This window comes from Aphelocoma coerulescens, chromosome 7 (genome assembly GCF_041296385.1).
Source record: "Aphelocoma coerulescens isolate FSJ_1873_10779 chromosome 7, UR_Acoe_1.0, whole genome shotgun sequence".
NCBI classification, from domain to species: domain Eukaryota; kingdom Metazoa; phylum Chordata; class Aves; order Passeriformes; family Corvidae; genus Aphelocoma; species Aphelocoma coerulescens.
In genome coordinates, this window is record NC_091021.1 from 25,464,695 (window position 1) to 25,607,802 (window position 143,108).

A 143,108-nucleotide genomic window follows, 5' to 3' on the forward strand; every position below is an offset into this window, starting at 1 on the left:
TAGGATAGGATAGGATAGGATAGGATAGGATAGGATAGGATAGGATAGGATAGGATAGGATAGGATAATTAATTAAATATTTCCAGGAAGCATTTCATTAATGGCAAGGTCAAACCTTCTTGTTCTTCCCCATAAAGAAAAGCTTTCTAAATAAAATGGGAATGTGTAATTTCAGAAGGAAAGAACTGTGTGGTTTCTAGGATTACCACAACCCTATGGGGCTATGAGTAGGTGTAGTGTTGGTAGGATTTGCAAGTGGCTTGCACCTATTTGTTGCTCTGTCTAGGGAATGTAAGGTTGCTTGCCTTACTAAAGGTTTACTATGTAAGTCTTGGTAAATCTGGATCACGTTGGCAAGCTAGGAAGGGATATTTTTGCTTGTTTGGTTGGTTGTTTTAAATCTAGGATCTCAAAAGATCTGACAGCACACATACAGCCAGAGGATAATGCTGTGCAAGATTATTCTTATCCAGGCAGTTTGCTCTGTCTTGCTGTGATGTAGCTCACCAGTGTTATGTAGATCAAAAATACTGTTCTCTTGTAATAGTTTCCTTTTGGGTTTCTATTTGCTACCAGTTTCTAGAAGCTTGTTTTACAAGCAGCACATCTCTGCAATATAGATAATAAATTTATCTTTACCTCCATGTCCAAGAGAGAAGTGTCATGTTTTGTCTTTCCTTAGCTTGTGACTCGAGACTGTGAATTCCCTAAAATAAATGAAAATGTTGAAGTCATGGCTTAATTCCCCCTGCCCTTCTTTGGTTTTCAGTTTTTGTGATTCAGATTTTGAGGTTTTTTTCCTGTCTGGACACCTATTCTTGTGATTACAAAAGGTGGGGTTTTGAGGGAACATCCTGTATTGAAAAATTCCTAGTAAAGATGCTCAGAGTCTGCAACATTTCCAGACTTGTGCTTCAGCTTTCAGAGTACAGTAGTAGAAACAACATGTATTTCCATCACTTGTGCAGTGACATGTTAAGAAAAATGTTCACAATTTACTATGTTTGGTTGATTTATCTGGTAGTGTTGCCTTGTTTCAAAATACAGTTTGGAAACAAACCAGAAATTTAACTTGAAATTTATGTTTATTCTTCTAGCATGCTGATGACCCTGATATCTGTATACACAGGGCTGTGACTCATTAAACTTTAGAGGATGCTTACTTTTGGACTGTAAATGTTTTCTGCTAAATTTGGCATGGAGACTTGAAGATGTCAGAGCATTGAATGATACATTAAAATGTCACATAATTTGTGAAGAGAAATATATCAGTTCTAACAAATTCTAACTTTTTGAGGCCTTCACTGTTTTTTGCTGAATCTTTATGAAAGCCTTTTTACAGAATTGATAGAGCTCTGGAAATGGCTGAATTGTTACCGGTGAGAATAATTTTTTGTGCATTTTTCTGTGTTGCATTTTCTGCAGTTCAGCCCTGATCCAGGTCTAGGAAAACATTATTGTAAATGTCAGTAATTATTAAATAAAATAGATTGTATGAATAAATTGTATCCAATGTTTTATTAGATATATGCAGAAAACAGGATGTGCCCAGACTGGAAAGTTACCATCCTTATTTTCTGAAAAATCAAATCCCAAACCTCAAAAGCAAAGCGTTGGATAATTTTGAAAACTGAAAAGATCTGAATTGATAGTAAGCTTCCAGTAAAAAGTGAAAAGTAAGGAGAGATGGCTCTTGTAAGTAATGTGCAGTGAATAAGTCACCCTATTTTGTTGCCAAGGAAATAAAATGAGGCTCTTGGTAAAGGGAAGCAAGGAGGAAGACATTGCAACTGGGACAACTGTTACCATTACATAATCCACCTGGCACAGTTATCACAAGTGTGGAACCTTGTGGACATATGTTTGATAGAAAATATCAAATATCTCCTGTATTTCAGTGACAGTTTGTGCTGTTGATATGGTGTCCTGGTGATATGCTATCCTTTGTGTGATTCCACCAGATGGGCCATGTGTTCTACTGTAGCTATAGATGGGGATAAATTGGCCCATCCATTTCAGTATACAATTATTTCTGATTTTTTAGATGTTTTAAATGTTTTAGATATTGAAGGCTTCAAGAAAGGAAGTACATGACTCACCTGCCTGTTCCTTGCTGATTGATGATAATGAAAAAGTAAAACCAAAGTTATTTCATATGTACCAAATCCCTTCTTTTCCTGCACAATGGGGTACATAGAAATTTTGATAAGCTTCTTGGAGGTATATTTGTGCAAAGCTTACAGACCATTTCCATTCTTTACTCACTTCATTTAATAGCAAAGGGTAGCTGATGTGTCACAAATTCAGGGCCAAAGACCAGTTTGTGATGGCTAAACCCACAAAGGCAGAGAAAAAAACAGTTACATGCAGGTGTATCAAGCATCCAAATGGGCATATGGATGGAAAAGAAATATTATCTGAATTTTGAAGTTCAGTGAAAAATCTGCCAAAGTTTGGAGGTCCCAGTAAGACACATCATGAATACCACGTAATTCCCTAGAACTCAAGCAAGCTTGCAATCAAGGGACAGTCTTCCGTGAACATGAGACAAAGTTTTATTGTCATTTTATTTCCTGCCTCTTCCTGTTTCTGAGCAGGTGAGTATGAACAACACAGGCAAAGCTCTCAGCTTTGGAGCCTTTCCAGTGCTATGGTATTCATTTTTTGGGTGTTTTTTTGTGTGTTTAGAGCATGAGAAGAGTCACTTGGGTATCATCTTCTGTTTCTCATAAAAGATAGTGGAGAGATCCAGCAGGAGTTGAGTGTTTGACAAGTGTGGGAGAGAACACCTTCAGGACATTATTTTAAAATCAAAGTTCTTTCATGTTGCTCTTGTTCGAAAGGACAGAACACATAATCAGAGAGGTTTTCTCTACTATTTTTATGGCAAAAACTTCCTGATTCTTCCCTGCACCTTTCTGTGGGAGAACAAAGGGAGAGTTTACAAGAGAATATAGTTAGTCAGAAAAGAATTCCAAGGCAAACTAGATAATGGTGAAACTGATAACCAAATTATGCTTGACAATGTTATCAGGTTAAAAGAAAAGACAGAAGTCACCTTTGCAAGATCTTCTGGAATGCAGTCCCAGAAGAATGCATGATCTGCAATGGAAAGAAAAAGGCAGGCAAGGTTGGGGTTAGAACTTGATTAGATTTTGCCACATAATATATTTTGTGCAATTTGTTGTTTTCAAGATGTTGGATTTACTGTCTTAAGTTAGTCCTTCACCTGACATCACTGAAGCAAGACAGTGGTGCTGGCAGGGAGTGAGGCCAACTGACCCATAGCGTTATAGCCAGAGTTAGTCAGAACAAAACTATGGATCCAAAAACCAGGTTGTTTAATATCTGAATTTCAGCTTTGAATACTACAAGAAATTATGATTGAAATAGACCCATCTTGCATTATATTAGTACTTGGGGTGAAGGGCTTTAGAGTGCTTCAAAGAGCTTACTCCAATTAATATTATTTAGTATAAATACAAGCATTTAAAGAATTCAGTAATGATATAGTCATATTTTCCATAAACATTTAATTAACTGAACTCTACTAAATATTTTCTAAAAACTGTAATTATCTTAAAATCAGAACTCCTTGCTGAAAAGAAACAAAAATCAATTTAACTGGCTTTTAATCTTGTTTGTTACTGGAACAGAGAATATATACTCCTAGTTCCATGACTGGTAGAGACCACTACTGTTGTAATTTTAGAATTATTTTAGTTAAATGAATGGGATTATACATGAAAGATTTTGCCACCAGTAACAGGGAAGATTTTGGTTATCACAGATCGTAGTTCTAAACACACGAACTATAATTAAAGATTCAAATCAGAAAAAATAAAAATAAGTTAATGGATACATTGCTGAAATCACTTTTGGAAAAATAAATTTTTATACCAATTTAAATTAGGAATCATGAAGAAAACATCGTGCTCCAAGATGGACAAAACTGGCAAAACAGGACTACTAATAATAATGAAAAAAAGAGGTGGAACAACAAGTTGTGTAATGAAGGGAATAAATTGTACCTAAGCTACAAAATAATAGACTCCAAGCCAGTGAGCATTTAAGCATATGTTTAATTGTAAACAGGTGAACAGTTTATCTCCCTTTAATGAGACAACTGAGAAGTGAAATACACTTATGGGGCTGAGGCCTAACATAGTCATTATTGACTAGAGTATTAATCAATTAAGAAAGCCATAAAAAAGCAGTGGTGGGTATGTACATGTTAATATGCCTGTTTGTGCTAGAGTGTTTGACAGATTTGCTTCTTCCCTCTGAACTGTGTAAATGAGTCATCCTGTCACCAGGGAGATGGACTACAGGTGGGTTTCATAACCCATCTGGCTTTCTTAACTAGTTAAGCTATTTAGCTAATCTCCCTCTGTAGCTAAGGGGGAAGGGAGATGTTTTAGTTTACCTTTCCTCAGCTTTGAAGGTACTGATATCTCCTTTTTGACTATAAAAGGAGCCAAGGTGACTCAGCTTAAATTAAATATGTTTAGCTGGCTACAGTCAGGTGAAATGAAGTGTTCTGGGGTCCAGTGTTAAAACAGATTAGACAAATATGCACATATTGAACTTAATGAATCTCATTGCAGGAGATACTCATAAGCATTAAGTTTGATTTCTTTTAACTCCAGTTGTGCAGAATCTGTCACTAATGGCTTCCAAAAGGTTTGACATCCCTGTCTCACAATGCCACAAAGCATAAACAAATACAAGCATTATGGTGCTAGCCTGTATGCTTATTACTACATACAATTGGACTGCAGTCCAATTGAAATTATTTACGTTTATAAGCTTGTGAAACACAGTAAGCTTGAGATCAGAACAATGGTGGATAGATACGAGACTGAAGCCACTCTTGTTCACAAAGCAACAACCTCCTGCATGTATTACCTGGCTGAAATGGCTTATATGGTCATTCAGTTGCACGGCCACTGGCAATGCATGTGGATCATGCCAGGGGAGTACCTTTTGCAACACACCTGGAGCCCAGCAAATGCTTTGCAGCTTTGGTGCTGATCCAATCAAGCACAGAAATAACCGGGAAATGACTCATGCTGAGAAGTGGATACTTGCTGTTAATCCCAGCTTTTAAAATGTACGCAGTTTGTCATCATTTTTCATTGTGGTGAGCGTGTGTGTCTGGCTGCTTTTGTTTCACAGTTGTCTGATGTTTGCTGTGGACTCTCTTTTCAGCTCATGTGCTGCAATCATTTGCTTTTCACTTGAAAGAACGTAATCAGACAAAAATCCCTTCAAAACCAGTTTCATCGAAGAAAAGACCTAGGCAGGAGAAGCAAATATATGAGGTATGGTGGAGAGGAATGTGTTCTGACCCTGAAACATCTGCTCTTTTAAACGTGATGTTACAAATGTTTAACCATATGTTCATCTTTCACCCTTAAAAGCTCAGCTAAGGCAGGGGAGATGGGGGTGAGAGAATAATTATAGATGATACTGGAGAAGAAAGGTATTATGAAAATAACTAGTAAGGCTGAAATTATGGAAAAAATTGCATGCATTTGGGACATATACTACAGAAAATGAATACTAAATTAATACTAAATACTGATCATATAGATAGATGAATATTAAATGTAAAGCCAGGAAAGAATTGAATAAATTTGCAGTTTGCAGTATAGATTGGCATCACGGATATGCATACACTCGAGTCTGTCTTGTATCACTGCATTTTACTGATACGTAACCGAAACACATGCCCTAGTATTTTATTAAATGGGAATAGTATGTCTACTAACATAATTGAAGTATACCATGGGTTTAAACTGGATTCTGAATGAAGGTTTTGTCATGAAAAAAAAGCCATTGTCAAAACAGGCAAGAAATGCAGAGGCACTCTCATGAAGCCTTACAAAGAGGTGCTGACAGGTTCTCTGCCCACAGTTTCTAAGGGCTCTGGCAAGACAATTGTTTTAATTTTAAGTTCTGAATAAACAGAAATAGTATTGAAGCAGAAATGGGAAACAATAAATGAAAAAATCTGGCCTTGCTCTCTTAAGTTATCACCTTCAACATTTTTCTGTTGCTTTACATGGCAGTAGTGCATGCTAGACTATTCTCTGTGTGTGTGAAACTGGAGATAAGAGTCTTCATCTGGCAAAGTAATGCCTGTGTGAAATGGTCCAGGGACACAGGGAAGTTTTGATACCATCTTGTAACTAAAATAGGTGTTTCCATCTTAAACAAAGGTACATGCATGTTTGTTATATATCTCAGCTGCCTTGCAGAGCATTGGTTGGTACTGCAGTGGGTACTGAGAGCACAAAGTACTCAGTCCCAAGCTCCCACAGAGAACTGGGATGAGTGTGCAGAAGCAGGAGAGGAAAGGAAGGAAGCTTCCCCACCACTCGCCCAAGCCCCGGTGTGTGGTACTGACGGAAGCCTGGGGGCTGAGTATTAGGACATGAATAACAGTGCTGAGGTGGCTTCCTGTATTCCAGGAAGCAGAACTTTGTCCTCATGTGTAAAGGAATACAATCGGACAAAACATGTTTGCCCAGTAGATCTAGCAAAGCAAAACCAAAGCCAGGTGGCCAAGACCAATGGCATAGTGGCCAATGACATCAGAAATGGAACCAGTGTGGCCAGCAGGACCAGGGCAGTGATCATTTCCCTGTACCTGGCACTGGTGAGGCCACACCCCAAATCCCGTGTTCAGTTTCATGGCCACTCAATAAAGGAAAGAGATTGAGCTGCTGGAGTGTGTCCAGAGAAAGGTAGCAAGGCTGGTGAAAGGTCTGCAGCACAAGTCCCATGAGGAACAGCTGAGGGAACTGGGGGGATTCAGCCTGGAGAAAAGGAGTCTCGGTGACCTCATCACTCTCTGTATCTATCTGAAAGGAAGCTGTAAGCAAGGTGGGGGTTGTTCTCTTTTCCCTGGTAACAAGTGACAGAACTAGAAGAAAAGGCTTCAAGATGTGCTGTGGAAGGTTTAGATTGGATATTGGGAAAAATTTCTTCACTGAAAGGGTGGCCAGGCATTGGAATAGGCTGCCCAGGGAAATGGTGGAATCACCATCCCTGGAAGTGTTCAAAAGGTGTGGGGAATGTGGCACCTGGGGATATGGTTTAGTTGTGGGTACAGTGGTGCTGGGGTAATGGTTGGACTCAATTATCTGAGACGTCTTTTCCAACCTTAATAATTCTATGATTTAAGCCTTTTGAAATTTCATCTTGCCTTTTAAAATCAGGGGTTTGATTCACTTCCAGGTACCCTTCCTTAAGGAATTAAATTTCCCCCTTTTTGCTTGTGAAGATCCAAGAGTAATTTGAGAAGTACCTATGTCCTATGAATTTGGACAATCAGATAACAATTAGTGGCACAGATTTCTTAAAACAAGAATGTCGTTTTGCTGCGGGATGAAAGAAGACAGCAAACTCATTCCACCATCTAAGATTAATCCCTTGCGATGCTTCCCAGCCTCTCCCACCCTGCTGGCTTCCTCTGGGACAGGCGGCGGCAGGGGACCCGGAGGAGGCAGGCAGGGTGGGGGAAATCCGTCCAAAACCTGCCCCCATCCCTTGTCCCTTTAAGGCAGCACTATCCCTTTAAAAGGCGGCCGGCGGGCGGGAGGCGGCGGTGGTGACGGCCGGGGCCATCGCCTGCCCGCCGGGTTTTCCCCCCCTTCCTGCCGGTCCGTCGCTCGCAGCCCGTTAAAAAGAGGAGGCAAGATGGCCGAGCTGGGCAGCAAGGGGGTCACGGCCGGGAAAATCGCCAGCAACGTCCAGAAGAAGCTGACCCGGGCGCAGGAGAAGGTAGGGGAGAAGAGGGGCATCCCCGGGATGCGGGGTTGGGAGGGGGGGACGCGGGTGCCGGGGATGACAGCCGTCCCCGAAGCAGGGATGCGTCTCGCCGTGGGTGCTTGCGGGGGGGTGGCAGCTGCCTTCTCTGCCTGCGGAATTAGGGCCCCTTTGCATCCTGAGAATGCCGACTATCCCTGCTGGAGCGGTGAGGGTTCACCGTCCGCCTGCGGAAACATGGCATCGGATGGGGCCGGGAGCGAGGACGGAGCGCCGCACGCTTGTGCTGGATCCGCAGATGCTTATTGTTTCAACAGGAGGAGACCTTCCCGTTGTGGCATTTAGGTTGTGCTTTATGCAGCATTTTCGAGAGCAGTTCTGTATTTTGCCATAGCGTAAATGCGCAACCTCAAAGATGGTGAGGGAAAGGAGATGGGCACTTGCCCCTTATCTTCCAGCAGCATCGCATGATAGTCGCTACTTGCTGTACTGACCTTGAGCTCCTCATTTTGGAATGGTGGTAAAGCCAAAGCCGTACGGCCTTTAAAGATTGTGCCGATCTGCTAGGGGGGTGGGGGGGGAGGGGGGTTGTGTGTGTGTATTTTTGAATCCCGGGAGCCCTTTCGCTGCTCTCCGCCCACCCCTGTGCCAGCAGAAGGTGCCAGGAATATGCAATGGATACTTTCCCTGTTCATCTCTTTGGCATGCTGCATCTGATGCCAGATGCTTGCTCTGTGTGGGGATTATCGGGCATTTAACGCAGGGACATTGATCAGCTGCTTTTATTGGAGGCACGCTCATCTTGGTTTTCAGTGGTTTGCTGTGAGATGACATTGACTGAATAAGGACTGGTGCATCTTTGAGCTGATCTGCCCACTGCTGCTCGTGTTCCCTGGGAGTTATCTTTAGCAGCTAGATTTAATCTAGGAGGGTTGGGATTAAATGCAATGCTGGCCTGAGCCTTGTACCAGTCTCTGACACTGCTCAGAAGCGCTGCTGGGTCAGAATTGCAGCCCAAACTACTTGGACTTAATGTTGCATATGCTGCACCCACTACTTTTACCTCAATTACTGAGACTAGAAGCATCCCTTGAACTCATTTGACTGCTTGGAAAAAAAACCCAGTAACTACCAGATCCAGTATGGAACTGCAGTAGCAAGGTTCACTCTGTACACAAGAGTGAGCATGGCCACATCCATGGTTTTTTTACCCTACTGTTGTTCCAGAGGGGACGGGATGAGGAATCTTGAACTCATCACAGGTCCACCTTGAACTCATCGCAGATGCTAACTTCATTCTGTGTTAGCCACCATATGGCAACCATATTTGTAGTTAATATTAGGGTAGGTGGTAGAGGCTGAGCTCCTTGGCGTGCTGGTGATGTTATTGTATTTAGTGGTGCCGCTTGGAACCAAGTGTGGCCTGCCAAGCCCTTCCCTCGTCTCTTATCAGAACATACACAGGTTCTTTTCCTAGGGAAAATTTTCCACAAATTTCTGTCAACTGTTGATCTAGCTCACTTCCTTGTTCACGCCCTGGTGGTGTTTGGAGATATGGGAATGACAATAATAATCAAGAGTTAGCCGTGTATTGCAGGTGATTTGCACGAACTGGAAACAATTGTTTGTCTCTTTGTGAAGAGGAAAGCACAGCTTGTTTTCCTCTAAGGAGAAAACAACCCCAAGCACTTGCTAACACAAATTCCAGACCCTTCAGCTGCTGTTATCCTGATGCAAACAGTACAACTTTGCTCTCTGGGTTCTCAAAAAATGAAAAAAACGGCATTGCTTGCTTCATCATCTGACTTGTGTCCTCATTCTGCTGCAGTATTGTCTGTAACAATTCTTCTTTCGTGAAGCATTCAGTATTTTACCCGTGTCTCTAAGGGACAGACTTTCACTGAGGCAAATGCGTCAGTGTTAACTTTCAGGTCAGGAGGAGAGATACAGCTGAACATGAAGTGATGTGGAAGCACCAGTGGTTATGACGCTCTGCTCTTGTGGTATTTAGTTATAAACTGTGATACTGTGTTTAGCAGGAAGGGTGAACTGTGTGTTGGGAGATAAGGACCAGATGTTAAATAATAAAAAAAAGGTAAGCAGAAATGTGCAGAGGTGGATCTGGTAACAGAACTTAAAAATGTGTTAGATTTTCATGAAAGGATGTTGGCTAGGGTTGAACTTTTCCTTTTTTAGGCTTAAACAGAGACTGCTGAGGCTGGTTTTTTCCATATTGTATTTTGATTTGAATTGAAGATAAAAAAGTCTTCCCTTCAGAATATCTCCCTCTCAACTTGAGCCCTGAGGCTTTGACATCAGCAGTTTTCTTCATGGTGAATTTAGGCCTTGTGTTAAGCAAAGAATGATGTCTTTTTGTTCAATGCAGAATTCACACTGAAACACTGTACACATCCTTTTTTCCCTTCTGAGATGCCTATTATGTAAACCATGTAAGATATTCCTTCAGAAGTGTTATTTGTTTTGAGCCTTTCAGCAAAACTACTGGCTATTCTTGGAAGACACTTCAGCAATTCCACAGGAAATATGGGATGGAATGGTCGACTGTGCTTTTTACAAATGGGCTGGACAACCATTTAACCTCTGTCTCTACTCAGAGGTAGCCTCAAGTACAATACTTGGTAATAATTTGCCAATTGTCCAGCGAAATGCATCAAATAAGTTGGAGGAACCTTGCTTAGAAAGGGCTCATGCAACTGTTTCTAACTCATATCACCTTTTGCAACTAATTAGGATAAATTAGGATATTTAGGCTGGAAATCATGATCTATTCATCCTGAATTTAGCTGGAGGATTTTCAGACTGAGATGTTGAGCTCTGGACTTTTCATAATTCTAAACTTCTTAAATGAGTAAAATTGTAATGTCCCCAATGTCATGGTGTCTTAGAGGGAGCCTAGTGTTTGCAAGCTCTTTTAAACTTTTCCAGTGAGGCTCTGAAGTTTTTTTATTCTTTATGTCTGTAATCCATCATCTTGGTTAAAGTTTGTGTTTCTGCTTTGTGACCAATTTTTATCTTAACACTTTCGAAAATTTTAAAAGTTTCCCCAATTTCCACAATTCTCATTTTCCTCTAATAATGTCCTGCTTCTGGATGTGTCTGCATATGCACACTTCTGCTTTGAACAAGTTCAAACAGCATCTTGGTGACTTGGTGCAATCCTGGTGTGAGGGTAGCTCCTTTGCAAGGTTCCAGGAGGGAGCTGAGCTTGGGGAGCAAATGAATTGGGGTTTAATAGCTTGGCTGATGCTGAGGGTCCTTGTCACAGGATCAAGCTCTTTGCTTTCCTTCAGCATGGTAAGCAAAGGTTCAGTGTGGAAAGATGGTATTGGCTGTACAGGCACTGACTGTTGATTTAAGTTGCATACAGATTAATAGCTTTGTCTGAGGAGATGAACTGTAAAGTTGACATCAGAAAGAAAGAAAGTTTTTTTTCCTTGGGAGTTTTTTTTGTGTGGAGAGGAGTAGAAAGGAATGAACTTATTTTTACTTAGACTGAGTGTGGGAAGTTCCTATCCTGTAGTAGTGGTGGTCTCTCACTCTCTTTTCATTATAAAGCTGGGCAAAATGAGGTGTCTGTGTTCTGTGACATGAACAGACTGTTGTATTTTGTCATGGGTTTCTTCTGATGTACCAACAAACCAAGGCATCGCCTTTTCTCCCTCTCCATCACTAACCAGAGGGGAAGACTTTGTTTTCCCTGCAGGACCTGGCAAAGTTTAGTTTGGACATCCAAACTCCCTTGTGTTAGGGGGTCACATTTAGGTCATAGACTTGCCATTTGTAGTCATAAACTCTGACTTGCTGTGTTGCCATGAAATGTCACTTTTGCTTTCCGTTCTTGGCTTTTTTAATTCCACCGATGTTTACCCACATCTGTTTGAAGTTTTTCTGGTTAAACCATCTGTCAGAGCAAAGTTCTGCTCTCCTCTGGCTGCGCAGTCCAAGGAGGCTGGGCTGCAGTCTTGGTCTCACAGATTGTGGTTTGGGTGGAACAGGGTTTGCAGAAGGCATGGTTTGCATTTTGAGTTTGCCGTGATAAGACTTTTTACCTCCTCCTAAGTCAAGCTCCAATAGGTGGAGCATGGCTGGAGGAAACACCTGGAATGAAATCTCAGCCCTGTTGAAGCAGGTGAGAGTCCACTAATGAACAGTACCCAAGAACCTTAAAGCAAATTTAAATACAGCTGTCATCAGGATTCACCTATCAGAGGCCCCCTGCTCTGTAGATGGGGAGGGAGCCTTTCTATGAAAATGGTAGATGCAGAAAGCTCTCTTAAGGAGATGTATTGCATCTACCAGCTTAAGAGGAGAGAAGTTTCTTGCTGGTTTTCCTTTGGGATCCTTCTGTCTCTTCAAAGCTTCAATGTTTTCTTCTTGCCTTTGCTTAGGGTAGGATGGTTTGGTGGCAGTCTGTCTTGTTGTGCCAGTGAAGAACAAATAGCCTGAAGAGCTACAAGTATTGGTCGCCTACTGATCTGGCAGGAAAATTAACATTTTGTTTTTTTCCTGGGGGACTCCCCAGATGACAAAGACAGGGCTTTTTACTTTATGTCTATTAGCTTGCTTTCTCAAGAATGCAGGGCTTAGGGGATGAGTAGAGTCTCAAAGGTACTTTGTGCCTAAAGGTTGCTGGAAAACAGGCACTGGATACAGGAGGAAGATCTGAATTAATGCCCCTAATGTTCAGATGATTCCAGTATGAGCTCAGACTGTATTACTGGTATCAGATAATCTGCATGGTACAGGGAGGAGGTGAAATAGGAAACCAGGCTCCACATGTCTCCTTGCCCATGGAATGGTTTGATTGGCAGGGCACTTACAGTGCCCTGCTGAAGGTGCCCTTCTGTCTGGCTGTTGGCAACAGATTTCTTATATGCAGCAGAATCTCATGGATGGATGAATTTTCTGATTGGAAAAGGCCCAACCCTATTCCTGGTCACTTTATCTTCCCTGTAAGTTCTAGTCTTGCAAACAGTCCTCTCTGGTGCAGTTCTTGTGAGATCAGGTTTATAAAGCAGGATGTGGAAGATGTCTTTTCACTGAGGACTTTTAGTGAGGCTCTAGGCCATAGAGAGTTAGTGTTACAGACCTCATCTCTCAGGGAGTGACATCAAAACTTTTCTGGCCTCTCCCTCTATCCTGCATGCTAACTGTTAGGCAAGGTTTGTGGTTTCAGGCACAGATGTTTGTTTTCTTTCCAACATCATGATTGCTCTTCGCATGTGAGTAGCAAATGACACAGCTGGCCAAGCCGTTGGGGAAAGCTGGGTGCAGCCTGAGATGTTCAGCATCTATCTGGACTAGGATCCTTGGGAATAATGCAAGTTTTCCTTTGTTCATGACTCTTTAGACAGAGACACAAGACCCTGTTGCTTGGGATCAAATGTATAATGAAGCTCTGATTCTAGAAACATTTGCAGTGACAAGAGGGTACCTTAGGTTAACAGGTATTAGAGTGGCTATTTTTTTCCACTGTTGCAATGGTGACCAGACACCTGAGCTGTCTGTTGTGCCAGTTCTGCAACTTTGCAAGGATCATCTTACAGTCCTGGCTGTCTACCTGTACATGGAGGGATCAGCCTGTCTTCCCAGAAGTTCTGTACTGGCAACCTGACATGATCACAAAGCCAGACTCAATTTGCCCAAACAGAACAGACAGGTCTGTCACCCTGAGCTGGCCACAGCTAAGCCCCCTAAGTGGGCTGGCCCATTCAGGGTGTGCAGACCAGCTCCTTCTAATGGGGGGTAAGACTGTATTAATGCTGACCAGGAGACTCTGCATTCTCTACGCCAGAGCACTGAGATGGGAACAAATATTAAAATACGAATAAAGCCTCCTTGGAGCACTGCTGGCAGGTAGAATAGTACATCAAGGTCCATTCTGACTTCAGGCTGTGTTTTAGCCTTCTCTTGAGGGACTGCATACTCAGGTTTCTCCAGCAACTGCAGTACTGAATGCATGAGTGCCAGCAAACCTGTACTATTCTGGCATTCCTACTGCTGAGGTAAAAGGGGACATTTCTCACAGGAAGGGATTGGGAGAGAGAAGAAAGTAATTTCCATCATCTTGCCTAGTCAAAATCAATTTTAAATATGGTATTAGTTGACTACTTAATACTGTCAGAATAGGAGAGAGGAACCTCTGCAGATTTGCCTGAACTATTGGCAGTGGCACAAGGGATGAATAAATCTTGTCAGGTGTCTTTTCAGCAGGTGCATCCAAGTGGCTGGTGGACCTCAGACAGTTCAGGTTTCCCTGGGCACTTTCCTAGGCTCTGAAGCTGTTTGATCTTCACAAAGCTGGCAAGTACTGCAGGGTAGGTCCTGTGCCGCATTCCAAGAAAAACTTGAAATGTATTTATTAGCAGAAAATAGGATTGATGAGTGGGGTTTTTTTTTTGTTTTGGGTTATATTTTCATCATGCCAACTTGCTTGCATAGTTTTGTTTTTTAGCTGCTACTCAGAAAGTACCTCTCTTTAGATTTGTGATCTGAAGGAACAGCCCTGGTAGTTGGGAATAGAAATTCTTCAACCTGCTTAAGTTATACAGTTGTTTAATTTATTTTTTTCTCCCTTTCTCTCTCTCTCTTTTTTTTTTTTTTTTTTTCCCCTGAGGTTCTCCTTTATTATGTTGGGAACTTGCATTCAGGAAGGGTTTACCAGAGCAAGGAGTTGCATTTTGTGGAAAACTTGGAACCCAGAGCTTGGGGAATTCACAGACCTAAACAGCAGTCTCACAGAATCACTATGAAGCAGCTTTATGAAATGAGAAATAAGTACTGTGTTTACTCAGATCTCTGCTAGTACACATGTGCAACATAGAATTTTCTACTGTTTAGGCTGGGCTGGAGTAATCTTTACTCAGACCTGTGGCTGGGAGGTTAAAGTTTCTGAAAGTCGTCGTTTCCACAGAAGTGCCGTGGGAAGAGTCATGAAAGCCAGACAGTGTTGCCTTTCTTTTTGTCCTATTCTTTACAAGAAAGGAGAAGTCTGGGTGGCAGTGTGTTCCTAATATAGGCTGCCAGGCAGGATGGAGGGTGCAAACTTCACCAATAAGGAGGAAAGCAGCGCTTAACAGCAACTAATCCCTCTGTGAAAACCATGGGCTGTATTTAATCTCTTGATACGCAGAAGTGCTGCCCTCTCTGCAAGGATTTGACATGCAGTTTCAGAAAGCTGGTAACCTGTTCTGAAATTATTTCTTTTTGGTAATTCTGCATTGATCATGTTTGGTTTGTTTGTTTTAAATAGGTTTAGAACTTTTTGTTAAACTTGGTTTAAGAGCCACATTAGTTTCTTAGTTGTTTTCAAAGTCAGCTCTCCAGGAGGGAAATTAGAGGTTGATACAGCTGAAGTACAAACATTTTTCACTGGGCAATTGCTAATACTCTGCTTTGGAACTGTATTAGATGGAGCTGAATGCTTGTTTGCCAGCAGGGATGGAAAGGGAACTTCAATGGTACAGAAACTACAGTGTTTGAAAAACAGCTACAAGTGTTTATGCTTTTGGGTTTTTTTCCCTTTGTACTACTTGGCTTGATCGCACATTTTATCAGGCCAGAAACAATAATGTGTGGCTTAACCAACTCAGAACTGAGTTGGATGATATTTGTGGAGTGAAATAGATATTCTTCCCATTGGATTTACTTGGAATGGTGCCAGCAACAGATGTAAACTTATACTGAGTAGGTATAAAGACTGATGTTTGAAAAAAAATGTAGATCTCTGCATCTTTTTACTTAACAGTTATGCTGGTCTTGTAGCTCTCCAGTACCCTTGTAGGTAAAGTTAAACATTCCTGTAAGTTGTTAAAATTTTTTAGGTCTTGATCCTACCAGCTCTGTGAGCCTTGAGTGTGGAAGGACCAACCTTATTTCCATTCCTGCTTCTTCAGTCATTCTGGGGGAATAATGGGCAAAACCCTGAGGGGAAAAAAAAAGAGTATGTTTAAAAAAATTGCAGGGAATTTCTTTCCTGGAATTGGAACGTTCAGCTCATTAATTTTGAGTTTTCAGGCAGTGAAGTGTTGTGTTGGAGAGATACTCTATTTCCCCACTGTGGATGCAATATGACCCCTTAGTCCAAGTGTTGAGTCTGACACAAGAGGCCCAGAAGGGATTTGAGTTATTGTACTGAGGGGCAGTGTATTTCAAAGGTTGCTTGAAAGTATGTTTTTGGAAAAATTCTGTTGAGAGAGATGGCAGCTTCCATAAGAGGAACAGTGCTCGAGAAGAGTGTAAAATCATTCAGATGGAGAAATACACTTGGGTTTTGTACTGCAACACTCCTTAAGGTACAGTTTCCTCAGCAGAGGAGTGAAATGACTATTCTTTGGTGTATTGAACTGACCTCTGCAGTAGAAGAATACTTGGGATTTTAATTTTTTTTGTCTGTGTAGACTGGACAGCCATTGCGAAAGGCCAAGCTTAACTGTGTGTTAATAAATTTGAGCTATGACAAGGATGTGCTCTCTCTGATTATGTTTCCTTCATCATGCATGCAGTCAGTATGATTATTTGTTAGTATCTGCAGTGTGCTTGCATTATGTATTGCCAAAAAAGGCCATTCCCTATTCTGAAACAATTCCAATATAAATATTGGACAATATCAGTTAATAAGGTAATTCTGATTTGTTTCAGTAAAAGCATATTCCAAAAGACTTAAAAGGGTTTCCAAACATTTTTGCAGAAGTTTGATATGGATTGCTTTGTAGGCAAAGGTGCAGGGCTGTTTTTGCACAGTAAAATTTTTATGAAAATAGCTGAAGAAAGTGGAAAAAGAGATTGTCTTTCTTTGAAGACGAAGAACAGTTTATGTGCAGTGCTGGGAGGGGAGGGTTTGGAGACCTGACTGTAGTGGGAGTCAGAAGGTCGGAGGGGTGACGTGATCCATCAATCACAGAGCTCTGGAATGGTGTCCTGCACCCAATTGCTCATGGTCTGGGACTTCTCTGTGAATGGATATCAGAGTCAGTTGCCAGACTAGAACTTTTTGCCAAGCTGGAGGCTTTTGCTCTCCTTATTTCATGACCCTTGGTGGCCATAAATAATTCAGGGAGGAAGTGTGCGTGATAAGGGCTGGATGCCCTCACCATGAGGCTGTGGATGTAGTAGGTTAAAAGAGCTGCTTTGTCATGCTGGATGAAGGTGACTTAGAGCTGGGGTGTTTTAGCTGGAATGTCTTCTGACCTGGCAGTCCCAAGTCTCCAGCTGAGGCCTTAATTTTTGAGGAGGCTCTTTGGGGAGCACTTTGTGGTGATTTTCCTCTCCAAAACCAGTGTGGCCCATGTTCTTAACAAGTGCTCTGGCAAAGAAGCTGATGAACTTAACACTTATTCACAGCCAGAGGACTTCCCCTTCAAGCCTGGTTCTCTAATTTGCTGTTCCTCACCCTTCAGCTCTGCTGAAGTAAAAGCGCAGTCCTCTTGGGTGGAAAGGAGAAGAGCTGTTCAAAAACTGCTTGGGAAGAATCAAGAGCTGATCATCTGTTGATCCATTTGTTCACACTTTGATGGGATAAACCACATTCTGTAACTCACCATGGCGCTGGAGGGCACTGTTCCTAAATCCCCCATGTCTGATCCCTTGCAGCTATTGCCTTCCAGCTCAGGGAATTCCAGTGGCTGATCCAAATGCCCGTGTGTTTCCTTTGCCCCATCGTGCATGCCATGAGTTCCAAATCTGTCCTGCGTTTGAGAATCTCTCATTCTTGTTCAGCAAGCTGGTTGTGAACATGTGTAGGAGCTTTACTGGCCTCTTCAGCACTCTGCATCCAGCCTGTCCCTTCTGGAGTCCCTCTCTAGCATTGTTTTGCCTTATAAGAGCTCTGCCCCTCTTCCTCTTAGCATGCACCTGCTCCTTTATCTCTTTCTCCAGCTCAGGCATGGCCTCAAATGCCTTTTATGTTTTTTCCTGATTTGGTTGCTTCATTTCGCATCAGGGCCTGTGTAAAAATAAAAATACTTCTTGCAAAAGTATCAGCATTTAAAATGAGTGTTGCAGAGGAGGAGGCAGAGGAATTGAGAAGGGGGATTTGTGCAGACAACACTATTTATATTATCTATTCCTCTTGCTAGTGTTACCATTGGCTATAGATAGGGTTTAATTAAGCTGTGTTAAATGCCTGCCCAAGTAATAGACATTGATGTTGTTGAACTCCCGTTGCCTGGAATGTCACATTGATGCCAGCTGAATTAAGTGATGCCATTTGGCTTTATTAGGTACAGGGGTATGATGTAGTGCCTATCTAGCTCCACAGTTGTGCCACATTTTTTGGTCTCTGTTTGGTGTCTGCTTAAGGCTGGGGCAGACAGAAGGGAGGGTGGAATTTACCTGCTTTCTCAAGACTGAAATTTCCTCCTCTTTTACTTTCAAGGTATTGATAGATACATATTCTCTCCAGTTTCATCTTTGTTGAATAGCATGAACTCGGGAATGCAGTGTTTTTAGCTGCCTGCTTTGAATAAGAGCAAACCAAGTAGAAAAAAATTGCCCAGAAAGTTATGAATTAGGCATACAACTGTATATGGCTAAGATGGCCTGGTGTCACCAGCACACCTGAGAGCTGAGAGGTCAGTGGTCTGTCTCTGGTGCAGTTATGTGGCAGAGTGATGGTAGAGTGGTACCTATATGCAGTCTGTGCACCCTAGGCCTGACAGACTGAGGCTGACCCTAACAGAGCCTGTGTGTCTCCTGGTGAAGATGTGTTTTCAGCACCTCAGGAATTGGGCCACCTGCTTAAGGTGTCAAGATTAAAGCATTCGAAGTCTGAAAACTCTGGCTTAAGCTCTTAAGATTCTTAATCTCCTGCACTTCTTGAGGCAGGTGCCTGCTTTGGCATTGGGTTTGTTCTGGTGGGAGAAGTGACCACTTCTGAATGGTTATCTTGCTGCCCTGTCTTCTGCTCTGTGCAGCTGGTGCTGGAGCACTTTGTGTCTCCATCCACTTGCCTTAGTAAGGTCTTGTCTTTACAGACTGAGGTTTAAACTGACCCAGCTACTCCTGCCGGGACAGCTGTTTCACATCACTCTTAAACCACCTCTACCACTGAGATGTTGCACCTCTAGCTGCACCTTTTCCTCCTCTATTCTGCATTCTGCTGCTCCATTACCAACCCTCTGGTTGTGCTGCTTTACTTGTTTCTCTTTCAAGTCTCTCCTCTCATAGGTACATTTGATGGTAAGTTCTGGATGGGGGTCTAGAGGGGCAGCAAAAAATGTGGGAATAGGGAAAAGACTAGCAGTCCACAGGACCACAGGGCAGTGGGATGGTGCCTAAGCTGGGGCATTGGCCTCTGTCTCAGCTCAGCTAGACCTGTAGCTAGCACCCAACTTCTTAATTTTATGTTCTCTTTGGCTTATATTATGACTTTCTGAAACTCCTGGCTGAAAGCTATTAAATAGATGAGGAAAAAATTGGAAGTGAAGTTTAAATCACATTTGCCAGGATTTGTTTATATTCTCAGAAGCTTTGGTGGTGAAAAAGCAGAACATTTTCATGTCCTTAAAGATAAATGGGGGGGGGGTGAAGAGTAAAGGGTAGAAGAGGGAAATATCTATGCTTTCGTTTTAACTGCTAAAAACTGTAAAGAAAAGGAAAAGATAAATAAATAAAAACCAGTATTTTTTTTTCCTAATAAGCTTTTATATAGCAAGGCAAGCTTGTGCATTTACAGAAGGGAGAAAAAAAAGTCCACGTAGTAACACAGTGATTTAGACCTGGAGGGAGGATGATGCATCAGTCGAATATTTGGGGGTGGATGAGGGGATGGGAACATAGATATATTTAAGAGAGAAAAAAACCAAGAAATAATTATTATTTCAGTTTGTTATATAATGTGGATTATAGCTGAGAACCAACCCTTGAATTCATGCTAGAGTACAAACACAGTGCTTGGGCTGTACCTACAGGGCAGGCATAATGCAGAATGACCTCAAGAAATGAGAGAGAGAGAGAGGAGTGACATAACAAGATAAATCAACTAATGTAGGAGGAGCCTTTAAAAGGAACCTGCTTTTGAAGGTGCTTGGATGGCCTCGGGGCAGGCAGACACTGAACTGCATTGCAAGTGCGTGATTGTAGCACAGTGTGACTACAGAGACCAAGCATCCTGCCAGTGAGAAGGGGAATTGCTTTTCCATGCTGTCTGTCACAGCACCACTTCTGCTGTAGCATCACTTAATTTAGACCTGACGATAGGAGCTAAACTGCAAAAACTGTGGGTGAAGAGGGAAGGAGAAACAACCTAAAATATTGAACATAGTGAAGGGACTAAAATCTTCATATAAAAAAGTCCTGAAACATCAGGATTTGGATCAGTGCTAGATGTACACCAAGGGCCCCAGCCAGTTCAGCATCTCGAGGCTTGTCTCACGTATAAGTGCCCTCTGTGGGAGAGGAGATGCTTGGTTTGAGCCTGTGGTTATGTAGGTAAAAGAACCTTTCCTCTTAACTGATTGGCCATGTGCAAAAGTGGTGAGAAAGTGTGCTTGCAGAACATCCGGAGAACCGGGGATTTGTTTGTGTCTTTCTGTAAACATGCTGTAGATTGCTTTGAGGGGAATAGCTCTTGCATCCTGGAGATATGTTCTTGTGTTTTCCTAAACTGCCAGGATGGCTGTTTTCTAGAGAAAAGTGATCCTTATAAAGGCTGATATTAGACATATAGAAGGTGCATTAATTTCCTCTTGCAACAGTGAATACAGACTTTTAAGCTAGATCTTTGCTTCTACTCAGATTTCATTTTAGGTCGAGCAACTACTATTCACCTATTTCCATGGCTGGCTTTTTGTTGCAGTGCTCTTGAGCCAGTCTCCCACTTGTAGTGACCTTTTCTTTGTGAGAGCAGTTTCAGAGGTTAGTGCTACATCTCAGTCGTTTCTGAAAGTCACTTGAGGGATTTTTATGTAAGAAGCCACATCCTTAATGTTAGTGTCCTAAACGAATTAATTTTGGTTTGTTTTTAATGTTAAGTGGCAGCAAAAATCAGTTGTTACTCTTGGATGAAAAACTTTGTCTTTATCCTTGACTGTTGAATTTGCTGAATCTGAGCTCCTCAGGCTGGCAGGAATGGGTGAAAAACCTGCCCTCCTTCCAGCCCGTTCATGTGCGTGGTGAGCTGACTGCCTTACTGCACAGAAGGGGGAATGAGGGCTGAGGATACAGCTGCACAGATTAATGCAATCTAAATGGCTCTTTTCCCAGTACAAAAGAGAGAATTAAGTGATGTTACAGTTCCTTGCCACCTTAATTTCAAGGTTTTTGATAAGTGCTAACAGCAGCTTTCCATTTCTGCTGGTTCATGGTGCACCAGTTTGATTTCTCCTGCAATGGGTGCCAAAACCTCCTTTTCAGTTCTTGCTCCAAGGTCAGTGCTACCGGGGAGTCAGAAAAGCAGAGTGTTGTGGTGGTGAAGAGTCCCAGTGTTTTCTCCTTCAGTGCTCCAATGAACTGACTTTTGACAACTGCTGCACAGAATGGATGCTAATGACCTGGACAATTTACCAGAAGAGGAGGGGAAAATCCATGCTGCTAGCTCTTCTCTAGATGATTTTCTTTCACACAAGCAGAAATGATTCATTCAAAGTCACTCTTAAATTAGGTGAGGTGTCGTCCAGGGTGGTTGAAGGAGGGAACACATTGATTTGGGACTGCAGTAAGTTGCTGTCTAGCCAGGCGTACTTGAATATGGCAGGAGACTCAGCAAAAGTGCCTTTTCTGCACTACTCATGTCCTGTTGTGGGGAGCCTTCTCCATAAATGGATTATTTGGAGGCTCTGGAGTATAATATTCCCAATCATGTTACCTGCAGGGTCACCATGCCCTCTAACACAACCTGCAGACAGAGAGTGGCTTTGCCCTGTGTACTGTGTTTAAAGAGCATTACTCTGATTATCCAGGAGGCTAGATTAATGGGAGTTAATGGATACTTGAGGAAGGAAGAAAGGGAGAGGTGCTCAGGAGGTGAATTTGAGCTGGCAGACCTGTTAGCAGAACAGTGCAAGTCTGCTTGTGAAAAAGTCAACCCAAGAAGGAGCTCTGGGGAACTGCTCTGCCCTGAAGAACTTGAGGAGGCAGATAGTAAGGTGCTTGTGTGGGAAGCTGGGTCATTACAACTGTCACTAGTGAGTTGTGGTGATGTTTGAGGCACCCAGTAAAGTCTTCTGGAATAAAACAAGAAAAAAATAAAAGATCCTTCTGTCCTGCCAGATCTTGGAAGCTAAACTGGACTTGCTCTAAAGCCTCTGTTTCCTATCTCCAGTCCTCTCCCATGGTGTAAGGAGCAGAGTCCTACCTGGTGGGATGCTAGGATCTCAAATGGGAGGCAGCTGGATGCTGCACAGCTATCCATGAGTGGGCAGGGCTGGTGAGGAGTTGCCTGCATCTGTGGTGACAGAGAAGCCCTGTGGCAGAAGGGGGTGAAGGAGTGACCTGGCCATCAGAAACCTTTTGGTGTTCAAAGTCTGAGAGCAGCACAGTGTGCTGGGAGTTGCACAGGCTGCTTGAGGAAGGGAATGGAAATGTTCTCCTTGTCACAGGAGAAGATCTGACCGTGTAAAAGAAACAAATATGTTTTAGGGAGCTGAATAGAGAAACAGGGTCCAACTGCACTAGGGGTAGTGAAGAAGAGGAGAAGGGTGAGGGCTGGACTGGGGCTTCCAGAGGAGGAAATGAAGCTTTTTTTCTTTAGGGGAAATGACACTAGTTCCAGCTCTTATCTAAAAAAGGGCTACTTTAGAAGGACAGGAAAGAAAGGGATTGCCAAAGAAACCCCTAGAGTGTGATGGTCTGCTTTGTTTTTCTGGAGCAGGTGCTTGTGGGGGCTGAGTCCTGCCCTTGAACAGGTTCTTAACACCACTGCTGCCCTTGGCAGAGGCTGCGTGTGCAGTGCTCCCCATGCCTGTCCTCACAGCCCTGCAGATACAGATACTGGGCCCCCCAGTCAGCAAGGAACAGCAACACAGCTTGGTTGCCTGGGTGAGTTAAGGTTTCACCCTCATGAATGGGGCTGTGAATGAAAACCAGGATGGGACAGTGGAGTGGCAGGCCTTGGAAATAAAGCCCTCCTTGAGAGCCTGTAGTGTCTGCCTGCCAGCCTGCAGTGATGGGCAGTGGAAGGGAAAGGGACAGCTGACCCCTCCATTGAGGGAGGAACCCTGCAGCACGTTCTTCAAGCCCAGGGATGGCGTGGGCCTGAAGCCAGTCATGCTGTAGATATGGAAGGGTATCAAAAGCCTTGATGGATATTTTTAGCCAGAATGAGTAGGGGCAAGGGTGTAAGGGGGCCAGAAAAAAACTAACTATTCCTGCAGGTCTCCTGATGCTGAGGAACCAGGTGTCCTTTTTAAGGGATGACTAGTTCCTTGTTTCGTGGAATGGAGAACAGAAAGAAAAGCATTTGTTTTTCCTCATCAGATGAAACAAGTACTTGGTTTTGGAGGTGAATTTGTCATGTTTGGAACCTGCTGCCTTCAGAGCTTCCTTCTCTGTTCTTCCTAGAGCTGTTGGTGGATCTGTGGCACTAAGACGTGTCTTTGTAATGTAAACATCAGCTCCCTCCCACGTGGAAAACCAAAAGACTTTAGTGATGTCCCTATCTTTTTTAAAAAAAAAGTAAGATTGGAGTTGAAGGGAAGGCTGTTCAAGCAGAGAGCATTGTTCAGTTGCTGTGGTCTGTTGCTGTAGGGTTGCTTATCAGAGCTGGGCTGTGCATATTTATCTAAGTCCTTCCTGTTCCCTCCCTGACCTGTCCCCCCCTCCCCCCCATTCCTCCCTCCCATGCCTAAGATTTTTTCTGGGGTGAAGCTACTGGGGAAGATGCAAAAAGGGGAAACCTGGGGTCTGAAAGATGTGCAGACTGTTGTGCCATGCTTAAAGCAGTCACCCGCAAGGAGTCTCTGGGTGATGGGAGATGAAAAAGTGGAAAAGAGGGTTTGTGTCAAGACAACAACCTCTTCTTTAATTTCTTCCCTCTGCTGCCACCTCCCTTAGTTTTCTGACTATAGTAACCTTCTGATGATATTTTTATTCACAGGATACTGTCCCCAGTAATCATGGGAGCCCTTCTACTTTAACCCCATGTGCATGCACCAACCTAGATAGCTTTTTAGTGTGTTACCCTGAAACTGTGGCCAGGATAAGCAGGGATGTTAACAAGTGGTTGGAAACATGACAAAAATGTATGAAAACAGAATCTGTTTTCATGGTGACAGGCTGAGAGATGAAAATTCATGTATAGTTCTTTCTGCTGCCTTTGGTGTCTGACTCTAAGGCTTCCTTACTAAAATCCATTGATCTGCTTTCTGTTTGTTGCTGTCATTCTCTCTAGTGTTCCTTCTAGTTGTCAGTCATGCTTGGATTGATTTTGCCATTTTTGTAAAGGAAAAAAAAGGTCCAAGTCAGGAAATGCTCTGTTCAATCAACTGTGACTGCTCTGGGAGGGTCTTGCAGGGGGGAGAAGAGGAGGAGATAATGTGAGGTGAGTCAGTTCCCCTGTCCTTGTGCTTTGTCCTTGGGGCATGTTGCACCGATGCAACAAATTTCTTTTGGCTTCAGAGCTAGTTCCTGCTAGTAACATGTGTACGCAGGAAAAAAAGAGACAGTTGGAGTAGCTGTGTTCATTTACATGTGTTAGTATATCTCGGGACCAATATCTGTGCATCCTGCATGCTTCAATCCTGTCTTGCCCAAGCAATAAATTTCACTTTAAGAATGACCATTTGGGAATGTTCTTTTGAACCCTTTAGGCTGGTTTTCACTTTTTTTACTTGATGTCCTTGGAAGGAAAAAACTCTGTGTGGCTGAGATGTAGCCTATGCAATGCTGACTCAAGGTCGCAAAAGTAAACAGTTTTTCATCCCGCCCTCACTATTACCCAGCATTTAAAACCCGGAAGGCTGAAAGAGAGCCAGGAACATAATCAACATCCTTGTCCAGCTGGACTTGCCTACCTGTCAGAAATCTTGCCTTGCAAGAGTGTAGTGCTACCATACACAATGGCCCCAGCAGTGGTAAGGGACAATGTTCAGAGTTGTTAAATTAAGCACCTGATTTTTTTATATCGTGCTTCCTCAGAGGCTATGTGAGAATACTTACTCCTCTGTGATAGGAAGGGAAGGTGGCATCATGGTTTGTGCAAAACTGAACAGTGCATCTGTGACAGAGGCAGGTTTTCAGTGCAGATTTTCTTGGGTTTGAAGGGAACTGTGACAGCTTCTCCATTCCTTCAGTAGTAAACATTAATGTTTATTATTGACCTACATGTAATTCAGGGTAGCTTTGTATCACTGTTGCATACTCCTTGTACAGCTATGGCCAAGTTACTTGTTCTCTAGAAGTCTCATTCTGACATCTTCAAATAATGAGGAGGAAGTGGCTCTGTGTTGGGGTGAAAAAAAGTCTTTGAACACACGTGTGTGCCAAGCCTTTGCACGTAGCCTGCTTTCCTCCTGACAGTGCTGCTGTGATGTGGGTGAGACTGCCCTGCTCTCCACAGCAGAAATGTACTGGGTTTGTGTTGGCTGTGCTGGTGAAGATTGGCAGAGACAGACTGCCTCCTTTCAGTGAGCGTCTTTGGTTTATTTATGTCCCTGCTCTGAAGTCAGAGATGAGAAAGAAAGTGTTTTGTGCTTGCACTGGGACAGTACCAGTGCTGCTGTGTGATGTGCTTGTTTCTTTTGATACAGAAGAAGGTTCTGTGCTTGTTTCAAAGGAAGACGTCCAAGCATTGCATGCTCACCCACAGATGCATGTGGAAAAATAGCTGCAGCTGGATACTCCTGTTCACAAGAAACTGGTGATCAGGTCTGATTCTGCATTTATTTCTTCCTTGCATCTGCTTAGCAAAGCACCTAAGGCCTAGATAGCATCAGCTGTGCATCGTTCAAGTTTCTACTTCCAGTCACATCTTCCTTTCAATCTCACATGGTAATCCCCAGCCATCTCCATGCTTGGCAGAAAGCCAGGTGCTTAAGGTCTGGATACCCTCCTCAGCTACTGAGAAGGGCTTTCCCCAGAGAGATCCAAGGGAAGCCCTGGGAGCCTGGTCCTGTCACTTTGCTCCCAGGTCCTTTTTGTTGTCTGAAGGAGTGCTCCTGCTTTGACTGTGTTTTCCTACTCTTGGAAAACCTGAAGCTGTCACGTCAAACAACTCTTCAGAGCTTCCTGTCCTCTAATGATACACCAGCCAAAACACAGTCAACCCTTACTCTTCCAAGTTAAGGCTTCTTTCTCAGGATCTGTGGTGTTCCACAGTAATACCTATTTAGTTGTTGTTCTAGATCCTCCTTGTTCTATTTTTTTCTTTCTCTTCCCATCATCTTTAACCTTTGCCTGTGGCAGCTGTGCAATCAAATCAGAATCCAGACGAAGCTGCCTCTTGGATCCCTGCCTGCATTTAATAATAGGGCTCTGGTTGTTACTGAGGAAATAACATTACAAAGTGCATTGGCTCTTCTTTCATTCAAAAGTTTCATTAGTGATTTGGGCAATATACTGTTGTTTTAAGGTCTTAACCGCTTTCCAAAGTTCATCCTGACAGGAGATGACACAATTGCAGAATGGTCTCATCAGGCTGAGAAACTGTCTCAAAAAGCTATGTAATTTTAAAAACAGTTTAGATATAAAAATAAATTTTTAATGGTTTAGATGATACCTCTTTAAAAATCTGATAGTAATGAAGTCTCAGAAACCCAGTGCTGAGTTTCTTGGAAGGTTTGTCTTGAGTAGACAGCAAAACCTATCCCAAAAGTTACATGAGCTGTGAAGATGAGTAGAAAAGTTGGTTTGGGGTTTTGCCATTACAATTTTATCTCCATGATATTTGGTCATACTCTGTGTGGCTTAGACCAGTAGATTCACACTTTTTTTAGCACTTGAATCTCAGTGAGAACTTCAAGTGTTACAGAAAGGGTGTAAAAACTGAGGTTTGGAAATTACTCTTGGTGAGCAAAGCCAAAGTTTTCAGTCAATAAACTAGTTCCTAAACCACTGAATTTGAATGGGTTTGTCTGAAATTGTGGCTGCATCTTATCTGCATCTCCCTTCTATAATTAAGAGTTCAAAAAAATTTGAAATGCTGAGACTGGAGCTCAGCAGCTTATCTTGAAAAAGAAAAAGGTTTGGCAGTGGTTTTCCCACTGTAGGAATGGGTGGGAAATTTTTAGTGTTGAAATACAAGTTTATACAAGTTTAGCAAGTCTAAATCTTGGTGTTTTCCACATTGATAGAAACAGGAGACATTCAGCCCAGCCACTGAATCTAGTCCTTTAGCCCAAAATTCACTCTTACTCGTGTGACTTATTGAAAACAATGGCCCAACAATTTACAATAGGGCATAAGTACAGCAGTGCTGCTTGGAAAGTCAATCCACCCCTTGTGAGCCATGCTGGGACATCAGAAACCACTGGTTGCTTTCAACCCAACCTGTATTGCTGTTTTGAATGGAGGTTTGTTTCTCAATCCTGTTTCAGCATTTAGCCCTCACATTCTTGGTTTAGCACAAGGAGGGACAGTGATACAGAGGCAGGGGAGAGAGTGGGAAATGAAGCTTTTTCAGTGGCCTTCTTGGGAAAGCCTTTAAGTATGCATGAAACCGTGGCCTCTGCAAAGACTCCTCTGTGCTTTGGGAATTTCTCCAGTCCAAGGCAGATTTTCTTTCCATCCCCTGACCAGGATAGTTCCATTCTGGAATTGAGGGTGGAGGCTGTATCCATCTGTGCTGGAGAATGTACTTCAAAGGAAGGTCCTATTGTTTCTTGCAGGAGATGAATTAAAGCAGAACTTTGGCTCTGGAAACTGCTACCATCAGGTCTCTTGCCTGGAAGTGATTAGGTGGCAGTACTTTTGAATGTTTTGTATATTTAAGCTGTCTACAGAAGGTGGATTCCATGTCTCCTGTGAAGTACCTGGAGGTTTTTAGGATGATACTCTTCTTAAAAGCCAGGTCCCTTTGATATGCAGTCCCCCCCAAGTGCAAATCAGAGGTGCACAGAAGGTAGGAACAGCCTGGCCTATTCTTTCCTATCCCATCCTGTTTCCTAGCGCTGCTGGAATCGATCTGTGTTGATTCTGGCACAGTCCTGTGAAAGCCACCAGGGGACAAAGGCTCCTTTTGTTGGGAGCTGCAGCCCGGGGCATGGACGTGCTTCTCAGCACTTGCCTCTTGCTGGGGCATCATGCAGTGATTCCAGTGTGATTTCAGAGCCTCCTGGGGTGCGTGTGTGTCTGGTGTGTCTCGGCTCAAGAGTCGCCACACTGACCAGAGAGTGTTTCCTATTGTCTTATTCTGGGAGAGGAAGAAGAGAAAAGGGATGAGTGAGGGCGAGGTTTGCACAAGGGGAAGCTAAATATTGGGTGAGTGTGACCCTTTGTGGCCAGGTGCAGGTAACAGTGAATCAACAGGGACAGACAGACATCGTTCCCTGCTCTCTTCTACCTTCACTCTTAAAGACACTTTATGCAGCTAATCTCAGTTGTGTGTTTGTTTTGGGGTTTTGTTTTTCCTAAACCCTGTCTTTGTTCAGTAATAATGTTCGGTAATTTAACACCTTTGAAACTCTGCAGGCTGCACATCATTGAAACTAAAGTGTGGTAGTTGGTGGGGAAAGGTGTTGGAGGAGCAGGTTGGGAATGGGGAATGAGCCAGGGAACACCCACCTGGTAAAAGTTCTCCTCCCTTCTCAGGTTTCTGTTCCCCTCCACGGGAGCACTCCAGTTCCTGTCCTTGCTTGGCTGTGGTCACGCAGAGCTGTTTAAAGGCGTGGGAAGTGAAACCTGTGGCAGGATAGGATCCAACGGGAAGGTTTTATTCTGTGCCCATGACTGATGAGGAAGAGAGTCAGCAGAGCACCTCTCTTTCCAGTGAGAACTCAAAAGCTCATGTTTAATTTTTGACACACTGTCCCATGCCCAGCAGGTATCTGCCACATTGTCCAGTCTGGGGGGGAATGGAGCAGCTGCTTGACAGCAGCCTCAATGCCTACCTCATTCTTGCAGGTGATAGCAGAATTACTTGGGTGATGGCACTTGCCTCATGGGAATGAAGGAACAGAGATGTGTGCACATGCCATTTTTGCTTTCCTGAGATACCAGTGTGGATAGCAGCAGCCACGGAACACTTGCTGGTTGCTGTCATGACTCATTTTTATTAAAGCCACGCTGAGCCAAAATTAGTGTGTAGGAGCTGCCCAGGAGGCTGGTGTGACTGACTGTGCTGGAAGGACACCCATGTGAGCCAGCACGTGGCACACACTGACACCTGCAGCACCGAGGAATGAGGTGTGTCCTCGCCCGCTCCCAGCAGTGACCACAGCCATGACACTGGTGTTGCTGAATGTGGCTGAGGTAGGAGCCTTACTGGATACATAACTTTGGACAGCTGTACTGGCAGGCCTGGCATGGCTCTGTGTTTAAAGACCAAAAAAGAGATGTTACTTAGTTCCCCTTACTTCTGCCTGGGAATTACAGAAAACAGAGAAGGCTTTATAAGGTTTTTAGCAAGAAATCTCATCACTATGGTTCTTTTGTTTCGTACTCCACTCACTCCAGGTTTAAGTCTTCATTCATAGTTGGAGTAGATTGTGCTGTGTTAGTCTTAATGAGGTGCTTGTTCTTTTGTCAGACACACCAGGTAATGGCTCCTGTTGGGGGGGTTAGACCTGGCAGACTGTGAGTTGTGTCTAAGGGGAAGGAGGTTTTTTTCCATTCCCATAGTTGGGTTGTATGTGAATGTGTCAGTGGTATTGAACAAGGTTCCCTTAAAACCATGAAGAGGAATGTACCTCATGAAAAAAAGTCTCATCCATATTCTAGATGAACTAGAGCAGGGCTTCAAACCTTTTCTTATATCGTGGGGCCTTAATTTTCTTTTCCAGGGGTTTGGCCTTCTCTGTAAATGCCAGATATACAGTTTCTTTCCATAGTTGTTCTTCATTGGCCTTGAAGTCTGCAGACCACATGCTGAAAATCACGCGACATTCTTTTGTGTTTATTGCCAGATCTGTAATTTCAACCCAGTATCTTCTGGCCTTGCTGTCTGTTTAACTCCCTGTGCTGTTTACAGTTGGGAAAAAAAAGTTGAACCACCATCCCACCCACAATCTAGCATGACTGTTGCAGAGTGAGCTCAAACACTTATTTTTTTTCCTAACCTGGTCTCCTGCATCTGGAATCCTGTGCTGATGAAACAGATTTGTTTGTGGCGATGGTCTAAAAGCTCAGTGGGGTTTTTCTCCCCATTCTGAAGAAGTTGGATGAATGACATTGTACCTTTCATGTGTTATTTGTATTCTTGGGGTACTTTTTAAGTAAAGCTGGCAACCCCCACCCATGCTGTGTTGAACCACTAGAAGCACAGTATGTTGGTGCGAGCTGGACACTCCCATTCAAATATGGGCAAAGCAAAATTGCCTGCTCAGATCTGGCTGCCAGAGTGGTGAGATGGCTTTGCACCGAGTGCCTCCCTCGTTGATCCCCTTGTCTCTGCTGAGAAGGATGATTTTTGGTAATACATGGTGGAGGTTGTTTGGCTGATGCCTGTGTTTGCCTGGCTGTCACTGTCCATCTCACCTCCTGACTGACAATTGCTTTAATGGATAATCAGAGAAGTAATAACTTCTACAGCAACTCTCACGTCATCTGTGGCTGCTCTCTGATGCTTCCTACAGTGCCAGATCATCTGTTGTGGTTTTTCTGCCTTATTTCATGTATTGAAGCCCTGCCTTTCCTGTTTGCCTTGAGCATAGATCTGGAGTCTCCTCTGCAGGTTTCATTCTCTGGGAATTTCATTTTCTGAGTAGGTGAACAAAACCTTCAATCACCCTAGTCCCTGAAGTCTTAGTTCCCTTCTTTTGCTGGTTCTGGCTCTTCCCTGACTTCAGCAGCAGCAAGAACAGAAGCAAGTTGGGGGGAACCACCAGGATAAGGGGGTCTATGTCAAAACAAAAGTTAATCTTGAGTTACCTATGGAAAAAATCCACTGCAAGGAACTGGGCAAATGAGAAGGCCTCTGTTGTATTTCATGTGTGGGAATGAAGAAGGGCAAAATCTCTTGCACATAATTATTTGGAATAAAAATGCTTTAGATGTTGACTTTGTAGTAAAGATTCAAACACGTCTCTGTTCCAGAGACAAGCTTTTCACAAAGCTGTTTGGGAGACTGATCGTTAATGCAAAGTTGTACATGACTGTCTGGAGACAGTTAATGTTTAAATGAGGCAAGTTTTAGAATAGATAACTTGCCCTGTTTGTTGTAACAAAGCATTTAGATGTATCCTGTGGGACAGAAGTACAAAAGCTTGCTTGGTCCCTTTTTGTTATTTGGCTTTCGCTGTAAATTTTGTGCAGCAGAGTGAGATGAATGGAGTGCTGGCACTGAAGTGCTCCTACACTGGTGAATCTACCTGAAGTTTGGTGCTTTTGTCACTGTGGTGGTGATCTGTACTGACAGTAAAACTCACAACACGACCTGACTGGTTACTGGACATAGTTGTAATGTATGAGTTAGAATAAAGTGTGAGTTAGAAAGTATACTGTGCTGAGTTTGCTCTTGTTCCAGTGTGTGCAGTCAGGTCTTTGTGTGTTACAGTGCCATTGAGTCTTGCAGCAGCACTGCACAGCCAGCACTGAACAGCAAAGGAGTTTGGCTGCCTTCCTCTGAGGGCAAACTTGCTGCAAAGCTGGGACATACGTGTCCATATTGCTGCAGAGTGAGTCCAGGACTAGAGATGTGTTAGGAGGTTCTTTGGTCCAGCTTCTTAAGTGGATTGTGCACTTGAATCCTTCCTGGTCATCCAGTGTAGTGCAAGGGTGTCTCTGGTTTGTCAGTTTAACATGTTGAATATGAAATGTAATGAAAGAGGCTGTGAATATTCTTAGATACCAGTGGGAGCTTCTCTGTTCTGTATGTGTGACTTGAAGTGTGTAAGGTGGGGTTTCAAGGCACTGGCTCTTAGTACTGAAAAGGGAATCTAGAAAAAGTTTGTGAAATACAGAAATCTTGGCATAGAAGATTTAGTGACTTTAGACATAAAGATGTCCTGCTGATGTTCTTGCAGCCCATGTTGAATGATAGAGGGGACTTCACAATGCTGTGCAGTTGCAGTTATGGTGGCATAACCAAAGGTGGGCAGCAGTGAATGTGCATTAGGTCGAAATGGAGTGATGTGGTTAAAGAGGCTTGCTGTGATCCAGAGACAGCTTGAGTTGTATATGAACTTGCTGCCTCCTGGTAATCCTTTACAAATAAACTCTTGGGCAAGAGGAGATAAAAGCAACTAGATGCAGTTCCAGCCCTCCTTTTGTGAGTGCTGCTAGCAATGGAGTAAGTGTACTTTAACCACAGAAGGTCAGCAAGGCCTTCGGGCTCCCTACAGACATTATGATTTTATTGTTAGCCTATATAACAAGATTAGCACCAAATGACTCACAGAACAAGTCAGGTGGTCTTTAATCTTCTGTATCTGGGTTGGTATGAAGACATTTTCATTATCATGACAAGCATTGTAGCTGAAAACTTTGACTAAATCAGGTCTTCAGTGACAAGTGTTTTCTGTAGGAACTCTCAACTTTAATAAGAACAAAATATTGAAAGAATGGTGGGTTTATTTTTTTTTTGGTTGGTTTTTTTTGTTGTTGTTGTTGTTCTTTCTGTTTGTTTGGGTTTTTTTCTGTTTGTTGTTGTGTTGTGGTTTTCTTCTTTTTTCTTTTTTTTTTTTCCCAAAAAGATGAAAATTCCCACCGGGAACACATGAAGTTGTTAAAGTTTTTGGTGGGAGGGAAAGCTCTGTGGTGATTTCAGAGGTGATGCTGAACTTCCTGACTGAGGGGGCAGTGGATATCACAGCTGAAGCTACAAGTTGTATGAGATTTCCTTCTGGAGTGCAGGTTCCTTTCTGATTCCTGGGATGCTTTCACTTGTGTACTTATAAATTGCAAGCTCCTAGTGATTGCTCCAGCATGAAGATGTAATGTTCATAGTATTAATAAGTAGGTGAATCTTCATAATAAATGAAGTCTATGCTAAATAAAGTTTGTGCATTAACGACCCAGATACTCCCCTGTCTGTTAACTGCTCCTGTGATCATGGCTGACCTTTATGCTGGAAGGCCACAGGGCACAGCAGAGTTTGCCCCCCTGCAGGAGTGAGCTGAGATCCAGACTAGAGTATCTTTATTTTGTCTCCATTTCAAGCTTCCTGTAAACAACACAATTGATAAAGTCAAAGCAATAAATCAGAACCACTCTGACAATATCAGTTTATATGTCATGTTGAAACTCTTCTGGAGTTTTCCTTACGTTGAAGTGAAGCTTATCCCATTTTTTTAAAATGAGAAACATTAACCTATGTAAATACCAGGTGCCTTTTGCTTATCAAATGCTGTGATGGGATGGGGAAGGGAGTTGTATTTTAAAAGCGGAGATCCTGGGCTGATAATGAAAATACAATTTGAGTTAATAATTTCTGGCAAGGTAGCTTGTCCTCCTTGTAACTTTACATCTCTCCCCTTTTGCTTATTATCTTGGCACGGTAAGTTTATGGTTCTTCATTGTAACTGTTTGCAAAGGACTTTGATTTGTGCAACTTTTGTAGGAGGGAGCAGAGAAGCCCAGACTCTGACCCCTGAATTTCCAAGAGGCCCCTTAAACCCTTTTTGAAAGTGTGCTGAGAGTGAAGTCAGCTGCACAGGAAGGGTGAGAACTGTGTGTTTGACTCTTCTTGCAAGAGCTGGGACCATTTAGAACTGTGGCACTGCTTCTATGTACCAGATGTATAACAAAAGCACGTGAAGATGGGGAACAGAAGAACACCAGCCAGAGGGAGGCCAGGACAGAGTAGCAGGGGGTATAACTGAGCACATGGGTGTCTTAACAACTGTTATGATTCTGATATTTGTGTCATTTTAATGATGGCAGAGGATTGAAGGAATAATGATTATGTCTGTAGACATACAAGTGCTTTTTAGTGGATAAACAGATAAGTAATGTGGTGGGCAAGGAGTGCTCAGGTACTGGTGGCTGTAGTTCCAGTGATATACATGCCTAGGGACTGAGGTGAGGGGTGTAACTCCCCTCCTTTAGGTACTGCCCAGCTTTGCTCCATGCAGAAAGCCACAAATCATGTCTTCCTTCTGATTACTCTACTTTTTCTATAGGTGCTGTCTCTGTTCTGCTTTGAAAGGTCTGTATTGGAAATTTAAAGTCTGTAGTATGTAACAAGACATCCCCTTCTTTACACCCTTTCATATCCAGGATTCAAAACAAAATGAGGGGGCCTGGTTTTGTCCACAAGCACTGCCACAAAGCTGGAATCTTTCAAATAAAAGCAGTGGGGTTTGCTCCCAGGTTATTGAGTATCCACCAGTTTCCCAGAGAATCTTATATTTTCAGTGAGCCCTTTTTCAGAGATGAGAGATGCCAAGTGCCAGGCTGCCTCCCTCTCACTCTGTAGTAGGATGTGACTGGGATGGTGCAAAGCAAATGCTGGTTCTTTGTGACACACCCCTGAGGGATGATGTAGGTGAGCTGAGCCTGTGCTCGGCTCAGCCTTCTCATGTGTGCTGCTCTGCAAACCAGGGGCAGCTGCATTGATTCATATATAAAATGTTCTTGTTTCCTGTGAATCCAGTTGAAATTTCAGGCCTTTCCAAGTGAGGCTGTAACATCAAGTGGTGGCATGTGGAGCTGGGCCTTGGGAGAGCTGCAGGTTGTTGACCGTTCCCTGGTTATTAATGGCCAGAGCAAGGGCTTGCAGATTCTGAGAACAGACCCTGCGTTTGCTTTGGGGGAGAGAGCTGGCAATGGTGTTTGATACAGCAATATGTCTCTGCCTGGCTTTTGATTGACAGTAACACAAACTTGTTCTCCTCCCAGTCATGACTTAAACCTGGTGACATTTACAGCAGAGTTAACTTCTCTGGTCTAAGTTTAGATGGTGATTTTGTGTTTGTGTGCATGTGTGTGCTTAATAAGATACAAAAACAGGGGAGGTCTTCTGCAAATGAAAATGTAACAGGAATTTCAAACCATGGCTGAATGTGAAAGAGGGAGGTGTTAAACCTTCATGGATTTTCATGGACTAGTTGCGGTAGATTCTCATTTAAGATACCAGAGTGTTGAAGGGTTATTGCCTATTTTGGCACTTTGGGTTTGCTCTCATTAAATGCGTGGCAAATATTCATAACTGTGGGGCTGTCAGTATGACTGGGCGGTTTTGGGTTTTCTGGGCAAGCTGAACTTAGAATTGGCTGGTAGCCTTACCCCCCACCTGTGCACAGCTAATGACATGTTTTGTGGGTGGATGTCCGTAAGCCATCTGGAAATAGCATGTGGTCTAAGCTGACTGCTGAGATTTCATTTCTTGCCTTGCATCCCTGTTACGCTTTCAGAAGAGTCTCCTGTTAATGAACCTTGTTGCAAGAGAAAAAATCCTCCTGCCTCCCACAGCAGGCTAGACCAAGAGAGCAGAGCTGGCAATGTGCTTCTCAGCCTTGCCTTGAAGGATGAGGACTATCAGGGGAAGCATGTTCCGTTTAATCTTCAAGCAAATGGTGCTGAAGCACAGTGAGAGAGAGAGAGGAGCAGATCCTTGTCCAGTGATGGCTGAGCCAGAAATATCCTGAGCTTATGCATAACTTGACACCATTAAATGGTGCTTGAGTGAGAGCACTTTTTGGTCACTATTGCTTAGAAGGCTATTTCAGATTAATTACCCAAAGAGGAATGGTTTTGTCTCCCATTACAGACCTTTGGTAAGCTTCTATTCTTTCAGGAATATTACTTTCTTCTGATGCTGTCTTTTGCAAGGCCTGGTCTGGCAGCAGATTTTTAACCCAAATAGAAATATCTGCCTCTTTGACTAGGCCCTGACGCTCCATATCCTCCACTAGATGCATGAAGGATTTGCACCAATGTTCCTCTGATATTATAATGAAAAATGTACTATGAAAGCTGGTGGAACTCCTCAACCCTTTGTGAACATCATGAACAACTTACTTACCTCACGTTTCTGGAGAGGTGACATGTCACTTTAGACAGTGCTAACGGAGTTACTTGGGCAGAAAGGTGTGGTTTCAAGTGGTGCCCAGAGAAGCCATATGCATAAACCAGATGAACTGAGAACAACACCGGCGTTTAGAAGAGTGGTTTCATCCATTCTTTATACGACAGGAAAGCTCCTAGGTTTGGCTTCTTTTTTGTCTGAAATGAAGGTGCAAATGTACAATCAGGGTAGAGGTACTGGGTTGCATCAATGCCCTCAGAACTGCTCTGTCATGTCAGCAGTCTCCATGTCTTTGTATCCACCTTACCTTGCTTCTGTGTGCCTTGTCAGAAACAACTGGATGCTTATGACAGGGGAAAAATTTGCTGGAAAGGGTTTTTTATCATTCTTTGTCCCCTCTGCTTCTACTTCTTTCAGTCCTTGCTCTTCAAGTTCACAAAACTACACTTACATAAGCAGCGCTAGCAGTGTTATCCGCTGTCACTTGATATTTGTGGAGTGAGCTGCATCTTTTTTCTGTAGGAGACTTGAAGATTTTCAGTTAAGTGTGCTTTGCAACCTTTCTGCCCTTTGCTAAGCCGGACACATGGTCCAGTTTCATTCTCCTTAGCGTGATAGTGCAGTAGTACTGCAGCACTTCTGAAGAGTAAAACTCCAGGGTCGGGATCCCACTGTAATCAAACAAATATGGAACAAGAAAGGCCTTTTGCCTTGAGGTCACATATGATGAATGATGATACAAAGCAGACCAGGCTTTTGGAGCTGCACTGATGCTGTAATCGGCAGTCCTGGTTGCCTGGATTTGGGATTTTCTGGGGCATGGAGTACCAGGGTGAGAGAGAAGAGTTGGTCCATCAGCACTCCTGTGAATGAAAGGAGTTCTGCTGACTGATGAATCTGATTATTTCAGTAACTGTGTATGGGATACAACTGAAATCCCTAGGCATTCCATGTGACATCTGTAAAGATACGAGTGGTAGATTGGTACTGCCTTTCTCAGAGGAAAATAGAATAGGAAATACTTTTTCTTTCCACACTTCATCAAATAAAGAGATGTTTTGAGCCGTTTCTAGCTGCCTAGTGCTCTCCGTGAAATACTTTGCAGCAGTTTTAAGTTGTCGTTCCTGTGTTGTTTCATGGGCCTGTTTTAATGTTGATGAATGTATGGTGCACAGCAGGAATAAAAACAATCTGAAGATCTTTTAACAGACCCCCCTCCAACTGCTTTATAGTGACCAAATTTCCTCAGTGTGCCTTTTTCTTCTCCTTAGGGAGTGACAGCTCATGTCCACTTGTTCGTAATATATTCAGCATCTGTCGACACCCTTCCAGCACAAAGCTGAGCAGAGCCATCTTGTCCAAGGCTGGTAATTGAGCTCTGAGACTGCCATCAAAAATAAAAGCTGCTGAGCTTGAACCAGATCTGGATATCTGAGAACTGGAAACTGTGAAGGACAGAATCGACTGAGTTGATAACTAGGAGCACTGCATGCTTTGCCATGTACCGTGTTTAAGGATTTAACAAACAATGCTGCTGCTTTAGCATATGAAGGAGCCCTCACTCTTTAAAGTAAATCAAAACAAAAAAAGCAAAAGCACCCTGAGGTGCCTCTCCCACTCTGCCTTCATCTGCCAAACTCACAAGGTACAGATAGTCAGCAGTCCCTGCTGTCTGGTGCAGGTGTGGCAGAACCTCAGCACAGCGCTCTTGCTGCCCTGTGCTGATGTCAGCTGAGCTGTGCTCTCTCAGCTGCCCTTGGCATCTTCTTCCACATAAGAAAAAGACACTTGAGAAGTTTGCACAGCTCTATGTTGAGGACATAGTTGTGATCCTTTGGGAGGAGGGGGCAGCTGAACTCATGTCACTGCCTGCTGTGGGAACATACGTGACTGGTAACAGGGGGACAGCATCCCCTTTCACACTGCTGGTAAATCCATGCCTGATGTAGGCGGCGAAGTGTGGAAGGGCAAGGGCCCTGTTCTCCCCAAATGGTGCAATCAAGAAATGTAATTTGTACTGTACCTGATACAGGTGTGGTGAGTGTCCTTGTGTCCTTCACCTTGGTTTGTGCTTTTGGGAGAAAACAGTGAAGCATTCTGGATTGGCCTTTGCAGAGATGAAAGCATTTGCTGCCAGGCCAGCCAGGTGGTCTTGGCTTAGTCTCTTCATGGTATCTTCCCTCTAAAGATCTCTAAGTTCAGGGTCCATCTTGCTGGTATCTAGTAGAGCAGATCTGCTTGATGCAAATGTGTTCACGGTAGTTGTTGTTGGAAGGAGAGAGCTTGTGCTTGGCAACCTGTTCTTAGATGGAAGAAAATCTAGGGACTGGTCATATGACTTAAAAAACCTGCTGATTTGTTCAGAAATGTCTTTATCGACCACTGAGAGGGTGTTACTTTAGGGTCTTGAATAAAAGAAGGCTTCTACATTGCCAGTTTTAAAAATCCTTGCAAGCATATTTTGAGCTTTTCCTTGGACAGCTAATAAAAAACACTGGACATACTGCTGTTAAGGGAGCAGTTCTATTCATGATTTTTTTCTTTGCCTTTCTTTAAAATTACTTTGAGTAACATATTAGGTGGAACAATGAGCTTGGGGTGTAGCTTTTAAATATTTGCTAGTGATACTGGGATGCTCTTGAGTTTGGGGTTTTGGAGGTTTTAAGTTTGTACTTTTTTCTTTAGAACTCAACTGGAGCTATTCAAGAGTAATGTGAACAAATTTTTTTTCCCACCGAGAGTGCTTATCTGAAGTAAAAGCAAGGGAATGCATATGGAGCTTGCCCATTTCTTCAAAGAGCTTGTTATTTATAGGCTTTTTGCCAAAGCTGATGCCACAAAAAATTGACTGAGCCCCTGGGCTTTGTGTATACTTGAATGCCATCTTTATTTTTTTTCCTTAATGAGTCTGTATGAGGCTGGAATCAGCACAGATTAGCTGCACAGTACTTTCTGTGCCTTTTGGTTTAGAATTCTGACTTGTTCAAGTCCCATTGCTGTGTTCTGGGAAGCCAAGAATCAACCCATCCCACTTAGCTACTGTAGCCCAGTTCTGTGGGAAGTAGCAGTGAGCCTCGCAAGAATGTAAAGGACTAAGAACATTTTTTTAAAGCATTGCTTGATGACAATATACTAACTATAGTTAGAGACAGTGTTAGCAGATCCTGATAGTGAAGGCTTCCCAGAGTGGGAGTGGCATTAAGGCAGGGAAATGTCAAAGCCCATTTTAGATAAGTGATTTGATCACAGCATGGAAATTGAAGGCAAAGTCTTTGGTACCTTCTTGAGAAAGAATTGAGTGTTGTCAGTAGGGTGGGAATGGGCTGGGGAGAAACTGTTGTAGGTTCTACGCCAAAAACAAAGATGCTTTTAATGTGGGTCCTCAGGGATGTTGGTCTTGCTGAGACAGAGAGTGGGGTCAGCAGATGTTATTGCAGATTCTGAAAACAGTAGAAAGAGAAGAAGAGGTAAACAGGGTAATGAAAATCATCCTGGCCTCTTTCCTAGTGCAGAAGATTAACTGGGCTTCTGACCCCATATCCAAGAGGGCTTGTACCTTGGGCACAGGGTTCTACCTATGGGTATAGCAATTTTGACCTGCCAGGCAAGACAGGAGTTCTCCAACAACAGCATGCAGGACAGGTTCTTGAGCTCCAGATACAGGAACAGCCAGATCCACTAAACCCGTGGAGATAGTTGTGGGAGAAAGGTCCAGAAACTGGGGTTAGGCCTGATTCTTCTCTTTGTGGTCACCTGTGGTCTTAGGACACTTGATGTCCTGTGTATTTTAAGATGCTGACTTAGCCTGGTGAAACTTGTTGCCATGAAACTCTCTCTTGAGCCCATTATGGGGAAGCAGGTTTTCCAGGAAATAACTCTGAGTGAGAAAACTGGAACTTTATTTTTTTCTATATTGACTACAGAGTGAGAGAGAAGGATGAAACATGAAATGCAACTCAGTGTGACCACAGTGAGTCACGTTAAACTTGAGAAGTGTGTCCTGAAGGTGCAGGTCATGGTAAGGCTGCTGTTTAACAGCTGTCAGAGGAAAATACTTGAGATGAGCCTTCAAGGCAATGCAGTATGACTGGCTCCTACAGAAATTTTTTAATACAGTAGTGTTTAGGAAAAGGTGGTGGTTCTTTGACACATACATGGTGTTCCTTTGGCTATGCATGCTGTTATTATCTAGTCACCCTTGGGTTTACGTTGTACTTCGTGTTGTATGGAGGAAGGAATGAGGTCTTTTTGAGTAGAATATTTTTTTGGAGACAAAGTCTTTGACCTTCACTGAAGCTGTCGTCTTCTGGATTTGGGAAGAACAACTTTGGAAGGGCCTTACAGGGTCTGTCCCTTATGTAGAGTGAGATCAATCTGGCTTAAATCACACTTGAGATGCTTGTCTTAAGGTCTTTCATTGGCAAAGGACCTTCATGCAGTCTATCCTAATGATTTAAAGTCTCCACTGTTAACATATTTTTTGGCAATGTGAACTGAAATAGTATTTTTAGTTGCTTTAGAATATGGCTCTAAGCATGCAAATTCTCACATAGTTTAGCTATAGGGACACCTGTGAAAATCAAACTCAGTGTGTCTTGAGCTGAGCACTGAAAACTGGTCATCTCATCTCTCTGTTCCTCTCTTATTTGCCAGATGGAAATGCCAGAGATAAATTTGGTGACTCTGTGACATGCTGACCAAACACTCCTCCTTACAGCTGGATGGATGTGACATTAGAATGGCTTTTCCAGGTCATTCAGGAAGTTTCTAACAAAATGCAGTATTGAACCCTCATTTCCCAACACTTAGTTCTGTAACAGAGGCAATGTCCTGTCTTTGTGGGATCTATTGAACTTTGTTAGCAAGTAAGAAGCAAACAAGAACTGCTCTGTGTGTGCCAAGTTTGACATTGCCCTTTCCCATCTTCCGGTGATCCAAGGGTCTTGGTGATTGCTCAGCTATGGGAATAATTTCCTCAATTTAAAATGAAACGTTAATATGTTTGGTGTTTCTTCCTCTCCACCCCCATCTTCCTTTGTCCAGTTGTATGAAAGAAAGACTTAATTGTGTCAGGCTTGCATGAGGAAAGCCAGGCTGTCCCCGAAACCAGCCTGGAGTCAGTCATGGAGGGCAGGAGGACATGCCCTGCTCCTGGGGAGGGCTGGAGGGGGAGCAGATTCCCACTACCGCTTGTGCTTTTCTCCCCAAAACTGAATGCAATAACCTAAGTATTCCATGAGCACAAATCTGCTTCATTGAACAAGTCACATTGCATCTTGGCACAGAAGAAATGAGGCTTAAAAAAGCTTATGAAACTTCCTTTGTTTGTACCTTATTAAGTTACGTGGCTTTGTGCTTTCCGTCTGACTTGGACACTGTTTTCTTCACTTCCGAGTAGAATGTCTTCCATGGAATAACAGGCAGCAGCCTGAGATCAAGGACTTATTTGTTCTGTTGCTAGTTGACCCATTGGCACATGCCAATTTATTGCAATTCAAAATTAGCCACAGTAGTTACTGGCTTAGTGCCCAGTTGGGACTTGGAGATTATGCACTGGAGTTGGCAGACACAGCAAAAGTCAGAGGTGGTGTTGGTGAGGGGTGGAGAGGTCAGGAGATGGAGTGATTTAGGGGCAGTGGGCCCATGTCAGTAAGATATAAGTGCAGCCCCTCTCTGATACAGTGGGGAGTAAGATGTGGACTTGCAGGGCTGAAGTTCCCTGGCTGTGGGCTTAATGACTTCCCCTTCATTGGGGCTGGACCACTCTAAATTCAGATGTTTCAGAGGCAGATTTAGCTTTGACACAAAATAAATGCTGGTGTTTTATTGCCTTCCTGCTCATCAGTTGCATTCCCTAAACTGGTCCTTGGCCTGGGTGACCCATATGCTGTGAAAAGTAGAGTTTTACGAGGTTATTGGTTCACAGAATGAGTCTACACGGGGTTTGTTGAGACTATTTGGGGCTTCAGGGCTTTTGTTGTGTTCTGGCATTGATATTTCAAAAGGGATCGAGGGAAGGTGCTGACTGAGAACTGTGGCTGCACTAAGCAGCTGGCATATATTTCTTTATTAGAAAGCATAAATGTGAATATGTTACAGTTGCTTTTTTGAGCAAAGCTGAACTGCGTTTTAGTTGGTCTGATACTGCTTTCTGGATGCTGACAGCTGCTGCATTGCCAGCAAGTGTTTGTCCTTAACGGGGATTGCTGTTCTGTGGCAGACAGTTTGGTGGTCACAGGGCTCATGCCCCGATCTCCATTCCCTTCCTGCCCAATTCTTGAAGCAGAGCTGGAGACCCTATACTAGTCAGTGTGGGGGCTTGCCTTTCAGGAATATTTCCACCTTTAACAAACCTGGGAAAAGAAAGGTGAACTGCAGCCAGATAAGATGCTTCCTTTTGAGTCCTACAAAGCTGTGGTATTTAGGTAATGCTCAGTCATTGTGTGAATCTAACAGCCTTTGAGGAAAACCTGCAACTTGGATATCCCAAAGCACAGTTTCAAATTTGCTAAGAAAAAAATGCTGGTTTTAAAGTCTGTTTCATTCCTTTACTTCTCTGACCATTGCTAGCAAATGTCACATCTCTGATATGAGGATTTCTGTATTTCCCTTTTGCTGCTTCCTTACCTCACTTCTCAAAGTGTAGCAATTGCAGTCTTACTGCAGATAGCTCTGCCCACAACAGCAGATTACAAACACATCAGTGATATGAGAGGAATGTGATTATTTACTGATTTGTTAATAGCATCTTGCATTCTAGGTTCTTAAAGTGCTTTTAAAACTTCAGTCAAACTCTGAGTCTCCTTGTTTTGCTTGTTGCTTTTACTCAAATGCAGGAAAAACTGAGGCTCCATGGGTGGAATTTGGCTCTCTTTGGAGATGCTACAGTAGCTGGTCTGTGCCTGTTGATCGTAATGTGTGAGAAATGCAGAGCATTTGCAGGTCTAGCTATAATTATTAGAAGAGAACTGGTTTCTGAGAAATGCTGGAAAAGATGTCTGGTGCCTGAGGCCAAAAACGCTGGCTGGGATGACAGCCCCATCCTGTCATAGTGAACTGTAGTAAATCAAGACTGAAACCCACAGCAACACTAGAGCCTCCTCTGAAATCTGTTTCACAAGGTGTTTTGTGGGACTCATAGAAAGAATTCCCTTCTTCACCCTAGCTTGCACCATCTTGAAATGGGCCCTATCCTTATGCAGGGCCAGGACTCCTGAGGTCAAGGGCAGACCAAGGAGCCTAGCTATGGTTGCTGCTTAATCTTTTAAATGCCAGATCCATGCCCGCTTCTGGTGTGGTTTGCCACCAGACAGCAGCTGATGCATCACATCATCTCTGATCCGCCCTGAGATTTGGGAGCTGCGGTGGAGTGCTGTCTCCTGCCCTGGTAAATCTGCTCCATTAATAGCTATCAAAGGGCCTGAAGTTTCCATCCGAACTTTATCTGGCTTTGCAGTGAGCTGGAGGATTAAAAACTGTCGCAGGGGAAGGGAGGGAGCAGCCGTGGCTCACCCGGAATAGCCTGACCTATGACGGCACGTACCAGCCTGGGGAGGGGAGTTGTCCTGTGAGCTCACAGGTTATTAGCAGTGAGCACAGACGTGTCTGCAGTCAGCAGCACACCCAGAGCCATCTGCTCCATCCCTGCCTGGTTCAGGGAGTCCAGAGGGATTTGTTTGTACAACTTGCCAGCACAGCTCTTTGATGGGGGAGCTGGAGTAGGCTTGAGGGCCAGCATTGTGGCGCCATCCGTCTGTGTTGCTCAGATGACTTGGGGTTTGACCTCTGGGCTGCTTGTGTGGGGCAGATCTGGTTATGAGTGAGAGCATTATGAGAAGATAACCCCTGTCCTGTTGCAGGACTCTTGTCTCTCTGCTATGTCATAGCAGGTAAAAAAGGGATCGTTATATGGCCCGCAGACATGGGGCGCAAGCCTTCTTCTCCCAGATGGGGAATAGTGTAGGAAGCAAGAGCAGGGTTTTTTGTGTAGCCAGGGATTCACTTCTCACAGCCTCTCTCTTGTAACTAGTTTTGTTTTCCTTGCTTAGTTCCTTTGCTGACATCCCTAAGTCACCTGTTTAACCCACCCCTTGTCACCACTGTGGAATCACACTGGCTTTCTCCTTGCTTCCTCTCTCCTCATTCAGAGCTGTTCCTCACCTGAGCTTCCCTGTTACAGTGGGAGCTTTTTCCTTAGAGATAGACTGGGAGTTAGAGCCCTTTCCAGTGGCCAGTATTTAGCAGGAATTGTTCAGAGCACCTCAGCACAGTGGAACAAGATTTTCCCAGCTGGCCAGATGATCCCAGACTAAGTGTGCATGTTCCCCAGGGGGCAATGGGACTGGAAATTAACTCCTTGGATGTGCTGGAAGCAGACACGTGGCTCTATAATGAATAGTCTGTGAGTGCTGCTCAGTGTTTTATACCAGGAAGCACTGAGGCTGTTCTAAACCTTTGACCCTGGTGACATACTCCAGATTCCTCCCAGTTAATGCTCTCCTTCCCTCCCCTCCAGGCCTGAAAGCATCACATCTCCTGCCTGGCCAGACAGATGCATTGCCCTGTAAAAATCTCCTCTATATCCCCAGTAATTCTATTGATCTGCACACTGAGAACATAATCTGTTTTGGAATTTACAGCTTGCATACTTTGTTGTTATCAGTGATGGGTGCTATTGGCGTGCCTGCTCTTTGAACACCTAGGAAGTCATCCAGCAGGTGGGAACTCTCTGCTCCATAGATCTGGCAGCCTAGGGGAGTGCAGCTGAACAGTGTCTGGAGGAGGTTCCCCATGCCACCTGATGAGAAAGATGGGGCCGTACTGAATCCTTCTCTCCTGCTGGCATGGCAGAGGAACGTGTAGCCTCAGCAGCAGTGTTGCTATGGGATGTGCTCCCCTTTGCTGGAGTGGGTGAGCACAGGAGACACCAGTGTCTGGTCTACAAGATTCTGCCAGTACAATCAACATTGCTTCTTCTCTCTTCAGCAAGCTCTTATGTGCCAAGGGTTTTTGAGGAAGAAGGGAATATTCATGCTGTCTGTGTCCTGCTGTGTAGACAGATTTACCAAGCACATTAGGCATTTGTAGCTGCAGTGCTTGTTGCTGGCACTTGAGCTGTAGAAAGTTGTGCTTGTAATTCTGGAGGTTCTTGATTCAGTTCTTGGTGACAAAGAGAGCAAGCACTCTGTGTGTATCCTTTTTCCTCCTTTTGCTGACGTTGGAATACCTCAGCAATTTCTGGAGGTGAAGAGAAGCTGTTGAACAGAGGGAGAATGAAAAACAGTGATTCCCTCCTAGACATTTAATCCCAGGGGAAATAAGGGGATTTAGGAACTGGATGCTGAATGACTGCACTGATTCATCACGTCTACCACTACAGTCAGTTACTGTGGTCAGGGCTAAGATTGGAATATCTTAGAGAGGAGAGAGGAACTGAGATTAGCCAAATAGGCATAACAGGTGTCCTCCACCTCAACAGTATAAAAAAAATGAGAGTGGGCCAGTAGGTGCATAACCAGTTGGACTGAATGATTGTTGTAGGTCACTTCAAATTGAAAATATTCTGTTCTACATCCCTTTGCATGATCCTTTTCAATTCCATTTTGGGGACTAATCATGAAAGACTGATCCCTGCCTTGCAGAGGAAAAAATCCCTGTGTGCTCTCTGAGAAGATCCATGCATAGCAAAGGCAGCTGGAGGAAACTGGTTTGGGTGACTGTCACGGCTCTCTGGTAGTCCCTCAGAGTCTGGAAACACTTACTAATGGTCTACCTGAAGACCTGATGTCAGTAACAGACACCTGCTGTTTTCATCTTAATCCCTTCTCCCCAAAAAGGGCTGAATGTGATAGCTGGGGTCTGTGGGTAAAGGGCTGCTCTGCTGTGCTCAGCAGAGCAAGGGAGACTCCGGCTTTCCAGTGCTTTCTGCCTCTTGGGTAGTCATGCCCTTTCCAGACAGGGCTGCCTCGCTTGTTGAGGTGCTCCCTCAGCCCCCTTTGTAGCTCACCTCTGACTCATCAAAACCTCCTGTGACTGAGGACTGGGTGGGCTTTTCTCTGGTTTTACTGTCCCTGGCTTTTTTTTTTTTTTTTTTTCTTTTTTTTCTTTTTTTTTTTCTGGCATGGTTAGGTTTTAGTTTTGATTAAGAGAGTTGATGTAATCGACCTTCACCTGTCACAGTGTATATTATATCCCAGTCTCCCTGCAGCTGGAGTTGCTTGGGATGTGACAAATAGCTGCTGTCCTCCTCCACAGGTTTGCCCAGACTTCTTGTGATGAACATACCTGCCAGCCCAGAACATGAAATGCTTTTTTGTCCTAAGCCTGGGAGCAATCCACTTAGCTGCATGGAGAGGGAACTAAGAGAGAGAGGTGATAAGAGAAGTAGTCTGATAAGGATTTCTTTACAGGCTGTGGGGAGCTGTGCTGTGCAGGGAGGTGGCTGCTGACACTCTCAGAAGTGACACTTGGACTGAGTGTCACACAGATTAATGGTGTAAGGTCCCCAGTTGCTCTCAGCAGCCAGCCCTTGCCAAGTGTGTGCACGGTGAGAAAAGGTGGTAAGAAGGTGGGACTTTTCACTGCTCCAGCCACCCTCTCTCCCTGAGATCTCTGCACAGCTTTCTGTGTTTGAGGACTGTCCAGCTGTTCTGGGAGCAGAACCCCACCCTGTCTGGACTAGAGACTAGTGTTAAATTGGGATAAGTGTAACTACACAACACAAGGCATATTAGGGATGTGGTTTGTGTCTTGCTGGTTCAGGAGATAAACAACTGGATTGCTATTGCCTTGTCTGCAAAAAGCGTTAGACCAGTGAAAGAGAAGCCTCAGTCATGCTCTTCAGTACAGCATGTAAGAGGTCTGAGTTCTTCCTGACTCATCTGTAAATCTGTTTGCAAGCTATAACTGTGTGGAAAAATATTCTGAAAATTCTGAGTGCAAGAATGAGGGTGATTTTTTAACTTCTCTCAGCCTCAGGACTAAAAACGTGCAACTGTTTCTTTGTCTCTGATGTATCTGTGTTTGAAGTCTCCTTTCTTCTCTCTCTTTGCAGGTCCTTCAGAAGCTTGGTAAAGCAGATGAAACAAAAGATGAGCAGTTTGAACAGTGTGTGCAGAACTTCAACAAACAGCTGGTAAGATAATTGGTGATATGTAATTGCACCCTGGGTTTCAGTATTAGCTTCCAGTCATCTGCTGCAATATGCAATTAAAGGCCATTAAATTAAACAATGACATAGGCCTATTGAAGTGACCCATAACTCCTAAGTTTTCACTTAGGAGAAGTGACACTGTGACTTCCAGGGTCCCTTTCATCATACAGTATGCTGTATGATGCAAGTTGGAAGGGGCCCATCAGGATCATTGAGTCCAACTCCTGGTCCTGTGCAGGACACCCCAAGAGTCACACCATGTGCCCCAGAGCATTGTCCAAATTCTTCCTGAACTCAGTCAGGCTTGATGCTGTGACCACTTCCTGAGGAACCTGTCCCAGTGCCCAACCGCTCTCAGGGTGAAAAACCTTTCCTTGATACCCAACCTAAATCTTTCCTGCCTCAGCTTCATCCTGTTTCCTCAGTCCTGTCACTGGTCACGAGAGTGAAGAGATTGGTAAAAATAATACTTGTTCTAGACCCAATTTTAGAGAAAGAAACAGCTCAACCGGAACACTTTCTTCAGTTGGAAGTTGCTTTGTAATGTAATTTTTGCTACTCCGCTGGAAGCGGAGATATAAAAGCAACATTGTGTCCCTGAAAGATGGATAGGGTGGGAAACAGATTAGAAATAAAAAAATAAAATGGAACAAGGCAGTTTCGGTTTCCTAAGCACAGTGAAGGGCAGAAGAGACAAAGAAAGCAAATGGTGAAAAGGGAACATCCTTCCTTGCTAAGACCTAAATCTGACTTCCTCCCCATACTTGCACAATCACTGTGTCAGGCCTGAGTCATTATTCTTCTGCGTGTCTGCCTCCTCCCCAATATTTTAGTGCACAGAAATATTTTAACAGTGTAGCAATTTTTCCCCACCCTCCTACTTAAACAGCAGTAGGTTTCTATCTTCAACTGGGTGTGTTTTGCTTTATTTTTTATTTTTTGTCTGGAGCCTTCAGCCTCCCAGAAGGGAAAACACCAGTTACCTTGTGGGTTTTGCATGTTGGTGCTTGTTAGGGGAAGCATTGCTTCTGTTTTGTGGCAGGAAATGTGTGCCACAGCATAGCTCAGGTGGTGCTGAAGAAATCTGTTACTCTTTTGTGGCCTGAAACATTTAGGACCTTTTTCTAGAGCTGTTAGTGGCAGCTGCATCGTGTCTGTTGAGACTCAGCAGATGTGGTTATGTGTTGCAAAACCAGCTGAGTAGGGATTTGCCACAGCTGAATGTAATGAAAATCCTTCAGCCTGGCTTTGACTTACCTCTAACCAGAGCTGATTGCAAACTCTTGGACACTAATGCTCGTTCTCTTGGCAGCAATAGTAGCTGTTGCTCCAGAAGTTCATGCAGCATGTCTGTAGCATGTCCAGCAATGATACTCTCTTGTACACAGCAGAATAGATTTTAGCTGCTTTCTGACAACATGACATTACTAGATGTGACTTTTTTGGTATCATTTTTAAGCAGTTAAGAAATAACGTTTTTAAAGGAGAAATACCAAAAAACTCAAATCCAAATTTCTGGATGTGACTGCCTGGGGTGGCTTTTTCGGCTTCCAGAGCATGAGTTCCAGTGGTGCAGTGAGAAGCCTGTTAAAGAAACACTGCCTCTTGTATCCCTTGCATCTGAATTTCTTTTCCTGTCTTGCGGAGCAGACCATGAACTAAATTCCCCAAATAATTAATCAAAGAAGCTGGAGGCTGCTCTGCGTTTGCTGCTTTGGGTTTGCTGGTTTTGCTCAGGCCCTCGGTTTTCCTATTACTAAAATAAATGGAGGCAATGCCTGTTTTACAGGGCAAGCTGTGAGTGTGAGTTAGCTGGATTCTTAGGATACCCAGAGCTGAGGAGTTATCATGCCAGGTAGACTAGGGGAATAAAAAGGCAGCTGTGTATGCATATGTACACACTTGTTTTTATTTTTATATGTATGAGATGTGTGTGTAGTAGTTATCTTTGAGATTTCTATGACCTTTCATTATAAAGTCTGCTCCAGTGGGAAATGGAAGTCTGGAGGAAAGCTGATCTTTGGCTGCAGGCTGGTGACAGAACAGCTCTGCTCTCTTGTGGAACTGGCAGTGGCCAGTTCTCTCTTGTGGAGCAGGCAGTGGCCTTGTTCACTGGCTGATTAGAGGCTCCTCTGACTGTAATGACTGTGTTGGACCACTTTGACGCTAGTTTCTGTGTGTGGGCTGTCATCAAATGGAATGCAGGTCTAAAAATCACTTAATCATTTTCAACCAAGGTATTTGTGGTTCTCTCAAATAGTGGTTGAGTGGACATAAGGGAAGGCATTGCATTTCCCAACTCTCTGTCCGTCAGGTTCCTACAAGAGCACCACTCTGAGGTCCCTGAATGATAGGAACTTTTTAGCTCAGATGGATTTGCTTTGTGATGAAAGAGCTGGACACAAACAGGCAGCTGCAGGTCTTGCCTGTGTTTCTTGAAAGCTTGACAAGCAGCAGAACTGCCCCACATTATTCCCTCATGGTAGATTATCTTTGGCAACTAACCTGCCCGAATGTCCATTTGAAGGCTCCCCCCTCCTTCCGCTTCCCAGTGTCACTTTTGTTCAGTCACTGGCACAAGGATCTGTCCCAGATATTGTCCTTGCTGGCCTGGGAGTAAGAGTCCTGCTGTAAAGGTGCAACTCAGCTCCTGCCCGAGGTGTGCCAGGCTTTGGCTTCTCTTGCCAAAGTGCTTACTTCAGTGTGCTGTGTTGAAGAGCTCACTGGGGGGACTGGGCAAGGCTGGTGGCAGCCCTTGCACCTGGCACCGCGTGTTTCTGCCTGGCAGAGCAGCTGGGTTTCCATACCCTTCAAGAGCTGCCATTTGTGTGGAAGTTCTGGGCTGGTTTGCAGCCTTTCACACCAAGCACATGAGAGGGAAGCTGCTGCTGGCACAGGCTGCATCCACCTCTGCCTGCTGCCATCCACAGGCTGCTGCCACCTCTGCCTGCACCCTGCTGTGTTCGACACAGCTCCAGTTGCAGGACAGGCAGCAGGGATTGCATCTTCCCTCTTGCAGAGTAGGTTCCCATTACATTCAGTAACCCCTCAGAGACAGGGTTTTTTCCCAGACAAACACCCTTCATGCCCAGCTGTTTCCATTTCAGCCCTATGTGGCAAAAGGAGCTTAACAACCTCCTTCATACCCCAGGGTGGAGCTTCTCACCAGTAGTTCATGCTTTGTCTTAACAGTTCTAAAGTTTTGCTAAGTGGGAGTTTACCTGGAGCTGTTGTTTCAATGCTTCTGCTCCCTGTAGTTACAGTCTGTTCTTCCAGCCCTGCGTTAATCTAATCTGGAACAGGACATTACCTCCTGCCCCTCTCAGATGTCGAACATCCCTGCTGATAATAAAATCCTCCCCGCTAGATCTGCAAAACCAGAGAGGTTATGTAAAGGGGTTGCAGTCTAATAGTAGGATGAAATAATTTCTTTTTAAGATTGGGGTTTTAGGAAACCTGTCTACTACCAAGAAGCAGCTCTACAGAAAATCACATAGCTAGGGCTTGGTTTAAAGATAAGAAAGCACAAAAAGATATGAAACCACTTTTGTGTTTTTCTCTCACAGAGCTGTAAGTTATAGGTGGCTCATTAGGTCTTTGAGGAGAGAGAGAGGTCTTCCAGCCTTCCAAGCATAGCACTTTTATTTTTACATATCCATCTGTGTACAGTGTCCTTCATGTTACACCTGGTTGTGTTATAGGCTCATGGGCTTGAATTACACTGTGACTGCAAATATGGCAATATCTGCTCAAACAAGATGAGACTTGTGTGTTTAAACATCTTCATTTTGAGACATACCTCTGTAACTTCCCTCTGCACACCCTTAAACTCCTTAATAACTGGGAAGTGAATTTGTTTTCCTGAATCCAGTTTGACTCTTTTCCCTACCTTTTTTACCGTTCAGTTTAAGAAGCATCTTTTAAGTGTGCGCTCAAGAGTGTTGAAAGTTTCTGTTTTATATAGTATTTGACAATGTCTGACTGCATTGTGAGAGGTATTTTGGAGAGAGCATTGGAACAGACTCCCCAGAGAAGCCATCCCTGGAAGTGTTCAGAAAACACATAGACGGAGCACTGGTTTAGTGGGCATGATGGTATTCAAAGTTCAGACTTGATGGTCTTGGAGGTCTTTTCCAGCCTTCATGATTCTATGATTTATGCAGAATTGTGGCAGTACTTGACAGCTCAGTATGGACTGCTTGAAGAAAGCAGGTGCTGCATGCACAGAGAGAGCACAATGGTCTTAAAGTTACCCCAGAGTTTTATGGGAAAGCATTAATGCTTAAAACAATTTCAAAAAAGCCTTTGTAGTAAGGGAGCTGCTTTACTGGTGGACAAGAAAAAAAACGCAGAAATGCCAGAGAGGGAACTGAACAGGAACCACAGATGCCTGGGGGAGCTGGGAAAACAGGATTCAGGACAAAACTCTGAACGTGGGTCTCTCCTTGAAAATCTTTCTGCTTGCAGATCTTACAGGCTGTACAGTCTGCTCACTCTCTCTGGCAGGTTCAGTACTTCTAAGAGACTTAGGTAACCCCATAATGACAGAGATCAGCTGTAACTCTGAGTTTAAACATCAGCAAGAGGTGACTGAGACCACTCCAGTTACAGGATGCAGCACCACATACTAGCGAGGATGCCTGGAGAACACAGAAGGCTGGTTCTGCATTGCTGCAATTTCATGCTCCAGTTTTCAGGCCCTGACTTGTAGGGTTTTCAGGTGATCCATCTAAAAATATTGATTAGGTATTTAATTAGGTATTTAATTAGGTATTTAATTGTGGTGCCGGTTTTCTGCTCAGAGGATACTTTTGTCCCCATGGCTTTGCAACTGGGTATTCAGACTGGGAGAGTTCTGAGTTTGGCTTGTGTCATTTGCTGCTGTGGCAAGATTTGGGCAAGCATGGACACAATTTTAGAGGTGGCTTCTGCTTTTAGATGCTACAATTATGAATGTTACTGCTCCAGAGATTGCAGTGCCCAAGTGGGCGAGCTCTGCAGAGGACCTTCCCTGCTGATAGTTTTTGATAATCTCAAAGTTGTGAGTTCAAATTTAGTCATTCTTTAAAATGATGCAGCTGCAGGATAATAATGTATTGGTGAGACTTTGCATATCTTCTGCAAAACAAGGATGCAGAAAAGTGACCACTGCACCTCACAGCCTGCTGTCATTCCTCCTCCTTCCCAGTTTGTGCCCCACTGAGCAGGCACCCAAGCAATACTGGATTTTGACAGCTGAAGCCAACTCCAGAGACAGGGACCTCACAGGACATCTCCAACAGCTGCCTCAGAGCTACTGACTTCAAAAGCAGATGTTTCCCATCAGCCCTCCCCACCACTCAGGCACCTCTTGTCTCAACTGAGCTCATGCTGAGATCCTTTGTGCTCCCAGTGCAGCTGTGCTCTCTAAGCAGCGGCTAAATCTGCCCAGCTGTTGAAGTGGCAGTGATAGCATAGCTTTGTGAGAAATCCATCTGCTTCCAACAACATGGCCCAAATTGTTTTCCATGCCTTGAAAGTTCTGGATGAGTTCACATTTGTTCTTTTCCTACTGCCATCAGCAAAGGAAATGAGGGATCGGAAAGAGCTGGCCAGTTTTACAAAGTCTCCTAGCCTGGGGAAGCATTGGGAACTCACCCAAAGAGAGTACAAGAGGAGAGGAATTATGATTACATTTGCTGCAAAAGTCCTAGAAGTTCATAGAACACAGAGCAAAAAAATGCAAAAAATGTGATAGCTTGACGTTTCATGTGATCATAGAACTGGTGTGTAGCCCATCTGCAAGACCAATTTTCTTTAATTAGAAATGCTTGAGTGCTTCTTACACTCTTTAACTGAGAGAATAACTGATGTCGTTACGTTCACAGTCCGAAGGCACGAGGCTGCAGAAGGACCTCCGAACTTACTTGGCTTCTGTTAAAGGTAAGGTCTGCACGAGCAGAGGTTTGTTCCCCTCTAATGCTTACCTACACAGTGAGGTTTCTGCAGCCTTCCCCTTCCTGGTGTTTCCCCAGGCATGGGTTCCAGGAAAGGTCAGCTTTGTCTGGGAGGAATCTTTCAGAATCCTTCGGGACCAGCTGGGATGGAATGGGGTTGTGCTTTGATGCTAAACGTGTCATGCTGACTTAGCAGATGGACCTTCACATGTTCTGCTAGGGAGGACAAACACAAAGGGTTTGATGCAACTGCATCCTTGGTTCCTTTCTCCCTCTGATTACCTTCCATCTCTGTGCCATCACGGTCAGACATTTAGTAAGGAAGAGCTCAGCATCTGTTGTAACGCTCCTGTGCCTCCATTCCTCAGGATAAGGGTTAAACTGCAAGGAACACATTATTTTCTTCTTTTTCTGAACAGTTCTCTCTTCTTTCCTAGCTATGCACGAGGCCTCCAAGAAGCTGACAGAATGTTTGCAGGAAGTTTATGAGCCAGACTGGCCTGGGAGAGATGACACAAATAAAATAGCAGAGGTAAGACCTTGTCCAGGATGTGGGGATGTCCAGACTTGCTCTGTCAGCAGAGATGAGCTTTGGAAGCTATGTCTGTGCACCACATTTCTTCAGGCGTATGACTTTGCAGAAGAATTGGAGACAAACTCAGCACTGTGAAGAAGGGAAGGCTGAAAGGATGTGGCCTGTATTTTTGTAGGACATTGTTGCCAGATGCTTGTACATTACACAGAACCACACACTTATTCCCAGAAGCTATTTGTTCCCCCCAAAGTGGCTAAATGGGGATGGAGGATGCCAAAAGAAACTCAGTAGGGTCAACTGCGTGTACTGCTTATGTTCTGTGTAAGAGAAAGTGACAGATAAAGCTATGGCTAAAGCAGTCAGAGCAGCCAATTGTGTAGCTGCAACAACCCCTCGTGGCAGTACCACCAGCTGCCTTGTTTCAGTTGCTCCCTTGTTTGGCTGAGCCATGTGTCACCCCAAACTGCTGTTGTTCTCATCCCTTGGCGAGGTGATGCCTGTTCAACTTGCCCAGGTGTTTTCTGTGGAGCTTAGGGCACAGCCTGTCATTTGGCAGCCTAGATCCCCCTTGGCATGTGCCTGTGGTGGGTCCAGCTGGAGGCAGCACCCTTTGCTCTCTTGCTCAGCTGTTCTGCTGAGCAGCAGCTGTGGCAGTTCAGCTCTCTGGATTCATTTGCCATGAGACTTATCTGCAGCTGTCTGTGGCATTGGAGAAGTGGTGAAGGAGTAGACAGGAGAGCAAGAGGAGGTTTCTTTCCTTCCCCTTCTTTCCCCTGCAGAAAATCTCACCTGAAATAACATCTGTATCTTGCCCAGGAAATAATGACTTCAAAGCAGATAATTCAAACAAAACCTGAACATTTCTGGGTCAGTTTTTTCATTAACATGGAAACTTTGCATTAGGAAGTGCTGTTGTGGTAAATAATGGAGTTGCATTTCAGCTGGTTTGGCTTCACAGTCTCTGTTGGCCTTGTTTCTTCCTGAGCCACTGTGGTGCCTCCTGAGAGACTGACCCTTCAGCAAATTTGAGCCAGAGAGGTCAAAGGGAACATGAATCCTGAGAACTAACTGTAGCTACCCTTTGGGTCTGCAAGCATATTTCCAGCTCTCCACCTCCCCCTTTAATGCCTTGTTTATATTTTGCTTGTGAACAGACAGGTGAGAGAAAAGAGTTACTCCTGCCAAATAAAAAGCATAAAGTGGGGCTTCTTCCTGAATGCTTTAGCCAAAACCCTTTGTTCAAGTGGAAAAACAGGAGAGAGGGGTAATTTTCACCTAATCCAAAGTTGATAGGAAATTACAATGCCTGAGCTAAGGTCAGGGTAAAGTGGGCACAGTTCAGGGTGCAAGCCTTGGCTGTGGCCTCCATTGGGCTGTGGAGGCAGGTGGTGTGAGGGCTGAAGACTGCTAGAGTAGCTTTCTATTGTTGTTCATGATCCTTCAGAAAGCTGTATTGTAAGGAAAAGCAGAAAATGGTGCCTTGTGATGTCAGGTGTCCCTTTTTTTGTGGCTGCTGGGAGGAGGTAAAACCAGCCTGACATTCATCTTCCATTGTACAGACTTGAGTTTAACATTGCAGGGTAAGGATAGGCCTTCAAAGGCATTTTGTCCTTGGAGAGGTCACCTGAATTAGCAGCATCAGGCTTTCTCATTTCTGCCAAGATCTCTGTTTTCAACTGACTTCTCTGATCATTAATTTTCCAAAGAAATTACTGTTTCTTAAGAGCTCTCAGGGCCTGAGATTGTTGACTGTAGCACTTACAGGGAAAAACAGAAATGTGGAGCTCTGTGTTCTTAATAGTTAACTCATTACTTTTGTTTTTCAGAACAATGATCTCCTATGGACGGATTTCCATCAGAAGCTGGTGGATCAAGCACTTCTGACCATGGATACATACCTTGGCCAATTTCCAGATATTAAAGTAAGATTCTCTTTAAACCTTTTGATCTAGAGAGTCACAGCAGATAAAAGCTCTGAAGATCAATTTCTTACATCCCCATCTTCTTTAGGAGAATGTGCATGCTCTGCTGCTCCAAGGTCTTCTTTGAGAGCAGCAAAGATCTCTGCAGCTCTGGTTAATTGAAAATGTTTTGTTCTATATTTGGGCTTCAGACAAGAGTGAAGAATCCAGGGGAAAGATGCTGAAGAAAAAATATGTGTGAAACAGGAGGATCCGTGAAATTCCCTATTGCATCAGAGTGCAGGGGGGCAGTGTCAGCAATAGCTCAGAAAGTCTCAGTCTCTCCTTTTGGTCCTTTTGTCTTTTAACTTCCTCGTAAGCAGAAAACATTGAGGAAGCAGTTAGTGGCAAATCTACTTTACAAGTAGAGGCTGGTGTGGAAGGCAGATTTCTGCAAGTCCTTGAAGTCCTCCTGTGTGTGTAACCAGCTTTTTTCAGGGAATGGGGAATGCTGGATAGGTGTCTTTTTGGGAGAGATCGTATCCAAAGACCTGGGTTTGAATGATGTCCTGTGACCTTCCCTTCCCCCACCGTTATCTCCTCTCCATTCATTTTGATGTTATGCAGGAAATGTCTTCACCATATGGAAGCACTAGTAATGATATCACCATATGGGAAGTATCAGCTTGGCTACGTCCCAGTGAAAACAACCCTTTCCCCACCACGTGTCTCTTGAAACGTTTGTCAATATTTATTGCTTCAGGAGGATTGTGCTGTACCAAATGGGGGCAGGTCACAGGCTTGTAAAATGAGCCCCAAACAGCAATGGCCTTGTCTCCTGGGACTCCCTGTTCTTGTTTCATTTTTCCAGCCTCTTCTGCCCCTGGAAGTCTGAAATGGGGAAGGGCTGTGGCTTTCCACCCACTGAAGGCTGTAGGGCTGATTTCTCTGGGGTGTGATGCCATGTGCCTCAGTGAGCAGTGCAGCCTCTGTACTTCTTCCTGAGAAGGAGGGCTTACTTTGGGCTTGCTGTAGACTCAGACTTTGGCACTGCTTTGGTCCAAATCACATTTTCCAGCCCCTTTGGCTGTGCGCTGGGTCACCTCAGAGTGTCACTTTTTTCCATGTTGAGTATCTTCAGGATTTTTAAAATCTGCTGGAATCCTGCTGAGGTTTTACAGTGGGATTTTAACAGGAGCGCAAGTGGGAGCACGCAAATTCCACCAAAACTCAGTGTTGGGTACTGAGCACCTTCAAATGCAGTAAGATTTATCATGCTGAGAAAGAGTAATGGGCTCCTGTTGGCATTAATATCACAAAGCCTTTGTGCACAAATTTAAAGGTATGCAGTGAAAACCATCACACATACCTGAAAAACCTGGCCTTTGCTCTCCAAATTCAACAATCATGTTTGTTTATATTAGAAGAAAAAGTTATGACTTTTTTACTGAAGTTGTAGTTATGTCTGCAAACTAAGATTCTTGCTACACCATTTTGTGACACTCATGGTTTCACTGCATCACCACAGTTGACCTCAACAGCCTGAATTTTACCCATAGGTCTGTAAAGTATGGGGAACAAACAGGTATGCAAAGATGAATAAATATTAAAATGTTGCTAGAGGTAGCTGACTTCTGAATGGGTCACTAAGGTGTTTATTACTAATGTTTCTTCTCAGTCGTCAGATGATGCCCTAGAAAAAGTGAATTTTGTATTATTGCATAAAAGCAATTTCACGTGCAATTCAAGTAATGTTTTAGAGAGCACTACTCTGCTTCCCTTCCTGAAAGCCTGAGTGGCATTATGTTGGTTCTTACAATAAGATATCAATGTGTTTCACAAGAGTTGACTCTTCCTTTGAAATGGACTTTCAGTGATACAAACTTCAAAAGGTCAGTATGTTTTTATGGGTAATTCAGCTGGATGCATCATCCTCCTTACCCCAGAGCAGTGAGAAGTGCTCAAATCGAGTATGTTTTTGTCAAGTGGTAGAAACTCCTAGAAATGCAGTTGTTGAATATTGCTATGCCTGTACAGAATTATCGTTTGGCCTCACATAAGGAATTAGAGTTCTTGAGATTGGCAGGCAAAAAAAGCAGCAGTCTTACGTAATTTACAGAATATTTGAGTTGTTTTTTTGTTGTTGTGGTAATAGTTTTCTGGTTTTTGTTTTCCACAAAATAAAATTTTCTGCTTTTCTTGAAATTCTGGCATTGCTGTGATAAAAAAAGTTGATTTATGGAGAGAAGATGATTTTGATTTAGTTGTTTAAAGGCCTGTTTTCTATTAAAGGCCCAGTAATTAAAATGTGGGATGACTTAGATCATGCATGCATTATTTTTTTGTTAAATTCTAGCATGTTCTGAATCCATCTTCACTTGAGGGGCTGGAAAAATTCCCCTGGATTTTTTGGACTTGAAGAGGATCTACAGCAGGAATGTGAAAACAGAGCATGCATTTAGAAAGGAATTTTTGTGTGTTAAAGAAAATAATTAATTCATTGTTAGATGTTCACCCCTGAACAAGGCCTCTCCGTCTTCTCTAACGACAAATGGGAATGCAAAAAGTACTTTAAACTTTCTTTGCAAGTTGGTGCCTGTGCTTCTTGGAGTAGGACTCTTCTTACATAATCTTTAATATTTCTGAGTGAGGTTTTGGTTGGTTTTGCAGAACATGCAATAGAAGTACAGGTCTCTGCAGTGAGCCCAGAGAAGATAAACTACAACCCAAGTTCTGAATAGCTGTGGAATTGGGAATTTTGTCTTGTACGAAAACTGGTGCTCTACTAGCTGTAAAACCAAGTATCAGTAAAGGAGGGAGTGGTGGAGAAAAGTTTTTCGTTATGGCTTGGCTTTGGTTTGGTTTTGTTTGTTTTTTAAGAAGGCTCAAATTACGATGGATTGTTGCAAAGTAATGAAGTCTGTTGGAGTTCAGCTGTTACATTCAGGTGGTGTTGGGTACCTGCAGCTGTCCTGGAGTTGTACAAGGGAGCCCTGCAGCCTTCCAGGACTGGGCTAGATCCCATTAGTGCCATCACAGGCAACGATGTGATCAGTGGTTACTCTGGGAGGGCTCACACCCTGTGTGTCTGTACCTTGCAGCATTTCCATGTACTCCTGTACAAAAATGGGGGTGGGCGATAGAAGTCTGGGAGCTGCATGAACATGGAGGAGTTACTTTGTTTGAGAGATGGGTGACATTGAATCAAACTCCGTGGTGGAGTAGCAGGAAAAACCTGGAAGTGGCTGTTTGCCATGTCAGAGGTGGGGAAAACTCCATCTGCCTCTACCAGTCTGACCTGGGGGAAAATAGAATCTTTTAAATCCCAGATGGGGCCATGTGTTTCCTCTGGTGTAAGATGCATTAAGATGCATCTCAGATTGTTGTGCTGCTGGAAGCCTGCTCCAATAACTTGTCTCCTGACTGGCAGTGTGATGTTTGGAGGTGTTTTCTAGTGACCTCGGCTGTAGGGTGGCTGAGTTTCTTCGTGACTCCTCTCTTGGAGCGAGCTGAGCATTTAGAAGTGAGTTTGGGTGTGCATGTGGCTGAGATCCTGCAGATCCATCGTGACTCACACGGAGCTGCACCAGCAGTGCAGAGGAGCCTGTGTGGGAGATGTGCGAGCTGCTCCCAGCTGGTCTGGCTGAGAGATCAGCCCTGAGTGTGGTTGTGCAGCTTATCTGCAGGAGCCTGGGGAGCAGAAACCACAGCTCCCTGCCAAGCACAGGAGAGGAGGGGATTCTGCTTTTGCAAGTAAATCCCAGTGCTGATTCCTCATTCTGCACTTTCTATGTCCCTGGGTTTTGTGGTTCATTAGAAATCCTCTTGGCTCCTTGCCATGCCTTTTCACTCTCTTATCCAGCTTGTCTCTGGACTGCTGATTACTGACGCTGGTCCAGGCTCTCTGAGCTGTGGGGGGAGTGTTATGGTCAGGCTGGGAAGACCTATACTCCAACCCAGATAGTCTGGGGTGTTTACAGGCACTATGGGAGGCAGGGGGCAGAGGGGATGGGTAATTCCTAAAACAGGGCAGCCCAGTGGGCCAGAGCCTCAATAAAGTACAGCTCTGCTGGGAGAGAGACAGAGAGAGCCTGAGGCTCCTCAGCTCAAGAGGGGTAACAGGCCACAGGCCTGACTGTCTGTCCTGGATTCTCAGCCATGGCTTTGTCAGGACTCCATTCCTGAATCTGAGCCTGGTACACAGCCACCTCCCTCCTCGTATTTGTTATGGCTTCTGTGTTGCCTATTGGGGACCCAGTGCTGCAGGTTTTCCCTTGCACTTCCCTTGCTGAAATGCTGGTGACAGCAGACCCTTGCCTGTGGCTGCAAGTGCTGCTGTCTGCAGCTCCTGTTACAGGGTCAAAATGCTGTCCTAAGCATATCCTGAGCATGTGGACGAGTGCTTTTACTGTGCTGGCAACAGAAATGCTTTCTTTTGTTGAACTTAATCTCTCAGGCTTCCACACAAACTGGTGAGCTGGTTAGTTAGAGACTGGCTGCAGCCCTCAGGAAGCCCTGAAAACGATGAACCAGTGCCTGTAGGATGCAGGCACATCTTGGGGCTTAGGAAGCAGTGGAACTGCAGTTCTGAAAACACTCATGTCACCCAGAGGTGGGGCCTCTTGGCCGGATCCCTTTGCCTTCCTTTGATGGGTCTTCTCTCCTCCTAAGGAGCTCCCTCTAGAATGCTGCTTATCACAGGTGGCTCCCAGGGCTGTCTCTCTGTGTGGAGGGTCCAGGGGGAGTCCTTGTGTGGATAGAGTGTGGGGTGCTTTGGAAGTTGGGTGAAAAGGAGGGTTTTTTTCCTGGGAGGTTTTACAGTTTTGGCTGCTGGGGAAGATTGGAGTGACTCTTTTCTCCATCTTTCTTAGTCTCGTATCGCGAAGCGAGGAAGGAAGCTTGTGGATTATGACAGTGCCAGACACCACTTTGAAGCCCTGCAAACTGCAAAGAAGAAGGATGAAACCAAAATCGCAAAGGTAAAGCAAACAGGAGGATATGCAGCCTTCCTTTGTTTTTGGGAAGTCTGCATTTGCCTACTGGGCAGCTTTTAAGTTCACCTGTACCTGTTCATTGTGTTTTCATAGAATTCATTCATATTGGAAAGGACCTTTAAGATCATTGAGGTGGTGTGAACTGGTGAGGTTTTGCTAGGTATTTCCTTTATATTTATTTAGCTTTCCTGTAAGGCAGGATGGCCTCTGTTGGGTTGGTTCAGACCCACCATCATCAGTCTGCATGTCTGGGTGGCCAAATGCTTGGGTGTGGGTTTAGTCACATGCACAGGACCAGTAACCTCTGGCAGAAAAGCCTGTATGCCCCTTGGGGAAGCACAGTCTTGCAGTGCTCTAGAAAAAATGTTCGGTTTGTCTGCTTCCTGGGATTCTGTCTCCCCATCCTAGAGAAGTGGTAAGTGTTTGAGTGTTACTTAAGGTTGGTTGTGTTTGTGAAGTTCTCTGATATCCTAGGAGAGAGACTCTTAGGAGTGTGAGTGACAAGTACATTGATGGAAATGCACTCTATGCACACTTGATGAATGCATTCTGTTGTCTGTTGGCCACAATTACTGGTTAATAAATATGGCTGAAAGCAGAAAAATAAGAGTTTCTTCTTGTCAGGTTTCTTTCCTGCCTGTGAGTAGCTTGATCCAGGGCATGCCCAACACTCAAGTGAAGAATTTTATTTTTAGTGAGATTTATTTTAATTAAAAATAAAGTTTACATTTTTAAAATGTAACTGAAGAAATATAATAGTGCTAATTTTGTTCTAGAGTAGGTGCTTGGATTGAATACTGCCCCTAAAATGAGCTATGGATTCCTCTTGTACCCTAAGTGTATTTGAACCCATGTGCTTCCCTTCACAGGACGCTTCTTGAAACAACAGAATAGTCCAGGGCTGGGGAGACATCCTTAATTCTCTTCAGAGTGGGCCATGGTAAATTGTGACTCTTCAGGGTAGAAGCAGTACAGGAAAGAAAGACCCTGGATCTGTATCTTTTAACTAGGCTTATTAGAGTTGCCATCCTTTGCTTAGGGTTATTTCTGGTAGGGGGAAATACGAGCCATGTGCGAGATGCTGGTGTTTTTCCTGCATGGAAGAAATTAAGATGCATCTCCACCCCGAGTGAGAGATGTGCATTTAGTGGCCACAGCACTTCTATTGTTAAGCTGTAAGTCATCAGTCATCTACACTGCACTGTGATTAACCTTGACAGACAAAAGGGGAGAGAGATTGATGGCCCAAGTGTCATTGCATCATTTGTGTGGCAAAGCAAGTCTTGATTCTGTATGCAAGGCATGAGGCCCAGCTGGTTGTGCTTTCAGTTCAAAGCAGTAATTCATTGTGTTTGGGGTAAGAGTAGAATTTCCCTCGGGCATGTTATTTTTACTGGTGTATGCCAGTGGGATCTTCGCTGCAGTGGAAATGGTTTTTGTAGGAATTGATCTACTCAGGTTGGTGCCTGGTGCTCTGCAGCAGAGGTTGGCTGACTTTATCACTGCTGCACTCTTGCCCCAAATGCTCAGCTAAGATGATATAACAGGTATGCAAAAAAGTGCAGTTCAAAGAATGAAATATTGAGAGTTAGGAGTTGGTGCTCTCTTCCTGATTTAGCCTGTGCAAGGGTCTCTTAGTACTTGATCAGACTTTTCTCATTAGCAAAAACGTGCACTGGATCAGATCTTTCCATCCTCAGTAGTTTAGGCCATAAGCTCATGCTTATAAGCTCAGGATAATCTGTGACACGTTGCACTGTCCTGATCCTGCAAAGATGGGAGCAGCAAGTCCCAGGGAGTTATGTAGGTATGGTCTTCCTCCCAAGTGGGCAGTTTTCACTGCCCAGCCTGTGATCTGACATTTGCAGTCATGCAGCTCTGCAGGGCTGTGGGCAGCAGCCAGGGCTCAGTGGGTGCTCAGCTGCTGTAGGTAGTTCACCTCTCTGTTCTTCTGCCTGGAGTTTTGCTCCTGTGGCCTTTGAAGTAGGGTTGTTCCAGTGTAAATTACTTTGGAATGTGATGACAGACCCCTAGGAAAGAGAAATCATATTTCTAACACAGGATACAAGTGGGAACTGACTTGATTAAGGTTTCATGGTATAGTAACAGCAACAGCAGTGCAAATACTTTTTGGCACTACATGGTCTCTTTTTTTCCTTCTCTAATATATGGATGTTCTTTTCCCACCCAGGACCCCTGCTACTTATTGCTAAACTTACATCATCCTATTAAAATAAATCACTGTGGACTTTCAGCTGTTGCATGCAAATAATTATGGTGGTTAAATAATCCTGACCTCTCTTTAAGGAGCTCCAACTTCACAGCCATGCCTTGGAGTAGGGTTGTCTGTGTGCTAGGTCACTAACAACTGTATCTGTTGCTCTTACAGCTGCCTGGCTGGTCTGCAGTATCCAGCCCACACGGGAGCATTAATTACTGCTAAACTTGGCATGCTTCAAAGGATTCATAACTGATCAGTCCCAGGATGTTAGTTTTTTTCTCTCGCCTTGGTGATACTGGTTTGGCCCACTCTCTAAATACACTCTCTGTTGTGATTTTAATTTTTTTATCCTAAAAGATATATGTTTGTGTCTCTCTTGTTCTCTGTTTATTTTTTTTTTCTTTTTTTTCCCACTCAAACATGCTCCCTCCCCCAGCCTGTTTCGCTGCTTGAGAAAGCTGCGCCTCAGTGGTGTCAAGGGAAGCTACAAGCTCACCTCGTTGCACAAACTAATCTGCTCCGAAATCAGGTGACTGCTGATCTACCTGGCTCTAACCCTGCATGTGCTATTTTGGGCTCTAGATTGTACCATGCAAGTAATCTCTAGGCAACGTTCACTCTAGTCCTCTCTGCTAAGTGTGTCCTTGACACTCCTAAGCCACCGTGGGCACATGGAAGTTGCTGACCAGTGAATGAATCTGTGTGTGCCTGATTGATTTCTGGTCAGGTGTGTTAATACTGGACTATTGTTTTCTCCCCCTGAAATGAAATGAAATGAAATGAAATGAAATGAAATGAAATGTGGGTAAAGAAAGGCTGTGGAATAACTCCTAGACACAGGGTGATGTAGTACAGTTCCTCCAATTACTGCTTTCATTTACAGTTCCTCCAGTTACTGCTTTCATTTTTCTTTAAGAGAAGCAGTCAAATTTTATTGTTGCTGTTTTGAAAAAAGAAAAAAAAAGGAAATGCCGAAAAATTGGCTTATGGATTCATGTCATTGAGTAAAGTCAGAAAAAAATTAACATTGCGATTTCTATGACTGCTGAGTTAGGTTGCAACATTCTCCTGTGGTAAAGTCTGAGTTTCCCAAATGGGCACTGTCCTGGCTGTTGTGCTTTAAAAGAGTCATTTTTAGATACAATTTTGATCTGCACAGGAGACGAGATCAGGCAGTTTGCACCCTGTGTGACATATTCAAACAGTTCCAGGCTGAGGTCATGGTGGTGTCATCTGGCAGAACTTAGGTTATAGCGTTTTGAGGAACGTGAGCAGCTCAGAGGAACTGCAGGCAATAAAAATTTCAATCCTACTTGCATAGAAGTGTGATTTCCTGATGAAATCTCCATCAATGTTTCTGTTGGAACACCTTAAGGGATAAGAGGGAGTTGTCAGAAGACAGTCAGTGAGAAGAAAATGAGCAAGGGATAATAAATCCTTACCCAGACTGGGAGAGCACCAGTTACCTGCTCACAAGTTCCTGGTGAGCTCATCTGTTCTCATTCAAATGCTCCTGTATCTTCGCATTCCTTGTCTGTGATGAATTGCAGTTTAGAAACACTGACTTGCTCTCACCTTATGAAGCCCCTGGGTTTTTCACAGTCATTTTATGACCGTGGATCAGGAAAAAGACTTCATTACCACATCAGTAAAGCATGGGGAAAGAACAGCTGTTAGCAGCCCTGCTTAAGATGCAGAGCAAAGGGAGGAAATATGTATTCATTCTTGATTGAAGGGAGGACACATGGCAGGCTGCCGGGGGCTTTTCTTGTGCCTCTGCTGGCCCAGCTGGGAACTACCTGCACCGACGGTTGTGGTTTTTGACTGGTCTGTTTGACTGGTGGTATCTCTGGAGAGCTAGAAAACAGGTATGGGAAGTTTCTGGAGTCACAAATAAATATATAAATCAATCAGCTCTTGGGCATTTTTCCTCTTCTCAGACTTGGCTGTGGTGACTGGTATAAAAGCAGCATGCACAGACTGCCCAGAGAAGCTGCACCTACAGCTGCCCTCATCCCATTGCCTGTGGATCTTAGATAGACAGGCTACCAAGAGTCACTCCATAATTTCACTGTACTGGGTGACTTTGCCCTGAAGCATGTTCAAGGGGCTGTGTAATCTTTCCACCCACTGGGGTGCGGGGGCGTTAATCTCCTAATACATAGCATTAATATTTTTGGTCACCACAGATATTTTCGAAACAGTCCCTTTTATTCCTCAGCTAAGTAGTGCTATTGCCTACCCTAATTTTTTGTTTCTATTTGTGTAAGTATTTGGCATTTTTTTCTTTTCTTTTTTCTTTATTTTAATTTTACTTTTGGTTGGAAACTAACAAATAAAAATGCCTCAATAAAGAACATAAGCTGTATTCTGAACCTGTAGGTTTTCCAGCTTGCCTTCACAAACATTAGCAGGTAGGCAAAAAAAGGCTTCAGTTTCTACATTTGTGTGATTTCAAGACTGAAGGTGTTAATGACAGCCCTAAATCTCATTAACCTCTTGATAAAACCGGGAGGGCTGATGATGCTGGATTTATTGAGAAGCTTCAGAATGTTAAGCCTAAAAAAGTCTCCTTTTACCAGCAGCTGTGTTGCTGTCTCTTCTTGCCTGATAATTTTACAACCTCCATGCAAAAATGGGGTCAGTGAGATCTGGTGTTTGTACTGTAAAGCAGAGTCCCTCCCTCCAGTGTGCAAACTGCTGGCTCTTTAGGCCTTTAGCAGATAAAAACAACACAGTGGGATTTTTTTGTGAAGACTCCTGTGGGAGTTGCTATTGCACACTCCCAGTTAGAAATGTTAGTGACTGCTTTTTGAAATAAAGAGGAAAATGGCTTAGAACAGCAAATTCTTGACTTTTGACTAAGCTCTGGTGACATGTTTAACACAGACCAAAAAGCAACATCCTTGGTGCTGCAGTGATAACAGAACAGTATCTCTGTCTGAAAGTCAGCAAGTTGAGTCCTTCTGAGAGGCAGGTCTGGCTGGGACTGGTGGGGCTTGGCCCTGAAGGGAGTCTCTCTGCTCTTTTCCTTATCCCTGCCTCTTGGATATCTGAACTGTTTACTGAGCAGTGCCTAATTAGCACAGTTCACAACATAGTCTTTGAAGTGAAATGGTCACCAGACTGCCTGAAAACACCAGGCTGGACATAATCAGACACTCAGGAGGGCTAAGATGTGTAGTAGTAGGGGAAACAGTATGGAAAAACTGCCTCCCCACCACAAGTGAACTGGTTGTGCTTGGCACTCTGAGCCTCGGCTAGGTGGAAGGTCAGGAAAGCATTTATGTTATCCAGCTCCTGCTTAAACCCCTTCCCCCTTTCAGGCAAGGAGAGGAGAGAACGATTTTCTGAGATCATATTTCTTGGACATGGCCATTATGTCCTTCTGCCTCAGTTTCCCCCCAGGGTGGCAAGGATGGCAGCTGAACCAGAAAGTGCACAGATGTGGCAGTGGGCTCTGCCCTGGAACCTGTCTCTGCCTTTCCTCACCTCACTCCCTGAGTTGGCTTTTTCTCTAGAAGGGGTTTTGACCAGGCTGATGTCTGGCTTTGGCTCCAGCTGGAAGCAGTCAGGGCTATCAAGTGCCAGGGTTCTGGCTTCCAAGCAAAATAAATCCCACTGGTGAGAAGATCCCTGGGCTGCCTAAGGACTGAAGAATTAATTCAGTGCTGTACCTGGGACTGAGAGCACTAGCTGAGCTGCAGGCACTGAATGGATCCCTGATTCCTGCATCTACTCTAGAGTGAACGTTGCCTGTTGCTGATTTTGCCTTTGCCTCGGGATGTCACAATATTCACACATTGCTTTATAGGTTCTTTGACCTTACAAACAGGTAAACGAGAGAGGGAAAGAGTGTTAATTAATGATATTCACTATGTCTGAAAAACTAACAGCTTTCAATGGTGACTTGTCTCCCAGCTTTCACATCTCCTGGGTTGATTCTGGTTCCAGTATAGTTTGGAAATTAGAATAAGATAAAACTAAAGGGTGCACTGGTTGGGTTCTTTTTACTCTCTTTGAAATGGTTGCATTAGAAACATTCATTCATAAAGGTAGTTTAAGGCAGAATGAGTCTTTGTGGTCATTGTCTCTCATTCAACATAAACTGTGTCTCTGTTTAAAAGATTTTTTTGTTTGTTTTGTGCAAACCCTCTTGAAATGTTGAGTTTTTCAGTGAGTGTAGCAGCGAAACAGGGGTTTCTGGGTGGAAGCATCATGACCCCTTCTCCCCTTGCCTGTTCCTCACAAGGTGTGCTTAATTTCTGAATACTTCCCAGTTGTGTCTTTTTGTGGGAGAAACTTTCTCCTCTGATCTTGAGTACTGAGCCTTAGCCTTGTGTCTGGCAGCAGTGAGCATCCTTTTGACAGGTGAAGCTAGCTGGAAGGCAGGAGCTCCTGTGGTTTGCTCTTGAGTCAGGAGAGAAGTGGAGAATGAAAGGATCCTACACTATATAGTGGAGAGTGATTCCTGTGAGGAACAGGATTCTGAACTGCAAAATATTTTTAAGCCCTTTCTCCCATCAATTCTGTGGTTGTATATAACTGTCACTAATCCAGTAAGCTGGATTTCTTTAATTAAGCTGACACAAAGAAGATAAAACTTGATTTCTTAGAAGGTGTAGGAATCTGACTGCAGGCTTTTAGGGAGATCCAGCTTCCATGGCTTGTGGCCTCTTTGCAGAGGCCTGTGGTGTTGTGAAATTCCTGCATTGTCACATATATGGGCACTTGTGCTGGCCTTCCAAGTTGCTCATGGAGGGATTTTTCCATTCTACATCCCACTGGATGGTGGAATGCTGTGCTGTTATAGATTACAGAATAGAAACATCTTAATTAGAAAACTCTGAGTTTTAAGTCAGGGCACTGAAAAGAGAAAGAGGTCACCTAGAACAGATGTAGGAAAGGGCATATGCTTGTTGCTGGTGTCTGCTGTCAGCAACAGAAACCAGGATCGTCCTTTTTGTCACTGAAACCTGACAGAATTCATCCATTAGAGTTGGGATCTGTCAGTGTCTAGGTCCAATGAACAGATCAAATTTAAACTCTCAGCTGGGAGAAAGAGATCCTTTTTGGTGTTGGGGCCAATAGCCAGGTAGGGACTGTGCTTGTGTAAGACCACTGAAAACAAGACGTGCTGCTGAAGCCCTGCAGCTGGCCTCCTGCTGGCACAACTCATGCTTTGCATACCCTTCCTTGCTTCTCCAGTCAGCTTTGTGGGAGAGCTCTATCAGCCAAGGATGCAGCCCTTCTCCCTTCCTCAGAAGAGATGGGGCTTTGGCATGACCTTACCTCAGCAGAGAGAGTCCCCACGAGGGGGGATTCTTCTCTAATGCCATTTGGGATGGATTTAAACACTTTCTGAGACCTGGCAAGGGACAGAGGCCCCTATTACCTTCTTCTGTATCCAAGCTGGAGGCTGAACTGCCTGATCAACTCCATTCAGTTTTTGAAGTCAGGGAAATTTAAAGAACTTAAAACACATTAGCGATTGTTTGAATTACTTGCTGAGTGTACAAATGGGGAAATCCATTGAGAGAATCTGAGAGGAGCACATTCAAGCTGAAGGGTCCCCTGTGGTGCAACCCTGGTTCCTGGGAGACTCATTTGGGATGCTGGTTACCTCATGCCAGAATTTTGCCTGGTCTCCCAAAAAAGTCAAAAGCGTCACAGTTGTCCCAGTCCTGCAGGGTACTTGTCTGTGCTGGAGCTGACAATCTCCCTTCTCTGTTACTAAGGCTGAAGAAGAGTTAGTAAAGGCTCAGAAGGTGTTTGAAGAGATGAACGTTGATCTGCAGGAGGAACTACCTTCACTATGGAATAGGTGAGTGCTGGAAGTTTTCCCAAGGGCTAGTTGGAAGGAAGTGAATATCCAAGCTCTTGTATCACTGTTCTTAGCCTAGACTGCGTGTCAGCTCTTTTTTTTCTGGATCATCTCCATCTATCCTAGGATTCCCCCCAGCCACAGGTTCACTCTGTGCTTTACTTTGTGATTTTCCTGAAAAACATGATTTTTACCACAAAGAAAAACTGTATTTCTCTGCTTTGCCTGCTTAATTCCTTTGCCCTACAAGGTCTGCTCAACTTTCTTGAAAGACTTGAGAGACCATGGTTTGCCATACCAGTGACTGTGGTGATGAAAAGGGAAGCGAAACAAAGACCAACTTTAGCTTGAGGGATGAACTGTAGGGCAGCAGAAGCTGATTTATGGGGAGGACACAGTGGAAAACTGGCAAAATCTTCCTAGGAGTGTCCCAGTTTCTTATTTTTAAATGCAGTGGTCATGTCCAGGTTGACAGTGCTGGTCTGGGATGACTGAGAAAGTGGGCAGCAGCAGGGTGAGAAAGCAAAGTGCTGACATCTACCTTCACTCCCCTTTCCACCCAGCCTGAGTCAGGACTCCTTGCTCAGCCTGCAGGCCTGGCTGGGGAAGGAGCTGGGAGGGATACAGGCATCTGGGTGGTTCCCTGTGCAGAGCCATGATGCTGCTGGCCTTGGACAGCTTCTCCCTCCTGCTGTTGCTCCTTCAGCTGGGTGCTGGTAGAGCACTCTCTGTTGGCAGCTGGCAGGCTGGTGACAGGCAGCTGCTGGGATTTTAAGGTGCCACAGGTTTTTCACAGGCTCCTGCTATCCAGCTGATCTTTCTGCTTCCCTGTTGCTCTCTGAGCTATCCTTTGCTTTCTTACTCTCTCTGCCCCTGAAGCAAACAGTTCATGCTTTTTTGGTTCCCCTGGTGCTGGGACTTCTGGATGAATTACTATCTGTCCCCCTTCTAATTCCCCCAGCTCTGCCAGCACTGTTTGCATCAAAGCCTCTATCCTTTTTTTCTTTCCATCTTTCTACTGCTTGTGCTCTTTTTTTTTTGTGTGTGTTCTTTTGTATTTTTCCTTTCTTTTTCCTCCCCACACTATACCTCACTCTCCCTTTAGCCAGCATATTCAGATCCTGTCCTACTTGGTCTCCTCTTCCCCCTGGACACATTTGCCCTGTGCCTGGCCTTTGCTCCATCATTCCAGTCACATTTCCCTGCCACTGTCTGTTCTCACATGTACCATACCTGAGAGAGTTAAGTTTGAATGGGAATGGTGGGTGGGAGGTAGCAGAAAGGGTAGGATTGAAAGGTTTTGAGAGAGCACTGTGTCCATTAAATTCTTCTGTCTTGTTTTTCATTTGGCAGTCGTGTTGGTTTCTATGTCAACACATTCCAGAGTATAGCTGGCCTAGAAGAGAACTTCCATAAAGAAATGAGCAAGGTAAGGCAACTAACAGCTTATCCTACTTACTGTCTCTTCACTGTTAATGAAAGAAAAACAAAACCCAAACTCAAACAAACAAACAAACCCCAAACAAAACAAAGAAATAAAACCAAACAGAAAACCCAGAATAAAACAAAACCAAAGACAACAACAAAAAACTCCCAACAAACAAACAAAAAACTCCAAAAACCTCAAGCTAAAAAACAGCTGGAGAAAATCACCCTGTGTTGGAGAATAGTACAAACCCTTAGTTTTTTTCTGAGCCACTTGGGACAAAGGCAGTCTGACATACAAATGTGAAGGGATGGAGCACAGGGAAGAGACCACAGGGCCATGGGCAGCAGTGGGCAGTTCATGGCACTTGACAGCACTCTTTTGCAGATGCACAGAGGAAAGGGAAGCCACTCTCAGACCCGTCTCTTGCTGCCTTTTTTAATTCATGTGTATTATGAATCTGTAACCTATAACCTGGTCAGGCTAAGCATGATACCTGTTTTCTTCCTCCTCTGCTGCCTGGCAGCCAGTTGCTGTGTACCCTCATTGTACACATGTGTGGGGTTAAAAACAGCAGGGAGTCTGCAATTAAGCTGAAGACTGAGACCTGCCTCACTCCAGTCCCTCAGAAAGGCTCTCCTCCACAGTACCTCCCTGCTTTGGCTTCTTTCCTGCCCTGTGACCCAAAAGAAGGCATTTAAGTACGTAGCATGGGCCTTATATAGGCTACCAGTGTGCCTTGAATTGGCAATCACAACAGTAAGCAGTGTTGGCAAGCCAGATCCTGGTGCTGTGTGGCACCCAGAGGAGACCTCAGGACCAGTCTGTGGGAAAGCCCCCTATTGGCACTGTCATTTACAAATACGTTCTTGTTCTTTCAGTTAAGAGCTAGAGAAATCCTGAATTCCTTAGGTCTGTATGCTGCTTCCAAGACTTGAAAAAGTAAATGTTGCACTAATCTTCAGGACTGAGATCCCAGCTGGGAAACCCTTATATTCCCTCCGCTCCCTAATGTCATCCTGACAACAAAACAGCCACTAAGCAACAGGAAACATTATAGTCCTTCAATTCCCAGCAGTCAGGGGCCCTCTGCCTTGGTGTAACACATCAATTTTGAGCTCTGCTGACATTTTATGGGGTCTTTTCCAGTTAATAGCCTGCTCTTCTCCACTGAGGGATGAACTAAGTGTTAAGAATAGGGAGGATTGTTACAATTATTAGTTCGTTGCTGTTAACATACATTCAACAAAACATGGGAAAGATGCTTGTTATACAGGAATTCTCTTCTTGTATGATTTTTCTTGTCTGGATTTTTCCTTTCTTGAGGAATTTTGTATGAGGGTGGGGCTTTTGCTTTATTCCATAAGAACCATCTGTTTCTTATTACTGCTACAGCATCCAATTAATTGCTGGTGTTGCCTGCACAATGCCTCCAGCATTGACTGCATGGGATCCCTCCTCCTACTAGTGATAAATCCAGTGTCTTGTCTTGTTTATGGATTGGCTGTTTCAGAAAAGGAGTGTCTGGAATGACTATTGCAACCTTTGGTGCCAGAGTGTTTAACCCCTAATATTGCATTTCTGCAAAGATATCCAGGTTCTGCCCAAGCCTAGATGGCCCAGGCAGCTGGTGAAGTTAAAGGCTTGTTCCCCTGAAGTCCAGCTGCCTTTGGCTCCATGGTTGAAATGGCCATATCCCAAGCTTTGGTAAGCAGGCCTGAGGAACAGCTTTTGGCTGCAAATCCAGAGTGAAGCTCCAGCTGTAGCACACAGATCTTAGATAAACAGTCATCCTGCTCCTGCAGTGGTACCTGGCAGCACAGCGGTGGGCCCGGGTGATAGAGAAGCAAAGAGGGTGATCTGTAAGGAAGACAAGAGCATTCATTCCCAGAGATGCCAGCAGCTCTTTGACAGCTCAAGTGCTGTAGCCTTGCATACCCTGCAGAGAAGTGGAAACAGATTTAGGGTTGTCCTCTCTTGAAAAAGATGAGGAAGTGTGTGTGTCCAGCCACAAGCCTGTGTTTGGTCAGTCTGTGCAGCCCAGACTCTCTTCTGGCATCCAAGCTATTTTCTCATTCTTTTTCTGTCTTTTGTTTTTGTATTTTGCAGTTGAACCAAAATCTTCATGATGTCCTGCTGGGTCTAGACAAGCAGTACTCAGGCAATGCCTTCCCTGTTAAAGCACAGCCCAGGTCAGTAACTGTGGGTAGTGTCTTTCCCTCAGCAGGGAGGTGGGACAGGGATGTCTCTGCCCAGGGGTATTGGAACCTCCAAGCTGTCAGTTGCAAGTGATTTGCCCACCTGCCAGTGCCCTCCTGAGTCTTCCTAGAGCCATGCCCAAGATTGCACTTGGGGCTGGCTGACACAATGCAATACCCTCTTACCTTTCTAGGATAGCATCTGGAGGCCTAAACTTTCACTAGGTGCTGATATTTAGGGACCTGACTCTCAGCTTTGCTTTTTAAAGTCTAATTCCAGCTACTGAGCTGCCCTTCCTTCTGGGTCCAGTTGCCCAGCACCTGTCCTGTTCTTTCCCTCAAAAGCTCCCACCATGTACCTGCAGCTTGTCAGCTTGAGCATCAAGAGCCCATTTCCTCAGCCCCTTCTTTGGCCCTCCAAACTTGGAATCACCATTTTGCCAAAGCCTTATGCCCATCCTGTGTATCCAGCTGAAGTGTGTTTCTCCTTCCTGGGTGTTGCAGAAGTAGTTGCAGCCTCACTAATATGAGGCCTCCTGAACTCAGAGCACTTTCAATCCACGTGTGTGTAAGGAGTGAGTGTCCTCTGGGCCTTCAGTTTTCTTCCCTCAGCTGGGTCCTGTCCTGTATGTTTAAGTGCAAGTCTGCACATTCCCTAGCACTGAGAAGGGAGGGAGAGGTTAGGCTCTGGATTAGGTTAACTGGGTCCCAATCCAAGTGCATGAGTGATGAAATAGTGTTGGGCTCTGACTTCCAGCTGCTGCTAATCCCACGTGCTGGGTGAGCAGGAGCACAGCCCAGGTCCTCAACTGGTGTATTGATGGAGGGAGGTGGTGAAGTCAGCATGAAGTAAGGGTAAGCTGTGGCCTGAGTGCATTGGTTTGGAAAGGGTAGATCGGCTGTTGAGACCTCTGTGCTCCCTTGTCTCTCCTCCCAGTTTAACCTGTTGCAGTCATGCATAGATGACTTGCGTCTCTTCTTCCAGCATTCTTCCAGTGTGGTGTTTGCCAGCTCTAAAGAAAGAGGGAATTTGAGTTGAATTTGGCCCCTGAATTTTGGATTGCTGACAGTGCTGCTGTAGGAATGCTACTTGTGAAAACAATGTCTTCTTCCCAAGTTAGCATGTGGTGTCTGTTGATCATCACAACCCAACCAGACTGAAACCTTGTGAGGAGGCTGTGGTGCCCATCTTCTTGCTGCCATGAGCTGTGTTGTCTCTGTTAGCAGCATCCTCCAGCGTCCTTGGAGGAGGATGAGGTAATATGACAGAGGAAGGTTGTAGCTATTGCTTTGCCCAGCTCTTTCTTCCTCCTTTCTCTGTTCCTCGAGGAACTGATTGTAGGCAGCAGTGACTACCTGGCCCAGAGGTGTTCATTGCTGCTGTGGCAGGAGGTTTCTGGCCTTAAAGAGCTCTCAATGAACAAATTGCCTGTCTTTACAATTCCTGTCCCCTGTCTTTACAATTCCTGTCCCCCTTCAAACTGCTAGCTTACTCTGGGGCTGTAATGGGTGTCTCAGATGCAGTTCTGTCCCCTTTGGCTGGCTATGAGACCACATAGCCCTAAAACCCAAAATTGAGTGCACGCACAGAGTTCCCTGTGTGGGCAGCAGTCTGAGTGCTGCTGCTTCATCACCTTCTCGCTGCATCTCAGCTGAGATGCCAGACCTGTCCTCGAGCGACTCTTCCTCCTGAGCACAGTGGAGTAGGGCGTTGTAGGAGGATGTAGAAAAGGTCTGCCAGGCTAGTTTTGCAGTGACCAGGAAACGCTGTGAGGCACTTCTTTGTCTGCTGCTCACCTGGCCTCTCATTGTGGCACTGGGCTGGGGTGAGTGTGCAGGAGGAAATAGCCCTCACTCATCTGATGGCTTATTGTGGTCTGCAGTAGGAGCAGATGCTTCCCTAACCCTTTCTACTGGGAAGGGGACTGGAGGTTGATACAACGGCAGGAAATGAATGAGGAGGTGTGAGAAGAGAGGCAATTATCTGTGTGCATCATTATGGCATTCATGTGAGGCCCTACAGAAATACTGCTGTGGCTGATGTATCTGGTGCTGGCAGTGTAGCACAGTAGCATAGAACAGCTGGTATATTTCTGGGAACTTCAGATATATGTTTGGGAGTTTTTTCTGAAAGAGTTGGAACATTCAGGGCTCAGATGCCTAGAAGACTGAGGAGATCTGTGGGATTATCCTAGTGTGATTGGACAAGCTGGAAAAAGACGTGGTAGGAAAGCTGCTGATTAGGTTCCATGTGTAAGACTGCACAGACTGCATAAGGAAAGAAGAATGGGGAGCTTGTTTCTTTCGCAGCGATATGCACAGGGGAGAGTGAGGAGCTGTGAAAGAACATTTACAGTACTCTGGTGCTCTGTACAGTTTCCTTCTTCTTCTTCTTCTCCATGTGCACCCTGGCCCCATATTCCAAAGTGCAGGGGAAGTTCTAGTTTCCTTACATCCATCTATCTATCTATCTATCTATCTATCTATCTATCTATCTATCTATCTATCTATCTATCTGTATATATCTTTGACAAGCATAAAGAACCACCTTCTACTTTCTCCAAACCAGCTCATAGCTTTCTAGGAATGAAGGGAAGTGCGTGTGTGTGGGTATTCATATGTGTGTGAGAGAGAGGAGATCCTGTCATCTTAATTACAGCAAGTTTTGTGGCACCAAATAAATGGGTGCTTGGAAGCTTAACTTTTCCTCCCTGGTTTGACTGTGCCATCCTGTAACTGAAATGATTTGCGTGCCATCCTCAACAGAAAGAAAACTAAACTGTTCGCCAGGCTGAGGAAAAAGATGAGCAGGTACCGGTACGGAGAGCAGCATTTCGATACGTGTTTGATTTAGTTCCTAAAACTGGAGAGGCTGTTGCTGGACTCTAACAGCCTGGCACGTGTTAACCCTGTGGTGGGAAAGGGGTCCTTTGCATGATATGATGTGTTCATGGCCTGCTGGGTCCTGCTGAGATCTCTCTGTGTCTGGATAATCCCATTAACTGCTTGTGTGCCTGGTTTGAATCCTTGCTTCTTTCCCTATCTAAGAAGGCAGTGTGAAAATTCAGGCATTGTCTGTCCAGTTGTTTTTGTGTGATGGAAAATGCAGTGCTGGGTTTTCCATGGGAAATATAATCAGTTTTGGTGTTTAACAGCTTCTAGTTTTACCTAGTGGGTTTGTTCTTTTAAACAGGTCTGAAATGCTGCATTCTCATCCCCTGCCTGGCCAGGGAGAACCAGTAGGCAGGTCTTTTCACACGCAGAAGTCCAGTCCTATCTACCTGTTGCAATTGGGAGAACGATGAGGGGGGAGAAAGATACTTCTGGCTTTGCTCCTTACTTGCTCTGTTCTTGAGGATCCTCAGTATCTTGCTCCATCCATTTAAAATTTTGTGCAGGGCTGGAGGAAGAGGAAGCCTCTTGTATAAAGACTAGTGTCTGTATCTTGCCTTTCAAAACAGTGGTGGCATTGATTGACTGGATTGCTACAATGCCCGCAGTTACCATGGGTCAAGGACTCGGACAAGAACATGCTATGGAGCAAAGTGGGAATTGCTGCAGTGACATGGAAAATTCCTCTAAATTTTTGTTTTTCTTACTCCTTGTGTTGATACTCCCTCCATGGGATCCTTATAGGAAGGAAAAAAAAAAATATAATTGTCAAGATGATGTACTGCCAGCAATAAGAGACAGTGCCGGTGGATTGGGATCCTTGTTTTTCTGATCTGGTGTCCTGCTGACTACAGCAAGTCATGCAGCCCTTCTCTTTGTCTCTGCTATGCATACTCAGTAAAGTGGGAGGTTGGAGAGTGAAGAAGGGTAATTTTGTAGGGAAGCTGATGGTCAAACTTAAATATTTGTATGCTCAAGTTAAAAGTAGTAAAGCAATATATTGTGCTGTTACTATTCTGAGGTTTTCTACTGTAGGAAAAGGAGGCTTCACTGGAGTACTTCTCTGGATGTCTGTCTCTGGTCTTGGTTGGACCAAGTGTTGGACCTGGTGTTGTACCTGGTCTAATATTTCCAGTCACTGAGAATGGATGGATTGTACAACAGAAGGAGGGCTACTAAATCTCCCCTTGATGAGCTCTACTCACAGTGTGCTCCTGCTCTGCCTTGGTAAAGTCTAACTGCCTCAGCAGTTAAGGTGCCTGACCTGGGCTCTGCTGGGCATTTCTGCTGTCAGAGCAGCTGCTGGGGTCACAGAGAAATGTGCAATCCCTGCTGCAGGGAAGGAGGATCTGGAACTCTGTCAGTCTTTGATCTGCAGCAAGAATGTACATTTGTGCCACCATATGTTTGAGTGTGTAGGTTCTTTTTTCCTTCTTTCTCCCACCCATTCTTTTAATTTTTTTAAAAATTTCTAAATAGATCTCCAGCATGGTCTGGTGGTAAAAAATTAATTACCTTTGACTTAAAGGCCCAGTGTGAGCCTTAACTGAGATGCCAACCTTTTGTCTTCTTTCACTTGAGAACTTTGCAGGAGGTAACTGATCTGTTTTTACCATATTGGAGAGTAGGTTTTATCCTCTGATGTAGGATTGTTACAAGTGCAAGGGAAACTCATCTGCAGATGTTAGTCTGCCCTTCCAGAACAAATGAGGCAGCACCATGGAGTGTCTGGGAGCTCAGCAGCACTAAAAGAGGCTGGGGGATTTTGACTTTCCCTTCAGCTGCATTAGACCCAGCTCTCTTTCCAGTTCTCTGTTTGCAAAGAAAGTTGACACCCCTTTCCCTTCCTTGCCTGATATTACTGGATTTGGCATCACTTCCCAATTGCTCATGGGAAGGAAAAAGAGCAATGACTTTGTTGTTTTGGCTTGCTTTTACTGTGGTGCTCGTGTTTGGTCAGTAGGTAGAGTCCCCACACTTGCTTTTTCCTGTATTTCCTGGAGAAAGCAGTTAGTTGGAGGCAAATCCTTGCTCTGTGTGGGCAGTGTGTGCTCCCTGGGGACACGTGAAGGACAGAGGATCCTGGTGACCATCTCACTTGGCACTGGTTGCACTGGCTAAATCCCTGCAAAGCAACAAGTGCAGGAATGAAGGTGCCGCTCTGGGGGCTGCAAAAGGCTCAGCCAGAATTAGCACTGGCATTTTCCTAGGGGGACTGGCCAACACATCAAACAAGCTGTAAATAGTAGTGACTTAATGAAGGCTTTAGTGTGGGGCCCTCACAGCCCAATTTCTTCCCCATGTCCTACAGGGACTGACTCACATGGGAGCCTTTTACCAGTATATCTCCAAATTAAGTCCCTGCCAGACACCAGAAATAAGGCACTCCAAAGCTGTTTCATGGCCTTTAGAAAATAAGCCTGAACTCCTTTTTCACTGGGAGAACTGGCCTTTTCAAGTCCCTAGAAGGAAAAGTCTACCCTTGTCCTGGTAGGCCAGCTGATAGTCAGCAGTGCCAGTATTCCTGGTGTAGTCTGGGAAGTCCTGGCACTCCAGATGTAGATCACTGTGTCCCCCATCTTCTCCAAAGTGCTTTCAGCTCCTGGGGAGGTAACAGGTAACATGTACTTTTTTTCCCCCCAACTCTGTCTAGCATTAGAGGATGTTTTTTGACATTTCCTGGTGTTTCCTGGTGACTGCTGTTTAGATCAGGACTTTACCTTCACCCTCCAACCATTACTACTTCTAATCTATAGCACAACTTGGTAAATTTTGCAGAATTCTTTACACAACCCCTGTATTGGAGTGATTTCTGGGAACTTCCGAGGAAGAACACTGTTCAGTCAGACTGAAGAGCTGTAGGGGTTGGCATATGTGTTCTTTAGTCTCTCCTCTTCCCTTTTCCTTCTTCATTTCCTTTTTTCTCCCTTGGTGTGTGTGTCCCTGGTTGAGAGCTGCTGGCAGAGAATGTCACTGGGTTTGTTGCATCATGTTGGTGTGGTGCTGGCATCAGTGTCATCAGAAGTGTCCAACCTGCATGTGGACCTGAGAAACAGTGCTTTGTGGGGAAATGTGCGTGTGGGGTGTGGGTATGGGGAGAAAGTGGGGGGAATGGGTGAGGGAGAAATGAATGAAGAGGGACTGGGATGGGGAGCTTGAAAGCTGGAATGCTGAGCAGGGTGAGATGCTTGCTTGTAAGAGGAGGTTTGTTGAAATGCCTTGCTATCCCTTCTTCCTCTTGCTATCCCCCACTTGTAAACAAATGTTTAGGAATGAGGCCATCATGCATGTTGGCCAGTGACCACCACAACTCAGGCATCCAAGTATGAGTGGATGTACATGTCTGAGGCTCTGGGCTCTCTTGGGACAGAGCAAAGTAATACATTACTTGATCTCCCTGCAGAATCAGATCTGCCTTGCTTTAGTCCTGGGTCTATGCCAGGATTTAGTGTCTCAAGATGTAGGAAAGGATCTGTTTCTTTCAGCTTCTCTCAAGGCCTTGAATTTCACAGGAACTGTGATTTTTTAAGTGGAGTCAAATACCACTCCCTGTAGATGAGGTTGCACAGCCCTTTTATTATATTTTCATCTGTGTATGGTTTTGCCAAACTGTAACCACTTTTGCTAAAATATCCTGCAGCAGTGAATTGTCGCCATTGAAATTCTCTGGTAACCAGCTTATTACTAAATCTCTCATGATTCTGTATTTTGAAGCAGAGACTTCACACCCAGCCGGGGCACGCCTGTAGGGAAAGGCATGTGCCTCTTGCCATTCCTTTGAAAATTCTGCCCAAATCTGTCCAAGCTGTGAATCAGCAAATGCCTTTGGCATATGCTTCTTGCATGTTAATTCCCTGAAGAATCCCTCTTGACTGTGTGTCAAGTCTTGGAATAAAGACCAACTAGGGATACATTTCATAATAGAGAAATCTCTATTAGTAGCCAGAACCTCACTGTTCCTTTGCTGTCTGGAATGATCTGTGCAACCTCTGGCTACTTTGCCTCTCTACTAGCTTAGCCAGTTCGTACCACATCAAGGAATAAGATATTTTGTGTTTACAGCCTTACTTCAGGTGTTGGGAATCTATCAGTCATAACCCATGCAGGTGTCCATAGACCACCACACAGTAAATTCTAATCTGTGGGATTTAAAACTAAATGGCCAGCACTGAACTCCTTTCCCCATCTGCTTCCCCAGTATTAAAGACTATAGCTTCACATCAGGCACTTATATTAAAATCTAGCAAAATTAAGGATGCCTGGTTGTTTTTTGTTTTTCTGTGTTTGAGGCAAGTATTATCAATTCTGTAGGAATGTAGTGAGTAGCCTGCTGCAAAGTAATGCTGCTGCAGTGTGTTGGACTGCAAGTGGCTCAGCAAAGATGCTTCTCAGAAGCTCCAAATGTCTTCATTGCGTGTCTGGGCAGTGAAGCAAAGAGATAATGGAAGCCACTGATCTGTGCTGGTTAGCACAACTCCTCCTAGGCCTGGCTCAGACTTCTCTCTCTTTCCCTCTCTCTCCCCCTCTCTCCCCCTTTCTCTCTCCACTTCCTTCAGTGACAGCACCCCAGCGAAAGCAAATAAAAGCCCCTCGCCTCCACCAGATGGATCTCCCATCACCAGCCCTGAGACCAAGACTGTCAACCATGAGCTGGAACCATCCACTTTGGAAGCACCTGGGGCCAGCATCCCAAAGTCACCGTCTCAGGTAGTGTCCCCATGACATTGACCATGTCTCTGCTGATGGCACAAGCTCTGTGAGTCAAAGACATCCATCAGTTGTTTTTTTAGACCTCATCCTGCTATGGAGCACACAGAATATGACATGATGGTTGTTCTCTTTTCACTGGTTCCTGAGAAAGTTCCTAAGAATGCAAGTTGCCATCTTTATATCATATGAACTGAGTGTCTTTGAATGGTTTCACGGGGGGAAGACCAGTAATACATTTCACTGTCTGGTAGGATGGCCAAGAAGATCCAGTGAGGATGGAGTTGTAGCTAAGCGAGGAAGTTTGTTCTTTACATTTGAATTAACCAGTGGAATTCAGTGCTCCAGTTTCTTCTCAAGAACTTCTGTAGCTGAGGAAGGTTAAAATAAAAAAGCTTAATATTGTTAAGGAGAACATCGGTACTTTGGGTGATGTTTCACTTTACTATCAAGATAAAATATTATGCTTAAAAAAAAGGGAATTGTATTTTTATGCTATGAAGAAATTAGGTGGGTTCCAGGAAGAAGATAGTCCATTGTATGAAGTCTGATACCTTCCATATGGCCTTTGTTAGGCCTTTCCTTACGTAGGAAATATCCAGCAGCATGTTCAAAACAGTAGATGTAGCTACTCAGCATATCATATAATATGTTTTACTTTGGGATGATTAAACATTTACTTCCTCTTTCTGTCCCTCTGTTTCTGAGTGGGGGAAAAGCTTAGTAGGGGAAAGTAGTAACTAGGCCAAATTTAATGTTGGATTCCCATGCTTGTATACTCCCATGCTCAGTAAGTGGAGCAGTAGGGAGTAGTCTTCCAGGAGGAATTAAAGCTGAGAGGGATTCTGGCCAAACTGGTAAGAAAACCCACTGCCTCTGAAAAGAGATGGGTGCAACCCAGAACTTCCTTGCTGTTCCCATGCATAGCAGCGTGGTTCCAAATCCAAGCCCGTGGGGTAGGCTTTCTCCTGTTTCTGGATAGCCTCTCACAATATTTTTCTCTTCACTGCATTTTTGATTTTTAGGATTATTGAGGGGCAGGAAGGGGATGTGTGGCAAAATTTCTTTTCCAGCTCTGTGAGATGTGTGGACGCCTGGCACTGTCTTTTCAGGACTGCTCCAGGGTCTCCCTCGGCAGTGCAGAGCCTGAGAGTGGCTTCACTACCAACCTGGTTAGGATCTTTGGAGTAGACTGTGTGTATGGGGGAGAGAAGATAGGATATCCAGAATTGCCTTTCTGTTGCAGGTTTTTTCCCCACTTCAGAGATTTCCAGAACTTGACTAAAATTTGGAACAAGAAATCATACAGATTTATTAAGCTGTTCACAGCAGACTTCACTCACCCTGCCTGTGGATTCGTCTCGCTGAGTTTGGCTTCTTCCCTTTCCTTTAAATAGCACACATAACCCTTGTTTTTGCCAGCCTGCAAGTGCTTTCTCCTTCACTTGCTGCCTGCCTGCCCGCAGGAATGGGGCTGGAGGCACCCCTTGACGAGCAAGCAGGATATTCCGGCACAGTCCTGGCTTGGATGGGCCACAGGCAAGACTGAAATGGTATTTGCAGCGAATGCTGCCACCGCCTGGCAGCTCTTTCCCAGTCTGTGCTTAATTCATCCCCCCGGGAGTCACTAAGGTGAAGAGCAAGAGCTCCACTCTGTATTCACAGTAGCTGCTAAGAGATGGAGCTGGCTCCAGAGGGAGGGAAGACAAAGGCAGGAGTTCCACACTCAGAGCCAAGCCTGGTGTCTGTATGGATAAAATCTAGAAACCAGGTGTGTGTTGGCTTGCCAGCCAGCTGGGAAACACCAGTGTCTGCTCCCTCAACAATGCCCAACTTTAACACTGAAATCTTCACAGGTGTCATTACTTTTGACCTATGGGTAAGTGATTTGTTCAGTGGGCCTCCAAGGGAGGCTGAAGGGCCTCACCTTCTATGGGAGGATGGAGCATAAAGCAAGAACAATTCTCTGGCCTCTTCGTGTCTGAAATACCAGTGCAGAGTGTAAGCAAAGGCTGTGGAGAGAAAGGCAAAACCAGAAGTGACCAAATAAATGCTAACTAAATTTTGAACTATTCCCTATACAAAAAAACCGCCAAACCCAAACTCTTTTACTGTCCTTTAATTCTTAAAAACAGTTTATTTCTGTGTTTTGGAATAAATGAATGCTCTCAGCTCTCCACAGAATAATTTGATGATGAGACAGGACTTCAGGGAATCTGTGAAACTTAAAAGGTCAGACTTCTGCTCTCAGTTACACCACTGAAACTCTATAATGAGACTTTGGAAATCAGTGCAACTATGTTGAAGTTGGGCAGATAAAGCTCTGTGGGATCCAAGTCAGCAGAAAAATTTAAGGGGATTTGTTTTATTTTAGGCAACAAAGTTGTTAGTGCATGGTGAATTTATGGGTACAACTCAACATCAATATGCAATCATCTTGTCTTTGAAATGTGGTTTTAGACTCCTGTTAGAAGTAATGCTGGATAGTGTGGATGTGGCAATTTTCAAGTCACTGTTGCATTGGAATGAAGGAGACTGACTATATTAGAGGAATAAATAGCAGAAGAGTTGTGATATTTTTAACTTGAGAGTTAGTAACTGGAGCCTTCCATTTCTGCAGAGGGTGGTTCTGTTCTGAGAACAGCATTTCCTTGAAATTTCTGGTCCCATCTTGCAACTGTCAGGCAGGTGGTTTTCAGGAAGGGATTGTTCTCAGGGAATATGGACACACCACCTTCTGCAAACAGTGAAAAGTTGGAAGTGAACATACTTGTTTCCATTATTTCCCCTAGCTATCTATTCAGGGGAAAAAAAAGTGTGTTTTCATACACAATCACTCTCTCTAAAGTAGGTTAATCCAAGTAGAAAACTGGGCATGTCCTTAGAAATCTGATTAAAGGCCTTGTAGAACTCAGTTATGTGCTGGAGGACAGGCCTGGGAGTAATGGATTTCTGTGTTTCAGATCTGGGCTTGACACTGATAGACTGGGTGCACATTGTCAGGCCTCTGAGTCTTGCTGCCTTGGGTGCAGTAAGAAAATCAAGTAGCTATAAAACTTCATTGTAAATGGAAGGCATTGTCATTGCTGAGCATTGCTGTGATGCTGGGAACTTGCATGGCTGATTTGTTCCCACACAGCAGCAGCTCCTCAAAGTCTGATTTGATCTAGAAATGATCATTAAGCCTTGTGCACAGCAAAATATGAAAAGTATGTGGATGGGTTGATCTAGGGAGGGTCTTCCACAGCTTCCATGGGGTTGTGGATGCAGTGTCAAGCTGAGTCTTTAGCATGATGAGGGGTATTAGAATGGGTTAGAGTTACAGGGTGAGGTGGTTTTATGTATTCACTGGGATCTCCATTTGGGAAACACGACTTCATTACTGTCAATGCTCACTGGTGAAACTGAGAGCAGAGTTGGGCTCACAGCAGTCATGGCTTCTCAGGAGTTTGAATTGTTCTTGCCTAAAGCCAAGATGCCATTAAGAGCTCCTGCAGACCTTTCTTACAGCACACTGCTAACCAGTGCACCAGGGAGCCAGTACTGGGCAGATCAGTCTGTGCTCATGGTCACCTGCCCATTGTAGGACAAAGGGAGTCTGCTCTCATTCCCTTAGGTACGGTAAGTACGGCAAAGGGAGGCAGCGCTGGCCTTTCTTTTGGATCATGTTCTCAGTAATTGATCTGCTCCCTTCCCAGTGGTTCTTTTGAAGGTTGCACATGCTTTAATTATGTATGCATGTCCTGCCAATGCATATTAATTGTGTTACGCTTCTCCTCTGCAGAGGGAAACTTGCCCGTGGCTGAAGTGTAACTAATGATGCCAAACCTTCTCTGGAGGCGTGTGGTTATTTATTTTGTTTTGTTTCAATTTAGCCCTTCACCCCTTCCCCTCATCTCTTCAGATGGAGTTGATTGGACCCTGCTCTGTGCCAGTGGTTGTGATTTCCCTCACCTTCAGTTTTTGTGACTAACCTGGTTCCTGTCTTTGGTTTTTTTGGGTGTCGCCGTCTGTGCTGTGGCCATGTGCTCACTTGCATGCAGTTGAGGAAAGGGCCTCCGGTGCCTCCGCCTCCAAAAGTCACCCCCTCCAAGGAGATCAAGCAGGAGAACATCATCAGTCTGTTTGATGACAATTTTGTCCCCGAGATAAGTGTGACAACCCCTTCGCAGGTTAGCTGCTATGCCCTGCCTAATTTTTCTCTGCTTCTGAACTCTTCCTTCAGACCTTTCTTCTCTTTGGAGGTGTCAAGCCATGAAACCTGGTCAGGTGAAGGAGGAAAGCAAGCTCAGCATTGCACCTCAGAAGGCAAAGGATTACTTAGGAGCTAACTTAAAGGGAGGAGTACCTAAAAGGCAGTACTACATTGCCCTTTGAGAGCTTTCATAGAAGAAACAGGAGAAATGCACCTGGTCAAGATGCCAGAAAGTAATCACTGCATTTGTTCAGCAGCAGTACACATGGATTATGACTCTCTTCACATCCTATGATATGCTCTCTCCAAACCCACTGATTCTGAGTGTGGATGAGGCATGTTTTTTTCTGCACGTGTACCTCCCTAACTGCTGACCTTGGCATCTCTTCCAGTTCTGGGAGAAGAGAGTTTTGTGCTCTCTGTGCCTTCACCCATGGGGTTGGTGGTGTAAAGCCCACATCTGTACAGGAAAGGCCGATTGCAAAAGTTCTTTGCAAAGAGTAGCCACTGCAGTTAGATGGGCAGGACTGTGCCTGCAGTTAAGACTGCTGAGTGGCACCTTCTGAAACCCTGAAACAGGAAAAACATTTTCAAATTACAGATTTTCATCTTCACTTTCCCTTTGATTTATGTCAGTGCCAGAGAGGCTGTCCAGATGGGAAGTTCTCTGCTGGATCTAGGAGAATGGCAGTCCTTATCTGTATAGGAGCCTGACCAGATTTCTGGCTGTATCATGAGATACCCACATCTACTTTATTTAAAAAAAAATATATATACATATATATACATGTGTATATATATTTTCCCTAAATGCTTCTTAAAGCACAAATCATCTCCAGTAGTGCTCATCTGTGACTCATTTCCTAATTTCTCCTTGGCATCACCCTGCTCCATTGCCTCTGGTTTGCCACCTTCCACCCAGGTGCTGAGGAGCAGAGATGAAGTGGGGAGGGAAGGAAGTCCATGTCAGATTTGGCACTGCAGTAGATAAAGCTTGCAGAGTGGAGAGGTGATTTGATGTGAGTGTTGGAAGGTGGGGACCGCAGGCAGCTGAGCAACTCTTTATCATTCTCTGTGCTTCCTTCTCCTGTATTGTAATGGACATCTCTCTCTGCCCCATGGACTGTATCATGTATTTCCATGTGAATGCCAGCTCTTAAGACGTATTCTTCTGCACCTGATCAGTGCTCTGACCCTGGATGGGATCTGCTGTGACTTTTGACCAGATGGGAGTTCTGAGGGAGGACTCTGGTTTCCAGAACAATCTTCACTGAAGGGCCCAATAGCCCCTGGCACTCAGTGTGTTGCCCAGGGCTGTTCTTGTCAGATGTCTTAGTTCCAGTGAGCTCTCAAGGGAGATTGGGTAAAGGAAAGGGGCGTTAGCCCTTGCATTTAAGTCTTGAATGGCAGGTAAGACTATTCCATGGCTGCAGCCTTTGATGTACCACTACCAAACAAAGCTAAAGATTGGGGTTGTAACCTCTCTGATGGATGGCCTGGATGTGCTGGAAGAGCATACTAGAATTACTAGAATGCCAGTTGGTTTTTGCATGCTGGTCAGGGCTCATTATTGTGAGATGAGAGAGCTTGGTTCCTTGCCCTCATCCTTGTGGATCTCAAAAAGGCATGTTCATAAAGCAGAGAAAAAGCTGTAAGAGAATTGGGGTAAGAGAAAATTAGAAGAGGTGAAAATGTTAGTGATGTCGGTGGTATTCTGAGGTCTTGCCTTAAATGGTGTCTCTTGCTACTTTCCAGAAGCTTTTCCATTGTGGGGTTTTGATGTAACTGTGGAGACCAACCTGCCAAATTCTATGTTATTGAAAAGGTAGCTTGAAGCAGTAGGGCCAGTGAACTGGGAGGTCATAGGAAACAGGGGCAAATCTTCCTGACTTCCAGGAGTCAGCAGCTTCTTCTGAAGCTGAGTAGAAAGGAATATCTTGTAGTGGCTAGATTAAATCTAAACCACCAAAGTGATAGTCCAGTTTTAAACACTAATAACTTGGGTCTTTTGTAGTGACTTCTTATTAATGGTAATCAGCAAATGAGGGATCTTTAGGCAGAGCATTGATCACTCAAAGGGAGTTACTCTGCTGACTTTGAAGAAAGTAGCAAAGGTTCTCAAATTCATGCTTTTTTAGAAGATTTAGGTGTGTAAATTTCTGGGATGCCTGGAAATGGAAACTATTGAAAGTAGCATTTTTGAATTGGGAAGGGATTCAAATCACTTAGCTAGGGTCAGCTGCTGTATTTTGTGTTTCTGACTCAGAAGGCAGGAGGAAATTAGAAGCTTTGGGAGTTAGCTCTGAAGTCTCTCAGACTTCCCTTCCAGCAGCTTGAGTGCTTTTCTGCTTGGATTTGTGTTCCTGAGATAGGTTGTATGGATGGCAGCTCTTTTATATGTAGCTGAGGAAGTCAGTCTTGGTGTGTCAGTATGAAGGCAGCTGGATGAGCTGTGGGGAATAGATATACATAGAGGAGCAGCCCTTCTGTCTCATCAGTGGCAGTGATCCTTTTGACCACAGCAGATCAGGTGCTCACACCACGTCAGCTCATTTGGCCAGGTGGGAAGATGAATGAGTGCTGTGGAAAAGGCTTGGATTTGGTTTACAGGGCCCCCACGTGAACTGCCTGTGACTGTGGGCACCAGGCAGTCAGGAGGCACATCCAGTGTTTGCGCTGCCACCATTTCTTCTGCGCTTGCAGCCTCAGCTCCGGGATATCGCACACCCTCCCTCCACCGTGCACGCGCGCGTGTCTAATGCTCCTACTGCTTTTCTCCCTCACTGCTGCCAAGTTTGATGCCCCTGGGCCCTTCCAGGAGGGAGCCAGCCTGTTGGATCTGGATTTTGATCCCATTAAACCAGATGCCACTGTGGGAAAGACCCCCACACCCGCCTCCCAGGTTGGTTCATATCGCCATTCCTTCTCCCTTCATACCTGACTTGTAGCCACATGTGGTGACTTGCACCCACCCGAATGACAACGTGGACCTGAGCTGTGGGTGGCTGGGCCTTGGGTGTGGGTACCCAGGCCTTGCAGGTGGGGACCTTGGTCTTCTCTGCTGGATGTGCAAGTCCAGGAAGAATCAGGTGGCTGCTGGCCTGGCCACAGTTAGGCATGAGGTGTTTGTGGGGTGCTTGGGCTTTGCTCTGATGATCCACTTAATGTATGTCCCTCCCTAGAGCAGCATCCTCTGTATGCTGTATGTATTTAAGCTGTTACTCTGTGGATGGGAATTCAGTCTGAGCTCTGTACTCCTGCTATAAATTGCTCTCAAATGGCTTTTTAATTAACAGACACTTTGATAATCTGCAGTTACTTAAGGTGAATAAAGCTGTAAATGGATATTCAAGTGATGTGAAGCCCTTCTTCTTCTGTGTATGACACAGCCTGTATTCATGGCTGAGAAGCAGCTTCCTGCCTGTCACAGTGTGGTATCAAAAAGGAAGATGCCTAATTCTGTTGTGGCCAGTACCTGGTCCTGTCCTCTGTCAGAGGCAGGTGGACTGTGCCTCATTTTATGTTTAAATGACTGGAGACTTTGAAGTGCATCCTGGATATGGTTGTTGTCCTCACTGAGACTTTCCATTTTATATGTATGAACCGGTTATTTTTTGCCTGTGGGTGCCATTAAAATTTGTAATAAACATAATTGGGTTGTTTATAGTATATCTCCAGTATCATCATGTTAAGCAGGTCTGTACGGCACAGACTTTTGTAGGAATAAGACTTCTCTTATCAGAGAGATCAAACATTAGACATTTGATTTTCCTCAATTAAAATACTGTATCTGCAAGATACTAGTTATTATCATAATTTGATACACACCAAGATGGCAAAGCTATCTCTTTTTGGAACTTTATGGGAGTACATGGGCATTTTGTGTCTACTTGCCTTCCAGGACAAGCTGCTTACCAGGATAAGCTTTTTTTAAAAAAAAAATTACTAGTTGTTTTTTTTTTTCCTGAATCACCAGTTAGAACTCAGATAATTGGTCATACTGAAATAGGATACAAGTATAAGTTTGACTTAAAATTGAATTGTTATCCTTCCAGCAAGCAACAAATATTACACTGTGGGTTTTTCAAAAATGCTCAGCAAGAGCATATTTAGTGTTCTAATCTAATTATTATTAGCTTCAGAAGTCATTAAAAGAGAGTCTAAAATCAATAATTTCTACTGGCGACCAAAATACAAAACATAGTGAAAAGCACCCAGTTATCACAGCAGTCAGATTTATTTCCTATAGGGTGGGCAGTATGGCAAAAGGGTTAAGGTATTTTACTACTGCTCCAAAGACACCACAGAACTGCAGAATGTTAAGGGGTTGGAAGGGACTGTCAAGATCTTCTATTTACAGCTCCCCATACCATGGGCAGGGACACTTCCTACTAGACCAGATTGCTCAAGGCCTTATCTAATCTGTTCTTGAAAGCTGCCAGGATTGGGGCAGATGTTGGTGTCTTATTCTGAAATCATGTTAACTCTACTGGGTGTGGGTATATGGGAACATATGTAACCTAATGGACCACAAACGCGTGAGTTTGGTTTGGTTTTTTCTTTTTTTTTTTTCTTTTTTCTGACCATGTTATCTGCCACTGATACCTGAATGTGGCTTGACAGTCTCCCTTCATAGCAGCACTCTCTCCCTTCATAGAGATGGAAAAAATGCTTACTCAAATGCCTTGATACTTAGATTTGAATATGCAGCGAGGAGGAGTGTATAAATTCAGGTACTAGCAGGTATTTTCAAAACATGCAGAGATAAGTGCTGTTGAATGTGTATGTCTGCTTCAGTCTGATCAGTGTCTGTAATGTTTGTACTGGCTGAAATAATCATGTATAAATATGTTTTATTTTTGTTGCTCTTTGACATGCTTAGTCTTTACCTTGGGATTTATGGGAGGTAAGAAATTCATATGGCTTTTGTCTCTCATCATGTACTGTTCACATGCCAGTGCCATCTCTGTTCACATACCTGCCTCCTTTCCCTCACTGCTTTTCTTTCCTGCACACCCCAGACCAAAGTTGCTCTGTGTGCTGCTGAACCCACTTACGCACCTTATATGAAGCCCCAGGGCCAGCCACGTGTTTGCAAGTCAGGTCTGGCACTCTAAATCTTACGATTTTACCAGTGCACAAACCCATTGCCTTTCCCTGCTAACCCACTCATCTTTCCCTTGGCATAATGCTGTGACCTTCACCTCATACTTAATACCACCATGGCATCATCCTCACTCTCCAGAAACACTGTATTTCTTAAACTCTGTACATCCTGTTGGTCTTGTGTGCAATGCATAAATATCTCAGCTGCCCCTCATCATTACTGTCTGTGCCATTGGATACATACATCTGGAATTATCTGTGGTGTTTGCTGTTCATCGACCATCATTGTCAGAAAGGCTGATGTGAATTAGCTCACCCTATGTCTACACTGGAAGTTAAGTGCAGGCCCAAGACTTAGCTGGCATCTGCCTCAGCTTTGGAGCTTGCTGGCAAGGGAGCCCCTGCACATACCCTGCATCTGAACAAAAACCTGACCCTCATTTATGCCCTTTCCATATATCAGGCCTGGGCAGGTCTCAGGTTGCTGCAGATTAGCCCCTTGTGAGACATTTCAAGCACAACTACTTTTGAGTCCCTCTGGACCGACAGGCAGCAGCGTGGACAGAAAATGCTTGATCTGGGTACTCAGGCCTGCTGCTGGCGCTGGCTGTATCCACTGTGTAAGCTCATGGTCTTGGCTCACGCTGGGGACTTGAGTCCTGCCAACCTTCCCGTTCCCAAGGGCCGTATCACCCCCTAGAGTGAGTACTCGGGAGGACATGACTTAGCCCTGGCCTAAGGACTCGCTGTGGCCACTACTCTCCTTCACATGAGCTTGGGCAATGTTGAGGAAGGTTTCCCCTGTGTTTTATCAGCCATCAGTGTTTAACATCTGTCATTGCCCTGTATGTGCATTGTCATTCTGTCTTTGTAGGGAAGAAGAGACTGGTTTAGCTAGGGAAAATCTCCTTTCAGGTAAATGGGCAGGGGTGAGGTATGACTGTATCTGATTGAGCTATGCTTGCAGTCTTGGCTGTAAAAAGTTTTTGGGCCACATCTCTCATCCTGAAAACTGATTTTACCCAAAGGAGAATTTGCTCAACCAGGAAATGCTACTAGTTCTCACCGAAGCAATTCTCACCTTGGCATACCATATGCAGTGAAAGAGCAGAGCTCCCTAAAGCTGGGGAGTCCTCCTCTTTGAGTCTTCTGAAGTGTTTTTGCTGTAAATGTTGTTCTTAGATGTTGATGAGAGGAGACTTTTTGTATGGTTCCTTAGTCCCACAGGCCATGAAGAACTGCATAGAAACTTGAGTGCAGCAGAGCTTGCTTAGTTCTGCAGACTGGGAAATGTGCATTTGGTGTGCAGGATGCTGCTGCTGGAATAAGCAAAGCTTTCAAACCTGGTAACAGCAGTGAGCAATTCTCCCTGTACTGTCTTTCCATGACTGTAAATGCTTTTATAGGCCTTGGGATGCCCCACAGGTATATAAAATAGAAAAATTAGTAGCTGACATAAAAATGCCCTTTGTTGAAATCAAGGGATTAATTTAGATTCAGTTTCTCTGATTATTAAATACTATTTTTGCAAATTAGCTGCTTTAAAAAAACCCCAAACCCTCACATTGAGCTCCTTTTCACTTGTCCACATAAAACCCATGCTTGGTCAGATAGAGCTGGCCTGGCATCTGTCCCAGTTCCAGTTTCACTGAACCCACATGAAAACCTGGGAGTGAATCCAGTTAAACAGGAGAATCCTTTGTAGCATTTCATATGTATATATTTACCTTAGCTCTACCAAAGCTGCTGAGGGACTCCTTGTAGGATGGGAACAGCTCTGCTCTTTATAATGTCTTCTGGCAGTGGACATGGTCATGGGACACATGAGGAAGGATGTGATAGGGGAGGAAAGCATGTGTTAGATGACACCACTGGAGCAGCTGAAGGTAGTGGATTTTTATTAAGTCAAGGATTTATTTCCTTGTTATTGCTGCTGTTACTAAAATACTGCTTGGAGCACTGTGCTAGTGCCTGGCTAGTAGCCAGATGGGTGTACATTTAAGGTTTGCCATGGTCGTTGCTTTACTCTGGGTTTTTGTAAAGGTTGGGACTATGAGAATTGCAACATTAAGGAATCTGGACAATGTCTTGTTTTGAATATGATTGTATTCAGGGGTACATGTGTCTTGGTTTAACTCCAACTGGCAGCTAAGCACCACACAACCACTCACTCATTTCCCTCGCATTAGGAGAAAGTTGGAAGGGTAAAAGTAAGAAAACTTGTGGATTGAGATGAGACCAGCTTAATTCAAACAAAATAATGATAATAATCAATTGTAATGAAAAGGAAAATAACAGAGATAGATAAAACCAAAAAAAACCCCAGGTGAGGCAAATGAAAAACAATTGCTCAACACCAATTGACTGATGCCCAGCCCATTCCTGAGCAGTGGTACCGGATCAGGTTTTCCTCTAGTTTATACACTGAGCATGATGACATTTGGGGTATCGCTGTGGTCAGTTGGGGTCAGCTGTCCTGGCTGTGTCCCCGCCCAACTCCTCATGCCACCCAGCCTCCTTGCTGGCAGGGCAGCATGAGAAGCTGAAAAGTCCTTGACTTGGTGTAAGCACTGCTCAACAGCAGCTACGTCATCAGTGCTGGCAACATTACTCTCATCCTAAATCCAACACACAGTCCTGTACCAGCTATTAGGAAGAAGATCAGCTATACAAGCAGTTTGAAGCAGGACAACATGTGTTTATCAAATGTGTGAGGCATTTAGGCGTGCTAAAGCTGGGTATTCCCATGTATTAAAAATGGCAAATCTTGAGAGTCTTCCGAGATGCTGCGTGGCCAATCTCCCAAGGGGCTGATTTGCAGCCTTGATGCTACCAGATCCAATGTACTTCCTGCATTGTTGCAATTTCTGGGAGGGGCAAATGAATACATTTAATTTTGTGTTAAAAAGAGCTAACCTCACTTCAGACAAGGGAGAATAAAAACCTGAACCGCTGGAAGCCTGTCATAGGTGTTTGGTTGATCTTTTGTTGTGCACAGACACCCCTGTCCCCAGGCTTTTTAGAAGAGTTTTTGCCAGGCAGTGATTTGTGGGTGATGCTGAATGTCCTTGGTGGTGGCAGCTTTTGTGCAGTAGAAACTTTCCACCAACACAAATGTGTTACACACCCCATCTGGAATATTCATAGAAAATTCTTAGTAATAGAATATTCACAACAGAATCCAAATTCACAACTCTTTGGGCCTGTCCAAAATCAAAGGGAGTGAAATTAGCACAGTGTCCTGTTTTGATTCAGTGCTAATGTCATGTTGATGCTGGGTCTGGACTAAATTCCATATATGGGCACATTATTACCATGCTTTTTGTTTCTGGGAGTAGGCAAGTACTTCAGTATTCTGTGATTGTTGATCCTTGGAAGTAGACTGTGGAGAGATCCTTATCCTTTGGCATACAAGAGAACTTGTATTCTCTTACAAGTGGGCAACCTAGGTCTAATAATAGATACTGTGTGTTATGTAAAGTAGGTCTGCAGTTTAGATCGTGAATAGAAAGAGGCACACAGAATTTTTGGTGTTTCATTGATTTCCTCTGAATTATTGCCTACTGCATGGCTGGAGTTGAGGGATTCTGGCTTTGTTGTGATTTCCATGAGTTGCAGAGAAAGAGGGAGACAGAAAGGTAGCCAGACCCTGCAGTGTCTCACCCATTAGTCAGCAGATGTCACAGGCAGTGGCACAGAGCACTTGGGCAGGCTGAGCTGCACTTCTCTGCACACACATCTAACTGGAGTGAGAATAACTTCCCACCGGGATGACTTTTGTATTGCAGCCTGCAGAAGCAGCCCATGCAGGAGCTGAAGCAGCTGGATCAGAAGCAGCAGCTGGAGCTGAAGCATCTAAAACTGAAGCTGACTCAGGATCGGTAAACACCTCAAGGGACAGCAGTCCCTTTTCTCCATCACATCCCTTTGTTATACAGCAGATGTGGGAGGCTGGGCTAGCAAAAGGGCTGTGTAGCTGCTTGGAAAAACACATCCTTGCCACCGGAGAACTTCCAATGCTCTTATTCAGGGACCAGACTTAGTTGTTGCATTTTATCTGTGTAATGCTTAGGGAGAAGTTCTGCTGGAAGATTCAGTTGAAGAATTGTCCCTTCACCAGCCCACAGCCCATGCTGTCCTAAGCTGTGTCGTCAGCTGGATTCCCCCTTGCTTGCCATTTACTTTACCTACCCTGTCCTCTGGGCTCTGGCTGTGTCTCCTGAATATCCAGTCTTCCTCTCTTTTTGGTGACACTGCTGCCATTTTAGGGGATTGGGGTAGGTCCCATCTCATGGCAGCTTGGCATGACAGGCTGTCTGTCACATTTGAGTTCTCTGTTCCATGAGGGCTCTATAAGAATGCATTGTGACCACAGCAACTGGGAAATGCTGGGCATTATGGTCCCAGAAAACCTATAACTCATCCCTGCCTTTCTGCAGCCTTAGGCAGAGGAAGACAGCAGTCACCAGTCCTGCCTTCTCACTGCTGCTTCTGTTGTCCCTTGGGGGTTTTTTGTTGCTGACTGGTGTGCTGGGAAAACCCACTGAAGCCATGGGATGGTTGGGATGTGGATCCTCCAGGGTAGACTTGGAGCTTCAGTTTTGGATTCTCTTTTCTCAATGGCTTTTTTTCCCTTCCTTGGCTGCCACTGCCCACCAGAGCTCTCTGCCTGCGGTTGTTGTGGAAACCTTCCCTGCAACCGTCAATGGCACTGTGGAAGGAGGTGCTTCATCTGAGAGAGCTGACATGCCCCCAGGATTCCTGTTCAAGGTGAGTGTGTGGTTGTTGGGCATTGAGTTCCTGGTGAGGTTTTTTTCCCCCTGTAAGGCATTAACTGCTTTCACTCAACATGGCCATGGGCTAGGCCACACTGAAAGGCAGAGTGGAAGATGAAGGAGAGATAAAATTTCCTCTCCAGCAGTGCAGCTGCATGCAGTTCCAGATGTTTCAAAGGGTTGTGTAAGAGCATCAGCATCTAAAGGTCTTGCTGCGCTTTGCAGCAAAACCTGTTCTCTCTGCTGCAGTGCTTTCTATCTTGGTGGTGTGGTAGTGTCCATCACAGACTCTGGATAGTAGATAAAAAGTTGTGCTCCTGACAGGAAAAGTTAAACTTTTGTGCAAGTGGCAAATTGAGAAGAGTTGGGAACACCAGCAGGAACAGAGGACTCTGTGTTTGGGAGAGTTAGAAAGCCAGGATTAACACAGAAAAATTGGACTAGACAGGGAAGTTGGATGGGTATTCTGAATATGCCAAAGATCACTCACAGCAAAGGTGTAGAGGAAGGAGTGATTTTGGGGGAGGATAAACCACACATTTAATGTGCATTATGGAGTGTGTTAGCAAGACACCACAGATATATCATGCCCTGAAAGTGAGAATTGACAGCATCTTACTACAGAACATTTTTTTTGTGCCCATTTTTTTTTTCTGTGAGTTCTATTGAAAGCAGAAGAATGGTAAAGCCCTGAAGAATGACAGGAAGCTCGTAACATTTAGTCTGGGTTCAGGTGGCATTATAGGCTGTAGTGCTCAAAGTGCTCCTCTCCTGTCCCTGCAGGTCCAGGCCATGCACGATTACACAGCCACCGACACTGACGAGCTGCAGCTGAAGGCTGGGGACGTGGTTCTTGTGATTCCATTTGAGAACCCTGAGGAGCAGGTGAGTGGGGGAGGCAGGGTGTGAGCCTGGGCCAGGTGGAGCCAAGGGGGTTTCTAGAGCTGCTTCTTTCTTCACTAACCATTGGCTGGCTGGATGCTGAGCCATTAGTTCGTGGCTGGGAGCTGGCAAGAGAGCTGGTTGTCCTTGAGCTTGAGATTGGCTTCCTGCGACAGAGGGGAGGAGTCTGCTTGTAATTGGAAAGTGGAGACATTATCCTGCATAAAGCATGTGGGGTAGCCATGGGTTCTTGTCCCTATCAGAACATTTGAGCCAATACAGTGGCTCTCTCTGATCAAGGAGCCCAACAGTGCTCCTAAACTTGATGCACACTCCCAGTGACCACTTCAGCACAGACTGTGGCATTGAAAGAAAGTGACTCACACCTTACGATGTTCTGTTCTCTTTTGAGAAATGTTGGAGCTGTGAGAAAGCAGCTGGTGGTGGATGATGTCTTGCACTTCAGCACAGCAGTGGCTGTTTCCAAATGACCCTGTTTGGTCAGGAGATGGCAGCAGAATCAAAGGCTGGGGCTGGTCTCAGCTCCAGAGAACAATTCTTGCTGCCCATCTTCAACCTGAATTATTTGCTCATGTTTTTCTTTTATTTGAGCTATTTCTTGAAGCCTTGAGTAAGTCCTCCTTGCTTTCTGCATTTGAGGGCACCCAGCTGACAATCTGCAGCAATTTTACTACTTTGACTGAGAGAGGTGGTGGGTTTATAAAATACGTGCTCACATCTCCAGGTTTCTGTTTGGAAAAGAAAGAGAATTCTCCAAATCAACTCAGCAGTTATCAGCTCTTTGGGTTTGGCCAAGTTCAGATAAGATCTGGATTCCACAAGGGATAAAGGGAAGGTGAGGTAGTTTGCTGCCTCCGAAAATGTGGATCCCCTTTGTGGCCCAGCTGTTGGCTTTATGAATTATAGAGGCAGATCATGCTGATGCTTGTGAAGTGGAGCTGTAAAATGCTGACAGTTTCTACACAGCTAGAGGGGGGGGGAAATTTTTGGGGAACAGACAGTGATTCCTTCTGGAGACAAGACTCCCCACTGGGTAGGAGTGCCCTCCACAGGCACTTGTGAGCATTTCTTTTTCGGAAAGCCTTCTATAAGGGAAATGAGTGGCAGCTCCCCCGTCTCTGTGGTAGGAGATGGCATTTGTGGAGCAGATGGCATTTTTGGAGCAGAGTTTTTCAACGCCCTGTGTTTGCACTTTAGCTGGATGTGGGTGCAACAGCCATGAACTCGAGACTCTCCAGGCTGCAGAGGGTGAGCTCTGAGTGTTGCTAACATGACTCTGTAGCTGCACTGAAGCCCTCTAACCCTTCTACAGTGTATCCTGTGTTACAGCTCATTTCCCTAACCTCGACCATACCCAGCCAGGAGCTGCTGGCTGTTAACATGTGCATGAACTGTGCACGTGAGTGGAGGGAGAATAGGATAATAGACTGATTCATGTCCCCACCTTGCAGCTTAGGTGTCAGTTTGTGGGTATATCATCCAGGCCTGGATGCATCTCTCGATAGAAGAGAGGGTTTAGGGCATTTGATAGAAGAAAGGGTTGAGGGCAGCAATACTTCTAAGCTGGCACTTCAAGTGATGTGGTTTAAAATTGTCAAGGCCCAGTCTGGGTCCTCGTGTCTAATCCCTACAGCCGAGGAGACCCTTCAAAGCAGGATGTGGTGGGAGTGATACATGCATGCTGTATGGCACAGCACTATGTGCAGATGGATGAGCTTTTGTGCCTGACATGCTGTGAGCTGGAAGCTGCCTTCTAGACACTTGGGCCCAGTGTCTTCTGCCTCGTTGTTTGTCTTCCTGATTTATGGCATGTCAATCCTTCTACAGCCCCTGCAGCTGGCTGCTGCAGATGGGCTCCCATCTCCTGTCATTCCCATGATGTCTCCTGAGTGTTCCAGTCTAAGGCAGCAGTCAGGGCTAAGTGAGCCTGCAGGCTCTGGGAGCTGTGCTGCTCTCGTGCCTCATGCTGCACTCTTAACCCATAGGCTGCCCCACTGCAAATGAGTGGGGTCTGTGCACCCTGAATGGGAGCTTCTGTGGTGGCAGCTCCAAGGCATGCAGAGAATGGAATGGTTGCACACCTGAGCTGCAAGCTCACTGCAGACCCCTCCCACCTTGAATATCTCAAGTACTTTGAGTATCTCACTCATGTGCCTAGGATGGAGCAGAAATCTCAATGCTAGACAGCCTGCAGACTGGGAAGTCTGGTTCTGCTCATGAGCAGGTTCTACCAAGCAGGGCTCCTTTTGCCTCAGTGAAAATTCATCTGTGTTTATAGATGTATAGGTTGGGGGCTAGGGAAGATGTTATTGAGAGACCCAGAATCTTAAATCACATGTAGCCAAAATTTGGGAGTTTAGCTAACTGCACCTTGTATCAAACCAAACAGACTGCTGGGTTTTGGGTAGAGGGGTTGAGCTCCTCAGCTCCCAGTTCCCATAGATCAGGATCTCAGTGTAGCAAACAAGACTGATTTGCCTGTACCACCTCTAAAATCCCAATCATCTGGGTGCTCTGACTGGAGAAGGATGAGCACCTTCCGGGGCTGATTCATCCTTTCCAAAGACTTGCACCTGAGATGAATGGGGTGAATTACATGCTGGAGGTACCCATCTCTTTTATGGCTATGGAGAATGCTAGACCCCTCATGTCTGGATTGTGAAGGGTGAGATAGGTGATTCCCATCCTGTAGCTCTGGAGTCTCTTTTGGCAGAATTTCTTCTGCTTCAGTGGGTGTAAATTATGACGTATTTCTGTTACGCTTGCTCTAACTTTTTACTGTGTCTCTGCACAGTCTGGGTCAGATGGGAGCTTTGGTACCAGCTCTGGTGGGATGTAGCCTTTTCTCTGTTTAAAAGGAAACAAAAGCATTTTTTCCTTTTCCCCCAAACTCCTCCTGGATTGTCTCCAAGCCAAGTAAGAGCATGGCTTTGGTAATCCCTTGGCACCTCCTTGGCCTGCACTGTGTAAGAAAAATCCCTGCTCACATCTATCCCTTAGCACTTGATCTCTGTCTTCTCCTCCAGGATGAAGGATGGCTGATGGGTGTGAAGGAGTCTGACTGGATCCAGCATAAGGAACTTGACCAATGCCGAGGGGTTTTCCCTGAGAATTTCACAGAACGGGTGCAGTGAGAGTCCCAAGTCCACCAGCTGCATTTCTGCTGGAAGAAAGCAAGTTTTCTGGTAGATAATTGAAAAAGAACAACGAAAGGAAAAGAAGAGAGAATTTTAAAGGAATAGAAGCCTGAGAAAAAGTCAACTTAAAGGGTGTGTTCTTCTGAAAGAGCAAGGTTTCAGAAGTTAATTGAAATTCAAAGTGTTATTGAAATATATACATATTAATAATAATAAGGCAATTCAGATACCCTCTTCCCCTTTGGTTTAAACAGCATTTGGATTCAAAGGACTGATGCAGAAGCAACTCAGTGAGGTTCTCCAAGTACTGCATTGACTGAATTGTCAGATGTCAGTCTGATTCCTGGAAAGGCAGTATTTGTCGAACAGCTGGAGAGTAGAAGCTGCATTTGCTCTTGGGTGGGTTAATCTGTTTTGTCTTGAAGGTGGCTTGCATGGCAACCATAAAAATTCAGCCTTCCCTACATCTTCAACCTACAGTAGGCCAAACTTTCTGTTATGCTGTTGAAAAAAAAATTTAGTGTATAGTGTTCACCAATACAATGTATGTGTGTGTGTGTGTATTTTATTTTCTTCCTTTAAAACAATGTTACATAAACTGTGATTTTATACATGTCAAGACAGAAGAAACTACATGGAAAGGGCATGAAGAAGGTGAAATGTGTGAAGCTGTGCTCAGTCCAAAGTTCTTTCAAATGCAGATACCTACATTCTCACGGTAGTGTTGGCCTGTGAAATCCTGAGGGGAATGGACATAATCAAGAAGAAAAACAAGACAAAACAAATAGATGCCATTTGGATGTCTTTGAAATTTAGGAGAGGGAATCCTCTACCACACACATCCTCATCCCCTATCCCCCCCAAAAAAAACCAAACTCAAACCTATTGGTGGTTTCAGAAAAGCTTAGATTCATGTAGATGGGAAATAGCTCTAAAATCTACTGGTTAGAAAATTTGCTTTTAAAGACAGAGATAAGGGAAGAATTTTTTTTTTCTGTAAGAATATCAAAGAGAAAACACTGAGAAAAAAACAAATTGCTTTCTGTGCTTTTCATTGGCATTGTTTTTTGTGGAATTGTATTTCTTATTTTCCTTTGAAGAGTTCTGTAAGTGAAATATCGTTAGATCAGCTTTCTCCAGTGCTGTGCTGATGATCAAGTTAACCTCTATGAAAACTGGACTCTTGAAATGCTCGTTTAAAATGGCTGTGTGACTTCATGCTATTGTAATGCATTAGAGAGGAAGGCAAGAATATCAAAGTGTCAGTGTCAAGGAGACACTCTGCAGTCTAATACTGATGCTGACTCCTTTCCTTTACCTTTCCTTTGCTTCTGTTTGTTTTTGATTTTTTTTTTTTTTTAGTTTAGGCAAGCAGATGACAAGGCTGTTTCTAAGTGCACATTACACTTGTTAATATAAGCCGGTCTGACTCTCCAAGACTCTGAAGTCCCACAAAGGTACTTTATAAACTTTACTTGAATACTGATGCAGCTGGCAAGCAAGAAGTCAGGCTATTTTAATTTTCTACAGCTTCCCCTCCTCCCCTACGATTGTCTTGCCCTGAAGGGATTTTTAACAGTGAGGTTACCCTATGCTCAGGATCACTCTGAAATAATCTTCCAAACTGGTAGGAGTTGGCTTTTGTCAAAGCTGCACAAAATGCTGACAGAGTACTGAAAATCTCACCTTTTCCAATCTGTTTGGATTATTTGTAGAACAACAGAAAAACATTGTAGGGCAAAAATTGTGGTTTTTAAAAAAATACTTAGTTTGGAGGAACAGATCTGATTTTGATTAGAAAATATATTCTTATAAATGCAAGCATTGTTGGAGTTCCTGCTGCTTTCAGCTTGGGAGATGATCCATGCTAGTTATTTACAGCAACATAACAGGCATTAAATCTGTCCTATATACCCAAACCCCTTCTCCTTTTTAAAAGAAAAAATATGCAGGAATTTATTTTTCATCACTGTTAGAAACCCCAATAGTATTTAGGAGTAACTGCTCACAATACAGAAGGACTGGACTCCACAAATTATAGTATAGTGAGTTGTTGCTTTAGAATACTGCCCTGTTTGACTTTTTTTTCCTTTTTCATCAGGGTTGTCTTTATTATTACTCTTTTTTTCCCCCCAAAATATCTATTTTTATGCATTTGTGACTCCCATTACTCCTTTAAAGATTATTCATATAAAATATACATTTAAATATACATAGAAATATATATATATTAAAAAGCGGGTTGATCCAATTAACATAATGCCGTCAGCTTAAAATGTTTATTTTTATGCAAAACCTGTGGATAATAGCTTTGTTTTTTTAAGAAAAGGACAAGATTCTAAGTACCAGAGCTGTGATTTTTGTCTTGTAGTAACTGTTCTAGACCATTTAGAAAGCTGTGCTGATACCTAATTTATTGTGGGTTTTTTTAGCTGTTGTTGTCCTCTGCTGTGTTTGAACCAGATGACTGTCCCAACAAAGATCCTTGTAAGGCCTTTTCATTTTATTGAGCTTGCAGAGCAACTATCCAGTACTGTATTGTCCCTGCAGAAGTGGTAGCACTCTGCAAAAAAGGGATGTTGTTTTCAGGTCACGTGAGTGATGCTCCAGTGTTGCTGGTGGGGAGAGTGTTGTGTCTCTCTCCATTTGCTTCCCCCAACCCCAAAACCCCCAAGCCCCCTTGCTTAGAGCAGGTTAGGGTGGGTTACCTGGATCTTGCATTGCTCACAGATAAGTGGTGTCAGCACATCTCAGTCAGGTTCTGAAAATGCGGGATCAGACCCACAGTTTATAAATTGCCTTATATGAAAGTAGGATGGCATAGCAGGAAACTTGTAGATGGCAGTGTTCTTTACAGCCAGGAGATCTGTCTCCTGGGTCGTGTTCAGCCCCTTGTAAACAGCCATGGCTCTTCCCATTTTCAGTGTTCTTACATCTCCTAAATACCTTGATTCTGGTTGGTATTACCTGGTGAAATGAACTTCCCATCTTCTTTGGTTTAGGTCTGATTCAAATAGAAAGAGGGACAGTAGACTCCCAAGTAGGCTGTGCCCACAGTGGTTTTTCAGTTTGCAGGCTGAACTGAAAAATCTGAGAAAAAATGTAAGGGTGACCTGAGACAATTTTTTTCCATTTTCTCAGTGGAGTGAAAAAGGGAAAAGTTGAAACAAGCAAACAAATCCTTTAATACCAAAATTAAACATTCATTTCTAGGGTTGCATGTTAACTTTTTAACAAACATTTTGTCTTGGGCTGCAACAAATTGCTTTGAAGCAAAAATGTGAAACCTTCTGTTTTGAAAATGCTGAAAGAAAATGTTTTGATGTCAGCAGTCCTTTTGCCTTTGACTTTTTTCTTAATCTGATGACTGGTTTCAGTTAACCCTAAACTGTATTTTTTTGCAAATACATTATCCACTGAAGAGAACCCAAAGAAGCCTAGTTCTGCTCCACTGACAGATACACTGGACACATTTCAGGGATTACTTGCTATCTGGCCCATCAAAGCTGCTGTTTTCCCCGTTTAATAATCTTCCACTTGATTGTTCTACTGAGTGAACAATAAAAGCACCTCTCATCCCGTGCTACTGACTGGTTTTGTAGCCAGGCTGGGAAAGGCATTCTTGCTCTGTTGGCCTCAGTTTGGTTACAGATTTATGATACTACTCCAATTTGAGCCTAATCCTTGTATGAAGAAGGAATTAGTATTTACCCAGCTGATAAGAAGGAAATAAGGCATTGCTTTCCCCCCCTTTTTCTATCTTAGCAGTGTCAGTAATATATCTATTAGAGTTAAGGAAAGGTCCCAGGGTAAAGATGAGTGTGGTGTTCCAGGCAAGACTCCCCCATGCTCTGTGCTATTTTCCATGGGCATTCCTCAGCTGTCTGCTTTTATCACCTTTGTTTTTCTTGGCTGCTGATGTGATGCAGTAAAAGGGGTCGTGCAGGTTTATTTCCAGCTGCTTTGTGTGAATCGTGCCACAATCCTTGAAGCTTTGTTCACAGTTGCAGAACCCTTTCCTGACCCACTATCCTAAGACCATGGCCAAGGCAGACAGCACCAAGTCAAAGGGGACCTGGAGCACTCCATATTCTGCCTGGAACAGCTCAATTAAGTTTTGCAGTGGCCTCTTGGAGGGAAGAGGCCCAAGGCTAAGGAGGTGAGGGAGGATGGAAGGATGATCCATTATCGTTTTCATTTTGGGTTGATGCACTGAATCCCTCACCTCTTGATTTCAGGGAGAAACTAGGGCTGAGAAAAAATATGAATGGCCAAGATGTGCATGGTCAGGCTGATAACAAGTGCCTCTTGCCTGCTTAGGGTGCTGAGTTCAGAGCTTCCTCTTTTCTGCTCTGAGCCAGACAGATGCAATGCTCTGCCACAGGTATTTTGGATGCTGTGCAATCAATGCCCCAAAACAGTGAATGTCCTCATCTGGAAGATGCAGAAGTGTCTCTCAGCCCTTTCTAAGAAGACCTATGGATCTCCCACAGACAAGGCCTGTGCGCATCTAACACAGTCACATCTGATTTCAGTAGCATCTTTGTCTTTCAGCATCTGGTCCCACTCTCCAGCTCCTCTCACTTCCCAGCCTCTCCCATGTTGTTTGAGGATGATGGTGGCATAGGCCACATCCCACCAGCCAAAAGTGCAAAGCTAGAAGATGCACAAACATGTCCATCAGCAAATCCTACACAATGCAGCTTCGTAGTGCTGATATCAGGAAAACAAGCAACAGCTTTTCTTCTCGAGACTGCCAAAGGGAAGCTATTCCTTGCCACACAGGTACCCTCACACCTGGTACTGGTGCAGACACATCTCTGCTTGCATGCTCTGGTTCACACCTTTTTGCATAACTCCTGATGGAAAGGAGTCCTGGGTGCTGCCAGAGCTGGACTGTGTCACCAGCACTCACAAAGCATCCGGTCTAGTTGACACATGGGGGCTGAGAATTAGAAGACTCTTTCAGAAATTTTGCTTATGAAACCAAATGGAGAAACTACAGCTGTGAAGACTGCTCTGTATGAGCTTGTACTTTGATGTGTCCTATGGCTATAATTCCTTCACCTCTTTTTGCAGCTTATTCTACTAATTGTGACCCTAGTCTGCATTTCATGGTCCCTACTTGGAACTTGCCAGATGCAGTCCTGGGCTTATTGCTTCTCTTTAGCTGAATTAAGTGGGAACGACTTTGGCAATGTATTAGCAATCTCTTTTCCTTCTGTTAATTCAGTCTCTGAGTTTAATCACAATGACCTGAGAAATGTTTGGGGGTCGAGTGATTTTTAATTAATTTTGTTTTGTTTAAACAAAGCTGAACAATTCCCATTGTATTTAGAGCTGTGATGCCCAGTTCCACAAGTACTAGATGAATTTGTCCCATCTTGTTTCTTGCTGATGTTCAGAAATATAATTTGTGTCATCCTAAATCTTGCGTCAGTTTCTCTCTCTGTTTTTTTTTTTTTTTTGTATCTTTATATTAAAAAGCTGAAACAATTAATGACATTTTTCTCCCCACAGAGGTGAGCAGCTTCATAGAGGTTTGGTGTCCAGGCACCTTTAACACTGGGAGTTCTTACAAACATGGGTGGAGATGGTGATGCTGGTCCTTACAACAGCAGAGTAAGGTCTTGTGGCAGCCATCTCTGTTCCAGTTGATGGTGACACCAAATGAATGTAGTGTAGGGAAGGACTTGAGACCTTTCCTTTTTATTAGCTACTGACCCCAAAGTGATGTGACCTTCATCCTCTAAGGCAAGTCTGTTGGTGGGAGTATGACACAGCAAGGACACTGCCCCACCTGGGCAGACTTCTGTCAGCCCCCTCTGGCCTGCTGCCACACCTGCGTGAGCTCAGTTCCCAGGCTGGCTTTGGGGGTGGCTCTTTAAATGGGACGTTTCCTTGGTAGATAGAAAAGGGGTGTTTGTGCCCATCAACCACAGGGATTGGGGACCTATGAGGGACAGGATAAGAGGGACTCACAGTTCATAGCTGACTGTTTTGGGGCCACTCCCTTGGATGCCTGATTCCAAACAGGCTTGGCACAGCTGCACATGGGACTCGGTGTGTAAATAGCAAGCGTTGGCCAAAGGCCAGACTGGGATCTGATGTAGATTGGTGCCAGTTAGCACTTTGATGGATGGACTGCCAGAGTCCACTGCTTTAGAATGCAGCTCCACAAGCCCTGGAGCCAGCTTGGGGAGCTGGCCAGACTGTGCTTGCACCATTCCTTTGCTTTCAGACAGCCTTTTAGCCTCTCCCCTCTATGGCACTGGGATGGACCTGAGTCACATCTTGCAGCAGAGGGAGAGCAAGAGGCAGGCTGTCCCTGAACTATCACTGCAGTTGGTGACTCAGGCTCTGTCTTGGCATGGTGGCTCCTGTGAGGCTGAGACGGGCCAGCTCTGCTGCAGATGGAAGCTCACAGGTCAGGAGCAAGACCCAGAGGCACACTGTGCATGCCTTCTGCATGTCCTTCCTCACACAGTTTCATTCCCATCACCTAGAAATACAAAGGAAATGGGAGGGGAGAAGACAGACAAGTGGGAGCAGTGAATAATTCATTGTCAGAGTCTCTGCTCAGCTGCATAATTCATTCTCAGTGATGTTTTGTTGCAGCAAACAAACAGGCCTCATTGGCCATGTGCAGGCTCTGGCCACAAGCCGTGGCAGCACATCTGGAGCACGATCAGGCTCATGGGTCCCTGGTCCAACCTTTACAGCCCTCATCACACTGAGGGGAGACTGAGCTTCTGTCTGGGAACACAGCTGGAGAAGGAAGCTTCTAAGATGGAGGAGACACGTGGTACCAGGTGAGGCTGGAATGCCTGGGAGTGGGCAAGGTGAAAGCCAGGGCATTATGTGCTGCAAGGGACTGGCAGTGGGTGGTGTCAGTCACTCCATGACATACCCACATGAAGGGACAGGTTGGTACCAGGGCTGTCCTTCAGCAGGAGCCCATGCCACCTGGGAAGACCCGTGACAGGAAGCTTGAGCCCCAGTGTGGAGCTAGGAGTCAATCTGCAATGCTGAGGAGAAGATGGGAGTTTGGGGCAGCACTCAGCAATTTCTCCTGTTTGCTGGCTGGGTGAAGCTGGTTCTCTTTGCAGAGCAGAATTGCTGCTTCAGCAGGTGGAGGAGCCTCTGCCACACAGCCCAATCCACAGAGCCATTAATAACAGTGTGAGAACAGGAATTCAGCAAGTGCCCATGATTAATTAGCTCATCACAGGCAGTTAATGGCCAGGCTGCTCTCCTTGGCCCTGTGGTGCAGGTAATGGAATAGGCGTTGCTTCTCACTGGACAACGTGTAGCCCCCTGCCAGGAGCAATGGGCAGACTCTGTGAGCTGTTCTCATGTGCTGCTGAGAGGTATGGGGTGAGACTGTATTTTTGGATGCTGGGAGAATAGATCTGTAAGGGAACTTGTTAGTTATCAAAGTCAGCTAGGCAACTCTGGCACAGCCCCAATCTAATATCAGCTTTCCTTTTCCTAGCACTGGCGTTATCTCACGTCTTGCTCGTGCTCCCTCTTACTGAGGCTGACTTCTTCACACGTACTCTGCTTGTCTCAGCACTTCCTCATGAATTAATATATAGAAACTCAGGTGCCACCTATGCTGCAATCAGGCACCGGAAATGACAGAGCCGTGCAGTAACGAGGACATGAAAGCAAGGCTGCCTTTTGAAATCCAAGTGATGAGGAAGCAATCCACTCCACATGTGACACTGCCAGGGAGAGGGCTGAACTCCACCAAGTGCAAGTGATCACCTCTGTCCCAGCAGCTTGGCAATAAGATAGGAGAAAGAGAAGCTCTAGCAGGAGTGCAAGATATTAAATTGCACATATTTGCATTGTTTGAGCAGCATGACGCAGCCCAAGGTGTGAAATGAATGTGATGGGACTGAGACTGCTGCTGTGCCAGTGAGGAGTGCAAGCCTTGTTCTGTGTCCCAGAGGGAATCATGTGCCCCTTTAGGGCATATTCTGTGACAGTCACGATGTGGGCAATTATGGCAGAAGTGATACGTGTTCAGAAACCCCTGTGCCACAGGCTGTAGTTTCTCCTATCTCCAATTCAGAGACTGTGAGAGCCTCCTAGAGTGACGTCCCCTCTCTAATGTCCAGAATTGCCTCCGTACATCTCTATTAGAGGCCTCCAGGAGAGACCTGACTATTGATTTTGCACAAAGTGCTGTATTTGCTGTTGAAGGTGATGATGCCTTAGGAGTGAGCTGGCCACATGGAGGCACTCGTGACATCCGTGAGCTCCTTGCCTCAGCATGAAACCCCCGAAGGTCTGAAAAACGCCTTCTGTGTGCCAGACTTCTGGCTGGCTCCTCTGGGGAAATCTGAGGAAAGCTCAGACTGAGAGCATCTGTGCTGGGAGCAGCCAGGGTGTTTTGGTGGCTGGGCCATGGCTTTGCACTTAATGATTACATTAACCAGAGATGTTTCCAGCCCCCTAAGAACTTTCCCCATAATGCAGAGCAGAAGCTGGCTTTGTGCCTCTCTGACAAGCGGCCACCTTCCTAAATCCTCAGCAAGTTTCACCTGGAGCCATCTTGTGAAGTGTCATGTCCATCTTCTGCCTCCTAAGCCCTCTTTCCTGTGGGAGGCACTTCAGGGAAGGCTGTGCCTCTTGCACCCCAGAGGCAGTGATGTACCAGATCAGGAGGACAGGTATTTAATTTGCTTTGCCCTGCCCTATCTGGCAGCTCCCAGCATTGCTCCCTGTCTCAGGCTTTCTGCTGTGTCTCTGACAAATTGTTGCTCTTTCCCATACGATACAGATGTTTTTGCAGGACTGTAAATTACTCCCATCCAGTAACTCTTTTATGAAGCACTTTTTCTCCACGCAGTAAAGAAAAATGCAACTGAAGAGGTAATTAAATGTTTACTGTTAAGTACTTTATATATTATATACTATAGATCATTCCATGCATTAAACAATCCATTTAACTCCCTTTACCAGCATTATTGTCTATTATTAGGTTGATCAGCATTCACATCCTGTAACTCTGCATTTCTATCTAATTACCCTTTCTTTCTTACTTCATATTTCTATTTAATTAAGCTCAGCATCAGAGCTGAATTCCCTGTGCTCAGCACTAGCAGAAGATTTGATCCTTTCAATGCTTGGGGGGACCAAGGGGCACCAAGTTTTAAGCAGTCTTTTTGGATATCTGCTGAAGTTTTCCTCCCAGAGTCAGTCCCTGCTTAACTCCCAAGAAATTTGTGTCCGTGTAAGAAGCTGTGGGTTTGTGACCTTCTGTTATCTCAGATTATCAAAGAGATCCCATAGGCATGGTGGCTGCAGCTGGTGTGTCTGCAATGGTTGTGTGGAGCATCCAGGCACCACACATGGCATGGTAACGGATAGGGTTTTCCTCTACTTCCTGACTGGAAGGGCAGGGAATTTGTGTTGTGAGAGGCTCACACTTCACTCTGGATGTCGGGGTCAGGATCAGCAGCTGGGAATAGCTTGTTTCTTACCTGACCAGGGCAAAAATAAACGTGCTAATGCTCTTCCACTTGCCCCAGGCTCTGGGGCTGGTGGGGCAGGACACAGGACCTGCCTGTGAGGGGTTTGTCAGTGTGCACCAGTTTTAGATGTAACTCTACGGGCCCCATTTGACAAACCTTTGCAGAGTTGCTCAGACTTTGACCTGCAGAGGAGTGCATTTTTAAGTGGTGTGTTAGTGAAATGTGTGGGTGTGAGGAGGCTGTGATGCTGCACGAGGCTGCCTGAGGCTGGTGTGGGTCGGAGCGCTGCTGGGACATGAGCTCACATCATGCCTGCTGATAACATGCTCCTTTGGCACAAACATGTGCTCTGTTCTCTCAATCCTCGAGCCCTGGAGTCTGCTACAGGAGGCTGTCAATTATAATCTCTCCCCCTCAGACATTTTTGGGGATACCCAAGGCACACAGCGTGACAGCATCACTGGAAAGCAGATTAAATAGCAGACAGGGAACACCTTGCTTGTCACCACTTAGCATCCAAGCTGCAGTGGCTTTGAGGAATTGTCTGGGCCCTTCCAGAGTCCCTGAGCAGCTCTTTTTGCTAGTATCAGTCCAGAACAATCAGCAAATTGAGTTCTTTTTATTAACTTTAAAAGAAGACATTAGCCTCAGCCAGGAGAATAAAACCAATTTATGAGGCAATTAGCTCTGCAAAAACATTTCAGTCTCCCCAGAGCAGCCATCTGAGGAGCATCTTATTCCAGCTGCACAGCTTCTTCCGGCCTTGGGTTTACAGCACACTCCATTTATCATAAATAATAATAATAACGGATAAACAAATGGCTTCCTGATGAGTGTGTGAGACAGCCAGGAAGGTCTTCTCTGCCTGAAATTAGACTGTGTTGTTGATTTCCTCCTTCCAGGTGTCATTCTTGTGGCCTGTTGGCTTGACTGTGCTTCATTCTGATACTCAAGCTCTTTATAAGCTGTATTATCTTATGTGGGCTTTTTGTGGGATCTGCAACAGGGTTAGGTACAATTCAGAGAACCTGGACTACATGAAGAGGCCATAGCAGCAGAGTCAAAGTGTCCTGTGTGTATTTTCCAAATCCCTTTGTAGGAATTGCAGCTTTCTCAAGAACTGCCTATTAATGCTGGAAATACGGGCAGAAGCCAAAAATGGGGTCTTCCTCTGCTGTTATTGTTCTGATACAACAAATTCTGGGTGATGAAGCTGGTGCAGGAATGAATGTGGATTGGAATTAGAACAAAAGTTTGATTTTCTATTTCTGGGCTAGCCCGAGACTTCCAAATTTGCCTTAAAAGCAAATTGAGATTAAAAGTTAAAACTCAGTTTCAATGAGCTGATGTACAATATCACTCTGCCAAACACAGAACTCCTATTTTTTGTATTTTTCTGCTACAACTTTTCTGTTTTTAGGACAAACATCTGTTTCCTGATTTTAATTGCATAATGTTATTGTGGAAGTGAAAAGTAGAAAATCAAAAAGCTAGAACATAATATTTCTACTACAAATATTCTACAAAATTTTACAATTTTGTTAATAAAGCTTTTTTGTTTTTGATGTAAGGTGATACAGCTGGAGTGCTGACCAGCTTTGTTTGGCTTATGTATGGAGCACCACCCCTAAGCAGAGCCCTTGGCTTGCACCATTTTTATCTCCAGCAGCAGGAGGGAATCCTGTAGATCTTAGTGTGTGTTAAGAAACTCAAGGGGAAAGAAAGTGCAACTGCTGTGATCTTATTAAAATATTCAGAAAGAGAAAGAGCTAAAGCCCAAGCTTTTCAATATGAATCGAGATGCCCAAAAGAAAATTTCCTATGGATACTTTTCAGGTACTAAAGTTGGGTTTCCTGTACATCTGTTTCTCTCTGAGCTCTTTCTGGATCTCCAGAAATATGTACCCAGACCTGAAATTCAATATAGTTATTAGGCTAAAGAGCATGAAAGGACAGGGGAAATTGATGAAAGCCAATGTTCAGGGTGACAGCCAGCAGCAGTCCTGCTGGTTGCTGTGACTCCTGGATGCAGCTGTGGATACAGCACAGGGTATAGTATGAATACCTTTGGATTAACGACCTTCCAGGGCCCTACCTCAGGCGTGGTGGCTGCAAGCCCTTGAGAGGTGAGCTGCTTGGAAGAAGGCAGTGTGAGGGAGCCAGCATGCTCAAGCCTTTTGCAGCAACTTCCCATGCAGTTTCCAGTTGTGCATTTGCCTCATGCTCCACACTGAAGATGGGATTTACAGCCCCTCAGCAGTGCTGCTATCAGCAGCTTGACTAGCCCAAGTCTATCAGGGACTTTAGAGGATTTTTAAAATTTTTTTTTTAAAAATCCTCTCCTGCTCCACTTCTTTCTCCATCTTTGAGTTAAAGGTCTGTTAGCATATCCTTTGGAATAATTCTGCCTTTAAATTTTGATGAGTCAGTGAGTCCATGCAAGGCTTTTTAAAAGCTTTTAATTCTAAGCTTTGGGGGTTTTACACAGCCAGTTTAATCTGTAATGACTTTCTTTCATTTCCACTTGAACTTTCTGCTGTTCTGGTGCTCTTTAACTCCTGAAAGGCCTCACTTATGATCTGTTCAAACACTTGCATTGGGAGGGAATGGTTCTTCCAATACCCTCTTTTAATTAATGTGTAGGTGATTTTTTTTAAGTGATGCTGCCACTGAAAGGATTACATGTAGCTTGAAGAAGTCCTAACCTCCTAAGGTGTTTGCTGTCATGGCTGCACCATTCTGTGGGGCGTCTGTAGCAACTGACCTGCAGCCTCTGTGTGTGTGTGTAACAGACTGTGCATGCACAGCATTGAAGTCATTCCTGCTTCTGCCCTCCCTGTACTGTTCATCCAAGCAGTTTTCACAACTTAGGGACATGGATGCTTCAACAGACCACGTCAGCCTTCCAGGAAGGACTGGACCCAGCCTAGTTTTTAAAACTGAGGGGTTGGTTTTGTGCTAAGGGCTGGTGCCAACCATCACACTTGCTGAGCAGAAAGATCTCGAGCTGCAGAGAACAAAATCGGGCTCTCCATAGCTGAAGGTGAAGGGGCACAGTGGCACAACAGTAGCAAAGAGAGCAATGTTTCAGCAGCCCTTCTCTGCAGGACAGGTAGCCAGGCCAAGCCTTTGTGACACATGAAGTGTCTCACAGCAGCAGCATTCCTAAAGCACCTCTGCCCCACCTGTCTTCAGGTGCAAGGTAGTCACTAGGCAGTTGCTTGAGTGGAAGAAAATGGAAAAATAAGCAAAGAAAATGAGGGGGAAAAGAGTGAATTGTGTTGTACTTTGAAACCATCTTCTGTTATCTGTGTTGTGACATGTCTCAGCTTTGATAGCTGTTTAGTTATCTTCTGGCCAAATGTGATGATATACAAAAGCTGTCCCCCTTTGATACTCACTCACACAAACGTAGGCACTGCTGTAGTGGAAGCAGCTGTCAGCTGGGAAATTGCACAGAGGCTGCTGGGTTTTCATGTCAATTATGCAACTATTCAGACATCCTAGTGGGAGGCTACAGTGTGATGTTTGGGCTGGATTTCTAAGGTGTTTTATGTGCTGGAAGATTCAGATAAATACTTGTGGGGACTGACTAAGAAGCCTCCATGCCTAAATCCTGCTGAAATCATGAGTGTTTTGTTGTCAGAGATGCCAAGGTGCTTCTGAGTAGTCCCATTTTCAAGAAGAAATGTTGGTCATGTGTCATGGAGAGCTGGCAGCTACAAAAATACCCAATGCCAGAGTAAAAAAGATAAATGTATGATTTGGTGTCCTTGCAACTGATAAAGGATTGCCTCTGGAATATTAAAGATCGTCTCTAAATAAGGGTAGGTGGGTCAGGAAAGGAAGTTCAACTGCAACAGGCTTCAGGAGAGCTGGCTTCAGTCCTTGCCCTGCCCCAGACTTGCTGCATAAACAGAGGAGGTCATGGAGTTCCAGGCTCTTAAGAACACAGCAGGTGAGGTAGGTTGAGAGGTCTCTCACCCCATGTCCTGTTTAGTCCCTGAACAGGTTTTGACGGCCACTGTGTCCAGTTTCTGTCAGAAATCACTAACACATATGGCTTCCTGTGGGATGAGATGGGCTTCTTCTCATCTCCAGAAGTAATATTATTCATGTTTTCTCAGCAGGCAACCTATCAGAAAAGTCCAGTATCATGGTAGGATAGCATGATGTGTCTCCTAGGGGTTGGTCTTCCTTTTGGGACAGCCTGGAAGGAACATGTCTCTGTTATAAAAGCCATTGCAGAAGGGACAAAATGTCTTTCAGTGTTACTAGAGACATCATGATATGATTTTGCTTCTTCAAATTCAAGACTACATGACAGCAGGCCGCCTTCAGCTGTCTGATATGAGAACAAGTAATGCCCTCCTGTTACAGCTTCTTTTAGACTTAATTCTTCCTTATGACATTCAGATCTTGCTTTCTTGCTACAACCAGGGTCCTGGCTGGCTCAGGAGCTGGGCTTTGACAGGGATGAGTCCTTACTTGCAAAACCATTCCTTTACAGCTCTTGTAGGACTCGCCCCTGTGTCATTTGGGGTTTTTGCTACGACCCAGCTGGCGTGATCTCCAGCGGCTTGTCGGTGCCAGACAGCGAGGTGCTGTGAGCTTCCTAAAAGCGTCTCCTCAGCGAAGCCGCTCGGCAGGGCCTCCACACACTCACCCACGCGTACCCGCGCACACACACGGACAGCTCCTTAAAATGGGTCGACAGCAAAGAGGCAGGAAGGGTCTTCGTCTACAGCTCCATGAGAGGTTTATTGCAGCCACACGTGGGAAGGCTTCCAGGGACAAAGACAAAGAACACGGCAGGGCCCAGGTTTAAATATGGGAGCAGAGAGCGCATCAGAGACCAATGATGTGAGGGCATGAGGGCGGTACAAAGGTGGGACTAGGGTAAGGGAACCAATAGGGAAACTCTGAGGGAGTGTCGATGGGGCAAGGGTCAATGGGAGAACAGGGAGTGGAGAACCTTCTTGGGCAGGGACATATAAGGTAACATGGAGCAGGGAGGTCAATGGGCCAACCAGGGATGCAGAACAGGGGTACCTTAACATACCAAAGCAAGGCATTGTGGGGCAAGCCCTTTTTGTCACCCTAACCTAGGGAGGAATCTGTGCTCTTAGGGACTGTCCTACCTGGGGACTATCTTTGTCCCTTGTTCAGTAGGCTCACTGACTTCCGCAGTCTGCTACCATGCAGCAGTTGTTTTTCTCCAGCAGAAACAGCACACAAAGACCTCAGTCCTGTAGTGTTGCAGCCTGGACTCTGAGTTTAGTGGGGGAAGAAATCAGAGTGGGAGGGAGGCTGTGGAGCCCCAGCAAAAGGCACGCTCCTTGCATCCTGTCTCGTGCTGTGGCTGGAAATTGCCTGGCAGGTGTCACTGGTCTGTGAGGTGGGATGGAAGAAAGCTAACGGGCCCCATCTCAGCTGGGGAAAAGCATTTTGTAGTTAGGATACAGCCCTGCAACTGCCAGAGTTGCAATTTCTTTTCTGCTTACTTACTATGGGGAGCAAGTCATATGGCCCACTCTTCAGAGGATAAAAGTTCTGTTGTCTGAGGATGGATCACACCCAGGACTGTGTGGCCCAGCCATCAGATGAAGAAGGGCAGAGCATAATGGCAGCTGGGCAGGTTTTTCAGCAGCAAATAGAAGACAAGGCCAACTTTTCTGATGAGGAGCTGGGGAGTGTGTGTTATAGTCATTAACATGGACTTTAAGAGAACCAGCAGCTCCCTGTGTTTTAAAGTCCAGGCAGTAGCACTTAATAGCCCTGGCTCTCTGCAGAACTCCCTCAGCCTGTTTGCAGTCACTCCCAGCAGTGAGACTGGTAGATTTATATGATTTTACAGGGGTACAGAAGAGTTGCTTTGCAGCACAGCACCGTTTCCTCTTAATGGACTCTGTGACAAAGCAAATTTTGGTGATGTAAAAGTGCCTGGGCTGCTGGACGAAAGTACTCCATTTGCAACACCCTGCGGTGAGTGAAAGCCACAGGACTGGTTATAGCCATGCTGAAAGGTTGTGAAAGCACTGATCACACTAGGCACTTACAAAAGCCAGATTTATAGCAGTGACCTGTCCATTAAAAAGAATAGCATACTTTTCACTCCTAAATTCAGCCTAATGTTAGAGTCAGCGTGCTGAGCGTTGCACAGAGTGTTGCAGACAGGGTATCTTCATGAACACTTCAGGGGACTGGAGTGTGTTACTGAAACACTTGTGCAAGGGCACATTTCTTCCTTCAAGATGGCTCAGCTCCAGTGAGGAAAGAAAAGAGTCCCTGTGAGGTGGCCAGCTCCCCTGGGAGCAATATGACCCCTCAGCCTTTGGAAAGTTGCAGGAGGCAGGTTGTGAGCAAGGAAGGATGCTTGAAAGGTGGTCCTGGTAGAAGAGGAATGTACACTGTGAGGAGAGAGAAGATCCTAGATTCAGGGTTGAAACCATGTCACAGTTTGCAGATAAATGCCCAGATATGGGCTTATAACATGATGCCAAGCAAAGCCTCTGTCCCTCAAACACTTCATGCTGCATTTGTTTTGTTTTGTTTTTTTTTTTTTTGAACTGCAGAGCTTCTCCCAGAGAGGAGGGCTGGGAGGCTCAGCAATGGCTCTGCTGCAGGGAATCTGGATTGACAGATTGGTGTCACAGCTGACACCTGATGGGCTTTTATCTAGACAGCACAGCTATGAGTGCCTTGCCTGGTTAACATATTACTTGGACTTTAGGAATGAGATACATCTATGCCACTTTGGTGACTTGTCTGGCTGAAGCCAGAAGCTTTAAAAGCTTTCTTCATGGCTGCAGGAGCTGCTGCCTAAACCAGGCAACACCCAGATCCTGTTGCCTTATGCAGCTGAACGTCTTGCTCTGTTGCTGTTGTGCAGCTCCACAGGAGCAGCTCAGGGTGGCAGTGCTGCTCCGTGGTTTGCACTGTTCCCTGTGCTCATTCTGTTTTCTTGCTGACACATGGGGAGTTGTATCCCCAGAGGGAGCATCAGGGATTTCGTACAAAAGAAGTCCACAGATGCAAACTGCAGAAATCTGTGTCCTGCCATGCTGGGTTTAATTAAGGGCACTCTGGAAAAGTTCCTGTTTAGCAACATCTCTCTTTCTCCAGTCACACTGTGCTGGAATTGAAGAGTCTTTATGGCAACACTGAGTTTGGGGTCACATCTGGTCATATTAAGTCAGTGCTGTGTAGGAAGAGAAGGTTATTTCTATTTTCTCTATTTTTTGCATTTCAAGTGACCACGTGCCAAACACACATTTCTGTTACAAGTGGTAGAAAGGAAAAGTGTGTAACCTCTGTAGGCAGTATCAGAAAGGAGCACTATAAAATGCCATGCCATTGATCATTAGCAGTGTCTAGTCCCAAAGGAAAGTGTCACCTTTGAGTGACAACACTTCATCCTGACATCATCTGGCTGAGAGGGAGCAGTGGCACATGAATCTGGAACAGACATGGCCTCGTGGTGTGCTGGTTGCTGTTTCATTTGTGCTCTCAGCACTGACCTGTCTCCTGGGGATGATTGACAGATTTTCATGGGTTCAGGAAACTTCAAGCAGCTGATAAATGGATGTCAAATCTGCCTACTAAATATGATTCATTTATTTTTCTATGCAATTTTGAATCTGTGAAATCTATTTATCCCATATAACCTACCTGCCTACCTAATTAGACACAGTTGTATGAATAAATACAACGGCAATGGAACATTACATTTTTTTCCTAGGCTTGTCCCTTTTATTCACAAAAATCATTGTTCAGGTTGATGTTAAGAATTTTCCTTGTTTTTCCTGGATATCCAGTGTAGCCTGACATAAGGTACCTAAGCTGTACTGTTACCTTTTCCCTGACAACATATCTGCTGTATGGATGCTCTGTGGTTTTTATGTGAAACCTGTGGCCCATGTGCTTAAAAGCAGGTATATCTGTCCAGAAGCTCCCAGAGAGAAATAAGGCAGCCCTCATGATGTATAAAGAGATATAGAAATACATTTATGTGTCTATCTATGAACCATAAATCCACCCACTGCTATTCACAGTGGCTTTCTGTCAGCTTTGCAGTGGAGAATTTCAGGAGCCCTGGCAGGGAGGTGTCCTGTCAGAGGCATCCTGCTGGGTGGCACGGTGTATAGGTGAGTACATGTATATATCTGCATGCTTCTTCTCTGTAATACATCACTCAGGGCTAGCCCAGCCTCAGAGGTAACATCCCATCCTGGGGAAGAGACAGATTTAAGGCCTGAAATATCCTTGAACCTTTGCTGATTTGGGAAGCAAAGTGTCTCCACTTGTTCTAGACAGCATCAGGGCTTCCCCTGAGCTTTGGTATTGCCCAGGGCAGCTACTTGGATTTTGAATCATGACTTCTTCTCCTCATCCAGCTGGAGGTTTCCCTCACCAGCTCCTTTCCCTTGCTGTGCTTTGGATCTGCTCCTTGTACAGTGAAGAAATGCCTCTGTGCCATATGTGAGTTAGTTGTGGTGATACAGCAGAGTGCCAGCAGTGCTTGGGCAGAGCAGGTCACGGCGGTGGAAGACCATCCCCACTTGTTTCCACATCTGGTTTATAGATCTCTATGGCTATGTGGAATGAAGCTCAGAGTTGCCTAAGGAGAAACAGCTCCATCAGGAAGAAGATTTGCTTTCTGTTCCTGTATTCACTTCCCCTAAGCATAAACCAACAAGGGTATTTTGCCGAGGCTGTAGAGACTCTTTGGCTAGAACTAGGAAAAGGCAAAGCACAAAAAATAAAGAGAAGTAGCATATGTAAAATGGAGCCTAATGCAGTTTTCCAGGATTTGCAAACCTCACAAAATCCAGGCAGGACATTTTATCCCTCAGAACAGAGACAGCAGTTGCTTTTTTGGAGGATGAGATATTCTGTGGACTGTCTGCAGCACAGGTCTCTGCTGCTGTGTCTCTCCTGTTGCTGCTAGAAAGGGAGCACAAAGGCTCCTGCTTAGTAGATATGGCCGAGAATTTCTCCAAAGCATCAGATGTCAAATCAACATTTTCAATCTCTTCTCTCTGCCTGAGTTACTTTCCCTTCGTGTTCCTTTCACTGTTTTTCTCCTTCTAAATCCTCCCTCTCCTTCTCCCTGATCAAACCCTTTCTCTCATGGCAAACATCATTACTTCAGCAGGTGAGATGAAATACGCCTCAGTCTACCACAATCCCAGTGCAGACAGAAACCCAAGAGAGAAGGGAAAAGAACAGCAAATAAGGAGGTTTTCAGAATGCCAACACAGCAATGACAGTGAGAAATACAAGACAAAGCAGTTAACCACACAAGGAAATAAATGCTCCTGTGGGAAAAGTCATACACTAATGCCTATTAGCTTAATAGCCCTGTGGTTTAGGCAGAGGGCTGAGAGATAGGGGGTCTGGGCTCTGTGTGCTGCTGTGTTGCAGCCTGGCTGTCACTTGGGAGGCCAGATCCTCACTCTGCCCTTGGTCATCTTTGCTTTCAGCTTTGCCCCTTTCCAGTGTGAAACAGAATCCAGTTTCTGATGGGGCTGTCAGACACTGGCTGAGGCCAGGAACACCTGGAGGAACCCACGCTGCTGGATGAGGATTTCACCAGAGGTATGTACACACCTGTGCAAGGGACAGGTCTGTCCCTGTGTGTGGTTTCTTCTCTCTGTCCAGAAGCTGGAGGTGAGTGAAGGTCTCCAGCACTGGTTTTCAGAAAGAGACTGCACACAGTGTGCCCAGTCCAAACCCCAAGTGCTCTGGTGGTTTTTTATTGGTTGTTGGGAATTTGAGGACTGAACCTCAGAGCGAAAAGAGAAAAGCAAAAAAAAGAGATTAAATGGAAGCAAATGGCAGAGCCAGTCCAACAGAGAGCAGGAGATAATCAGCAGTACCAGTTTACCAGGAAGGTTTATGAGGGAAGGAGAGCAAAGATTCTCTTGGAGAAAAGATAAAGAGGCAGATTATGATATATTTTACTTCATAGTGCTTCCTGAAATGGAGCTGAGGGCATTGTTTTCTGCTTTAATATATTGTGTTAAACATTAAAGGAATGAAGGCAGGGAGCCTGAGTAGCGATGAGTTAATCTGAAAAGCAGACATCTTTTAGGCTGGGGAGTAGAGGAACTTTATTGGTTATTATTAGACTTTTCAGCTTACAATGGACAAGTCAATATTTTTTTCTTTTGACTGCTGCTTTTCTCCTTTGATTGTTAAATCCCCTCTCTGTCTAAAAATACTCTGCTTTGAACAGAGTCTGCTTGTATTTAGCAAATGGCCTGAGAATGCTGAGCACTGAGTCTGTGGGGCACATAACTCAGTCTGAGCACTGCAGAGGCTAGATTTGGGGAGGTATTGGGAGATAAAACCCCTGCTCTACCTCTTAGAACCAGGATTTGGGGCAGGAATGTATTGGCTCCCAGCATCCTTTTGTTGTGGGAAGGATATTTATCCTTAGGGAGGATAAATAAGGGGATGAAATTCCATGTTATGGGTTATGAATGATCTAGACAAGGAATTTTAAAGAAGAGTGGTTGAATGGAGGTCCTACTACTAGTAACTCAAGGTATGAGACCTTTCTCACTCTTTAGCCTTCTAAGACTGCCAGGAGTTAACCCAAAAATAATTGCTGGACAGTGGGTAGATGGTGATGCTTAAGCACCCCAGGGAGAAAGGAGGTCTCTAATGATGAGGATGTTGCCAAACACTGCAAAAGGCTTCATCAAGCCAAATGTTACATTTAACTGTTGTTAACTACTGCTCCTTACATTGCTTAAGAAGGGAGGACAAGGTTCCCTATACCTGGAAACTTCTACAGGCATGGGGATGAATTTTCAGTAGATATTTAAAAAAAGGGTGAAATATTATATGTTTCCTCTTATGACCATGCCATGTCAGATTTACTGCCTTGCAGTAGCTGGCAAGGAGCCTATTAGGAAATAGTACTATTACCTCAGAGCTGGGATATTAATTTTTAATCGATTACTTCTTTGTGACGATGATGGAAGTGGAATATCAAAGATGGGTGAATAGTGTAGCACATGCTCTTGCTGTTCTGGAAGCACACACTAAGCCCCAAGCTGGTTTTAAGGCTTTCCTTTCCCAGCTGGCCAAAATAAGATGTGCCAGCCTTCTCCTGCATCCTGCTAGCTTGTGAGCATCTCCCAGTCTCTAAAGCATTTTTTATCACTGTGCCACTGCAGGTGATGGATGGGGAAGCAAGGGCAGGAGGAAGGGTTAAACCTTTTGGTTCCAGCAGAAATGAGTCACTGAAAGATGGTTTATGATATTGATGAAAATGAATAGAAATCCCCTGGCAGAGGAAGGAAGCAGAATTTGCATCACTCCACGATCTAAAGGGGACAACCAAAGCATGGCACAGGACACCCAGGCTTGTCTTGGAAGGGAACTGCACTGTGCAAGTACCACCAGAGAGGCGTGAGCAGGAGTTCCTGGCTCCTGCCACCACTGCTGCACTGGCAGCCCAATGCCACTCACTTGTGGGTGTCACCAGGATCCAGCTCTGCCCTTTGAGTGTCTTCGGGCTTTCCTGTGAGGTGGGTATCCAAGGCTTTAACCAGCTCCAAACAAATGCTCCGCAAAGACTCTGGCTGGAAAAGCAGCTGCTCTTTCCCCCCAGGCTGTCTTCTGTACCTGCAAAACCTGTTATTCACTGTAGAGCAAAGCATCTGTTGCCTACACATGGTAAGGCAGAACAGCCAGCATCTGAGGATAAAATAGGAGGGGAAAAAATCGCTCCAGTTGCAGCTGCCAGTGGGGAGCAGCATGGAATCAGGGAGGCTGAGAACGAGCCAGAGAAACACCAACCCTCAGGCCCTCGCTGAGTAAAGTCTCTGGCAAACCATGCTTGCCAGAAATGGTCAAATGCCTTGCTTTTTAATATCCTACCTGAGAAAATGGGCCCTCTATGCCCCCAGCCCCTCAAGCTGAAATAATTTTTTGGCCACTAATGTGAATAAGGAATGCAATTTTCCCAAAGCAAGCTGTGTTTCTCCTTAAAAATTTCATGAAACAGTTATGAAGCAACAAACTTTGGCTTTCAAAGAGGAGGTACAATCAGAACTTCTGGTGGTGGGAGGATGTCCATGTGCAAACATATATGCACAGATGTTATTTACAAACAAATTAGGGCTTGTTTTCCAAAAGGACTTAGTTCTTGATTTTGGTATGTTTTGCTTTGTAAACTTAACAAATCTTTCTAAGGTAGCAAATTCCCCCAAAAGCTTTCAATCCCCATTAATCTGAGTCTGTTATCTCAGCTGCATAACAGTTCACTTCAGCATGGGCTGAGGAACATGGTTTTCAGCCTCCTCTGAAAAACACAGGATGAAAGAATCCATTGCAGTTGACAGATAAGGATTGATATTTTGTGAGAGTGTGTGTGTGTGTGCACCCATGTACACTTCAGCCTCAGAAAACAGATCTGCCACCTGTGTAGAAGCCTGCTTTGAAGCCTCAATAGCAAAGCAAGATACAATGGGAAATGTAAAGCAAATTTCCCCTTTTTTTCCTCTTTTGGCCTTTCTGATTCATAAAGAAATTCTCTGGTGAATCTTCTTGCATTTGTAGAAGCTTAGCTGGCAGAGAAAGGACAAGCTAGAAATAATGCAGAGTTGCTGTCTGAAGCTTGTTTCTATTCCTGATGGTTCTTTGCAATATCCTGGATTGTATGAACACAGTGTGTTTCACACAGGCTCACGCTGAAACCTTTCTTCCTCAAAGGCAAGTGTTAGAGCTCAAAGAAATCACCAATCCAGCTCTTCTCCCTTATTGCAGATGTGCCTTTAGGGGTCACAGATGGAGGAGAAAGTTAGAGGTAAGTATGCTTTCAGTCCCTGCTTCCACGGGGCTCACAGTGAGCACCAACCCAGGCTGTGGCTCCTTGCCTGTTATGCAAAGCCAAGTGCTAGTGCCCCTTGGATTCTGTGCAGTTACAGGCTCCAGCTTTAAAAAGCTCCCAATGGGGCTTGTGACTCAGCAAAGGCAAAATGTCACAGCTGGGGGATCCAGGGGGATAGTCCTCTGGGAAGGGTCCACCAGATTTGGTTCCACCTGAAAAGGGACTCTCTGGGAAGAGGAAGCAACTTTTTGCTGTTTTCAAGAAACACAAGGTGGAAAAGGCTTCCCAGGTCTCATCAGTTTTACCTCTTCATCTGACTGCTAGGTACTTTTTGAGGGACTTAAACCACAATGTGGAGCCAGATTTGACTGCTCTGACTTAGTTGAGTTAGAATTTGTCTCTTAGAAACTGTCAGAGGACATCATCCATTACTGTCATGTTTGGGTTTGGATCGATGAGCGTCATCTCTGCCCACAGGGACAAAGCTGTCACTGGTCAGTCTGGACTGGAAAAGAAATCTTCTGTGATTTCATAGAAAGAAATATCTACTCTCTGGAAACTACGTGTGTTAGGCTCTTCAAAAAGTAGCCTTTTTTTACTGATTCATCTTTCTTTAAAGGATTAAAACCAATTCAGTGGCAAGAAAGAGGGAAAATAGAACTGGGACTTAAAAGCAAAAGGAGTCTATTGTATAGCAGGACTGAACCCATCCTCAGGTTTACATTTCCCTGCTCATCTTGGGGCAAAATTCAATCCTGAGGTTTGTCTTCTCCTCTGCAATGAACACAGTGATTATGTTCATCCTATTCAGATTTCAGACTCAATTTTCCTTTTTCAAAGGCCTGTGCTGTTATTTTCCATCTACCCATTCTTACAGTTAGAAAATGTACATTTGGGAGGCTGACTTGATTTGCTCTTTCCCTTGGGGAATAATAGATGTCATGCTGTTTAGAAAAATGAAAAGGCAAAAGCCCCTTTCCATGCACCAAAGGGTGTGGGGAGAAAACCCTATTAAAAACCTGCATTCTAAATACTGTAATCTAAAGCCGACAAAGAGGGTCACAGGCTTATTTTCTTCTGCAGGCTCAACCTTCCTTTAGTCAATACAAAAATTTCTTGTAGCTCCTGTCTCTCCAGGGAGTTTGACCAGCATTATCTCAAGTTGTGCTTTCCTTGCTATTAATAGGTAACAATTGTGTAAGCTCTGACTCTTTTTGTTAATATTCTAACAAAACAGATTTTCCAAACAACCACAACTCTTTTGTCCCTTTCAGTCCTGTCTGATACCTCATTGTAGGTGTCTGTGAAAGGCAAATAGACATCTGCAGAATCTAAAGAGGAGCTCTGGCAATTTTACACAGTCCCCCATTGCCTGCCTCCATAATCTGACAATAAAATTGGATTTTTGGTATCTCTTTAACACTCCAAAAAGTAAAACCCTTTCATAACATGTATCATTTTCCAAGATAATTTGAAGAGAATACTTTCACTTTCCAATTGCCCTTTGGCAGCTTTGAAGCCACTGTTGTTTTGTGAAAGCCTTTGGCATTTAAAACTGCTTTGTAAGGAGGAGAGGAATAATAATAATAATAAAAAATCTCCCAACCCTGGCTACTTCACGTTCCTTCTGATCTGTCCAGAGCTTTTCAAGTGAATGGGAACATGCCGACAAATGCATTCTGAAGAAAATCTCATTTTGACCCTAAATGGTCCTTCACAATTTCCAATTCATGCTGTTGCCATTTTTGCAGGAATTGATGGCTGCCATTGTTATCAGAGCTGACAGGCCCCGGATAGGTTGCACAATCAGTGCAACCTGCCCGAGCCTTTCATTATCCCCAAGTGGCAGGTTCTCATGATATCTCTCTTTTATAGGCATTGCTCATTTCTATTTTGCATTTGACAGGGCTCCCCCACTCTTGCTGCTGGGGTGCCCAGATAAAATGGCTCCTCTGAAGTTAAAGGAACAAAGCCCAGCCCCACATGTGCCCAAAGTGGCTGGCAGCTCCTGTCCTTCCAGCACATTCCAAATCAGAGGCTGCTCTGTTTGTGGGAATTAGCAGTTGGGTAATTGCCCAGCACGAGGGTCCATTCTGCTCAGCTCTGGTGTTCCAGCAGCACTTTGCAGGCATGCAAGTGTCCTCTAAAAGCAAATCCAAATCAAAGGTTTGGGGAGCTTTTGTGTTTACAAAAATAAAGAGGACAGTGTTTTTGTTGAACTGGTTTTTTTCCTAAAAGTCTCTCTCTCTTTATCTCAGCTGGAAGAACTTGAAAGGGTGCAGAAATATCCCCCAAATGACCAAACTGGCAATCAGTCTGTGAAATAAGACAAGTGGAAAAAGGGTGACCAGCTCCCCAGGAATGTGAAGGAGCTGAATGGAAGAAAAAGCTCCTGGCAGCCAAGAGCTGTCTCCCTGCATAAGCACAATTCAGGCAAGCTGAAAGGGGGATATCCTGCTCCCTTCCATATTTTCTCATCTATAAAACTCCAGCTAGAGGTTCTACTCAAGCCTGTATAGGGCCTATGATCAACCCATGAGTTCCATGTGTGACAGAGACAGCACTAAAGTGTAAAAAAAAAAAAGAAAGGCCTTTTGACTATACCTTGATAAACCTAATCTTTCAGGATTTTACTGTCTAAGATTTGCATAATGTCAAATATGTGATTCCTGGTAGGTCTGATAGGAGATCCTCCATTATTATCCCAAGGGCTTTGTGTTTTTGTCCTTACCAGATTCCCACAGGATTCTTATTTTGCCTTTGCCTTTAACCCCAGCTGTACTTTCAGCCTGATTTTTAAAAAAAATTATTTAGCCTTGAATTTAACTTTGAAGTTGTCCTTTTAAGAACATAACTCTCTGTGAGGAGACCACAGTGGTTGCCAGCTGTGTCTGTCCTGCTCAGAAGGTGGCCTGCAGTGGGTTTCTCTCCACTGCTGGACTTGGAGTCAGTTCTCTGAAGGTAGGAGCCACCAACTGGTGTATGGGGCCAGCTGTGTAAACGTAGTTCTGCAGCTGTTATTTGCTTGCACTTACACAATTTAGAGGGAATGTGAGGAGGAGGGATCTCTGCTTTTGCACCAAATGTGGCTTCTCTAGATTTAGTTAAGTTTAGCCCAGCCTCTGGTAAGTGTTGTAAGTTGAAATCCTGAGGAAATCACATTTCCCCATAGGAGAGTGCCCAGTGAGAGATATGGGTGGTTGCAACAGTCAGTAACACCACAGGGCAGCAAGAAAAGTGGGGCACAGACCCACAAAAACTATTGTACTAGAACAAGCAAAAGAATCATCCCCTCCATCTTCTGGCCTCGCATTATGAAGGCAGCCAAAAAAAAAGGCTTTTATGGTGTTAGCCTTCTTTCTTGTTTCTGGTGCTTGGAAACATTGTCATAAAAGAAGATCTATTGCTAAATAGATCTAAAAAGAAGGAAAAATCAGCCATGCAGGTAAATTAAAAAAATATTATGAACATATAAATTAGTGAACATATATTGACAAATACGTAACTCTACAGCCCCTAGTAGCATAATCACCATAAATATTTGAGATAAGATTGGCAGGCAGGGATAATATCTTTTCTTACTAGGGCAAGAGCCATACCTAGAAAAAAATTAAAAACTGAAGAACTGGTGGGCATAATAATCTTTCTTTGGGCCTAAAACATAAGCAGCCAGCTTCCAGGTAAATAAATGTTAGGGACAATTGTTGTACTTTGATTTAATTACTGGAATCAGTGAAACAATTAGAGAGAAAAGGGTTGCTAAAATCTCAGAAGCAGGTGGGAGCATCCAGGTTTGATTTCCCAAGTCAAACATTCATGAGGACAGAGTCAGGTATCCAAACCTTTCCTTCCCCTTGCTCTTCCTGGTCTTACCCTTGCTGCACAGACAGCACTGCCTGTGCAAAGGTGCTGGAGCAGGGTCAGAAAACTGAGTGAATTAAAAAACAATTAATGGAAAAAGATTTAAGCTTTTTTTTTTTCCCCTGTAGGTCACAGGACAGCTGTAGAGGTAGAAGGAGAGGACTGTCTTTAATAAAAATTTCAACCCATGCCCCCACTGCTTCCAGAACTACTGCTATGAACACCTGATGTCTCTTTGGCTGTGCTGGACCTGGCATCACTAGAAATTAGCAGGTAGTGGGAAAGTGTTGTCTGGCCACTGCCAATGCACACAGGACACAGAATGCTGTGGCATGCTGTCCAAAGGCTGTTTGTCATGTGAGCTGGAACTTAAGCTGTGCCCTAGAATGAGCCTGAAGCCACAAGGATTTTAATGATGGGTGGTAGAGAAACAGATATATTTGGTATGTGTGGGTAGGGTTTAGGATAGACTGTTACTCTTTGCTTTGTTAGAACTGAAGAATAATGACCCCCCCATGTAATTGTGGGAGACTCAATTTTCATAAATGGTTTTGATATCACTGCAGGCCAGATGTGCTATGAGGATAACAGGCTCTTACTGTATTGCAGAAGCTTTGATAAACCAGATCTTGCTCATCTGCTAAAACTCAGAAGAAAACACATTCCTCATGAAGCAAGACATTGGATAAGTTTCTTTCTTAAGCACAGAGGAAAGATCCAGCATGGAGGGGTTCAGACTATTTCTCACCTGACAGGAAGGCATGTGGATACCAGCAGCAAACACAGACTCAGAGCTTATAAACAAGCCAGGTGAGCAGACAGCTGTATCCTCTGCCTGTTTCTCATCTATGGAAATTCTGGCTTGTAAATTTCCAAAGGACATGCTGGAGTTTCATAGCCTGACTGGTAGAGGATGCTGGTTGCAGACTCCATCTACCCAGGGCACTCTGCTCACATCCATGTTCCCTACAGTTCCTGCTGGGAGGTAGCATCAGTGATGAATTTCACACTGATCACCATCACAGAACAAAGTGACAGCTCCTTATTTGATGCATAAATTATCCTCTTTCATGACGTTGGATGTTTAAACACTACTCAAAGCTGCATTCTTCTTTGTTATAAGAGGTTTCACTATTTTTAATGTGACAGAGAAGCTTGTTCAGAGGATAAATCTCTTGTTTAGAGGATAAATCCCCTGCAGGGCACAGTTACCTGGAAATGAGAGAAAATATTTTTTCATGGTCATACATCCAAAAGCCCCCAAAGGCTATGGATACACATCCAGTGTGGTTTCAGTTCATGCACCATGAGTAAAACACAGTGGCCAGAAATTTACTGCTTTCATGGACATCTCACAGCAGCCCCAGCTGTTGGTCACCCTATAAGTTTTGGGGAAAGGACAACCTCTGTGCTTTGTGCATTTGACATGCCCCGAAGTAAAGCCCTGAGCCAATTTTTATCTTTATTTGTTGTGCTGCTAAGATGAAGAAAGACTTTCATGTCAGAGATTAGTTCTTCTTGTCTTGCTGAAGCCTTCTGCTCTGTGGGAAGCATTTCTTAGATGAGTGACCAAAAGGTGATTCAATGGCAGGAGTTTTTCAGCTGTTAGGGTTAAGGACTTGAACAAGCTGGTGCCGTGTATCCCTCCTCTGGCACTGCTGGTCCTTGCCTCATTCCTGGGGATTTGCTGTCATTACCACTTGTCTTTTCTGCTTCCTCTCACTGTTAATGTGACTGATGGGCCATATATGGAGCCTGTTATCTCTTCCCATAGTTTAAGCAGCATAAGATCTGGGCTGAAATCACCAGCAGGTGATTTTTGGAAGGAGTAATTTATATTGGGTTAGAGTGTACCAAAGTGTACCATGCCCTGCTGTCTTCCCTCTCCCTGATCCTGATCCAGATCCAAAATAATTCCTGGATTGCCATCAAATACCAGAGTTTTAATATTGTACCAGAGTTTGTTGAAAAGAGAAATTTTATTGGATGAAGTAGTTAGAGCTACGAAGTAGTTATAGCTACAAAGTGTCGTTCTCAATGCATGTTGTCCCTATGAGTCTGTTTGGTTTTTTTTCCCAAAGCAAACTGGAATACATTTAGGTAATTTCCGACATGATTCTGTGATGTCTGTTTCAGCTCTCTGGGATTTTACATTTTTCATCTTCCAATACTGAAAGCTCCTATTACTGGTCACGGCTACACAAGAAATCCTGCCTTTTGTGCAGATCCAAGTTTGGACAAGGTACATTTGAAATATTTTGGCCTTGAACAGAGCTCTTAAATATATACCCTTGAGCTTGCAGCCAGTCATGCTGACAAAGGGCTGTACTTGACTTTGTGTGAAATCCAAGAGGTAGAATGGTAACTCACATAAGTCTATCCCATATCCTGTCTGATTTGATATTCCGGGGAATGTCTGAATGAGAAGTGACTTCTAAGCTTCCTTCAGATACTTTTAGACAAACCCAGGAGGTGGTTTTGGATCATGCTAAATAGCACACTTTAGCAGTACTACTGTGTCAGTAGATTACAAATATTAGCCCTTTGTAGTTACTGTCTTCAAAGTGACAATAAATAAGCCAGATTGGCACATCTAGAAGTAATTTGCATTTTGTGTTATTTTTGTACAATTATGTGCTTGAAGAGAGAATGATTTTTTTCTTCTTTTATTTTTTTACCCTCCTCTTCCAAAACTCCCTTAATTACTTTAAGTTCAGGTTGACTTACCATCTTATTCTAGGTAATGTAAGTCAGATGGGAAACTTAGTCTAAAGTCGATCAGTCTGTTAAGTTGAATACAAAATGCACTTGTGGTTCATTCACTCCTGGTACGGAAAAAGAGATGCTGGCAATTCCCACTGATTGCCTAGAGAAGAAATGAAAAAAAACCCCAAACCATTAAAGTAAATATCAACACTGCAGATAGGAGAGGGAACAAACACAGTGTACACTCTGTCTCTGAAGGGCTGGTGCATTACAAAAGCATGGGAAATAGTTCACGTGAATTTCAGAAGCTTTTATCTTTTCTTTTTTTTCTTGCCTCCTGCCCCAGAAGCTCCATCAGCCCAGATTATGTGTGACACAAAGAAACGGTACTTTTGTTGCAATTTGCATATTCCTGTGTGTGAGACTGAAGTGAAGACCACATGAGTAAATCTTTCTAGAGCTGTGGAGCACCCTTGGAAGGGAAATGGTTTTGTGGAGGGGACTCAGCTCTATCTCCTCTAGCACAGAAGCAGAGCTGGCAGAGGTTGTGATGTTTTGGGCTCTTGAAAATAACCTGTGTGCTCTTGTGCTTTCAAGCTCTCTTCCCTACCCAGAGGGCTATAAATGTTTGATAGAGGTCTCTGGCAGAGGTTGGCAGCTGCAGCTGGACCTCAGCAGCTGTTCTCACCACCAGCATGTTCCTGCTTTTGGTAGACAACTTTCCAGGATACTCCTGTCTCCCAGCTCCCTGATGAAGCAGTGTGGGCTAGTGGGACTGCAGACTCTGCCTCCTGTTCAACCCTGATCAGATCAAAAACTGTGTGCATGTTCTTCCTAGAGGTGGGACTCAGAAGAGACCAATTCTAGTGCCATTGTGCCTTTCCTTCTGTGCTTCACTTTCCTCAGCTATAAGATGAGGGAAGGATTTCCAAACTTGTGCAAGCAGGTAGTTCCAGACCAGCTGCATGCAGAGTGCCACAATGAGGTTAATTGGGCACTAGCTTCCCTAATCTTCTCAACTCCTTAGTTGGAAAGATCTGTCTACACAGAGAAACCCTCATTTTCAATTCACAGCCTGCACATTAAAGCTCCAGCAAAATTTCCAAGGTAGGGTGACACATGTAAAGTATTGTAACTGCTGATTTCTCTCTGGCTTGCAGGTGCTGGGTTTGTTTATGGCTCATTGCCATTAATTGGAATGAATTTTAATGACTCCATGTGGCTTAGAATTGAGGCAGTTATAACTAATTCCATGTATACATGCCAGATATATGTGTATGAGAAATCTCATGATCAAATAATTATTTCCTTGCAGGAACAAAAGCTGACAGTGCCAGCAGCTACCTAGCACCGGCCTGGACTATGCAGCCTGAATTAATCTGAGGCTTTAAAACCATCTTCAATTACTCCTAATCCCTGGGACCACAGGTAAGGTCCCTCACCATGATACATTTCAATTTGCTCTCTCTCTGCAAGGATGTCAATGCCAGGAGCCACCTTTTGAGAAGGTGTCTGAGGTCACTTAACAAACAATGCAATGTGACCAAATACAGCTATAGAGCTGTTTAGGCTGGAAGTCCAGTCATCAGCCTAACACTGCCAACCACGTCCCTGAGTGACACATGTAGGCAAAGTAACTGGAAATCACTCCAGGAAAGGGATGACAGCTTAGCTTTCCATGACTATCATTTAGTGGCATCTGTGAGAGGCAGAGCATGGAGGAAAATTGCACATCTCAGCATTTCTCACAGGTGGGGGCTCCATTTACAGTCCTGAGTATCCTTTCCTCATATGAAAAGACAGGGGTGGGAAGGAGGCCCTGTGTTAATTTTTCAGGCTTCTTCTGCCCTTTCCTTGTGCTTGATTTTCCTTTTCAGATGCAGGGCTTTGTGCTAATGAAGATTAAAATGTCTGTCCAACCTTCCTTGGTGCAGGCATAGAACAAGTCTGTCGGTGTCAGTATGGCTCTGGCTTTCCTCAGCCCCTTGTGCCGACAGCTCATGGTCTCACAGGGAAGAAGATGGGTGGCTGCTTGGAATGACCCATTTGTCTCAGCAGGCAGAAGGTGCAAGAGGCTCCTGGATGGCTACAGCACACATATATTCTTCTTATAACAGCTCAAAGTTAAACATCCCTTTTAATAAGGATGAGACACTTACATTTGCATAAGTGTCAGCCTTAATGGACTTTAAAATGTATAAAACAGCACAGGGATCACTCCTATACAATTGGAGAGGCTGGTGAGATGGGCTGAGAGGAGTGGTGCATGTCTCCCTGGCATGGAGGGTAGTGCTTGTGATCCTCCTCAGCACCTACACAGGAACCATAACAAACTGTGCTCCACAAGAGACCACAGAACAGCCCTGAGCTACACAGCCTAACATGAGAAACAGCCTTCAGCATGTGTATTAAAAGAAATACCATGAAATCTGGGCCTTAGACAATTTTCCAAATTAAAGTGGCTCAGTGTGTTACTGGGAGGCAGTTGGGCACTGCAGACTGCCCCTCTGTTCACATGGTTTTACTCTGAGACCGGAGCAGCATGGTGTAAGCTTTCTTTTTCCTGGGGATAAGCCATGCTGTATTATCTGGGATGTTACCAAGGCTAAGGAGGAGTACAATTATTGTAGCCCAGCTGCTGTGTAATAATGTATTGATCATCAACATCATGTTCTGCTCCAGCCTGATTTTGGGCCTGAGCTTTGAGTGTGATATGGTCTGAGTGTCCCTTGGGTGGGTTCACAGCTCACTGTCTTTTACTTAAGCTTAGGGAGGACTTTCTAAGACATATCTCTTTTCTTGCTGCCCTGGCTCTGTGCTGTCTTTTTCCAAACCAGAGGATGTGAAAGCCTGCAGGGAGCCACGCTGACTTTGACATGAGGAACCAAGACAGGTCTCTGCAGGAACGATGTAGCTGAACTTGATGTTGGTCCTATAGCAATCCAGTGTAGGAGTTTCTCTGAGAAGATGAGAAAGTAAGTATCCACTGATGGCCAAGAGGAAAGAGTCTTAATTAGATGTTTACCTAGATTATCTTAGGAAAATGTTCCCACAGAGCTGACACAATCCTTGACTGGACACTGACAGACACCTGCCATTTTCTCCCCATGGCTACAAGCTGCTCTGACCTACCACAACCCTTTTTTGGGGATCTCAGCAGGACTTGCTAATTCTGGCTCACCACTGAGCTAAAGCAGAAATGCAGTTACTAAAAGGCTCCAGTAAATCAGAGGGTGGCCAGGGGGTTTGGATCCAATCCAGCTGTCAGTGTAGACACAGCAAATAATATATTGACCGAACTTGTCTGTGTCCCTTTGCAGAGATCAGATCCCGGTTCCTGCTTCACAACTACTAACACTGCTCTGACAGAAGTGACTGATGCTGTTAGATCCCAGAGTCACAGTTCAGCTCATGTGCATGACCTAGCCAATGGACTGCAGCACTGGCTTTGCAGAAAACTATTTCATTGCAGCATTGCAGTATAGATTTGGGAATGCTAGTGCCTCAGAAAGGTTATTTTGTAGCTGCCTTTATTTCTGTCAAAGGAGTTTTATTTTTTTTTCATTGGATCTGCTCTGTAACAACTATGATTATAAATCATATTTGGTATCATTTTCCAATGCCTTAAAATTCTACTCATCTGGCCCTTGGTTAAGCAAGCTTTGATCCCACAACACCCCTTATCCCTTTTCTTGATGTCAGCAGTAGCCCCATTAGAGCTGAGTCCAAAAGGTTAATTGAATAAACCATAATTATTAAGAGTTTCTTCTCCCTGGTGTGAGCTGGGGACATCCCACACCAGTGATAAGTGAGTCCTCAGAAAAGAAAGCTGGATAGCTGGAAGATAGCTTGCTCATCAACCTGGTAGCCCTGTGTGAGGTGATAGATTCCTGGTTCTGTAAATGTTTTAAAGTTCAGCAGCCTGAATAGCTGCCACAGTCTAATCCAGCCCTGCCCAAGGTCCAGGTGGCCTGCACACAACTCAGTCTTGCAGACAACCCGATTTCTTCTGCAAACCTGTAAGAAACTTTGTGTTGATGCCTAGTGGGTCCCTGAGTCAGGACCTGGTAGGACTGTCCAGCTCAGGAGTGCAGGTGGTCACTGTGGTCCCCTCACCCTGGGTGTTTCTCTGGAGCAGTTCTGCAGGAGCACGTGGAGCCATGATGTGGCTTAGGATGTATGGATTAGGAGCCCAGGCACCATGATTTGCCAGAGAGGTTTCCAAAGAGTCGACAGCAACCGGTCCTGGTTCAAGCATGGTACACTTGACTTTGTGATCTTGAAATTGAAGTGTCCTTGTAACCTCTCTTCCTCAGTGGCAACATGGTGTGATGCTACCCTGGGATTTGTCCTCAGCTACTGCAGAGGGAAACGGAGGTAATGCCTTAAGCTCTGCAGCCTTTCCATGTGGAAGGGAAAAGCTGCAGACTGAGGCTTGGAGGCTGCTGGTGGTAGGACAGATGCTGTCTTCCTGCTGTGAAACCTTGGTCAGAAGTGGAAACACATGTGCCTTTTAAAAGAGAGTCTGTAGGGTGGAAAAAAAAGGAGCAAAAGGACTCTCTCTCTGTCTTTCTCTCTCTCTTTTTTTTTTTTTCTTTTCCTAAGAAGAGAAAAACAGCTGTCTCAGCCCAGTAAGGTACATTTGAAATGTTTTTGAAAGGCACTGTGGGGAGCTGGACTTCTCTTTAACAATTTTCTGCAGCTAAATAAGAAAAAGTAACGTGAAACAACAGTGAGGAAGTCCAAAGGCTTCTCACAAAGTCTGCTGGTGAAAGACAAGCTTTCCCTGTGACTGAGAGGGTAACTGCTGGCCAGAACAATCATTCAAGCATCTGAGCAAAGATTTAAGCATGTGTGCATGTGTGAATCCTTTGGACAGCTTCGAGTGAGGAAAAAGGCCTCACTGAAAGTGGCAGGAGGCAGTGTAGGAGTCAGCATCATTAAATGCTCCCCCTTCTTTCTTTGAAAAATCATGCCAGGCTATGTATTTCCCTCCCAGATTAGAATGAAAATAATGGGTTTTCTGGTGAAGCCCACAGGTGGTGAGGGAGGCATTTTCTATACATACATGCATATTTTTATACATAAGTACACAGTGACTACATATATAAATATAATCATATGTGTACACATGTATGAATAAGAAATTTTAAACCATCTTTTTAGCAGTTTCTCTTTGATCATATATTTGCCTCTGCTTCTTTATGCCTTTTTAAATGCTTTTGTTGCCCGCTAATGTATTTTCCACCTTTTCCTCAAATTAGAGCCTGTGTGGCAAGTCCTGTCTTTCTGCAGCCAGCCCACTCAGAGCTAGAGGTAAAGAAATACAGGGCTTTGTGCACGTGAAAGATTTTCTCATTTTCCTGGATAACTGAAAATAAATAGGGATTAGATTAAAACAAACAGCTATGCACTTCTATACCCAACTACTGAGGCTGGACCTGAGAAATGGAGGAGATTGCTGGTGTGGGGCTGTAGTAATCATAGCTTGGCATGATGGAGCACCCTTCAGGCAGAGGAAATAGACCCCCAGCTTGCTACGTGTTTTATTGTTCCGATCCTGTGGCGCTGTGTTGATTTACCACAGCAGAAGAAGCTGTGTTTTCAGACGTGTGCTAGCTAAATCAATTCCCCCACTCTGGAGCACAGGCTGCTGGAGCTGAGCACAGCAGGGGCTCCGTGCCCCTGGCAGCAGGCATGCTCAGGACAGCATGAGAGAGATGGAGGAGGCAAACACATGAGGGTGGTGGGACTCAGGATGTAACCAGGCAAGTCAGAAACCTCTGCACTGATTCTGGTGAGGGCCATTCCCTGGCTCCTTGCCCACCTGATGAAGATCAAAAGCTGCCTTCTACATGGCCATTTCTGTCCTTCAGAACAGCCTACCCTGACAGGCTTTTGTGAGGAGCACATAATGACCTCTGGAGCTTAATGTTGTAATGGGTGTTCTTTGCTGATGAACATATTCAAAGATATTCAAGATGAAGGGTCTCCAGCTCCTGTCTTGTGAGGTAATGGCAGGAAAGGCATCAAAAACCAAGGTGATTGGAGGAAGCTGGGAGTGAGTAATCTGAATAAATAAGAAATTCTGGGAGCAATGGAGTGACTGAAATATTCTCAATTATCTCTTTCCCCCTTTCTTGTAACATTGCAATCTGGGCAGACTTTCAAATATGTCTTTCCACACAATAGTGCTATGGGGCAAGGAAAAATTCAGCATATTACTTGAAGCATTAACAAGTGTGGAGAGAGCTTTTCTGAGATGGGACCAGTGGAGTTTGCAAGTTAGCTGAAAACACAATGAAAATGCACCACTTAGGGAATGTATAAACAATTCCTTACATTATTCTATAGCACATCAAAACACAGAGCCAGCTTCACACGCTTCAGCAGTTTTTGCTTCTGAGTGTTTTAAATGAGCTTGAAACCCTCTCAGATGCTTTTCTTCATAGGTGAATGGCTATCCAATGTACCAACAGCGAAAATGTAATTAAACTTTAAACTCTTAAAATGCCAAGTACCACTGGGATAACACAGGGGTAAAACACAGTAATTGTTTATATTTACTCTGCATCTAGTTACCATTTCTTTTCAGGTGTCTGCCAGAACTGCTAGCTTGGGAAAGGCAAAAAATGTAAGAACCAGTTTGTCTTTGTTAAGTCAGAACTTCAAAGTCTTCATTGACTTTCAATGTGGTGTGATCTCATTACCTGCCTGCTGAGAACAGTGCTCTATTTGACGCTGGTAACACAGGGGGCCTGCTTTCCCACATATTTCAAAGCCCTCCCCTTCCTCTAAAGCCCTGGTAGCACTGCATCCCATCTCAGAAGATCTGAGCATGCTGTGTGCCAGGCCTTGTGGCTGCACTTTTAAAAGAGAAGAATGAGTCTCTGCCCTCTTTCTCTCAAGTCCTTTCCCAATTTCCCAGGGCCATGGCCACTTCAGAGGCATTGGAAACTCCCATGTCCTGGCATAAGACTAACACCTCTGTGCTACGTTGTCTGCTTAGTAGGAAGTAAGGAGTAAAGTCCTTACAGGAATAAGGGCAAAGGAAAGGGTGTCTAAATTATCACCACAAGGAATTTTGCCACGTCACATGACAAATCATGCTAAAAGTGTTACAATCAAGTGTGAGGCCCTATGGCTCAAGTGTGATGATACAGATGCACACACAAGACCTAAATAATGCTAATAAAATTTAAGGGACTTGTTTGAATTTATGAACTGACTTCGACAATATTCTCAAATCTCTGCTCTGTTTGAGAATAAATGTTGTTTACATTTCCAGTTCTAATTTTGTTAACTGTAAAAAAAGATGCGGGAGAAAAAAGCAAATATGAACTAAAGCCTACCTTTCTTGAGCATTGTCTTAGGAGAAGGTATGAACTTTTTTGTTCTTTGAAGGGTTTATTGTGTGTGTAACTGGCAGAGGACATGTAGGGACTTTGAGGAGGGAAGTTTTCTCTTCACATTTCTTTTCTGTAGAAAAATGGACTTTACCAATAAGCCTTAGTTTCCAAGCAGAGGTGTAATGCACAGGATGCCTTTTCAACTTGGCCCCAGCCTGCTTTTGAGCAGATGTGAGTGAGTCCAATTTTCATACTAATGGGTGTGTTGAACTTAAAAAATTTCAGTAGAAAACTGTGATAAACCATCTTAGTAGCAATTGTGAATCTGTGTTTTGCCAGGCTGCTCCAGATTACTGACAGCTCAGATGGTCCCACAAGCTCCCAAAAGATCTGCCTTTGCAGAGCAAGTTTTGCTAATGCTCAGATATTTCACATTGAGTACATTGCAGACTGCTACAGGATTGTATCTTTCTTTGTTTTGAGGCAGTGAAAAGGTTGTATAACAATCCACTCTAAAGATCAGACTTGCAGTGTATTTCTGCAAACAAGATCTCTGGAGTGATCAAAAAATTGGAAAAGGCTTTTTGAAAGTTTCAGAACTTCTGCAGAGGTTTGATCAGTTCTCAAGGTGGAAGATTCCCTTCTGTGTGTATACACTCCCTTACCTTGACATTTACTCTACATCACCTCAAAGAGCTGATCACCTGGTAGGGCAATTAAAGCAAAAAATAATCCTCTTACTCCCACCCTCTCTTTTTAAAATGGCTTGTGATAGAGTCTTGCAGTAAAGACCAGTGGAATCAGCAATATAATGTTCCTAAGAGGTTAATTCTAAAGATTTTGGTGTGGGTTTTTTCTCTGTTTGTTTGTGGTTTTTGTTTGGTTTTGTTGATGGTGTTCTGTTTGTTTTCTTTCTTCATTTTGCAGTCGCTGGAGCTCATTTAGCCACCCAATCTGCAAACATCTACATCAGCCTGTCTGGCTGGCATCCCTTAGCAGTGAGAGGGTGAGAGGTACTTCCAAGGAAGTTGTTCATGCTTTAGGGAGTGCTGCTGGTGGGAGGGATTAACCCAGCTCTGTTCCCTCAGGAGCTTCTGTATGAAATATAAATGATAAGACCACAAGACCTTTAGCTGTGTGGTCTGGGGACCTTAGTTTAAATTTGGTAGCAGCTTGCCTCGAGACACAATCTGCACATACTACAGAGACTGGAGAATGTGTATCAGTAGGGCCTTTGCTTGATCACAACAAGCTTGTGGCAATTACTATTTCTAGGTGTAATCTCAGGCTATCCATGGGGAATGGGAAGCGAATTGCTTTAGAAACCTTAGCTGAATGCTGTGGCCCAGTCTTTCATTTCCAGCTTTCCTAGATAGAGATGAAAGACCCATGTGCAAGAACAGGCTTAACCATTCTGTGAGCACTGTGCAGCAGGGCAGCCAGAAAGTCGACTGAAAACCAACCTGCAGAAAGGTGGTCAGACAGGCCAGAGAGAACTCTTTCCTTTGAACACCAGGGAGTCTGCAGGCTTCCCATCCAGTGCTGTTTGCTATTAACAGCCAAAGAGCAAGACAGAAGAATCTCTGCCCTCTCTCCAGGCTGGCAGGTGTTAATGGATGGGTGTGAGGAGCTTCGTTTGGGGTGAGGTGAAAGGTGAGCAATGTGAACATATCCACCAGGCCTGTTCCTGCCAGCTGCTCTGAGCCAGGCAAAGTGATCTAATCACAGAGAAGGCAAATCAGGCAGATCTGAGGAGTCATGGGTTTACCCAGCGCTATGCATCCCTGTCTTAGGGAGCTGCCAGGGCTGTGGGGTTTGGACTTCTTGAAAGGAGAAGGTACCTACGAGTCAAAGGACTCAGTCAGTCGGAGGCTCCTCTCTAGGAGCAATGTTCCTGTCCCAGCTCTGTCCTAGAGAAAGTAATCTGGGAAAATATCTAACATCTTAATACCTGTTTTGACTTTTTCTCTAGGGTTATGGAAGAAGCAAAACCACAGGCTCCTGTCAAAAGCCAGAACCAAAAATGAACTAAGGTGTGAATGCCTCAGCGTGCTCCTTTGGCTTTCCCAAAGGATCACATCTCCTGGGATCGAACGAATTTCTTTGTTTCTTTCAGCTCTTCTCTGTCTTTCTACTGGAAATTACTTCTCCTGTCTCTTTTCAAGTTTCTCAGTCCTTCTTCTTTTCTTGCCCCATATTGGCTTTCTCAGGCTTTCTCTACTGACTCTCCTCTTCAACCCTTCTTGTACCTGTTCTTTGAATACCTGCCTTCTCCTCCTCTCATCCCCACAACTTCTCTTCTCTCGCTTCAGTCTGTTGGAAATCCTTTCTCACCTTGCCCATGTCCTGGTCAACCTTAAGCCCACCTATACGGTTTTCTTCTCCTCAGAGATTATGACTCCTCCTTATTTCTCTTTAATTTTAGGATTCCTCTCCCGCACTTCTTTTGGATTCTGTCACATCCTGAGTTCATCTTTCCTATATTGCTTCATTGCAGGGAGACTCTTTATTGATCAGTTTAGTCTTATCTTCTCAAATTCTATGTTGCTTCTATGGGCTAAATATATTCTGTATGTAATGTGGGTTGGGTTTTGTGTTACAGTGCTGCTAAAATGCTGCAGCCATCTCAGGCTCCATAAAGGTATACAGCATTATTCTGCATTATGGCTTTACAGTATAATCATGTTACCCAGCAGAAAGGCTGCAAAAAGCTAAGATTACACTTCTTCCTACTAGGTGGTGAATTGTGATTAGAGAACCCCATGGAAAAATTGGGTTGCCCCATTTAGTCCTGCTCTCAATTCATCAGCCTGAGAGTTAATCGTTTGCCTGCAGCTGTGGCAGACTGAAATAGCACCATTTGTTCTGGCAAGTGGGCAGAGAGGACAAGGCTAACCCGCTGAGCTTCTCTCTGCCAAGTGGCTGCTGTTTGGAGATGTGGCCTGAAGTGAAGATCTGCTTGTCTGTGCTTTGAATCTAATTGTGTTTGTTGACCTTCTGACTTTTTCTGTTGTGCATCAGATCTAAACCTGGAAGCAAAGTGCTATTTTAGTAGTCAGGCAAAAAGGGCTGCTTAGGTCCTACCAGTGTCTTTGTGTGTCTGGGAGTAATGATGAGTGCTGTATTTTCATAAGATCACAGAATTATCTCAAGAGGGGCATGAAAAGCTTTTAGAAGTATATCTTGGTAGCATGGTATTTGGCTCTTAATTAGTTTTTGATGAGGTTTCTATAATGCAAGGCAGCAGAGATCGATGTTCCAGGATTGTTATCATTATAGTTTATTTCATGAGGTGAAAAGGAGAGTATCCCACTTTCTCTGTTTCTCCAGTACCTTACATTCATTTCTGTGTAGCCTTTTATGGAAAAGGACTCGGAGGGTTACTTACCTGGCTTCTAAGAATCATCCTGGGTACATCAGCAACCCATACAGCAACAAACGTTAAAAGATGGTATCTGGATACCCAACTTCCCAGTAGCTTTTGTGCTTTTTATCACACTCCAAAGTCTTTTAATCAGGGATGAAACCCTGAGTTGTGCCTCTCTGTATCTCTGTGGTTTGCTTACTATTAGGTTTGAGTGAAGTAACAAGAGAACAGGGCTGTGCCATGCTGTTAAAAATTCAGTGTAACCCTTTCAATTTTATATGGAACTTTTATGGGGGTAAATGGAAAAAGGTTCAGACACTTGATCTACACCACATTTATGCCTTCTCTCTCTATAGCCTGGAAATATTGTCTTTGTTCTGCTTTTCATCACAGATGAATTGGGTCCACTTCAAGCTGTCTGTTGTTCTATATTTTCAAACCATTACTAGTAAGAGACTATCTTATAATACATCCTGTTTCAGTGAACTGTGTTTCAGAGACAGTTAAAGAACTCATGACTGTCAGTAGAAGAGATACTAATGTACAAATGTGAAAAAATACATTAATACATATATGTAAGTACGTTGACAAAGGCACATATATACAAAATCAAAATTCCCATTTTCAATTCCTAGTGGTACTGCTCTAATGAACATTGCTTCTGCCACATAGTTAAAAGCACAGTGGTTATTTCTGCAGTTTTCCCCCTCTCCCTGCTTTTTTTTTTTGTGTGTGTGTGTTCTTGTTCTCTAATTGGTCTTTGTAGTTCAAGTTTGTTTCTTGTCAACAGTCAGTTTCATTTTTTGTTAGCACAGCCCCTCTAATTTTTCCAATAGTGCAGCAGGAGATAACAAAAGAGTAGCTATTGTCAGTTGGGATTTGATTTCTTGCATTGTTGTGGACAGAACAGTAATTAATCAACACTTGCTGGTTCAGAAAACTAAACACAAAGTACTCAGACAATGGGTCCATGCAGAGCCTGAACACAGCATTAAGGTATTTATCTTAGAGACATCTTCCAGGATGTGAGAGTGCAATACCTGCTTTTGCTGATGATGAATGGATGCACCAAATGATTAATTGACTTCCTAAAGACACAGGAGGAAGAGTCACAAGCTAAACCTACGTCTCTTAGCTGCTGAACTTTTTAATAAGATCAAATTCCTTTCAATAGCTCATGTATTCTATATTCAAATTTATCATGTCCTCTAATTTCTGTTTGTGTGTCCATCTGATACTGCTGGCTGTGATTTTGGGATAACATGGTTTGATAACAGTAAAGAGGAGGAATCTCAACTTCTAAAGTTTCTACATGTTTTGTTGTTTGGCATTACAGAAATAGGAATCAGCTACTTTTAGCCAAGTGCTTTTCCACTAAAATGCAGATTGTATCTTTCATGTCCAAGGCTTTAGGCTTACATTTTGTGCTCATTTGCTCAAATGGAATATGTTTAGAGGATGGCAGTAGGATGAGAAAATCTTGTTGAGATAGTTGGGGCCTAGTTGTTTAAACAATCAAGTTTTTTGTAAGGTATGAGTAGATAAAGTAGCTATAAAAATTTGGGAAAACATTTTAAAAAACATTGTGACCTTAATGATACTAAAATTTATATGTTGTTAATGTAGATTAATTTTTAATGAGTGCATGAAGATATCACGGTGTCCCGCAGTGGTAGAGAGGAGAAGAGAGATCCAACAGGCAGGAATTGTGCAGCAAGATTGATTTATTTAATTATTTGGCAAATTCTTTTGTAGACTTCTTTCTTCATAGTCTACTTGGTCAAAGGATCAGCCACCCCCTGGGGTTATTGGCTAAAATCCTAAATCATCCATTGTCAAAATATTTTTCTACTGTACCATAAACAAAGCTCTGCAAGGTCGCAGGTGTTCATAGTTTATAGAACTCTACTAATATCTTCCGTGAGAGAGAAAAGTCTCTCACGGGACTGGAAAGAAGCAAGAAAAATTCTTGCTAGCAGCAATATTGTATCCACATGAAGAACCTTCATATATATCTAAAAATATAATGAACTAGAGCTTTATGGGAACTACTTAGTCTAAGTGCTAAAAGGGCATGTGTGAGAAGTGGTTCTTTGGGTTTTTCTTTAGTATTAGATTTCTTTAATAACAACAGCTTCTCTGCTAGTCTAAGAAATCTGTGAATATGAAAAGACCAACAAGCTGCTTGCAATCATTTTGTTTTATCAGATTATTATTTAAAAAATATTATTTATTTTTAAAATAAAGGCCATTTAGATGGCTCTGATCAGTTTGGGGCTGGGACTTTCTTGGCAGAATCCAACCTAACCAAAGTAACAAGTGTTAATTAAGTTCTACATAATGTCAGGCAGTATGATTGTTACAATTTTGTTTTACTCTCTCATTCTTTTCCTCATTCAAGCCCAGTCCTTGAGCATATTGGATGCTTCTTCCTCACAAGTCCCAGCTAGAGTAAGGTAATAAGATCATCTATTTTTTGTGAAAAAGGCACAAAGATATGAAAAAATCTGCCAGAGATCTAAAAAAGCAAAATGGAGAAGTGAACAGCTCTGCCTACAAATCTCAGTCCCCAAGCAGGATGCAGAACATGGATGTTTGGATAGTGTTTTTATACTGCTTCAAATTTGGAGCTATTCCATTCACTGAACACTGTAAGCTTTCAGGGGTGCTGGTTTCAGGTCCCAAAGAACCATGTGCCCTTCGTTAGTCTAAGCTGCAATTCATCACTGTCTTACTAGAAAACAAACAAACCCAAACTCTGTGGTGAACTGACGGTCTGGAGCATTACCCTTTTCACTTGATTTCCCTTTTATGTTACAAATTACTGGCATTCACAGATGGTGCTGAGCTTTCTGATACTGGTTTTCTGGAAAGACATGTCTGCTATTTCCCCCTGGCTTTGTAAGAAAGTGGCAGTGCATGAACAAGGTGAGCTTGGTCTCAAGACAAGAAGATCAGGTGCAGGAGAAAGCAGTGCCAGACCTACCATGGCTCAACAAGTTGTCACTGCCCAGCTGATGTGCAGCACAGGGCTGTGAGTCCCGAGCTCAGGACAATTCCAAGCAATCCTGCTGGTTGGTTATTGACACATTTAGCTGTGCCTGTGGAAGAAGCTTACAAATGGCTCCATGACCATGGATGGTGATGGGAAGAAAGACAATAATGCACGGAGGGGCTGGAACACAGTCTCAGGTAATCCACTCATGAGGCAAGGCTCCCTTTGGAAAACTAGTGTGAGTTTGTACCATTCCAAAATCAAACAGGACAAGTACAACCACCTGGGTATGGTCTTGCCCTATAATACCATCATATCTCTGTTTCCTTCCTAAAATATTAACTGTTGTGGATCAGCAGCAATTTCTACAAATGTCATGGGTCTGCCACAATCTGGTGTCATGCTACAATGAGACTTGTGTCTGAATAGACCTTAATTTCATGCTAAAGGGGCCCTGTGACTACCTGCTCTTCTGTCCTTTTGTGTCTCTGGTAAGGACACCATAATTTTCTGGAAGCTGTAGCCCAGCTGCAGTCATCAGCTCAGGCAGCAGCTGCTGTGGGTGAGAACTGGTGGGTAGCAAAAGGAGGCAGTTTCAGTGAAGAGAACATCAGGAAAACAACAGACGGGTGGTCTGTGGTGGTGGTTGTGTATGTAGTGCTTTTTTATTCATGACAGCCTACTCATTTGCAAAGAGCACAGAAAATCAATCAAAATCTATACCAAACAAAGAAATGATAAATTAATCAATAAAGCCATGGGCTAATCAAATGGCACCCTCCTCAATTACTCTAATGGAAAAGGAACAATTGCTGGTTCTGGCTCCTGATTTAGAATGACAGTGTTTGCAAACAAGCTCTGATTCAGACTTTAGTTAATTAAGTCAAGTGAGCTGTATGGAACAGGATTTCACTTCGGGTTTTTTTTCAGTTAATGAGATAAATGGATTCAATTTTCCAATTTCATACACCTTTCCCAAAGACTGAATGAGAGTACATGAGTTTATACACAACTGCACATTATAAAGGCAGGACTATAGATCACTGAAGAGTTCTGCTCCACTGCAGAAACTTAAGTTTTTACACTGTATAATCCCTGTCATACATCAAAATTCAGCTTCAAAACCAGTAATCTCTATTTGTCTTTTTCTAGAAATTGTCTCCTCCATCTACTAGAAATAATTTGTAATTTCCAGATTAACTGTGTCTAAACTACCTTATATTTAGTTCATTCAGAAGTATTTCATTCTTTCCAAAAGCTGAGTGTCTGTGTTTGGTTTATCTTCACTTGTGTCTGATGCATAGTTGGGGATGCAATGGTGGGCATTTGTATCACAGAGAGAATCCACCTTGTCTGTCAAAGAGCAGGCTTTGGTACCTTTCTGGTTTAAATCTTTCTCAATTCACATGTGATACTCAGAAACAATACTACTCTGTTCATCTGCCATTGTATATTCCCTTGTTTGCTGTTCAACTTTTAGTACAAAAGCAATGAGAAAATTCATATTCCAACTGATTGGAGTTGGGAAGGAAGGGATTGTAAAAGGAAAGTATATAGGTTTAGTCTTGGGTCGTTACAATAATTTTGGGAAGGATTTTTGCGTTTAGGTACATGGGTGATCATACACATTTCTTTGGCCTTCATCCTCCCTGAGGAGGCAGAGCAATGGTTTTGATTCCTCCAGACAAAGTCCCTGAGGGCTGCAGGACTGCCTGCAGGCCTGGGTTTGTGTATTCCATGGGAATCACAAACCTCACTGCAGAGGTGCTATTTGGGTGCTGCACCAGACTCTGTACTTTTATGTCCTTTGAGCTCTGGGGATCCTTTCCAACAGGCAATGGGTGCTTTTACAGAGTCATCTTCGGGGGTGCTGCACCAGACTAACTGAAATATTTCCTATTGCCTCCTCTTGTTCAGGAGGAATCTAAGACTGGCAACCAGAAGCAATATTTGTCTTTCATCTTGTCCAGAAACTTTGCTTCCACAAATATTTTTAGTTTTAATTTTAGTTTTAATTTAATTAATTTAATTAATTCAATTTAATTTAGTTTAGTTTCAAGTTTTTAGTTTTAGGGTTTTTTTTCTCTTCTGTGAGAGTGAACCTTGACTGAAGACAACAAGCGTCATGCATTCAAATCAGTGTGTGAGTGTTAATTAGGTCACTCTTACTAGAATGATTTATTGACCTATATTCAGTATTAGCAGACCTAAGTTGTCTTACATAGACAATCAGTGAAAATCGCCTTCATCATTCTTTGAGACGTTGATAATCTTTTTTTTCTCTCTTTTAGGTTTGCAGAGCAGATTAATAAATAATGTAATCTGAGGGTCTGATCAAGTAGTTTTTCAAGATGTTGAGAGGCCTCAAAAGAGAAAATAAGCCTTGATTTTTAGGTTTCCAAAGCAGATTAAGAAAGATCAGCTTTTGGAGCCTGATTAACTATTTTGAGATGAACTGAAGGACTTTTATTGATTCCAGTAGTCACTGGATGATATTAAATATATTGTACATAGAGAAGATGGCCCAGCTACTTATGTAGGAAAAGAGCTTACAAAAGTCTCGAAAGCCAGAATCAAATATCTTTGATGTTTCACAGTGTGATGGATGGCTTGTAGAAAGAGAGTTTGGACTGAGAACTTTTATTCCCATTTTCTGGGTTTCAGGGTTTTTTTTTCAGAAGTCTTGACACGACGGATGGGTAAACCAAGTATTAGTAACCTTCAGATTTGTGTGTGTTTGAACATCTAACGTGCCTAGTGAGATTCTGATGTTGGTCTCTGGAGTAGCCTGCAGGCCAGATA

At 44.1% G+C, this 143,108-nt stretch overlaps 1 protein-coding gene and 1 long non-coding RNA gene across 13 annotated transcripts; one reads left to right on the plus strand and one right to left on the minus strand.

The window, feature by feature from the left end:
- Positions 1 to 2,395: 2,395 nt before the first annotated feature.
- LOC138113106 (uncharacterized) lies at positions 2,396 to 4,020 on the minus strand. Its single transcript, XR_011151999.1, has 3 exons — positions 3,901 to 4,020; positions 3,059 to 3,102; positions 2,396 to 2,918 (listed from the first exon to the last, which is right to left on the minus strand). It is a non-coding gene; the product is annotated as an uncharacterized lncRNA (long non-coding RNA).
- Positions 4,021 to 7,637: 3,617 nt separating this feature from the next.
- Positions 7,638 to 103,115, plus strand: BIN1 (bridging integrator 1). Of its 12 annotated transcripts, XM_069020973.1 has the most exons (20): positions 7,638 to 7,791; positions 46,848 to 46,928; positions 52,814 to 52,868; positions 53,320 to 53,414; positions 55,244 to 55,339; positions 60,190 to 60,297; positions 62,970 to 63,062; positions 68,272 to 68,357; positions 69,711 to 69,786; positions 71,893 to 71,975; positions 74,748 to 74,792; positions 79,430 to 79,580; positions 83,624 to 83,752; positions 86,570 to 86,677; positions 88,658 to 88,681; positions 92,670 to 92,762; positions 93,541 to 93,651; positions 94,440 to 94,541; positions 95,757 to 95,807; positions 97,586 to 103,115. In XM_069020973.1, the coding sequence occupies exons 1-20, from the start codon at positions 7,708 to 7,710 to the stop codon at positions 97,691 to 97,693; spliced, it is 1,779 nt and encodes a 592-aa protein (XP_068877074.1). In that variant the 5' UTR covers positions 7,638 to 7,707; the 3' UTR covers positions 97,694 to 103,115. The 12 variants fall into 12 exon arrangements, with proteins under 12 accessions (XP_068877074.1, XP_068877075.1, XP_068877076.1 ...); XM_069020974.1 differs by lacking the exon at positions 95,757 to 95,807; XM_069020975.1 differs by lacking the exon at positions 62,970 to 63,062.
- Positions 103,116 to 143,108: the final 39,993 nt, after the last annotated feature.

Excerpts from the sequence above, each read along its gene's own strand:
- BIN1 (XM_069020973.1), top strand. The coding sequence starts at position 7,708 with ATGGCCGAGCTGGGCAGCAAGGGGGTCACGGCCGGGAAAATCGCCAGC. Across the intron at positions 74,793-79,429 it reads CTGAGGAAAAAGATGAGCAG|TGACAGCACCCCAGCGAAAG; the intron begins GTACCGGTACGG and ends CACTTCCTTCAG. Across the intron at positions 95,808-97,585 it reads GACTCTCCAGGCTGCAGAGG|GATGAAGGATGGCTGATGGG; the intron begins GTGAGCTCTGAG and ends CTTCTCCTCCAG.